The sequence below is a fragment of the Mirounga angustirostris genome, unplaced genomic scaffold (assembly GCF_029215605.1).
Source record: "Mirounga angustirostris isolate CCGP_5_RB_7025 unplaced genomic scaffold, mMirAng1.0.hap1 SCAF_15, whole genome shotgun sequence".
NCBI classification, from domain to species: domain Eukaryota; kingdom Metazoa; phylum Chordata; class Mammalia; order Carnivora; family Phocidae; genus Mirounga; species Mirounga angustirostris.
The window spans coordinates 92,334,764-92,470,498 of NW_026991723.1; the positions used below are offsets into that span (position 1 = coordinate 92,334,764).

Here is a 135,735-nt window from a genome sequence, read left to right on the forward strand (position 1 = left end):
CCGGAGGAGGCCTGGAGGCTCCTCGCCCAGCCCGGGTCTCCCCCAAAGCCTCTCCACACAGGGCAGCAGTCAGGAGGAACCTGAGTGGAAAGATGCCTAAGCCCCCCAAGGTTGCCTGCAGCCGGGGGAGGCTCAGCTTTGTGGGTCACAGGGAGGCTGAGCCACACCTGCTCGGCCCTGTGCACACAGGGGGTGTGGTGGGCTTGCTCCGCACCTGGTCAGGGGAGGCAGAGTGCTGAGGAGGGGGCCCAACAGACCCCCTCACGTCCGGGAATGGAGGGGTGTCTGGTCTCCCCGGGACCAGACTGCCTGGGGCTCAGGAAGCCCCCGGACCAGTGGCCACGTGCGCACAACCCATGCCCTCGCTCGCCAAAAAACAGCAACTGAACTTCAACGTGGGCCTTCCAGCCTCAAACAAGCCAACAATTTCTAGGGCCCCTCCTTACTGCACCCTGCCACACGCATTCCAGAACCTCCACCCTGCTGCTCCCGGGCTCCTCCTGCAAACTGCCCAGCAGCCTGGCCCGTGCCCACCACCCGCCCACCCGGCCCCAAGGTTTTCAGCACAGTACGGGGGACCCGCCCCAGCCAGCCTGGCCAAGCGGGGCCCCCGGCCCCTCCTCCGCCACACACCCTGGCTGTGTCTCCCTCGGACCCCCCCACCCCCGCTCCCGACAGGAGGCGCGTGGGACCTGGGCCAGGGCTGGGCGGGACGCGGTACACAGATGACCCAGCCCAAAGCATAGTGGGTTGAGGGCAGGGACACCGAATCCTCCCTAATTTTTTGCTCTTTTGGGTCTGAAAGTTTTCAAACCATACATGAAATAGATCTGAATTAAGACAAAAACAAACAAACAAACGTAATCCCAACATGGCTGAGGGCGGTGGGCTGCACCACGGGACGGCGGGTGGCCAGGTAGAGCCGGCGGGCCCCGGGGGCCGTGGAGCTGAGGGGGCCGGGAGGGCCCACGGGCGCGGGGGGGGGGGGACGGAGGGGCACCTCCTCTCCCTCCCCTCTGCTGTGCCCACACCGCTCCCCCACACACGCGCACACACACGCGCACACTCACACACGCGTTCCCGCACCCCGTGCACGCGGGGGACCCGGCAGGCCGGAGCCCCGAGTCTCAGGAAGAAGGGAAAACCAGAGGAGTTTGGCCCCTGGCCCCAAAGGGGCGGGCGGGGTGCCCCCGACGAGCAGCGAGTGTTGGGAGACGCACGCCCCACGCCGCAGGGCCCGGGCACCGGGGCCGCGGGCTCTCGCCCCTCCAGAGCGGGGTCGGGGCCCACAGCCCGGAGACGAACCTCGCAGATCCAAAGGAGCCCTGGGACCTGCCTCGCAACTAGGTCCCCAGCGGACTAATCCTTTACGGTATAACGAATGCATTTGTTTCCTTCATGAACTTTAAATACAAGCAGGATAAAAATCACATTTTTGTCAGGCAACAGTAGCAGTCCCGTAGGTAAGTGGCTTGATCACATTTGTTTGTATTAGTAACGCATGCAAGCAGCTTTAGTACCGGTCCCGCGAGGCTCCCGGCGGCTCCTCTACAAGGTCCCCGCGTAGGACGCCTCCTGTCTCCGGGGCGCCGCGGGCGTCTGCGGCCGGCTGGAGCTGGCGCTGCCCTGCTCGAAGGGCGCCGGGGGGCTCTGCGCGGCCGCGGGCGGCGGCGGCTCGGGCGCGGCCACCTCCTGGATGACCGAGCCGGCCCCGTCTGCCTCCTCGCCCGCGTCGAAGCTGGGGTTGGCGGCGGCGCTCAGGTCGACGTTCACGGCGTCAGTCCTCAGGGCCACGATGGTGGCGGCGTCGCCCCGCCGCTCGGCATAGATGCGCTGCTCGAACACCTGCGCCGCGGCGGGCGGGAAGTCGGGGTCGAGGGGCACGCCGGCGGCCGAGGAGCCCATGACCGTGCGGTACATCTCCACGCCCTCGGGCAGCATGGACTTGATCTTGGGCAGCCAGCGCTTGCGGACGCGGCGCGCGTTGGTGCACATGTCCGCTGCGATGACGTTCATCTCGCTCTCCTTGAAGCTGGGGGCAAAGTTCTGACAGTACACTGCAAGCAGAGGGCGCGGGGGGGCGGGCGTCAGCGACCCGGGGGCCCGGGCCGGGGCCTCCGCACTGCCCTCCACCCTGCTGCCCACCGGCACCGCGGGCCGCGTGGCCAGCCAGGTCCTTGCTGGCCTCAGCTTGCAGACCAGTGGTCGTCCCGGGGGCCCTGCCCTGTTCCCTCGGGACAGCCTCTGGCCGGAATGTCCAGGGGAGCAGGGACAGGCAGCGTGGGCACAGGGCTGTGGGCCTCCCCGCGCACTGGCTGGCTGTGTGGCCTTGGGCAGGTCCCTGGCATCTCTGGGCCTCACTTTCTCTGTCCCACCCACCTTGGGTCCCAGGGCCTGCGGAGACAAGCCTGCTCGAGGACGCTGCTCTGACCAGAAGGGCCGTCGGGGCAGGGCCCCGAAGTCAGGCAGCCCCGGGCACCTGCCCACCCTGAAGCTTGGGCCTCTCCGGGGCCCTCATCAGAGGCTCTTCACACAGGCTGGACGAGGAGCGCGGCGGGAGCCGGTCCACACCTGTCCTGGGCCCAGCGCCCAGCCAGGAGGAAGCGGCAGCGGGGCCTATCAGCACCCCAGCATTCCCCTCTTTCCCCTCCACCGGGAGCCACAGGACCCAGCTCTGCAAGCAGCCTGGGGGCCGGACACAGGTCCCCGGGGAGGGCCCCTCACACCAGCATCGCTTACACCCCCCGCCTCTTCCCAGAGCCCAGCCGGCACACCAGCTTTGGGACCATAACTACCGACCGCAAAGGCCCCTCTTTGCTCTAAGACAGAATTAGTCTCACGAGACACGCTTTCCAAGCAAGGAAGGAAGACGGTGTTTCGTGTGCCGACCGCCGTGGGAGGGCCCGCTGGTGGCCGGGGTGGTCTGCGTGGACGGCGGGCCCCTCCCCATCCCGGGGCGGGGGGAGCTGGGACCAGGGGCAGCCGTGGGCTGCGGAGACGGACCGGGCTCCGCCCCCACGCACCCGGGAGCGGGAGGCAGAAGTCGGCGAGCAGATGGCAAAGGCTCAAAATAGCCTCGAAATGTAAATAAGGGGTTTTGTTCAAAAAGGAAAATTAGATCTATTTCACATATTAAAATAGTTTCGCACGCAGCTGAATCCATCATGCTTGGAAACCTACCAAGAACGTTCACACCTCGAGACCTGGCTCCCGAGAGCTGCTCTTTCCTCCCTGCCTCCCCTGCCCTGTGGGGCCGGCGTGGCGCCACGGAGACCCGGGCAGCCCCTCCAGCCCACCCAGGGGGCCCCGGGGCACTCACGTTTCACAGCGTTCAGAACCCGGCTGTCCAGAGGCTTGCGGCTTGGGTCGCTGGTGGAGGAGCGAATACCTGTGCCGCAGCTGTTGGCCAGAGTGTTCCTGGCGGGGAAGGTGGGGGGCAGTGAGGCCACTGGCCAGAGGCGCCGCAGGAATGGGACCTGCCCAGCAGCCGCCCCTGGCACTGCTGTTCATTTCCAGGGGCCGGTACCACCCTCCAGACACGGGAGGGGAGCAAAGCCCCTTGGGCACGGGGCTCCTCGGCCCACGTGAATCAATGGGGCTCTTCGTTTCACAGGGGCGGGGGCAGGGGCGGGGGGAGGGGCGTGTCCAGGAGAGCCGGGCCGTCTGGGTGGGTGTTGCCCCCCCTCCACCCCCGCACAGCCTCACAGTCCTCGGGCTGACGCCGTGGCAGGACGTCAGGAAGGCGGGGGGCCACGAAGGCGAGGCCGCCGTGAGCTCGTTGCCAGAGGAGACCCTAGAAGCCTCCGCACCGGCCCAGGGACCCACCTGTCAAAGAACGTGGCGAGGAGCCGCCGCAGCAGGACCTTGTGCTTCACCCCTGCACAGAGGTGGCAGTTCATCAGCTGGCCGCGCGTGATGTACACCCCGGAGCCTGTGACCACCAGACAGGAGAGGCTGTGACCCACAACCCAGGGCCATGACCTTCCCAGGGGCCGCTGGGGCCAGAACACGTGCACCGCGGGCCGGGGGGTGCTGGGCAGCACGGGGAGCAGCGCAAGGCCGCCCTGACTGCTGAGTGCAGCACTCGCCCCCGGGGCCTGGGACCCCACAGACTGGGGACCATCGCTCCAGGCTTTCCTCGCTGTGCTGGGGCCCTGCCACCTGGACGAGGCGGCCTGGGTCTCACGCCTCAGAGCACTGTCTCCAAATCACCCTTCCAGCCTCAAGGGAATCGGTTTGGGAAACACTCATCTCTGCATCCCTTCCCCAAAACCAAAGCACCTCAGGCAGTGCCGGGGAGCTGGGATTAGGGAGGTCACCCGGCCCAGTGCGTGTGGGGGGAGGGTGCAGCCAGCCACAGGGCAGGGGTGTGGTCAGCGAGCCCACGCAATGCTGTTTACCCCGAAGAAGACTGGCAAGGCCCGGGTGCCCAGCAGGGCACGGGAGCACCAAGGCCGGAGCCCACTGAGAACGTGGAGCGGCCTCTGTCGGGCCAGACGGTGCTCATGGGAAAAGGAACGGACGCATGCGTGGGACAGTGCCCCCGACTCTGGACGAGAAGACACCAAAGGGCACGCACCTGCGGGGTCCTCGGGACTCCCACTACCCCCTTCAGGCCTTCCTCTAGGACCCCCATGTCACAGATCCCATACTGGATCTTGTTGGGAAAAAAGCCAAGGAGGGAGCAGGGTGGAAGGAAGGTACGCGGAGGTGCTCTAGCCTGAGGGGGCCTGGATCGGCGGCCTCGGGGCTCTGGACGGAGACCACCACCGGGGCGTCGGGTCAGTGTTGTCTGACTGGGCTTGGCCATAGCGTGCCAAGTGTCCCCGAGGGCCCCCGTCCGCCCATCTGCCGTCTGCAGAGGCTCCAAGCCAACAGCAGAGCAGGTCACCGTGACCCACACGGGCTGGACACCCCCTCGTTGTAGGGACTCTGGAACGGGGGCTGGGGCACCACGGGGCCTGGCCAGGGAAGGTGGTCAGCCCTCGCCCCTCCCAACCCCAAACCCTAGCGGACAGGTGTGACCCCTCCCAGGCCCGGCTGCTCTCCGGTTAGCTGCAGGGCCAAGCCACCCCTCTCTGGCCTGCTCTGCCGCTGCCCTCTGAGACCTCCCAGCAGAGGGGGCGGTCGGGCAGAACCCCACAGTGCTGCCCTGGGTGCGGCGACCAGGACTACCAAACGGGACCGGGGGGCCCCAGAGGCTCGGAGCGGGTGCGCGCCAGCACTGAGGAGGAGGGACGGTGCCCGTGGGTCCTGGCCAGCCCGTTTGGGCCCCCCCTGGAGGCCCCGGGAGGACACTCCTGGAAAACTGCCCCAGCGCGGGCGACAGCAGCCACGTCTTCCCCGTGAAGAGCCTTAAAGATCTGCCAGGAGCTGTGAGGCCAAGCGGAGCCCCACTGGGAAGAGGCGTCTTTCTAACAAAGGCACGCGGCCCTAACAGGTGCCGTTTGCCTTCACAGAACCCCGTTTCCGCCTCGGAGCTGCACTTGGAACCTCGGGTGGTTACCCGTCAACGCTGCCGGGGGGGGGGCCTCTGGGGGCTGGGGGAGGGGGACCAGCACGCTGGGCTCGATGTGGTTTTCTCTCCCACCTAATTAAAGCACAATCGTGATTGCAGCCCCTGCCAATCAGATGCGAGGCCAGCCCAGGGGATTCAATTAAAATGCTAAATTAATTCAATTGAATAACTCCTCTTAATGACACATTCTTCTAAAAGGAAACTAGAAGAAATTTAAGATGTTCTCCTTTTTTTTTTTTTGACTGATTGGTGATGTGTACATTGTTTGCCGCCCCGAAGGGAAACCCGAGGGCACGTGCACACAAGAGAGGGCGGGAGGGCCCTTCACCTGCGACCAGCTCCAGCTTCTCCCCGGGGTCCCCTTCCGAGTAGAGCTTGGGGTGGCAGCGGTACCCGATCTGGCTGATGAGGCTGGCGGGCAGCGCCACAAGGTCGCGGCGGATGAGGACACAGGAGCGGCTCTCCAGGGGCATGGGCTCCGGCTTCTCCTGCACTGTGGACACACACCCGACCTGGTTAGGGGCCTTCTCAGGCCGGGCCAGGGCAGGGCCGGGAATCGAGAACGCCCTCCCTGCCCACCCAGGCCCGGGTCAGACCCGCTCCATGCCCACTCTCCACGGTGGGCGGGACTGCTCCGTACCCACCCTCCGTTCGCCCTCCCTGCCCACCCAGGCCCGGGTCAGACCCGCTCCATGCCCACTCTCCACGGTGGGCGGGACTGCTCCGTACCCACCCTCCGTTCGCCCTCCCTGCCCACCCAGGCCCGGGTCAGACCCGCTCCATGCCCACTCTCCACGGTGGGCGGGACTGCTCCGTACCCACCCTCCGTTCGCCCTCCCTGCCCACCCAGGCCCGGGTCAGACCCGCTCCATGCCCACTCTCCACGGTGGGCGGGACTGCTCCGTACCCACCCTCCGTTCGCCCTCCCTGCCCACCCAGGCCCGGGTCAGACCCGCTCCATGCCCACTCTCCACGGTGGGCAAGACTGCTGTGTACCCACCCTCCGTTCGCCCTCCCTGCCCACCTGGTCCCTACCCCGGCAGGGAGGACCAGAGTGAGTAAGCGAATGGAGGAAGATAGGGGAGGGATGCCACCCAGACCTGGAGACCAGCTGTGAGGGCCCAGGAGGCTCCTGGGAGGAGGTGTGCACCGGACCGAGGCCTGCAGACGAGGCAGTGGCCTGTTCGAGGGGGCTGGGCCCGCAGTCTGACCAGGTGGAGCGGCCCCTCTCTGGACAGAGCGCAGGCTCAGAGCGGAGCAGGCCGTGTGTGCGTGTGCCCAGCCTGAGGGCTCACGGCAGCCCCCCTCCATGGCGCCTGGAGACTGCTGCATAAACACCTGCTGGCAGTAGAGCCTGGCCCCCGCCACACCTGCAGCTCTGGGGGGCGGGGCCCCCTGACGGTCCTGCGCCACACGGGAACATGAGGGCAGCAGGCTGTGGACGTGGAGGTGGCTGCCGCCCCCTCTCCCCTCCCCGCCCTGAGGACCCCACCCTCCGACCTGCCCTCTAGGCCTGGCCTGGCCACGGTAACCTGCCTGCCATCAGGCTCAGGCTGGGCCAGGGGTCCTGTCCCCTCCGCACTGTGACCCACTGCCCCCTCACGGGTCACAGGAAGATTCAGCTCCTGTGGACACTGAGGTGGGAGGGGCCAGGCTGGGCTGGGCCAAGGACCTGGGGAAGCCATATAGGGGCTGCCGCGAAGGGGCTTCGGAAAGGAGGATGGCAAGGAAGGGTCGTGGGCAGACCCTCCACACCCCCAGGCCTCCAGAACCTGGAGCAGCCTCAAGCTCCCGGAGGGGAGTGGTGGGGGCCGCCCAGCCCCTGCGGGGCCGGCATCCTGAACACCACGGGCAGGCCTCTCTGGAGAAGGCAGGCAGCTGGGCTCAGGGCTGAGGTGGGCCTGCCGCTCCAGGCAGCCCGCCCCAGACCAGGACACAGGTCAGAGGGCATTGGGCCGCTCTGGGGGTCGGGCAACACCTCCCACCAGGTGTGTGCGGGGCACGCAGGCGGGGGCGGATCAGCGGAGAGCAACAGAGAATCTTCCAAACCTGGAATACCCGGGGGCTCAGGGAGCACAGCAAAAACAACCCGGATGATATTTTAAAACATAATTACCCGCCCCCGCCCCCCCACGGCCGGCTGTGATTACACACGCAGACGCGTGGCATTTACATAAAGAGCGCTCACCAGCCGAAGTCACGCCATCCACAACGCGTCCTGCCGTGTTTCTCTCAACAGCAGAAGTTGTTTGCGGTCCGTGCGCCTGCCCCCCAGCCCCCCAGCCCCCCAGCCCGGCTCCTGAGAGCCAGAGACCGGCAGATCCAGAACACCCAAAAGAGCCTCTTCTATTTCTGCTCTGCCGAGCGCCGGATACTGCGCCAGCTAAAAATACCCGAACCCGAGTGGTGGCTCATCTGGAAAGGTGCTCCGAATCCCTTCCCCGCCCCTTCCCCGGGCCCCAAATCTCCTGCTGCCCGCCGCTGCAGCCCACAGCTGAGCGCCAAGGGCTCCTCCTTCCAGGGAGCAGAGGGGACGGCTTACAACCAGGTTCTGGAGACCTGGGAGAGCATGCGGAGGGTATGGGGGCTGGGGGCACAACCCCCCGCCCTGTGCATCCCTTTGGCTTTGGGGCGGGCGTTCGGGCGCCGGGCTGCAGGCGTGCTGGGAGGCCCCTCGGTGGGCGGGCAGGGACACGGCAGCCGCCCCGCGGATCGCACTGAGGCACCACGGCTCCCTTCCCCATCAACGGCCCCGTTTTTAACCGGCTTCCAGGACTGTGGGCTCCAGATATTTTGGCACCGTGGAATTTGGAGAGGAGCACATGAAAGAGCAATTAGCTATTTGTACCAAGAGGTGAGTAATCAGGGCAGGAAAGGTGAGTCACGGTCGAAAGGGCCTCTGCGGAATGATCTGGAACAGTAGCTGATCTGGGCCAAAAGGGAAGCAGCGACCAAGGACAGGCAGTGACCCTCAGATCATGCACAAAGAGAGCTATAACCGGACGCGAGGATGGACCCTGCGGGGAACTCTGGGCACCAAGAAGGGACCCAAGTGCTCCCTGACTTGGTGACGCTACGGGAGTCCAGCCAAGGAAGGACGGGGCCTTCATGACATCATGAGGAGAGAGGTGAGCCCAGCACAGAGGACAGATCCCGTCAGATGCTGCTGGTCTGTCTGCAGGGACAGACAGCGGGAGCGGAGGTCCGTGTGTAACGGGACAGAGTTCGGGTCAGGAAGATGGAGAGTTCTGGAGGCAGATGAGGGCACGACAGGATAGCAGTGCGAGCATGCCTGACGCCCCTGGACGGCGCCCCCAAAACCAGCTATGATGGGAAATCCTAGTTGTGTATATTCTAGTGCAACAGAACCATTCTCTTGAAAGAGACGAATGGCATCTGTGGGAGACACTTGCCCTTACCCAACGCTACGTGGTCCTCATCTTACAGTCTACACGGTGACGTCCACCAGCTCAATCTCAATACAATGGAGGGCAGGGCGGGTGGGGCAGGTCTGGAGGGACCCTGGGAGGGCCACTGGCCTCCACTCCTGTAACTTTTTCAACCTCCTGTGGCTCACTGACTAAGGATCAAAGTGCTGGGCCCTCTCCCCGAGCAAAACATACCAAGCCCCCGGCCCACAGGATGCTGGCGTGTCACGGCGCCCCAGGAGCGGACTCTGTTCCTGTCCCCAGATGCACTCAGAGACGGCACAGGCAGCGTCCACCCTCGGTAGGGAGCCCCCACTAGTGCGAGTGGCCGCCAGCAGGTGACGGAGCTCCACTGAGGTCAGGCGGGGAGGTGGGGGGCAGAGAAGGGTACTCCCACCCTACAAGAGTATACACTGCTTGTCAAAATGGCAGATTAAAGAAAGGAGCCCCTTGTCCGTGATTATATAGGAAAATACAACTTACAGCTAAATGGAAAGAAAAACGCTAAATCACACCGTCCACTTCTGACTTACTGTAGAATGACCGTAACCAAGCCCGCGAGGTTCATGCGGGCAAGCAGAGGGACACCCTGTCCACAGCCTGGAGACAGACCCGCACAAACACACTCAGCTGCTTTGTGACAAAGGGTCACTCACCACAGCGGGGGAAGGGATAGCTGTTCCAACACGTGGTGCCCAGAAACGGGCTGTGCATGGGCAAACCTCAAAAGCAAAACCACAAAACCACCCTCGATCTAAACCTCACACCTTACCCAAAAATGAGTAGAAATGGATCACAGACCTAACGTAAGACACAAAAAGCATAAAACTTTTGGAAGAAAATCTCTGTGATCTTGGGTTCAGCTAAAAGCTTAGACACGACCCCAAAAGCATCACCCATGAAAGACTCGATTAACCGACTTCATGAAAACGAAAACCTCCGGTCTGTGAACGACGGACAGACAGGCCCGCCCCGGACAGGAGGGAGTGGTCTGCAGACCACACATCTGACCCAGGACTTGTCCTGCAAATCTAGCGTGAACTCTCAAAACTCAACAGCAAGAAAATGGACAACTCAGTTTTTAAAATGGGCAAAAGATCTGAACAGACACTTGGCCAAAGAATGTACAGATGGCAAATTAGCACATGAAAAGATGCTCCACATCATCAGCCATTAGAAAACAGCACATAAAACCACACAGAGACCCCCCCTCACACCTACGGAGCGGCTGAGCTCGCAGACCCCGGGCACGCTGGGCAGCGCAGGGTGCGAACAGCTGGGTGCGGGGCCCCGGCCGGCGGGCGCGCACGCTGGGACACGGCTGAGCGGCTTCCCAGGGAGCCGGCGGTCCCATCCGAGGTACTCACCCGGGAGCAAGGAGACCCGGAGACAGTCCGCACAGGCCCCGAGCAAGGGTGCTCACACCTGCTCCAGCCTGGAGACAGCCCAATGCCCCGCGGCGGCGGGCGGACACGCCGCTGAGCGCCCACAGCGTGGGCCATCCAGAAGGACTGCTGCAGCTGCCGCACCGCGGAGGTGAGCCTCAGACTCGCTGTGGGACGGAAGGGGCCAGTCTCACAGGGTTAGGCACTGGGTCACCCCTTCGCAGGACAGGGTCCCAAAGACAGACCTCTGGGGACGGACAACAGATCGTTGATTGCCAGGGGACGGCGCGGGGCTGGGTGACTATCGGGGGCAGCGTGGAGGGGTGACCGAGCTACTCTGGATGGCGAACACTCGCCACACCACCCCCCGCGCGTGGGCTGCCCGCCCGCCCTGCCCTGTCCCTTCCTGCTCAGCCCCAGGCGGCCTCCCCTCACAAAGGTCTCCCCCTGCTCTGCATCTGCCGGCTCAGCACCAACCAGACCAGCGGCTCTGAGAGGGCCACGCCCACAGCTGGCTCAGCATCCCGGGAACAGGGCAGGTAGCGGTTCCCAAGGGTGCACCTGGGCCCGGGGTGGGGGGGGATGTGGGGGTGGAGCATCAGGGGGCCAGGCGTCATCGCTGAGGCTGCTCTTCCGGGGGGAGAGGCACAGAAACTACAGTGTAGCCACGTCCCCCACGGACGGCAAGATGCACCCCGTCTCATGGACGCGCAAGGGCAAGGGCAGAGCCCTCTTGGAACCGGTCAGATATGACAGGCGGTGCCCAAGGCGACCAGTCCGGCAGCGAAAGCCCAGGAGAAAGAAATACAAGCGGGAACAGACGTGAGGCCTGGGAGTGGGGAGGACGTGCGTGCACACACCGCCGCCCGGGGCCCCTGGGAGCCCAGGCAGAAAGGGACGCGGCGGGCCTCTGGGTCCCCATGCCCTCCACTGCAGCACGTGATAGGTCAGCCCCGGACAGCACCCGGCGCAGCCCCGGGCCGCGGCCCCTCTGGCCCCAGCTCGGAACATCCGAAACCTCCTCTGGGCGGCTCCCCGTCCAACTCAGCCCGTCCCAGTCAAACCTGCCACGATGCTGCCTGTCCTCAGACCCCACGGGCTCTGCTGTTTTTGTGTCCCGCACCTGGTCTGGCCCTGGGAGACCCCATGAAGTCCCCAACCGGAGTCCCAGCAAACCGAGGGGCCGCTCTCACTGCCAACCTGACCTCCATCCCTCTGTCAGTTCCCGTGGCTCATCCGGCCCTGGCCTCGAGAAACAAGCAGCCTCCCTGTCCCCCACACACGACTGGACAGATCACGGCCCGTGACACCCGGTGACACTGGTCACCATGAACACCCAGCGGGGCTCTGTGCGCCCTGGGAACGTGTTTAGGTAAAGTGCACACACGCGCTCTGTAGGGAGACAGGACACCAAGATGCCAGGCCTCTGGGAGACAGTGGGAGGCAGAGGACGGCTGGGAGAATGGCCTTCCCTAGTGCGGACTTCTTGTACTGTTTAAGATGATGAACATACGTTAGCTATGCAAAAACAAGTGCGTGTAACTTGTAAGGTACCCCAGAGACGCCTATGCGGCAATGAAGGAGTGGCCCCCCATCAAGATCAACTCCAGAAGCTGCACAAAAATAAGGTGCTTGACTTTTAGGGCCAGGGCCCCCGAGCTGAGCGGGCAGCAGCCGTGGAGCCGGGCAGCAGGGGAACTGGGCCTGGAGTGTGCAGACTTGAGGGGCCACTGCCCAGCTTTCCTTCAACTTCCTTCCACCACTAAGCAGCACGTGTGCAGGACCAGATTCAGAAAAACTATCACCAAGAAACTAAAAAAAAAGTTAAATCAAGGGACGCCTGGGTGGCTCAGTCTTTAAGCGGCTGCCTTCAGCTCAGGTCATGATCCCAGGGTCCTGGGATCGAGCCCCGCATCGGGCTCCCTGCTCGGCGGGAAGCCCGCTTCTCCCTCTCCCACTCCCCCTGCTTGTGTTCCCTCTCTCGCTGTGTCTCTCTCTGTCAAATAAATAAAATCTTAAAAAAAAAGTTAAATCAAGAACTTGGTGCCCGTGTACGAGATAAACAGACATCAGACTTCGGGGCCCGCCAGGAGGAGGCGCTCTGGGGAACCCCAGGCCTTCCGCGGAGACCCAGAACCAGCCATGGCCCAGGAACAGCGCCAAGCACCCTGCCAGTTCCAGGCCCAGGCCTCCAACGGATCATCTTCGGAGTAGCGCTGGTGGGAGCTCCCGGATGTTTTCATACACTGTCCAGCACTCACTAAGAAATTACCAGGAACATGGGGAAAATGAGTGATAAAAAGGCAATTTACAAAAAGACATGGGATCAGACCCACTGATGACCCGTCCCGGACAACGGCCACCACCGTGAACCAACGGTTCTTGCTACGCGCAGGAAATGTAGGGACACGATGGAGAACTTCGCCAGAAAACCAGAATCAGACCCAGGACACGGGGTCGGTATCAGAGGAGATGAAACAGAGCAGGTAACAAGATTTCCGACCTGGAAGATAATCCAGACTGAAGCAGAGAATGGGAACAGAAGTAGGAGAGTCATGAGAGAGAGGACAAGTGACACAGAACGTGGGGGACAGCACGACACCGTGTCCTGGGAGCCCAGGAGGCGCGGCGGTGCGCACGGGAAGTCATCGTGGCCGAGAGGTCCCAGTGAAGAGGAAGAGGGTAAGAGCACCAGAAAACCGTGTGAAGTCTCAACACAACCCCTGACAAGGCCAAGAGCTGGGGGCCCCGAAAACATCCCCAGAACTAAGACAGAGCACGGACGGGAGGCCCTGCGGGTCCCTGAAGGAGAAGTGTCCATCAGCATGGATGCTGAAATCCCTAACCCTGGAGAGAGCAGCGCACAAACTTACAGTAAGAGAAAAAGGGGAAAGGAACAGAATCAAATGACTGATTAACCAGAAAGAGGAAAAACGGAGAAACACAGAGGATTAGCGGGGACGCATGGGAAGTCGTCAGTAAGATGGGAGAGGAAACCCAAAGTTGTCAGTAGTTACACGGAATGTAACCGGACTGTGCTAAAGAAGACTAAGAAGTTAAAGTCTGTGAACCCTGGCTAAAAAACCCAAACCCAAGAGACCACCTGAAACAAGAGGACAACGAAAGCTGGAAGCCACACGCAGACATACGGCGTCCGCACCCACAGGACACGCCAGCCAAAGAGCACGCAGACACTCCCAGCCGATTTTCCAAGGAGACGCCGGGTGGTAAAAGGGCCAATTCAACAGGGAGATGAAAACAAATCTGAAGGAGGGTGCAAGCTGAACGACGCAATCATGTTTTTCGGCGCATATGGGACATGCGCTGGGGCATAACATGATTCTCAACAGACTCCAGAGTCACCAGGGGCTCTGAATACCCTATGGCCAGGGGCACTTAACCCAGAAGTTATAACAAAGAGATGAGCAGAAAACCCAGGATGCGTTTGGAAGCTGAGCACCGCACCCCCGCCGCCTACCCCACGGGTCAGCTCAGGAACACAGGAGAACGCCCTCTGCGCCAATGACAAGGAAAATGCGCCGCACGCAATGTGGCAACGCGGACCAGGAAGCATGCGGCCCTGCGCGCACACGTCTGAAAAGTCTGAGAAGTCAGTCGTGTGAAGATTTGCCTTAAACACCAGGAAAACAGCAGCTAGTGGAACTCAGAAAGTTGAAGCAAACTGAAATGAAATCATACGTGAAGATATAAAATTAAAAAAAAAAAATTCCGAAGTTGGTTCTTTGAAAGAATAAAAAGGAGAATGGGCATAAATTAACAGGGTTTAGGACACAGCGCAGGATCCTGCAGGACAGAGGTTGGCAAAGTTTCAGCATGAAGAGGCCGTCTGGGCCGCACGTGACGTCGGTTGCATATCTTTATTTTGCTTTTTTTTCTTTAAAGAGATAAATGGCGGGGCACCTGGGTGGCTCAGTTGGTTAAGCAGCTGCCTTCGGCTCAGGTCATGATCCCAGGGTCCTGGGATCGAGCCCCGCATCGGGCTCCCTGGAGAGCCTGCTTCTACCTTTCCCTCTGCCTGCCACTCTGCCTCCTTGTGCTATCTCTCTGTCAAATAAACAAATAAAAAATATTAAAAAAAAAAAAAAAGAGAGAGAGATAAATGGCATCCTGGGTCGTGGGCCGCACAGACCACACGAGGGGCTGGATCTGCCCAGGGCACGGCGTGCCACCCCGGCTACAGACCTCAAGAGGACCTTAACGGGATGCTAGGGACAAACTCACGCCGATCAATGAGACAACTGGACGCAGCCGACGTGTCTACGGAAGCTTCCAGACGGACGTGGGGGCAGCAGCATCAGCTGTCAGTCACAGCAAGCATCTCAGAAACAGCCTATCTTGCGCCAAGTTTTCCGGATGACTCAGAAAAGACAGAAATTATAAACAAGCGGGAAATAACTCCGAGTTAATTTCAGAAGGGAGAGAACCCTGACACAGAGGCGTGAGATGCTTGCTACCTGGCAGAGAATTAGAGGGCACGCCCCCTGTGACCTGTGGCCACCCACGAACCTGACCCGACCTGCGGAGCGCTGACCGTGGCCTCCTGGCCCTGGTTCTGATGTGGGCGTGGGGTGTCTACACCGTCCACACTGCATGCCCTGCTGCACTGCCTCGAACAGGCTTCCCAGCATCGAGGGTGCAGGTCAGGATGAGCGTGCGGGCCGCGACCCCCGGCTCAGGCTCTGATCAGAGCTGGCGGCTCCCCTCGATTCGCCTGCACTCACTCCTCTGCCCAACGCCCCTTCCAGGAGTCGGACCCTGGGGAGGGCCTCACACCTCACAACAGTCACCCAAAACAGGGAGGGAGGAACCAGGAAACCGAATCCAGGGGTTCAATCACAACTGGGCTGAACAAGTGTCTGGTTTTGTCTTGTTTGAATATTCAGAAGAGCAATCTCCACAGTTCAGAAAAGAAGAGCAGAAGAGCAAAACTATGCGACCGTTGCAATATTTAGAGACAAGGCTTTTGTTAAAATTCAACACTTATGGAAAAAAAACCCAAACATTCTTAACCTAGGACAAGAACGTCCTTCATCTCCTAACATGCGCCACAAAGGCCTGGAGCGAATAACCTCCTTAAAGACAAAATATGGAAAGCTCTCCCCGAGTTTGGAGATGAGACAGAAGCCCGGGCCAGTCCAGCCGGGCAGAGAGGAGGCGGCACAGTCAGGGACAGAAACAAAGCCCCCAGCAGACACGGCGGCTGCACACAGAGAGATCCCAAAGAATCTGCAGGCAAACCAGCAGAACAGGCAAGTGAGCTGTGGCCAGACTTTTTTCTTTTTTTTTTTTTTTGTATTTTTTTTTTAAAGATTTTATTTATTTATTTGAGAGAGAGAATGAGATAGAGAGAGCATGAGAGGGGGGAGGGTCAGAGGGAGAAGCAGACTCCCCGCCGAGCAGGGAGCCCGATGCGGGACTCGATCCAGGGACTCCGGGATCATGACCTGAGCCGAAGGCAGTCGCTTAACCGACTGAGCCACCCAGGCGCCCCAGACTTTTTTCTTAAATAACAAATCCAACTTGTTCCTATACGGTAGCAACAACCAACGAAAAGAAAGAAGAAACTTAAATACCATGTAGATTCAAACAAAAAATGAATTTCTAGGAATTAATCTAACAGATGTGCGGAGAACGACAGGACAGTCCCAAGAAAAACCCAAAAGAGATGTAAATGAGTGGAGGGAAACACCCAACACCGTGGGGATCTCCGCGCAGCCCAGGCCTGATGGAGGAGGAGGACAGAGTCAACAAAACCCCACCCAAGTCCCAGCAGGTACTTGTGCGTGACGATCAACAGAAGGATTCTAAAAGGCATGTGTATAAAAATGCAAAAAGGAGGCAGGCAGGGCAACTGTGAGGAACAGAACCAAAGACACGGAGCTCACACGGATATGCAGGCGGCACGTGCTGGCTCAGGGACACACGGGGGGGCTCGCGGGGGGCTCACGGCGGGGGGGGCATGGCATGGCGCAGGTGGGGCTCGCGCACCGCACTCACCTCTGGACACACCTTGTGGCACGATGGTGCGGGAAGAGGTGGTCTCCCTGATGCCAGTGGCAGACCCACTGGAGAGTCAGGTGGGGAAAGAGTCAGCGTTGGGCCCCATATCGCAGCACATTAAAAAAAAAAACCCAATCCCAGACGTACTGTAGATATAAAAGCCTTTCCTACGGAAATGGGAGCGCCAGAACCCTGTCCGTTAGGAGAACAGGCATGAGAGGGGAGGCCAGGACGACCCTGGGGCTGAACTAGATTTGGAGACACTGGCCTGAACGTGTGGTTTTTAAATCTGTAAATCCCAGCTCCGACGGCCAGGAGGGGTGTAACCATCAACGCGGCCCCAGGAGCAACAGGCAGACGTCACACCTGGACAGCGGCTGCACGTGCCACTCCCCACGGAAGGAAGAACAGCCGGGTCCTGGAACATTCGTGGAACAAGACAGTACGAAAGATGCTTTAAAAACTCTCTATTTTAACACTAAATAAACAATAAATGAAGGAGCGAGTGGGGGATGTGGGGAAGCCCTTGCCTGAAGACCGCCAGCAAACACGGGGGGCTTAGGAGCTAGAAATCACCATTTCGCAACTGGCAGGAACCCTCACTGGACGTTAAAACTGCCAGGGGAAAGGTGGGTGACGCAGTCTCTTCTTGCGAAGGGAAAAGCGCGGGTTTAGCTGGCAGGGGTCACCCGTCACCACCAAGCAGCCGCACGGTATCAGGTGCTGCCTGACAGGACACACCGGGAGGGACCCAGCGTGGCTTCCTCGGAGTTCCAGCCGAAACGCACGACCTGAGCCCCATCACCAGGCAAAACCCGACAAACCCAAACAGAGGGACATTCTGCAAAACAGCTGAACCGTGCTCTGGAGAAAGGGAAGTGTCATGAAGGATAAAGGGCGAGAGAAACTGTTCCAGACTAAGGAGAGGGTGGAGAATCGCCACAAAATACACGGTGTGCTTCTGACCTGAGCCCGGGATCGGGGAAACAGCATGGTTGTGGAGGACGGCGAGGGGACAACGGGGAGACCCCAACGCAGACTGCGGCTAGGGAGGAGCGCTGGACCACAGCCCGGCCTCCGGAGCGCTGAACGTGCTCCCGCGTTTTCGTAAGAGAATGTCCTTGTTTGCCAGAAATGCTTGGCACCAGGCGGCAGACGGGCCTAACTTCTGCAACGTGCTCTCAGGCGTCTCAAAAACCCCACAACCTCTCCATATAAAGAGAAATGAGACGGCAAAGCAAACCAAGCACGTTCTGACCCGTGAGTGAGGCTGAGCAGAAGGCACTTATCGAAACATTTCTGTACGTTTAAAATGATTTCAAATCAAAGTTTTTGTGTTTTTTGTGTTTTTTGGTTTTTTTTTTAAGGAACACATAGAAGAACATCACAATCACCTGGATGTGGAGAAGAAAGGTCTTTAAACAAAATACAAAAACTGCTACTGATCAAGAAATAAAGCGAGTAAGCCTCTTGTGTCTAGAGGGAATGCAGGCAAGCGGAGGATGGGACAGGATGTCTAGGCCACGCACACGGGACCGGAAGAGTGAGAAGGGCAGGCAGCTCACCCCACAAGAGTGGGGACGCTCCGGGGACGCACAGGCCGCCACGCCCACGGCTACGGAGTCCCGCTTGGCACCACCGCGAGGGGCCTGGGACCCCAAACTGCAGGAGCTCCACAAGGTAACACTCGCGATGTCCTGTATCCACCAACAATTAGACACATGATGGGCACGGAAAGGCGACCCTGAAAAGGAGGAAAGCCGGTCAGCAGAAACAGGTCAAGAAAGAACGCAGGACGGGGCGAGGACAGAGGCTCTACCCCGACGACGTAACGGGACCACGGACCATGGCTGCTACGGTCACATACAAAGGAGCCCAATGAGGGGAGACATGGGGACATGGGCGGCCAAGGCAAGAGCAAGACGGAGCTGCCGAAAAAACGGGTGAACGTGGAGAAACAGTGATAGCAAGTATTCACTCAACAAACGCAGCCTCAGCAATCTCGGGGACCAAAGCACAAGTGATTGGGGCTCTGGGCAGAGAGGCATGAAGTCACCTGAGAAACAGTGGCATAAATGCACGTGCCCCAAAAAGCTCCGCAAACCGTCACGGAATAAACACACAGAAAACTACACAAGGGCTCTGAGAAGCCTGGGAAGACACGGCACGCAAAGAAAACCACGGGGAAGGCCCGCGACTTCCCGGGAGGAAACCGAGAGAGAGGTGTCCACCTTGAGCCAACGAAAGCATCGCGTGGGACTCCAGCGCAGACCCCCACGTTGATTTCACTGCACGTGCATCCCGCGTCACGGAGGCAGACTCTGAAAAGGGTGCTATCGAGACCTTTCTGCAAGTTTCCAGAATTCACTGCTGGTCCATCACCAGGACCGTGAGAAACGTCACAAGAAATTCTTCAAGCAGAAGAAAATGATACCAGATGGAAACTCACATCTACACAAAATAAACATATGGGTAAATATCAAAGGGTTTTTTTTCATTTTTTTTTTAAAGATTATTTACTTATCTGAGAGAGGAAGAGAACACAAGCAGGGGGAAGGGCAGAGAGGGAGAAGCAGACTCCCCACTGAGCAGGGAGCCCGATGTGGGACTCGACCCCAGGACCCTGAGATCATGACCTGAGCCGAAGGCAGATGCTTAACCGACCGAGCCACCCAGGTGCCACAAAAAATGTCTGTTTTATGAAAAAGACTCTATCAAGGGAATGAACAAACAGCAGTCCAGGAGAAAACGTTCGTGAATCACGTGCCCAACAGAAGCCCTCGCCCAGAATACATAAAGATCACACAACTGTTGTAGGGACCTAACATTCTCGATATCCAAACAACCCAGTAAGAAGGGCCAAGATTCAGAGGCAGAGGCCCCGGGAAGATACATGGGTGGTGAATACACAGAAGAAATCTGACATCATCAGACATCAGAGAAACACCACCACGGCCCGGCGGGGGTGGCTTTAAAATAAGACAAAACCAAGTGTTGGCGGGAACGTGGCTGTGGTCTGACCACAGCACTAATTCCGACAGGAGCCGGGCAACGTCTTGCAAGTCAAATGCATGCTCGTCACGTGACGCCCACCTTACCGCGGGGGAGTCCACCCCGTAGGACGGAAACCTCAAGGACAGGCTAACGTGGGGATGCGTCCATTTGCACCAGCCTCCCTCATCACTACTGAAGACTGGAAGCCACGTAAACGCCCTCTGGTGAAGGAGCAGACCAACCACTGTGGCCACGCACTCACACGACGCACACGAGGCTCCACGCGGCCCGGCCCCCGGGGCTGTGACTGCGCACGTCCATCTACAGGAGAACGCAGAGCAGCAGGGCAAGACCTGCGGGGGCCGGGGTCCCCGGGGACCAGACGGACGAGGGCATGCAGAGGCAATGACAGGACTGCCTGCATCAGTGTGAAATGGAAAGCCGGATGCCAAAATGGACTTAAAGTACTTATTTATTTATTTTTAAGCAGGCTCCAGACCCAGCACGGAGCCCAACACAGGGTGTGAACTCTTGACCCTGAGATCAAGAGTCAGAGGCTTCAGCTCAAGACTGAGCCACCCAGGCGCCCCTGGACTTAGATTTTAAAATGGACTAGAGGGGCGCCTGTGTGGCTCAATCGTTAAGCATCTGCCTTCGGCTCAGGTCATGATCCCAGGGTCCTGGGATCGAGTCCCACATCGGGCTCCCTGCTCGGCGGGAAGCCTGCTTCTCCCTCTCCCACTCCCCCTGCTTGTGTTCCTTCTCTCGCCGTCTCTCTGTCAGATAAACAAATAAAATCTTTAAAAAAAAAAAAAAAAGAAGGTGAGAACAGGTGGGAAAAATAAAAAGCACAAAATAAGATGGTACGTTGAAACCCCAATATATGATTACATTAAATAAAATTAATTAAATTCACGTCTTAAAAGAAAAAGCTGGTCAGACAGGATTTTTTTAAAGAATTTATCATATGCTGGGGCACCTGGGTGGCTCAATCGTTAAATGTCTGCCTTCGGCTCAGGTCATGGTCCCGGGGTCCTGGGATCGAGTCCCACATCGGGCTCCCTGCTCGGCTGAAAGCCTGCTTCTCCCTCTCCCACTCCCCCTGCTTGTGTTCCCTCTCTCGCTGTGTCTCTCTCTGTCAAATAAGTAAATAAAATCTTTTAATAAATAAATAAATAAATAAAATAAAATAAAATGGACTAAAAACGGAACCAAGATAGTTGGCTGTTTCTGGTACGAAAAACAGCGTCGGGTGAGGCCACCATACTTGAGCTGGGGAGCACGTGACCACATGGCACGAGGGGCCAGAGGGGACGGGAACACTTGGGAGGCACAAGGATGGCATCACTGAGAAAGTGGATGGGCCGAGGGGCAGGCATCTGAGGGCATGGGCCACCGAAGCACAGAGGAGGTCAACAGTGGGGCCAAGGAGGAAAAAGTCAACCCAAAAGGTGTCGGCAGAGGGGCGCCCAGGTGGCTCAGGTGGTTGAGCGTTCGACTCTTGATTTCGGCTCAGGTCACAGTCTCAGGGTCATGAGATCAAGGCCCGCATCAGGCCCCTAAGCCCTCCGGATAAAAGACGGGTCGTGGGACCGCAGGAACCCGCAGTCTCAACCATGTGCCATGTGTAAGAAGCGCCCATAGGACGTATGGCGCCAGCGTGGTCAAACCCCAGGACGCAAGGCGCCATGGCCGTGGGAGCATCAGAAGCTCCAGGAGACACACACATCACCACAGCTGGAGCATGATGGAAGAGGAATCCGCATCGTTCTGTATCTAAAGGAACAGAATTTACCCTTAAAAACTCTTGCACAATTAACGATAGTAAGAAACCAAATGCGAGGGGCACCTGGGTGGCTCAGTTGGTTGAGCGACTGCCTTCGGCTCAGGTCATGATCCTGGAGTCCCGGGATCGAGTCCCGCATCGGGCTCCCTGCTCAGCGAGGAGCCTGCTTCTCCCTCTGACCCTCCCCCCTCTCATGTGCTCTCTCATTCTCGCTCTCTCAAATAAATAAATAAATCTTTAAAAAAAAAAAAGAAAGAAAAGAAACCAAATGCGACATGGCTTCACCAGTGAATGAATTCTATCAAACACACGAGAAGGAAATAACATCAAACTTACTACACAAACTCTCAAAAACGAAAGGAGGGAACAGAAGGTTTGCGTTCCCCGGACACGCAAGACGCTGTGAGAAAGCCACGGGAGCCTGACCTCCAGGAACACACATGCAGAATTCCGTAAGCAAACAGTAGCTAATCGAACCCAGCGCCATATGAGACCCACAACACGTGACGACCAAGTGGGGTCTATCCCAGGTGTGCAAGCAGGCTTCAACACTTGAAAGTGAGCTGACGCAACACGTCTGCAAAATTAAAGTGAAAACCCATTAAAATCATTCATGACAAAACAACTCTCGGAAGACCAGCGAACCTTGCAGCAGTGGGGCGCGACTCACACGCTCCTCACGTGACCCGGCGGTCCCACAGGCACGCCGATATTCACAGCCGCACGATGACCACAGCCCCCCTCCAGAGGCCACCCACACATCTGCCACTGGGGGCCACGTCCACAGCTGCGACCAAGGTGACTGAGGACCAACGCCACATGCACGAATTGCAAAACATGGCGAGAAAAAGGAAAGACTCCTTTCAGTACGATGCCATTTGCAAAGATTCTAGAAAAGACAAAGCGGCAGGGACAGAAAGCTGGGGGGTGGGGCTGCCAGGGGCCAGGGGTGGGGCGGGAGGACCCAGGAGACACTGTATGGGAGGCAGACTGTTGCGTATCTTGTGCCACTGTGACCGAGGTAGTGGACTGATTCCAACCACCCGCCTCATCACCCTTGGAACGGGCCTGGTTTACTGCGTAGAAATGGTTGACTAAGCACTAGAGCAGGGGCGGGAACAGAGGGACTGACCCACGCAGCACAGAGGAGCCCCTCGCACATTCTGCTGACGAGGGAAGTGGGAGCTCGAAGAGCACAACAGCTCACCTGATGTTCTAGAACGGGCAAATGCATCCTGAGGGACAGAAGGCAGCTGGGAGGCTGTGTGGGGGGCAGGCGGGTGACCATGCTCTGCTGTCACAGCCCAGACTCAGGGGCCTCTCACACCCATTTCCCGGAGGCACAGAAGTGAGACTTCAGTAACAACCGCAGGAGGAACCCCGGGGTCCTCGGGGTGGAGGGCTACGCGTGAGGTTGCACGACGCGCTTTGTCCTCTACCTGAGACAGGAGACACTGAGGACCGGGGATCCAGGGAGGCCACCCCAGAGGCTCTCGGGGACAAGCCCCAAACCGCAGCTGGAGTGTGCCGCCGGGCCGGCACCTCCCTCGTGCTGCCTTCAAAGGGAGGGAGCCCACCCCGCCTCTGCTTGGGCCCCACCCCTCGCCAGGCCAGGGACAAAAGGCCCCTGCTTCTCCCCAGGCCCTCCCAGTGGTGGGGCTGAGCTCCAGCAGTGTGGACACCCCTGGACAGGCCGGGAAGCCGTGAGAGCTGCTTGGGATTGGGATTCGCAGAACAAACCTCACCTCTCCCCTTCCCTATGAGAGCCCCAAGTGGCAGCTGGGCTGCAGGTGGGAGCGACCCCCGACAGGCAGGGGAGGGGTGGAGGGGTGGACAGCTGCGGGTCGACACAGCACCGAGCTCATGGGTGACAATGCACAGGGCCTGGTCCATGGCAGAGCGCGCACACTCCTTCCGGAGCTCACAGGAGCCACCTGCAGCTTCTGCTCGCAGCGGGTGGAGCCCGGAACAGATGTGCTGCCACGTGCCAGGACCCCATCCCGTGTCTGGTGTCAGGACAATGGGCAGACCCAGGGGAGCCGGCCGGCCCCCAGAGGGAAGCGGGAGCAAGACGGGGCAGGGCCACCGCACATCCCGGGACGGTGCCCACAGGGGTCCCCTCCTGGGAGCAGGTGAAGGTGGAAGTGCCCGGCTCGAGGTGCCTCTGTCTCTGACATCCGCAGGAGCAACATTTGCCCACACCAAGGAGGGGCTGGGCCTGCAGCGGAAGGCGCCACGGGAGCCCTGGCAGCGGGGCAGGGGCACAGAAGGTGGCCCCTCTGGCCAGCCTCACCCCACCTGCAGAGACGGCAGAGCGAGCCCCCTCCCACCACACCCTTGGTCAGCTCACTCTCCCTGGCCCTGAGTGTCACTCCCGGGGGTCCAGGCGCAGCCCATCCTGCCTCAGGGCGACCCCCAGCCAAGATTAAATACTTGTTCAAGGTCTTGTTTGCTGTCTGTCTGTCTGCCTGTCTGGGCCACCACTGCTCACGGCCCGTGGGAACAGACTCCTCACCACACTGGTTTGCCCTCTGTGCCCTGCCCAGCCCTGAACCAACGCCAACCCCCACCACCTTGACGGGACAGCGCCTCGCTCCGCTCCTGGAGCAGGGGCCTCCTGAGCCCCCGAGGAAACCCCGCCCCAAGCCAGGAGCTTTGGAGAGAGGGGAGGGAGCCTGACCCACCCTATCGACACCCCCTGCCCCTACTCAGCACCTTCCTGGTCACTCAGTCCTAAGAGCAACAAATCAGAAACAACCCCAGTGTCCTCGGGGACTAGATAAATCAGCTATGGTGTCTCCGCCCAATGGACGATGGACGAGGAGGCACGGGGACAGAGGCCCTGCGGGAACACAGTGGGACCACCGGGACGGTCAACTAACCTCATCTGTCATGTTTAACCCCTTGATTTCCAAAACAAGAGGCTCACCACACAGGAGCTGCTAATGGTTCTTCACAAGATGGAGAGTGGAGATGGGGGCACCCCTGTGGCGTCCCACACCTTCCTACACGGACGGTGCTGGTCAAGACCCTTGAAGGTCACTCGGGCCCACCTCTCCCTTGACAGGTGGGGAAACAGGCCAGGAAGGAGGGACTCCCACATGCCCTTATATGGCAGGGGTGCACCCTGGAACACACTCCACCAGCTCCAAGACAGGCCTGCCCAGCCCGTGTCCGGGCCCCAGACTGGGGGCAGCAGGCTGCTCAACGGCCCAGGGTGCTGTTAGGATGCCCCCCAACCTGGCCAAGCCAGTGTGCAGAGAGAGCCCGGGGCGTGGGCAGGCAGCCTCTGAGGGTAGGCCCCTCTCTCTGCCTGCTTGCCCCCACGGCCCCCTCCCCCACAACCCTCTTCCCAGCTCACCCGGGGCCCAGTGATGGCAGCGACGTCACTGCCAATAACCTAGATTTTAACCAAGAAATCACACACCCCCCTCCCTGCCCCACTTATGGTCTCACCGAGGAGAAAACCCAGACTGTAGCACCCCAAGCCGGCCCCAAGCCCTGCCCGCCCGTGCCCACTGTCCTCTCCCATTTCCCATCCTCCCTCCAACACCCCCAGAAGGGGGTAAGGGGCGCTGATGGATGGGTGACCCCCTGCAGGCACACGGCCCTGGGCCAGGCCTATGCCCCTGGCATCTTGTCTGAGAGCTGGGGGGTCGGGGTGGGGGGCTGGTGAGAAAGCTGGGTCACGGTCAAGGCAGAGGGGCAGCCCCGGGCAGCTCGGCCTCCAACCCCTACCCTGGCCTTCCCATGGCCACTGTCCCATTGGCTCCTTGGAAAACCCAAGGACAGACAGGCCACTGTCCAGGTGAGGAGAGGGCCCCACACTCGTCCGGCTAGACAGGCAGGTGTACTCAGATGGGCTAAGGCATTGTACCTGCACCCAGCAATCCCAACACCTCATCCTATTTCTCAGCATCCCACTCCTGCCAAGGCTCATGGCCACATTGGATGGAGACGTCTGGAGGCTGGGGTCCTCTCCCAGCTCCGGTGTCCCACTGTGGGCCACTGGTGGACAGCCCCCGCCCCTGGACCCTTGGCAGATTCCAGCTCCCTCTGGCTGGGTCTGGGGCTCCACATGGCCCTTCCCCGGGTCCCGAGGTGGCCGTCAGCAGTGGGCAGAGGAAACTCCACACAGGGCACGTCCCCAGAGGCTCCCTCTAAGGCCCAAGCCCAGTGGCCCTCTGAAGGGCCGAGCCAGAGCCTGCAGGTTTCCTGGTATCAGGACACCAAGCCCTTCCCTCTGCCACTCCAAGAAGAACCAAGTCCAGATCAACGTGGCCTTCATGCTCGTGTCCTGTGCAAGTCACTCAATATGACCACGTACATTCAAATAATGAGCTCTAGGTAAACATCATTCACTCACAGCCCCTGAGGAGGGCAGGCGGGCGCCCAGGCAGAGCCTCCCTGCTCCCCCCGGCTTGGCCACACCATCCAGTCCTTGGCTGCTCGCGGGGAAGTGGCCATCCCAAGGGCCCCAGCTGGTCAGATCGACCAGTACCGGCCTAGAGGTGGAGGAGTAGATGGGGGGGCAGCATCTGCCCCACCAGGGCACCAGGACACAGGGGAACAGAGGGCAGGAAAGAGTCACCACACTGCCCCTCGGGGCCCCAGTTCTGGGACGTCACTTCCCGCTAGCACCATGTGTCCAGAGCCAGTGCACTGGGCATAGGCCCTGCATGCAGATGAGCAGGCAGCGGGCCCAGGCGCACAGCCAGTTTTCGGGGAATACGGACGGCAGGTGGACACCCGATCTGGGGCCCCAACTACTGGACCCTCTACCTAGCAGACCCTGAATGGTCTCCAGGGACTGGGACGCAATCTGTAACACCATGCTAAGTGGGGGCATCTCAGGTGTGCAGGCCCCCAGTGGGGGACCCCCCACAAATAATGGGGGGCAGCTCATTCAGTTCAACAAGCACCTTCCGGCCTGTCCCTCAGTGCTGGACCCAGGGAGGTGGTGGCACGTGAGCCAGGTACGGGGGAGTCTCTGGCCTCACTGACAGTCACAGGGAAGGGCTGAGGTCAAAGGTCAGGCAGACCGGGCCACACCAGGTCGCTAAGGTCTTGAGCAGGTGGGTTGCCTACTACCCTGTGAGCCCTCGGGCAGGTCCCTGGGCCACCGAGGCCCTCAGTGTCCTCTGTGACCCATGCAAGAGCGGGCCCCGTCCCACAGGCTGCAGCTTCCCGGGGGGCGGGTTCACCCAGCGTTAAGTGTCCGGTCCTCAGCCAAGGCCCTGCCCCCCTAGCTCAGCAAGCCTAGGTTGGGGACCGTCCCCTGCACTCCCTGGCACAGCGGCCTCCCCGAGCGGCCACGGCCAGGCTGCCCGTGCCACGGGGCCGAGGTCAGGCTCGCCTCGGTACCCACGGGGCCTGGAGGCGCGCCCACACACTGGCGGGTGGCGCGGTCGGGGCACGGGGCCAGCCCCCACCGCGCGTTACCTGCATAGCTGCCGGTGGCCTTGATGTACATCTGGCCATACTGCTCCTCCACCATGGTGTCGTAGGCCTCGTCATCCTCCTCGTCCTCCTCGTTGTGGTAAGACGTGGGGCTGTCGGTGGTGGGCAGGCTGCTGGCCCCCGGACTGGTCCGCTCCCCCTGGGAGTAGGGCACCTGCTGGATGCTGGGGATGAGGGTGGCCAGGCTGGGCACCCCGTAGTAGGAGACCCGGGGCAGCTTGAGAGGGGCTGCGCCCGCCACCGTGGCGCCCGCCACCGCTGTGCCATCCCGGGGCCCCGTCTCCAGCGGGCGCTTGGGGGCCAGGCCCGGGCCGGCGGCCGGCGGCAGCTCCATGGCTTCATGCTTCACACGGGTCAGCAGTGGGATGGGCACGGAGGGGGACACGACGTAGGGGGGGGCTGCGGGGGCGGCCGGCTGCAGCTGGGTGCAGGGGCTCTGGGGCTCAGAGCTGGCGTCCTCGATCATGGCGGTCTGCGAGTCACAGTGGGGCGAGCTCACCTTGAACATGAGGTCTGTGCCGCGCTCCACGATGTGCTGGATCTGCAGGAAGCCGGCCGTGTACATGACCACGAGCTGCTCGCTGGCCGCCATGGTCAGCCTGCCCGTGTAGCAGAAGGACAGGATCTGCTGGAAGCAGGCAGGCGGCACGGTGCCCGGCAGCTCGAAGGCGCTCTTACTGTTGCCGCTGAACAGGTCGCGGAAGTACAGGCTGCTGGCGGCCAGGACGGCCCGGTGGGCCTTGAAAGCCTGGCCTTTGACCACAATGGACACATCACAGTAGAGGCCCAGCAGGCGCTGCTCATTGAGGCAGCCGAGCACAGTGTTCCCGAAGTTGGGGATCTCGATGTGCAGCATCTGCGACATGGCGGGCAGGCGCTAGAGGGCGGGCCTCAGACTCAGCGCGGGAGCGCCCGAGGGGGGCACATCTGTGGGGAGAGAGGGCACGGGGACACCTGGTCAGGCCCCCAGACGCCAGGGCCCACCACCAAGGACGTGCAAACGTGCTCTGCCCCAGCTCGCCCGTGCCCTCCTCCACCCCTCCTCCACGCGGTGCCCCCCCCCCGCCCTCCAGCGGGACCCCCTCCAGCCGAGGGGCCCAGGGGAGGTCCTGGGGCCAAGCTCCTCACGGCGGGAGGCGGGACCCTGCTGGGCTCAGAGCTGCACAGCCGCATTCCAGCCAGGGGCATGCCCCCCACACCTCGTGCAGCTCCCAGAGCCCACCCCCAGGAGAGTGCCGGAGCCCTCGGGGCAGGGACGCCCCGTCTTAGCAGACACCGGGAACAGAAATGGAGGCCTGCACTCTGGGAGGATGGGGAGGACAGAGGACAGAACACGGAACAGGGCACCACCACCCGCGGCGGCTGCCAGGGGTGAGGGTGGCGGCGGCTGGGAGGGGTGAGGGTGGCGGGCCGCGTCTGCAAACTCTTCTCCCCAAGAAAAAGTTAGCAGCAAAGGAGCCCCTCCCAGCCCTTCCCCTGAGGGGGCCGGAACCCAGAGCGAGCGAACGGGTCTTGCAAGGGGGTCTTCTGGTTTCTGGTTTGTTTTTCTTCTTTTCCCTCGTAGCACTAGCTGCACGGAGGGCCCACACGGGGGGAGTCCCGCCCCAGTGGCTGAAGAGGAGGGCCGGGGTGGGGGCGCCCAGGGCAGTGAGCCGAGTTAGCGGAAGCTCGAAGTCAGGCGCCCCCCCCCACTGCCCCTCCCCCGGGACGGGCTCCCCAGGCCACCGGCAGGGACCCGGCCAGACCAGCAGCTGGGAGCCTGGCGCAGCCCCACCTGCCCGCCCTCCCAGTGCCCTGGCTCCCCACACTGGCCAATCCCTGCTGGCTCGGTCCCAGCCCAGGTGACTAAAGGGGTCAGGGGGAGACGGGGCGGGGGGGGGGGGGGACCGGCAAGGGCTTGGGATGCCGCTCCCTCTGCCGCCACCGGGCGCCCTAGGGGCTGGGGGACGGAGCTCCAGCGAGGTTGATCTGATGCCCGGTTCACAGAGGGGTGGGGGCTGGGGACGGCCGGGCGGAGAAGGCGCCGGCCCAACTCCGCACAGCGGCGCCCGCACAAAGGGCTGCTCTGTCCCGTGGGAGGAAAGTGCAGGCGGCCGCAGAGGCGCCGGGTGGCCGGGGAGGGAGGGCGGAGCGCCTGGACCCCGGCGACAGGAGTTGGGCAGATGGGTGGCCGCTGGGGGAGGGCCCGCAGTGCCCCCGCTGCGGAGAAGTTGCCGGGCCGGCCGTGGCACTGGCCCGCAGGGGAGACCTACCTTTGGCGGCTGCCGCCGGTGGCCCGGCACTGCCCGCTCAGCCTGGCAGGGGCAGGCTCGCCGGCTGCTCCGGGAATGCAGCAAACGGAGCGCGAGCCCTTGGGGTGGGGAGGGCGCGAGGAGCCGGGGGAGAGGAGGAGGAGGAGGAGGAGGAGGAGGAGGAGGAGGAGGAGGAGGAGGGCAGAGAGTCTCCGCGCTGGGCTCCGCGGCCGCAGCTCAGCTGCACCCAGCCCGGCTCTCCGGGGCAGCGCACAGCATCTAAATGAAGAGGCCGGATGCAGACGGACATTCAGGCAGCTCTCGGGAATGAATAGCCGCCTTTGATTTCGGAGCCCAAGTAAATGCCAGCTCCAGCCCCAGCTTTAAAAACAGTGGAGTGCCAGTGCCAGAGGAATGCACGGCTCCGGGTGTTGGTACAAGACAGACTTTGATGACTCACCGCAATGCAAACAAAGATGGCAGAAATACTGTACTGTACGTGGGGAAACGCTCCGTGGTGCCACGGCAACTGAGCGCCCGAGATTTATGGTGCAGCTCTGCATGTGAATTACCCAGTAAACTGCCGCTCTGCCATCCCGTAGAGCCCGAGCGTCAAAGCATTTAAACTATTCCAAACAGTCTGCAGGGCTGGCAGGGCCACCCAACTCCTCCAGGGCGGGCGGGGGGCCAGGGCACAGGGGGGCACGGGGGAAGGGGCTGGGGGAAAAGGGGGACAGGAGGATAAGGGGACGGGGGACAAAGGGATGGGGGACAAGTTGGGTAGGGGAACAAGGGGGTGGAGGGACGGGAGAAGAGGAGACAAGGGCAGGGGACAGGGGGATGGGAGACAAGGGGGAGGAGAGGACTGGGGGGACAAGGAGAGCAGGGGGATGGGGACAAGGGGGATGGGAGGGGACAAGGGGAGCAAGGGGCAGGAGGATGGGGTGGGAAGGACAAAGGGGATGGTGGGCATAGGGGGGATAAGGGGGATGGCGGGTATGGGGGTTGGGGAAATGGGGGACAAGGAGGATGGAAAGAGACGGGGGTGGACAAGGAGATGAGGGGACAGGGGGATAAGGGGGACAAGAGGGTATGGGGGATGAGGGGGTGGGGCAGACGGGGTAAGAGCTACATGAGAGTGGGGAGCCCAGCAGTGGGGGGCAGGAGGGGTGATGAGAAAAGAAGCATGAGAAGATGAGAAAAGGGGTGAAGAAAAAGAAGTGGGAGAGGAGGCCCAGGGCCCCGCAGCGCCCCATTCCCCGTCCACACTTCTCCCTGGGTCCCCAGAGCAATCAGGCCCAATGAGCACAGTCCCGCACCCCATCCCACTTGCCCAGGGAAGTCACCCTGTCCCCCAACCCCCGACGCGGGTCTTGTCAAGAACAACTTTGTGCGTGCAGCTGGGCCAGGCCCGGGTGGACGCACCCAGCAGCCCCGACGGACCCATCCCCACAGGCGGGCAGCCAAGTCACCACCCGTGATGGTGACGGGAGGAAGGGGGCCAGGCTGCCGCGCGGGGCCCGCCGCATCCCGCCGCATCCCGCCGCCCCTGGGCCTCTCTCGGGAGGGGAGGCTGTGCTGTGCATGCTGCCTGTCCTGCTCTAGGCTCACACTGCCTGTGGCCCGCCCAGCCTCGGTTTCCCCTCTTGCCACCAACTGTGGACCTGGGAAGACCTCAGACCCCTGCAGAGAGGCAGGGGGTCGAGACTGGCAGGGTCGGAGGTCCAGTCCCCTGCAGCCCCCCCATACAGGTGGCCACCACCCTGACAACTAACCCTGGTGGCTGGAGCGGGGAGGGTCTGGGGGGGCCAGGCAGCAGCCCTCCCACCAGCAAGTGGCATCCAGAGAAAGAAAGGGCCATCTGGCACCTCCCCGTTCCCACGGCGGCTCGGCTTCCGAGAGCAGATAAAACACTGCGGAAGGAACGGAGCAGGAAGAAACCCAGGTGTAGGGAAGCGCCCGCCGGGCAGCCGGCAGCAGGGGCTCCTCCAGGGGCAGCTCTGCACCTCCTGCAGGGGGCTGAGGACTACCCTCTGGGGGGTGACAAGCCCTCTGGGTGCAGGTTGACAGAACTGGTCCCCGCTCGCTGCTCTGAGGATGCAGGGGCCGGCCAGGGGACACGGGGGCCTGCCCCTCAGCCCCCCAAAGCCCCGGTGATGCAGTGAGGCCAGACCTCAGCCCTCCCTCACCTCCAGCTGCATGAGGCAAGTCCAGTGGGCAAACGGGCTTCAGGCCACACGCCCCTCACAGCCAGGTCCCCACTGCCCTTAGGAAGGTCCTGGGGCCACGGTCAGCCATTGCCTGGGGGACGGCCATTCGGCTGCCCTGAGCAGCAGCTCCGAGGGGGCAGCCTTGCCAGCTCACCTTTATCCAGACCCAGAAAGACCGACCCAGGGAAGCCCCCACCAGAAGCCCCGTCAGGCCCCCAGACTGGGGATGGTCTCCTTTTCTTGGGGCGCAGGAGAAGCCCAATGGCCTCAAGATGAGGGAGCTGAAGCCTTGGGGTGGGGGCAGGGGACACAGCCCCCACATGCCACGCAGCCACAAAGGCAGGCAGACTAGGCCACAGGCAGGGCGAAATGGGGAAACAGAGGCCAAAGCCTGGTGGAACTGTGCTGGGGAGGGAAGGGGAGAGCAGGGCCAACCTTGGCCTGGGTGTAGGACTCTGCCCCCCGGGCCCCAGTACACACAGCCTGCACTCCCTGGGACAGACCTGCCCACTTCAGGACGCTGCCTCTTTGTCACCTCCTCCGAGAAGCCTGCCAGGTGCCACTCTTGAGCTGAACAAGGGCAGGGTGGGTCTGCCCAATGTCTGCTGGGCATTTAGGCAAATGCTGGGCACGCCAGGGAGGGCTGCAAGAGTGGGGCTGTGCTGGCCGGTGACAGTGCATTGGAGAGGGGCCCCCAAATGGCCCCTTCACAGACCCACAGCACCTACTGCCAGGAGTCTCCCAGAAAGCCAGGCAGGCTCCCCTGGGCCAGACGAGGGCTCTGGTGCTGAGAGGGGGTGATCCAGGCTGGCGGGGGTGGGCAGAGGCCAGCAACGCTGCACCGGGCCCAGTTCCCAGAGGGCCCCAATTGCCTGGGGCTGGGCAGGGCAGTGGCCAGGTCCCAAACTGAGAGCAGGGGACAGCATGAGGCCCTCAGAGCCCGTCCCTTCAGAAAGCAGGCCCTGCCTGGTCGGCTGGGTGGGAATCCTGGGTCCCAGCAGGCCAACACGCCCCCCCACCCCATGCCAGCCCCGCCCCGACTACTTTGTGTCCACGTCCTGTGGCCTCAGGCAGGTGGCACCACATCTGGGATGCTCATCTGTCAAGGAGGGTCGGGTTTACCCTGGACGGTCACCGCAGGGTCGAGGGCAATGGCATTCGTCAGGCACTCGGCTCAAGCCTGGCACGATGCCTTGGTAAACGGCACCACGAGGACGCCTACCTGCCGTGACCTGCACGGGAGGCGGTGGTCAGGTGGGTGTCTCCCTCCGCCCCCCTCCCCCGCCCGTCGCGGCCAGTGCCTGCGCCTCAGGGTTGCAGGCCAGGCTGCATGCCCAGAGAGGGACCATTATTCCCCTGTTAGGTGATGAGGCTGTCTGGTCCCCGGGGAGAGGGGACAGCCGGGCTGCTGCCCCTGTGTCCTCAAGCCACCTGCACGGGAGGAGCTCCTGCCCCACAGCCCAGCCCCTGGCAGCCCAGGGGTGGGGGGGGTTAGATTGCTTTCTTAGAAGCCTTGGCTGGGACGCGAACAAAGCTGGACTTCAGGAGGAAAGAATAAAATAAAGGCTTGGTTTACATGCCCAGAGCCATGAAATTAGGACAGGCCTCGGGCCGACCCTCGCACGGTGGCCAGACAGGAGGGCCCCAGGACCTGAGCGGGCTGAGGGCAGCGGGGACACCCCCTCACCTTTCCCTGTGCGGCAGGGCCCAGCCCCACAAGAACACCTTTCCCCTTCTATGCCTCGGTTTCCCCATCTCCCAGCTTCCCGAGCAACACCCTTTGGTTCGCCCCACCCCACAGCAACAGTCGCCGGCCCAGTGGCGTCTGGAAGGTTCTGAAGAGCCAGGAGGACTATCAGAGATCTCTCCATTCATTCTGGCCATCCTCAAAGCCACTGCACCACGGAACCCTCCCCCCTCATAATGCCCTTCAGAATGGAACCCACTTTGGGAAACCCCAAAGCCAGAGTCCAGCCCCTGGAGCTGCGCCAGCCTCAGGGGGCCCCCACCCCAGACTCACTCCAAGACCTCCCCCAGAATGAGAAAACATGAGTAGTGTGTGTGTGTGGGGGGGTGTCTCTTCTCTGCAGACCCCTCCCTCAGGGAGAGCTAGGATCTAGGACCTGGGGTTACGGGTTGTCAACCAAAGCTCCTCCCAGCCCCCCAAGGGCAGTGCTGCCTGTAGGTGGATGAGGGAAGGAGCGCCATGACAAGGGGGTGGGAGTACTGGCCCCAAGAGCTGCAGACATGCACCCACACAGGGCCCAAGGGCCTAGGCAGCATGCAAGTGGGGCACGGATTCTCGGGGTGCAGCCAGGCCACGGCCGGCCACACTGGGCTCTAACAGGTACCAGGAGCACACCAAGGACTTCCCTTCGGGGCCCAGAGGACCAGAGAAGGATGGGCAGTCCAAGAGGAGGGGCCTCCTTCCCAGGACCCCACCCAGACACGTCTCCAAGGTCTGCAGGTCCCGGCCAGACATCCTCAGAAGCCCTGCCAGGACCCCAGCCCCGCCACTCCTCATTCTCCCATACCCGCCCAACCCCCACCCCCAGATCCCAGGGAGCCTCCTTTGGCAGAGGAATGCAGCGTTTAACTTCTGCAGGGTCACCACCAGCAAGGGAAGGAGAGGCGAGGTAACTGAAATTAAATACAATTACTGTGCAGGATTTAATTTTTCCAATCTAATAAGAGGCCCGGGCCTGAGCAAACACACAGCTAGTTCACCGCGGCAGGCAGGGAGGGAGGCAGGCGCACCAGGAAAAAAGGAGCCCCTTCTGCCTCCCTGCCTCTCCTGCCCGGAGGCCAAAACCCATCCTGGGGGCTGCCCCCGCCAGCCTGGGAGAAGCCAGCCTGGCCACAGGGACACCCCCTAAAAGTCAAGGTGCTCGGGGGTCCAGGGCCCGGAGGGAGGCGAGGTACCCTGTGAGTCAGCACGCACACAGTGAGCCGTCAGGGCTGCTAAGAGAGGGTGAGGAGGGGTCGGTCGGCAGGGAGGGAGGCCCCCTTTGGACCAGGGACAGGGCAGGCTCCAGTTATGGGGAGCAGAAGCTCACTTCCATCCCCAACCCCAGTTAATGCTCTGGCTCTGCTCCCGTGAGGGGGCCAGGGAGGGAGGCGGGCCCTTCAAGGGTAGAGGAGCCGGTTCTCAGCATGGGGGCCTGGGCCGCTCAGAGCGGGCCAGGTCCCCTGGGCGCCGGGCGAGGCACCAACCAACTTGGTCCTGAGGTCTGCATTAAACTTTTAATACATCCTAAAACAAGGCCGAGCAGCCACGGGCTCGCTGCTAATGGAAGGGCCAGGGTGAGCAGAAGCAGGGCTCCAGGGCGGGGTCTCTGCTGCCAGGAGCCCCTCCACCAAGTCCCCAACGTGCAGCCCCCACCCCTACTGTGCGCCTGCGTCCCAGCCCCTGCTCTCCGGGTGGGTGTGGACGAGGAGACCGCGGCACCCACAGCGTGCCCCTGCAGAGGCCTGGGGGCCGGGACCTGCCCCCTCCCCAGCATCCCGCGTCAGCACCCAGCCAGCGCAAGCTTCTTTGTCAAGAGAGGGAGGGGCCCCCAGAGCTCGGCGGCAGAGGAGACCCCCAGGGGAAGGGGCACACAGGCCCCCGGAAACTTCCACCCTGGCTCACCACGCTCCAGGCACCTGGCAGCCTCCACCCCAGACCACAGCCTGGACTGGCATCAAGCCTCAGAGCCGGTTTTAACTCCACTAACACACGTTTGCCTGGAACCTTTTTTTTTCCCCAAACAGAAAAGGGCAGCAAGCCAGAATCTGCAAATTCAAACATGTGCTTATCAAGCCTTCCCCCTTGCCGCCCCAAGGAGAGCGCCAGAGACACAGGGCTGGTCCTCAGAGACCAGCACACGCCCAAGGACCCAGGGCACCGGGCAGGCCACCAATGGCCATCAGAGCCACGCTGCCGGGCCAGGGGGCTGGGTCGGGCTGGGAAGACACCCATCGGACGGAACAGGAGGTCCTGCATCTGGGCAGGCGTCCCACGGTGCAGACTCTGACAAGGGTCCGGTCCAGTGGCCGGTGTGGCCCAGCCGAGCCCACGTGCCGCCGCCCACCGAGCACGACAGCCTGCCACCGACATGCCAGCCTCCTACCCTTCCCTCAAATATTCTGACTTTAGCGTGGGCGTGGGGTTGGGGACAAACAAACACGGCGTGAATGGTCACTCAGAGGAGGAGCCGGGAGCCCTGTGGACCCAGCAAGTCCTCACACATGAGCCACAGAACAGTTCCAGAAGGCTTCCAAAGAATGTGAAGCAGTGTTTTGAACAGAGCCGACAATCTCCCTCACCCGTATTTGTAATTTAAATAACGTAAGCTTGAAGAGTGTCTCCCTCGGGCATAGTTTAATAACTTAAAAAGCCAGCTCCACGCACAAGCAGACGGGCCTCCTCCTCCCTTATCAGCTGACGTGAGGTACCCCCCCTTGCACCCCTGGCTCAGGGGGCACTCGGGGGCTGCCCAGACTGAGCTGGCCAGGCCCCATGGAGCTGGACCCTCTCCTCAGCCCTCTCCATGGCACTCTCCCCTGCTGATGGTCCGTGGTGGGGGTAGGGGGGGTCCCGGAGCACCTGGGGGCCAGATGGGGGGTCCCCAGCGGGCGGGCAGGAGGCGGGCGCTGCCCTGTGCCGGTCACCAACTCCTTACCCACAGCGACTCCGCCACACACCCCCGCCCGTTAATATTCATAGCCCTTCCTCATCTGCATTTCGTGCCATAAATAGTCGAGGTAAGACACAAAGCTCCGCTGCATTTCTAATTATGCTTAAAAACCTAATGTAAATCAGACCGACAAAGAAATACTAAATCAGCCGCTGGGGGGGGGGGGGCAATTACGCAGAGACAGGGGCCACGACGCAGCAGACCCCACCTCAGAGCTCCAGGCAAGCAGGCTGCTGGTGATGGTGGCCCACCTGGCCTGGGGCTGGGCAGCAGGGTCCCCAGCCACTCCCTGGCCAACCTCAGCCTTGTTGGCCCTAAAGTCAGAGACAAGCATGGGGTGGGGGAGATGCCCACAGAAGCCCAGGGATGCGCCCCAGTCCCCCAGGGCCAGCCAGCCTGTCTCACCTTCTCCCTAAGGGGTTTCCAGCATGTGCCTCCTTCCCTGCCCAAGGACACTCAGCTGCCCACCTGACGCAGCCACCCGGCTCACAGAGGCCGCCCCCGTGGACCATGAGGGTCTACCCCATGGGTGGGGGCTGTCTCCACCACCCTGTCTCCACGTTTAACCCTCTGAACACTCTGCCTGCCCTCCCCCCCACCCCACCTGCTCAGCTCACACGGTAGTGCAGAACCAAATGTCCCGACCCTCTGGGATGACGCCCCACTCTGGGGATGGAATCCTGGACAGAGCACCAAGCCACTTAAGGGCCACAAGGATGGGATGGTGGGTCTTCTGAGCCCGGAGGAGGCTCCAGCCCTGCATGGGCAGGAGAAATCTGGGTGGGCTTCAGCTCTGCCGTCTGGGGCCAGTCCTCCTGTCTGCAAGGATCCACAGCACAGGACCTAGAGAACAGGAGGGTCTGGGTCAAGGAGAGAGGACAGAGGCCACGCCAGCTATTTAGGGCCCAATACAGTGCCCACCTCAAGGTGGGCATCCAAGGGGCATCTGGGACCCCAGCAGGTGGCACTGATAGATCTCAGGGCCCCCGTGGGCCAGGTTGCAGCTGGTACACCAGGGGCCCCCGGGCAAAGCTCAGCCAGTGAGCGCAGAGGTGCTCAAGCCTCCACCGGGCCCGGCAGGCACCCCCCCTCACCCAGACCCCAAATGCCCCCAGCCCTGCCTTCCTGAGCAGCACACATCCCGGCCCAGCCCTGGTCCTGGCCCCCAGCTGCAGCCAAGACCCAGCCTGGCTTCTCGTCCAGGAGCAGGGCACCTGGGCTGCCACGGCCCTGCTCCTCCTGGGTGCGGCGGCGGGACTACCTCGGGGGACCTGTGGGAGGCACGGGCCCAAGTGACACAGGGGTTGCCCCACTCTGCCTTCAGAGGAGACACAGAGAGCCTGCTGCCCGCATCTGCCTGGCATCACGCCCAGACCTATTTTTAAGCCCATTTACTAGAAATCCCACAAAATAAAGGAAATACGGATAATGCAGTAAGAATCCTGGGGGCCGAATAAAAGCTACACATAATTGTCCTCGTGCTCCAATGTGAGAATCTTAACCACAAACCCCGATCTCCCCAAGCCCTTGTGCAAGGCGGACGCATCTTGCTGTGTGTGGAGGAGGAGCGGAGGGGGCTGGGGGGTGTGGGTTCTCCGCTCCGCCCGGGATCAGAGGCACAGGCCGCGGCTTGCAGCTGGGGCCATAAAAGGTAATTACTGATATGAAAAATGAAGACCCTAAATACCCGACTTTACAGCCCAGGGAACGCCGCTTACCGCCAGGGCAGTGGGCAGGACCCCACTCCCCTCCCATCAGGGGTCACAGCAGCCCCCAGCCCGTGTCTCTTGTGGCTCCCATGGCAAGCCGGGAGGTGGGGGCTGCAGACACCCAGACCTCACAGAAACTGCGGCACAAGGACTGGACTAGCCAGCCGGTGTGCCCGGGAACAGAGGGCTCAGTGCTCACACGGGGAAGGGCAGGACCTCTGGGACGGGCTGGCCAGCTGACACAAGGGGGTGAAAGGCCTTCTGTGCAGTCCCTGAGGATCAGCCAGGCCTGCTGGCCCCCCAGGCTGAGGGCCTGGCTCAGCCCGGCCCACCCCTTCCCGCGGGCCCAACACACCTCAAGGGTGGAAGTTGACACAGAGGACGAAACAGCAACGGAACACGCCTGGGTGACCACTGAAGACGCAGCTGGGTGGGCATGGCCTCATCACCCTCCGGACTCCAGGGCCCCAGCCCTCCCTGGCTCATCCCCCCCTGCCAGCTAGCGGCTATCCGGGTGTCCAGCTATGGGTATCGGGCTTACCACGACCTCCCTCCTGCATACCAGAGCCCTCCCAGACCCAAAGGCCACCTGAGAGCCTGTGGGTGGGGGGGTCTGCACAGGTGGAAGGGGAGCCGAGGTGGAGACAGGTGTGCGTGTAACACAGCCACACATCCTGGCCTCAGAGCACACGATTCATTCTGGGTTGTCACAGAGTCGGGACAAGGCCCACTGGTACCACCACATTCTAGGCTGAAGGAGACTCTCCCCCGCTCGGGGGCTGGGGAGAGGGAACGAACGGCACAGGCCCTTCCCAGGCCTGGCCCCTAATTGTCCTGGAATCCCAGGGAGGTCAGGGAGGCCACAGCCACCAGCTCACGGCCTGACCGGGGTAGAGTGGGGTGAGGTCAGGCCTCCCGTTACTGCAGCAACACCGGGCAGGGGCACGCGCTGCCTCCCACAGTCGGACCCACGCTGGGCACCTGCTCCACGGAGATGCTTCGCCTGGCCCCGCAGAACACGAGGCTTCCCAAGCCCGGCCTTCTCCCTGGGGGTCCTGGCCACGGAGGGGTCAGCTGGGGATTCAGCCTGCAGGAGAAGCTGGAGGTCCAGGGAAGGCCGGCGCTCGCTCCGAGATAGCAGAGAAAGGAGCCAAGAGAGGCAGGACAGGGAACGGTGGACGGTGGGGACATGCTGCCCTCTGCCAGGAGAGGGTGGGGCGGGAGGCCCATGTGGCAGCTGGAGCCAGTGGGTCGCCCCCAGCAAGACACCCAAGACCACCAGCTCAGAAAACAGGCAGGCAGGCTGGGGAGGGGAGCAAGCTCAGGAGATAAACATCGATTCCAGATGGCTGGTACGCTCTTCCGAGGATTCTCAAACACCTGGCAGTAAAGTAAACGTCCCCTCACCATCACAGGGAAGCAGGGCCCCCAAGATCGCTCCAAGATGACCACTGGCTGGGAGGACGCCCTCCGACCCGCTGTCCACGTAGGCTCTATCACGTTACCCATCAACACGTTCGTTTTTGTCCAGGAAAGACACAAAGCTCTCTCTCCATAGGAAAAGACAGCCCCAAGGATGAGGGGTTTTGCTCTGCAGGACATTAGCCTCGAGGGGCCAGGAGACCACCTGTTCCCCCAGTGCCCCCCCTCCCAGCCAGCCTTCTGCCTGCCGGCCTGTCTGCCCATCAAAATCCTGGGTCACTTGTTGTTGGAGCCATGTGCCTTCTCCAGGGCAAGGACCAGGGAGGAGCAGTCACCAGGACCACCCTGTCCAGAGCACCCCCCGAGCTGTGAGCCAGTGAGCGGGTGGGGGTGGTGATGCCTGAGGTCGGGCTTTCCGGTCTGACCACGAGGAGACTCTCCAGGGCAGACGAGGGGTCTCATCCGTGCTGTCCGTCATGTCTGCTCATCCATCAAGATCATAGCTCATGTCCACGGCAGAGAGAAACCTCTCTCTCTCATCAGACAAGGAAAGGTGAGCTGCTCTCTGTGTTTACTTCTGACCCATGGTTAACACTGCAGGTTCTCTGTGTCTAGACCCAAGATGAGCCCTCTCCCACATTAGGTTGGAATTTTTCCTAACTCTGAAGGGTGTTCATGACTTACAGTCTCTTAAGGAGCTGTGTCCTCACACACTAACAGATAGTAAATGATTTTGTAAATCTAAAACCTTTAGAATTCCCAGAATATAAAGAAAGCGAACCTCTAATATTGTAAATGAGCTAGCATTTAAGGGGGAGGGGACCCTTTTCAGAGAAACAACCAGCTCAAAAAGTACTGCCATATAAAACTCTAAATTTCCACAATCCTGAACAAATCAGACTGCTCTGATAACTTGGCGGGGAGGGGGGGGAGACTTAAAAATCTAGCACCCATTTTAGCATTTCATTATCAAGATCTGGATGTGTTTTCTCATGAGGAAAGTAGTTAATCTGAATTTCCCAAACTCCTTATACTGTTTGACCAACCAGAGAACTTCTACATTGTGCTCAAGACTATGAAGAAATATAAAATTTATTGTCGACTCTATTAAATGATTCAAACTGATATCAAAACTGGAATCAAAACTATGTTAGACTCCCACTTCCGGGAATATGGAACACTGGGAGGCTGGAGTGAGGCTTTAAACTCTGTCGGATAATTCTAACATCTGTCATCCAAAAACACAGAACACACAAACAACACATAAAAACACTCAGTGAAGTAGGAATCGGGGAGACTTCCTCAACCTGAAAAAGTGCATATGTGAAAATCCACAACCAACATTATACTCAACAGCAGAAGACTGGCTGCTTCTACTATGTGAGGAAGAAGGCAAGGAGGTCAACACTGTAGGAGAGGCTCTAGTGGAGGCCACTGGGCCGGAAAGTGAAATAAAAATAGTTAGAAAGAAAAAAGTAAAACTATCTCTATTTGTAGAAGACATGATCTTGTAACACAGAAAATTCTAAGGAATCAACCAAAAAACTATTAGAGCTAATAAATGAATTCAGCAAGGTTACAAGATATAAGATCAATATACAAAACTCAAATGCATTTCTATATGCTACAAACAATCTGAAAATGAAATTTAGTAAATAGTTCCATTTATAATGACATCAAAAAGCATAAAATAGTTGGGAATAAACTTAACAGAAGTAGTGTAAACATTTACACTTCGAAAGCTGCAAAATTTTGTTGAAAGAAACTAAAGATCTAAATAGATGGAAAGATACCCATGTTCATGGATTGGAAGATCTAACATTATTAAAGCGGCAGTGCTCCCCAAAATGATCCACAGATTCAGTGTGATCCTAATCAAAATCCCGGCTGATATCATCACAGAAATTAATAAGCTAATCTTAAAATTCATATGGAAGTAAAAGGAACCCAGAACAGCCAAAACATTATTGAAAAGGAACAAAGTTGGAGCACTCACAACTTCCAATTTCAAGACTATGAAGCTACAGTAATCAAAACAGTGTGGGGCTGACATGAGGATACATACATAGATCAGTGGAATAAAAGGGAGAGTCTAGGATCAAACAACAAGGGGGCCAAGACCATTCAACAGGAAAAGAATAATCTTTTCAAAATATGGTGCTTGGACAATTGGACATTCACATGTAAAAGAATGAAGTTGGACCCTAACCTCTCACCATATACAAGAATTAACTTAGAACAAATCAAAGAGTTGAATATAAGAGCTAAAACTATATGACGCTTAAAAGGAAAACATAGGGGTAAATCTCTATAACCCTGGGCTAGGCAACGGATTCTTAGATATGACCCCAAAAGCACAAACTACAAAAGAAAACCAGATAAATTTGACTTCATTAGGTTTAAAAACTTTTGTGCGGGGTGCCTGGGTGGCTCAGTCGGTTAAGCAACTGCCTTGGGCTCAGGTCATGATCTCAGGGTCCTGGGATCAAGCCCTGCATCGGGCTCCGTGGTCGACGGGAAGCCTGCTTCTCCCTCTCCCACTTCCCCTGCTTGTGTTCCCTCTCTTGCCGTCTCTCTCTCTCTGTCAAATAAATAAATAAATAAAATCTTTTTTAAAAAAATTAAAAAATAAAAACTTTTGTGCATCAAAGGGCACCATCAAGAAGGTGAAAAGACAAAGAATGGGAGGGTATATCTGGAATCATATTTCTGATGAGAAATTTGTATCTAGAATATATAAAGGACTCCGACAACTCAACAATAAAAAGACAAATAACCCAATTTAAAAATGGGCAAAGCACTGGTAACATTTCTCCAAAGAAGATACACAAATGTCCAATAATACGTATGTGAAAAGACACTCAACATCATGAGCCATTAGGGAAATGCAAATCAAAACCGTAATGAGATAGCACTTCACACTCACTTGAATGGCTATCATCAAAAAGATAGATTAACCGTGTTGGTGAAGACGTGATGGGAATGTACATGGGTGCAGCCATTTCTGGAGAACAATCTGGAAGTTCCTCAAAAGGTTAAACATGGAGTTGCCGTGGGCCATACACAACTCCACTCCTAGGTAAAACCAAGAGAAATTAAAACAAATGTCCATGCTGGTGTATGAATAGCAGCATTATTCACAATAGCCAAAAAGTGGAAACAACCCAAATGTCCATCAATGGATGAATGGATAAATGAGATGTGGCACAGCCATACAATGGAATATTATTCGTCCATAAAGAGGAGCAAAGTACTGACCCGTGCTATGACATGGATGAACCCTGAAAACATCGTGGTAAGTTAAAAAAAAAAAAAGCCAGCCACAAAAGACCATATATTATATGATCCCATTTATATGAAATCTCTAGAACAGGCAATTTATGGACATAAAACAGATCAGTGGTTGCCTAGAGCCAGAAGTGGTAAAGGATCAGGGAGGAAAAGAGGGAATAGGAGTGACAGCTAAAGGGTGTAGGGTTTCTTTCTGGGCTGAAGAAAATGTTCTAAAATTGATTGTGGGGACACCTGGGTGGCTCAGTCGGTGAAGCATCTGCCTTCAGCTCAGGTCATGATCTCAGAGTCCTGGGATCGAGGCCCGCATCAGGCTCCCTGCTCAGTGGGGAGCCAGCTTCTCCCTCTGCCTGCCACTCCCCTTGTTTGTGCTCTCTCTCTGACAAATAAATAAAATCTTTAAAAAAATAATAAAAAAATAATAAAACTGATTGTGATGATGGTTACATAATTCTGTGATGATGGTTACACACACTGGATTGTGTACCTTATGGGTAACTGTATGGTATGTGACTTATATCTTAATAAAGCTTTTTTTCGAAAAGAAATAAATTACAGATACATCAAAATGAAATTTTAATGTCAAGGGAAGGGGGAGGCACAGAGAAACAGACAAAAGGACAAAACAAACAGGATCAAAAAATAAAATGGCAGACTTAAGCCCTGGCATATCAATAATTCTATCAAATGTAAATCGCCTAAATATACCAATTAAAAGACAGAGATTGGCAGAATAGATGAAAAAAACAGGATCCAATTATATGCTGTCTACAAGAAACTCACTTTCAAACATAATGATACAGGCAATTTGAAAAGAAAAAGACAGGAAAAGATAAATCATGCAAACACAATCAAAAGAAAACAGGGGTTGCTCTATCAAATAAAGTAGATTTCAGAGCAAAGAAAATTATCAGAGACAAAGAAGGACATTTCACAAGGGTCAAAGGTTTAATCCACCCCAAAGGCACAGCAATCCTCAATGTGTATAGACCAGGCAACAGAACAGCTAAATATATGAAGCACAAATGGATAGGACTAAAAAAAGAAAAACAAATACACGATTATACCTGGGGACTTCAACAATCCTCTCTCAACAATTGACAGAACTAGACAGCAGATCAGCAAAGATATAGAGAACCAAAGTCAACTAACAGGATCATCCAACAACAGCACCACACACATTCTTTTCAAGTGTCCGTGAAACGTACACCAAGACAAGCAATATCTTGGACCAAAAAAACGAATCACAAGAAATTTAAAAGAACTGAAATCATACAGAGTGTGCTCTTCCACAATAAAATCAAATTAGAAATCAATAACAGAAACGTTAACAAGGAAATCTACAAACATCTGGGAATAAGCAACACACCTCAGAGTCACCCACGTGTCAGAGGAAGTCTCGAGGAGATCAAGTGAAGGAAAAGGAAAATACAGCATATGAAAATTTGCGGGACACCACTTCAGAGCTGAAAAGAAAATGTATAGCACTAATAGTATTAGAAAAAAGGGGCAATTTTAAATCAATAATCTAAGCTCTCATCTCAAGAACCTAGAAAAATAAGCAAGATAAACTCAGAGGAAATAATGAGGAGAGCAGAAATCAATGAAATTGAAAATAGAGGAAAAAAAATCAAGTGAATCAAAGAGTTGGTTCTTTTAAAAGATCAATGAAGGGCACCTGGGTGGCTCAGTTGGTTAAGCAACTGCCTTCAGCTCAGGTCATAATCCTGGAGTCCTGGGATCGAGTCCCGCATCGGGCTCCCTGCTCAGCGAGGAGCCTGCTTCTCCCTCTGACCCTCCCCCCCCCATGTACTCTCTCTCATTCTCGCTCTCTCAAATAAATAAATCTTTAAAAAAATAAAATAAAATAAATAAAAGATCAATGAAATTGACAAATCTTTAACATTAGTAACAAAGAAAAAGAGAAGACAGATTAATTACCAGTATCAGGAATGAAACAGGGGATATCACTACAGACCCCGCAGATACAAAAAGAGTAGTATCGACAACCTCACGCACATAAACCCAACAACATAAATTAAATAACCAATTCCTAAGGGAATAAAAACCTACCAAAATTCACCTGATATGGAACACAGCATTTGAACAGCCTTCTAACTATTAAGGAAACTGAATTTGTAATTTCAAAAATTCTCAAAAAAGAAATCTCTAAGCCCAGATGGTTTCCCTGGGGAATTCTACCAAACGTAGAAAGACAAATTAACACCACTTGTACACAGTCTTTTCCAGAAAACAGAAAAGGAAAGAACACTTCCCAATTCATTTATGAAACTAGTATTGCCCTGATACCAAAACCAGACAAAGATGGCACAAAAATAGAAAACTGCAAACCAATGTTCCTCATGATAGATACAAAATCCTTAACAAAATATGAACAAATAGAATTCAGCAATATATATATAAAAAAAAAAAACCATATACCATGACCAAGTGGGATTTATTCCAGGGATGCAAGGCTAATTCAATATTTTAAAATCAATCAATGTAACCCACTATCATTAGACTAACGAAGAAACATCACATGAACATACCATCCAATGCAGAAGTATTTGACAATATTCAACATCCACCCATGATAAAAACTCTCAGAGAACTTCCTCAACTTGATAAAAGAGCATCTACAAACATCCAACAGCTGATGCTTTCTCCTTAAGATGGGGGACATGGCAAGGACATCCACCCTCACTACTCTTACTCAACACAGTGCAGTGAGGCAAGAAAATGCACGTAGATTGGAGAGGAAGAAATACAGCTGTCCCTATTTGCTGATGGCAGGATTGTCTACACAGAAAATCCCAGAGAATTCACCAAAAAAACTCTTAGAACTAGTAAGTGATTTTATCAAGGTTACAAGATAGAAGATAAACAACTGTATTTCTATATACTATTAATTACCAAAATTAAAAATACAATACTACCTATGATGATTCAAAAAAAATCTACATATAATGGGTGCCTGGCTGGCTCAGTTGGTAGAGCGTATGACACTTGATCTCGGGGTTGTAACCAGTCCCATGTTGGGGGCAGAATTTTCTTAAAAACTACATGTAAATAAAAACAAAAGATATACAGGACTTGTATGCTGAAAACCTCAAAATGCTGATGAAAGACATCTACATCTAAGTAAACGGAGAGACATACCATATTCATGGATGGAGAGATTCTCCCCAAAGAATTCTCCCCAAATTGATATACAGTTTTAATGTAATCCTATGAAAACTCCAGCACACTTTTTTGTAGCTATAGACAAGATTAATCTAAAATGTACGTGAAAAGGCAAAGGAACTAAAATAACAATTTTTTTTTAAAGATTTTATTTATTTATAGGAGAGAGAGAGAGCATGAGCGGGGGGAGGTGTGGGGGCAGAGGGAGAAGCAGACTCCCGCTGAGCAGGGAACTGACACTGAGCTCCATCCCAGGACCCTAATATCACGACTTGAGCTGAAGTCACATGCTTAACCAACTGAGCCCCCCAGCTGTCCCCAAAATAGCTAAGACAATTTCTAAGAAGAATTCAGTGGGAGGAACCAGTCTGCCTGATTGCAAGGCTTACCAGACAGCTACAGAAACTAAGACAGTGTGGGACAGAGACAGATCAACAAACAGAATAGAGAACCCTGAAGAAGACCCACAAATGAGTCCAACTAACTCTTCACAAAGATGCAAAAGCAATTCAGTGAAGGACAACCAGCCTTCTCAGCAAATGGTGCTGGGGCAAGTGCACATCCAGAGGCAAACCAAATGAAACTCAACCTCAGGCCGTGTACAAAATTAATCCAAAATGGACTGAGTTCTGCATGTGACTTAAAACTAGAAAAAGGGACAGGAGAGTAACTTCAGAATCTAGGGCTAGACACCACGTTCTCCCCTAAGCAAAAATTCGTGAACTTGACTTTGTCAAGATTCTAAACTTCTGCTTGGCCAAAGACCGTTAGGAAGACGAAAAGACACGGCTCATACGGGACCAAGGGCTAGTATACAGGCTAGACAAAGAAGCCCCACATTGCAACAGGAAAACACAATCTGATTAGAACATCGGCCAAAGACACGGAAACATTTCGGAGGACACACAGATGGCAAACAAGCACGTGGAAGGTTCACCGCCATGAGCCAACAGGAAATGCAAATTAACACCACAACCAGATACACTACATACTCATCAGAATGGCTACAACCAAACGAGCATTGCCACCAAATGCTGGTGAGGATGGCTGACAGAAGAGACCAGGGTGGGGCACCTGGGTGGCTCAGTTGGTTAAGCGACTACCTTCGGCTCAGGTCATGATCCTGGAGTCCCGGGATAGAGTCCCACGTCGGGCTGTCGGGACTCCCTGCTCAGCAGGGAGTCTGCCTCTCTCTCTGACCCTCCCCCCTCTCATGCTCTCTATCTCATTCTCTCTCTCAAATAAATAAATAAAGTCTTTAAAAAAAAAAAAAGAAGAGACCAGGGTGGTGGCTGCCAGAGGCTAACGGGACTGGGATGGCAGGGACCCTGGGCATCCCCTGGAGACGGTGCACTGGGTCTCTCGGTGCTCCCTTTCCCAATAACAGCTGTATTGAGATCCGATCCATATACCATAAAATTCACCTATTCCTTTTTATGATCAAACAGCGTTCCACCATAGGGATATACAACTTTTTTTGTTTTCCACTCATTCTGTACTATTCACAACTGCATGTGAATCTAGGAGTATCTCAAAATACAAAGTTAAAAAAAAAAGAAGCAACTGTGTTGGTCTTTGGTGTGTCCTTGCTCCCTTTAACACCCTATACTAATATTAAATTAATTAATAATGTTCAGCTAGCTACATAACTCCTAAGCCTAGGATCGAACTCATGATCAGGAAGCAGATACCTCAGCTTACCTGTACTCACTGCGGGTCAGATGGACACCTTCCTGGCCACTCTGACAAGGTCTGAAAGGCACAGGTGTGTGTCTGCAAGCAGGTGCATGCTCGCGCGTTGGAGGGGCTCCCGGAGGGCATGTTCTGGCTTTGCACCCCCATGCTGGGACGCAGTGCACGACGGGCAGGTCCACTGGTCACCCGCGGCCCCCTTTGTCAGAGAGAAGTTAGTCATCGAGTTTAAATGCTTTAAGCGCACGGGACACGATCAGGGGCCACGGCGGCCAAGAAGTGTGTCTACAGATCCAAGTATACCAAAGGGTGTGTTCTGTTATTGAGGGGAAAAGAGGCATTTTGTCTTACAGTCAAATGTCTGGTTGTTCCAGAATGTGAAAGGGAGAGAGGACAAAACACTTCAAACAGATAAATGGGAAACTGTAGGAAGTCTGTAGGAAGTGATCTTTATTTCCCTCACTTAATAATACCTGCCAATAACTCTACAAAGAAGGTACAAAATATTAAAATTCTGGCAAAGTTTGCTCCGTTTTGGTGGGTTATTACAGAAGAGAACTTTTCAAAGGTGCTGGGAGTCCTTTACTGCCCAGCATCCCTCGCCTATGCGCCTGGACTTGGGGCCGTGCTGACGATGGGGCCCCTCTGCTGGCAGGATGGAGTGCTGGACCATGTCTCACCTGCGGCCCCGACAGCTGTGCCCCGATCTCCTGAGCAGCTCCAGGTGCTCTGCACGGACTGTGTCCAGATCTTGACTGTTTTTTTTTTATTTAAAGTTCTTGTCTTCCAAAGCAATGCAGTTTCCTTACAAAGGCACTACTGATTTCTACGAACATTTAGAATTACTCGATCTGTGGGCACCCAGGCGAAAGCCAGGCGCTGTCCCGCTCCCTGGAGTGTTGATCTCCTCTGAGGACACTGGTTTCATCTTCTCCAAATTGGGCCCTGGAGTGTACAAAGCTGGACCTTCCATGGGACCCTCCAGATGCTCCTCTGTAGTTCCCTCGAGCACCTGTCTGCGGCGTGTGGCTCGGGGCTCGCTGGCTCTCCTGCTGCGCCCGGCCTTCCCCACCACCTTCCAAGCTGCCCCGGAGGAGGCGGCAGCTGCTGAGCCAGCTCCCTCCCGGGTCAAGCGTGGACTGTCAGCGCCATTTGAAGGAACATAATCCTCCTGTGTTGCCTTCCAGGAGCTCCAGACTGGTCTCTCCTCACTGTCGATTTATGGTCTCCGTCTGGGGGGAGCCATCACACCCTCACGCCACGGCTAGTTATGTGCAGGGGTTCAGGTCCGCCGGGCTGGCGCTGCAGGGTCCCCGGGAAAGGACCTGACTGCCTGCTTGTCAGCAGGTGGCTTCTGCTCCCCGGAAGCCACCGGCCAGGAGTGGACGACTCACAAGGGGGCGTGCCTCCAGGAAGGGGACCCGGAGTCCAGCCGCCTCTCCGTCCACGGGGACGTGGGCTGCAGATCAAGGCCCACACTGACCACGGGGAGGGCGGCGCGGAACCCTGAGTGCTGGTCCTGGAATTCTGGGGCGGAGACCGGCCTCGAGCCCTTCTGTACGCGGCGCGGGAACATTCCAAAGGGAACACTGTGCACTGTGCGGGCGCCTTCTCCCCAGGCTCGCGATTCAGAAGACAATACCCTTCCGGAGCCTCGCTCCCTTCCCCGGAGCTGCGTGCGAAGCTCCTGCAGAGCCTGTCCCTCTTAGCACCCGGACGGAGCTGGCCGACTGCGCGGCCCAGGCGGGTCCCCGGGACACGGACAGGCTCCTGGGCTCTGCGGGGGACACCGAAGAGAGCACAAGTGTCCCCCGCCGTCACTGAGGCGGCTGGGGGCCTTGGGGCTGCTGGCTGTACCCACAGGGCACCTCCGCCACCATGCGCAATCCATCAGCCAGAACGGAGCGAAACGCGCCTTTTAAAACTGTATCTGGAGATCACTTATGAACACAAAAGGATACTGCTAAGAACAATTACCCGAAGCTTGGAAAGACGGCAGAGGATAACTGCGCCCTTCTGGTGTGACAGGAGGAAGGGTCCGGCAGGCCCACCGAGGACTGTCTCATTCAGAGGATTAGTTCAGATCCTTCTGCTTGATTTGCTATTTGATACTCATCACACCCCAGACCGCATCGTGTCAGCTCTTAGATTGGTGCCCAAAAGAGATGCAAACGATGATTTCTGTCCAGCAGCAGAGAGAACCCCGAAGGCTCTGGCTTTCTTGTCCTTGGGGACATTGAGCAATTTTGTAACTAACTGAACAACCGGACTCCAGCATTCTTTCTTCAGTGACTATAAATACTCAGTTCCTCAATTGCTCTTTGAACCAGCTTTCCCGTCCACACCACGGAACATAATTCAGCCTTAAAAAGGAAGGAAATCCTGCCTGACACCTGCTATAATGCAGATGAACGTGGAGGACATGGTGCCGAGTGAGAACAGCCCGGCGCAGAGGGACCAATCCCGCAGGATCCACTCCCAGGAGGCCCCAGAGGAGCTGGACCCACAGACACTGGCAGTGGGGGAGGGGAGGGGTCCGTGTTCAATGGGGACAGATGCTCAGTGTGGGAAGATGACTGGCCACGTTCTAGAGACAGACGGAGGGGACGGCTGCCCAACAGTGTGAATGCGCGGACGCCCCTGAGCTGTGGACTTAAAAATGCTTAAAATGATAAATGTTATGTCATGTCTACTTTACCACTAAAATTTTTTAACTAATAATTCATCAAACCTCCACGTGAAATGTGCAAGAGTCAAATGTCAGGAACAGAAGAGAAACACGACCTTCGGCAAAAAGGTCCTGAGCAGGACACAAACAGCACCAGCCGTAAAGGAAATGATTGGTAAACCGCATTTCATTGAAATCGAGACTTGAAAAGATCGGCACCGAGACAGGACAGACGAGGAGGAGGAAGAGGCCTTTTGCAGGACCTGTAAAGCCAAGGACTTGCGATCGGAACATCTCAAGAACTCCACAAGCCCATCACCAGGGATGGGGGAAAGCCGAGACCAGACACGGGGGGGGGGGGGGGGCGGAGAGAACATCCAAAGGCACCAAATGGAGGGCAGGGAGGATTAGTCACCAGGGAGACGGAGCAGGGCCTGGGGAGGGGGGCACCCACCTGCATCCTCCTCCCCCCGGGCCTCCAGTACCCCCAAGCAGGATCGACCCCAGAGCCTACAACAGATTAGAGGCTGAAGACATGGGGAGTCCCCAAAGGACCCCTGTCCAGCAAGGACCCCCAGGACAGCAGGTGCCCACAGGGACGCAGTGAAGGCCGGGCACAGGGTGAAGGGAGCCACAGCCCACTCCCTCACCTGAGGCTCAACAGCAGCAAACCCATCCAGGTGCTAGGAGCTCGGCTGGCTGGCAGGCGGGCCCGGGGGGAGGGTCTGGGTGGCACTTTGACCCTGACTTTCCCCTCCCCCCGCTCACCCGGCTGTCTGTCAGCTGCATAAAAATGGATCCAGCTCTGCACTCAGCGTCTGCGCCCATTTCCGTAGGTCGTCGTAGGCCAGGTGCGCCTAACAGAACAAGCGAGCGACAGTCTGAGCAGTGAAGGGCAGAGGTAGCTACTGCTGTTAACTCCGTGACCCAAACGTGTGCCTTTCGCAGGAGAAAATCGGGTAAACAATGTCACTGTATCAACAGCTGATGTTCGATGATGAACATTTCTGCAACATATCTCAACAATCCACGCACGAGTTTTTAAAAATAGTGTTCTTGGGGCAGGGTGGTCAAAGGCTGCGTCCCCACTGCCCCACCATGCACTGCAGCAGTTGGGGGCTCCCCAGGACGGCCACCCCCTCAGCCAAACTCAAGACCTCAGAACTCCATCTCCACGGGGAGAGCCGACATTCGGCCGGGGGGCTAAATAATCCCAGTCTCGTTGCCGTGGCCTAAACGTCTAGGTCCTGCGTGGCCTTTTTATTTAAGCTCCAGAGAGATGCCCTGTCCCCCTTTTACAGATAGGGAAACCGAGGCTCTGAGCAGGGAAGAAACTGGCTCACTGGCCCAGGAACTGGACCTGAATCTCGAGAGTGGGCATCAGGCCTCCTGGTCCAGACAGGAGTCCGGGACTAAGTGCTCCTGGGCCACAAGCCACTGAGACCACGTGGACCGGAGGGACCCACCCCAGTGCCAGAGAGCAACCGGGACAAGGGTCCAGGCTCGGGGGGCCGAGGCCGGTGCGGGGGGCCAGGGCGCAGCCAGTCTCCGCCTCCTCGGGTGGCAGGGTGCCCAGTGGAGGGGGGAGGCTGCGGGCCAGCACAGGACGCTCATCTGCCCCCGAAGCTGGGAGAGCTGGTGCCACCATCACCGTGCCCGCCGCTGCCACACCTCCCCGATCCCCTAGTGGTTCCCCTGGGAGCACTGAAGGTAAATATGTTAATTTGACTTCAATCATGGCTTTTTAAAACAAAGTGCATACTCTATCAGTTTAGGGCACAGAACCTGAAAGCCACCCACTCGAATGTCTGGGCATTCCATCCTGGGCGGGGAGACCGACCACGAGGAGCCAAGGGGAGCCAAGGGGAGGGCCAAGGGCCATAAGGAGCCTGCTGGGGACACGAGGGGCGGCCAGCCCGGCTCCCCCGTGGGATCAGCCACCGGCGCTGCTGTCTGGCTTCTCGCAGGGGACGCCTCGCACGGTGGAGCAGAGCCTGCAGACCCCGGGCTGCCCAGGACAGCCTCGGGAGGCCCCGGCTGCCCAGCTCTTCGGCCCGTGACCTGTCAAGGTACAGCCAGGATGAAGGACCCCCGGCCTGCCCCTCCCACCTCGGCTGGCACCACAGCAAGAATGGGAGTAGACAGCCAGTGGCCACTGGGACTGAGGCGGAGGCCAGGGCCACTCACGGGTAGAGTCCCACTTGCGGCTGTGGGGCCCTTCCTCCCTCTGTCGCCCCGTGGGCCTCCGTCCAAGGAAAACTGCGTGGCCAGCGCTCCCCGAGTGTCGGCCCGCTGCACTGGGGTCTTAAGTTGTCATAACTCCACGGCAAGCATATATACCACCCCCACCCAGGCTGTAGAGGATTTAGCCAACAAAGGAGACTTCGTGGGGCTCTTGCTTATCTTATTCTACGGGGGCAGAGGGTAGATCAGGTGGGGGGTCTTCTCTCCAGACCCATGGGGGGTACTCCGATTTTCCAGGCACAGGGGCTCGGGGAGAGGACAACCAGCTAGACCCCCGAGCTGGGCCGCCTGTAGGATCCAGCAAAGCACCCCGCCCCCTGCAACAGGCAGGCACCATGGCCTCCCGGACGGGGCATTTCGGAGGGACAGGGCAGAGGTCAGCGACAGGTAAACAGACCCCATTTCTAGCACTGCACTAGCGTTAAGCCAACTTCATACATTCAAGAACAAGTCAGGGCGCCTGGGTGGCTCAGCCGTTGAGCGACTGCCTTCAGCTCAGGTCATGATCCCAGGGTCCTGGGATCAAGCCCCACGTCGCGCTCCCTGCTCTGCGGGAAGCCTGCTTCTCCCTCTCCCTCTCCCCCTGCTTGTGTTCCCTCTCTCGCTGTCTCTCTCTGCCAAATAAATAAAGAAATCTTTAAAAAAAAAAAAAAGAACAAGTCAGTAAGCACACCGCTGTGTTGTTAACCACCATAAGGACAGTGTTTCTGGGCCCCGCACGGGCCCCACTGGTCTCCCCTCCATCATGAGCCCTGAGCCCGGCCCCAGCGGCCTGAGCAGGAGCCAGTGTGCGTGAGGACGGCCTCTAGGAGGCAGGGGATGGCTAACCCCATGGGTGGTGGCTGCTCGGACAAATGGAAGGGGCTGACCGAGAACACCACAGCCCAAGGTCAAGGATCTCAAACAGTCTCGGGGAAAGGACACGACGTGGTCATGCATGTTCAGCTATTCCAGGACTGACAAGGGACCGGCGAAGAGTTTCCAAGGGCGGACACCAAACCAGACGCCCAGCTTGGGAACCTCCAGGCCCCCAAGCCACTGGAAACACAGAGGGAAACAGGCAGCCAGGAGCCACAGGCCAGCCAGCTCCCCGGCAGGGGCTCTGAGCGGAGGCAGGACAGGGGTCAGCGCTGAAGTAGCCGGGGACCCGCCGACCTCACGCCGGGGCCACCCCCTTTCCAGCTGGTGGGTGCCTCTCTCCCTGCACTGTCCCTGCTCGGTGGCGGTCCAGATGACAGGGGGAGCATCTTGAGGCCTGGCAGCTCAGACGTGCAGGGCGCCCGCCTCCACCGCGGGCTCTAACGAATTCCCTCGTGGGGTTTCTTGGAAATCAGCGACTATAATGTAATCACAGCTGCTGGGGCTCTAAGCAAGCCCGCTCAGTGGCTCTGCTCGGTTATAATTATTACGAAAGCGCAGTTAAGAAACAGTGAGGATGAACTGAAACCTTCAGGAATACGCAAGAGCTGGTGGAGGGGCGGCCCCACCTTGTGGCCGTGCCCTCACCCGCCACCGCGCCACCCCACCCAGACCAGGACAACCCGCCCCTTCCTGCGGGCCCCTGGTGGAGCCATCCTGACCCAAGGTGGTGGGCCCGGGCCCACCCGGACCGAGCTCCATCACCTGGATGCACCCGGCCCACAGAACCAGGCAGATCCAGGGCGGGGGCAGGGCTGGGCGGGCAGCCAGCAACCACCCCTGCCCACAGGCTCCTGCTGTCTCTGCCCCAGCCCCCACGGAGCAACACCCCGGGGCCCCAAGAAAACCATCAGTGGGGGCGGTTATCACTACACCCTGCTCAGTCCTTCCACCCAACCCCGCCTACCCCTCGGGCCTTGTTTCCCTTTCACAAAATGAGGGGAGTATCAGACACTCTCCAGAGACCCTGGGCCAGCAGCTCTGGGCCAACTCCTCAGCAAAGTAAAACTGTGACTGCCCAGCCCCTCTGCGGGCGGCAGCAGGGGACGAGGGATCTCCTAAAAGGGCCACACGGGTCCGAGACAGGGGGAGCAGCCTGCGGTGCCATCCCAAGCCTCCGCCTGTAGCCTTGAGCTGGTGGCCAGACCTCTCGGACACCAGTTCACCTGCCTCCTCCTGATGCCTCGGTGGGGACAGCGGCCTGACCCCTGGGCAAGGCTGACCCATGTGCACTGAGCCCTGGGGTGCCCTTGCCCGTAAAGCACAGAGCACAGCACCCACAGTCACAGAGAGACACCCATCTGCTCCAGGTAGCACCTCCCTGAGGACACCACGACCCCTGGGGCCACCTGTGGGAAGATCTGGGCCTCCTGGACCCCCAGGGACAGGCCCACCGTGCCTGATGCCCCTCGGCAGCCAGCGGGCCACCGCAGAGCCCCAGGCCCCCGCCCCGCGTGACCACCTTCACGCCCTCGGGTGGGGCCGGCTGGGGGCCCCAGCGGTCCTGCTGGCCATCCCCGGGCCCTGCGTGTTCGCTTCCCTCCTTCTCCCCAAAGAAAAACACATTTTCCAAGAGCGGCTGACTATTTTGCTCACTTTACCCTCACGTATGGCCCACTTTACGACTAGGACTTCGCGCTGCCTCGATCCCATCACATCTCGGAGCAGGAGGAAGGATCCCGTGTCTTGGGGCTGCGGCAACCTCGCCTCTACCTGAGCTGAGCAGACACGGGAGACGGAGCGGAGCCCGGGCGGGAGGTCAGCGGCGCGACCCCAGGCCGGGGGACGGAGGGACACGCCCCTGCTCAGGGGGCCGGCTCTGCTCTTCCTTCTGAGACTAGGGGTGGGAGAGGGAGAAGGCGGCGGCGGTGGGGACGGGGAGCAGGGCCCCCGCTCCCGCGCGGGCGGCTCGCAATGTGATCTTACAGGAACCACGGTCTCTGCAGACGCGTCAGCCCCGTGGAGAAGAGGCCTCACCGGACTGCGGGGGAGCCGTGTGCCCGACCGCTGGCGTCCTGAGGAGCCGCGGACACACGGAGGAGTGTGGCCACCGAGGCAGGAGGGGAGGGGTGTGGCGTGAGCCAAGGAATACCCACAGCTGCTAGAGGCTGGGAGGGCCTGGGGGGGAGCGCGGCCCCGTGACACCCTGACCTCCAGACCCCGGCGAGCACAAAGTTCAGCGGTTTTAGGCCTCTCAGCTGGTGGGCCTCCAGGAAATGCACACAACCCGCCCCACGGACACCAACCTTGACCCTGCCTCTGAGGGAATGGGGACCCACTGGTTCCAGACGGGTCTGCCCAGATGTGGATGATGTCCCTCAGGAGCGAGGCTGGGTCAGGGGAGGTAGAGGAGACAGGTACGCGGGGCTGAGGAAGCCGCTCCCCTGCTCCCGCACCCACTGCCCCCCACCTGTGGAAACACACATCAGACCGAGCGTCCCCCAATGACGTGATGCACCACGTCCGGCAGGTGGCCCAGTCCACACCGCGGGGCCCCCACGAGACGCGCTGCCGGGTACCACGCATTAGCCTCAGACTCAGGCCAGGAGGCATTCTGCAGAACTGGCCCGGATTCCAGAGTCAAGGTCACCAGGGCCAAGAAAGACCATGGAAGGTTCCAGACTGAGGTAGCCTAAGAGACACAGTAAGGCTCAGACACGTAAGAGCACGCCCATGCTCACGGCGGCGTTATTCACAAAGCCCAAAGGTGGAAGTGATCCAAGCGTCCATCGACAGAGCCATGGGCAGGCAAACGTGGTCCATCCACAGCGCGGAGCTGGCTCAGCCTTAGAAGGCAGGAATCCCCAACCCGGTGCCCCATGGGTGCCCCATGAGAACAGGACGGACGCAGAAGGACAAATGCCGCAGGGTCCGCTCCCGTGACGCCCTGGGGCAGTGGGAGCCACAGACACAGGGAGGGCGCTGCTGTCTTGCGGGAACCAGTTTCCTCTTCGCCCGAGGACAAGTCCTGGAGACGGATGGTGGCCGATCACTTAGCAGCCCTGAACCGCAAAACTTCAAAAGGGTCGAGATCGCAGACGTGATGTTATGTGTTGTTTACCACAATAAAGGGAGCAGGGGAGAAAGAAACTCAAGAGGCAGAGAGTGGGGGGGGGGGGTGCTGCGGACTGGGGGAGGGGCGGGACCGAAGGGGGAAAGGGGGTAGAGGGCAGGGGGCACAGATTGGGGCAGGGGCTCGGGGAGGGGAGGGGGCAGGGGAGAGGAGGAGGCGAAAGGGGGAGAGAGCTGGGGGGCAGGGGCTGGGGGAAGGGGGGTCGTGTATAACAGGACAGAGTCCAGTCTGGAAGATGACCACGTTCTGGGGACGGACGGAGGGGACGGACGGAGGGACGGCTGCACAATACTGTGAGTGCACTTGACGTCCCCGGACTGGGCCCTTACAACTGGTTAAGATGGTAATTTTATACATAAGCAACTAGACTTTGTTTGAATTACAACTTTAAAGGCAGCCATGGCAAGTGCCTGGAACATGGACCCACAGCGACGCTCCAGCGTTGTGCGCACGGGACGCAGTGACCACTCAGGGCAACTGATTCTCCAATCGTTCCAGCGAAAGTTTTCCTTTCCATTTTCCTGAGTTATTAAGAATCCGACCAGAGACCCAGAGCAAAACCACAGGGCAGCCCCCCACGCCCTGGGGGCCCTCACTCTGCAGTCCAGCCTGGCCCAGGCCGGTCTGCGTGGCTTGGAGAGGCGTGGGGAGAGACCGGGGGCCCTGCTCCTCCACCAAGAAGGGCCCCAAGGCCTGCACCTCATCTCTCCAGAGCCAGATGCCTGCTTCTGGTGGTCCTGGGTCCAGGAGTGGGGGGCCCCTCGAGGTCTGGCCTGGTGAGGACCCTTAGGGCAGCACCACCTTCTGCTCCCACACCCCGCTGCCTGGACGCCGCAACCCACCTCCAGCCCGTTCTGGGAACCCACCTCCTCTGCTGGGTTACTTCCCTCACTTCATGAGCTCACTTTTCTTCTGGGGGGGACAGAGGAGGGGCCACAGGGCCCCCGTGGCCCCAGTCTGTGCTACAGGTTGGGACTCGGTACACAGGCAGACCCAGCCTTGAGGACTCCTCTGTGGCCGACGCGCCTTTCCTGGCCCCTTCACGTGACAGGGACTGGCCAACTAAACTAGGTTACAACAATTAACACAAATTCTGCCTCCTGTCCCAAAACTTACATAACCATAGACACTGTGTCTCAGGAAACTCTTCCTCCGCCCATGGCCCCGTTTCCTGCCCTCGACCCCGGCTCTGGTCCTGAAAACAAAGCTCCTTCTAGACTTCCCAACTGGTACTGGCCCTTCGGCCCCGTCATCCGGTACTTGTCTGAGCAGTGGTCACTGTCCATGCGTCTGGCTGCCCACCCTCCTGGGCAAGCGCAGGGCGGAGCCAAATGACCTGTCTCAGCAAGCCCCCCCCACGACTTCCCAAACAGCACCTCCTCCCCGCCAGGCACGGAAGGATTTCTGTGACCCCCCCCCCCCGGCCCCACACACACACTGGGTGGATAACATCTCCCAAATTCATGTCCACCCAGGTCCTCAGAACGGGACCTTACTTGAAGACAGGGTCTTTGTGGATGTAACCAGTTAAGGATGGATATGAGGGATGTAGGGTGGGCCCGGCCCCCGTGACCGGTGCCCTCGTAAGAAGAGGGACATTTGAACACACGCAGAGGGAGGACAGCCGTGTGACAATCGAGGCAGAGGTAGCAGGGCTGGGTCTACAAGCCAAGGGACGCCGAGGACCGCCAGCACCAGCAGAAGCTGGGAGAGGCCGAGATTCTGCCCTAGAGCCTCCAGAAGGAACGAGCTCGGCCCACTCCTTGACTTGGGCCTCTGGCCCCCAGAACTGTGGGGAGTACACTTCTGTCACTGTAAACCACCAGGTGTATGGTGAGCCACAGGGTGCCCATAAGGCTCACGCCCTCCCTGCCCGTCTGCCATCCCTGCACGCACAAACATCACTGCCCTCCTGGAGCCGACAGGCACCTCTGGACAGAGCAGCGTTCACAAAATGGGGGGGGGGGGGGGAGGCCCACCAGGAGGGGGAGGAGCTTTGCAGGGAAGAGAGAAGCACCTGTTGGGTCACCGTGGGCAACGGCAGGCTGGAGACGGCCCGGCCCTCCAGCCAGAGCGTTCGTGCCCGGAGTATCACCACCTCGGCGACCAGAAAGTGGGATGAGCCCCAGGTCTGCATCCTTCAAAGCTCTTCCCCCATTTTACATGTGGGGAAACTGAGGCCCGGGGAGGTCACCGTGTTTACCTAGGGTCCCACAGCAGCACAGTGAAGAACAGGGTTCAAAAATCCCAAGATGACACGCCCGGACTCTGCAGAAAGTGGGGGCTTGACCAAGCGCAGCCCTGGACCGCCAGACAGGATCATGGGAACTGTCACAGTCCTGTCCAGCCCCGGCTGCCTCCAAAACCCTGTCCTCTTCCTGCCTGTGCAGCCCCGAGGGACAGCAAGACTCCCGTCCACTCTGGGGGGGCGTGGCACACCCCTTTGCGGGGGTCCCCGGCTTCCGGACCTTGCCCACTCATGACCACACTCACAGGAAGGGAGGGAAATCTGAGGTTCCGGGGCCCCACCAGGCTTCCACAGCTCCAGGTGGACGCTACTCCTGAGGACCCATAAATGGGTTCTTCTGCCCCAAACTTGCTCTGCCCGACTTCTTCCAGACAGTGGGAGAGGGCATTTGGAGGGAAATCCTAAAGCCATTAAACTGTGGCCCCGACGTCAGGACCAGCTGCGGGCTGGTGATGGAGGGAGCCATCCTCAGACTCTGGCCACCCCGCCTCTCTCCCCAAGGGCACAAGTGTGAGTGGACAGTCCACGCCACAAGGCAGACACAAGGTCGGCCCGCCACACGCCCCTCGGGGGCTGCCCCGCGCCCCTGCACGCTGCAAAGCCAGGGTGCTAAGTCAGTGAGTAGGATGGCCTCTGCACCCAGGGAGCAGGGCGGGGTCTGTGACCTCGGTCCCTCCCTCAGGGAATGACAAGTGCTTGGGGCTTGTGAACCCCCAGGTCCAGTTACTCCCAGAGCCAGTCACAGGGAAGCACACCACTGGGCTGCCTGCAGGGATCACAGGGACCTCTGGGAAGGCCAGGTCCCAGCGCGCAGGCAACACTCACTCAACAAACATCACAATGCCCAGCGGCCAGCCAGGAGGACGAGAGCTGTCCTGAAGCCTCCCCTGGGCCTGGCTGCCCTGCTCCTAGTGTCCCTCAGCGTCCCCCTGGAGGCACAGGCCCCGTGCCCCACGCCCATCCTGGGAGCAGGCTTCCCCGAGGAGCCAGCAGGCAATTTGCATAATATTCTTTGCAAGTTAATATCAGCCTCTGATAATGATCTCGGCGGAGCGTGGAGCGAGGCGGCTGTTGCAACACTAAGTAATCATACTTTAAATTATGTTTCCCTTTATAGAAAGGTGTTGCAAAAACACACAGACATGAAATCTGTCTGTAGCAGTGTAGCACTGCCAACCACCTGACCAGCTTCCCGGTGACGACTGTGACTGCAGCACTGGGGTCCGGGAAAGCCCACCCCGCCGGCCTGACCCAGACACCACAGGCCACACGCCACCCTGGACCCCAGCCTCACCCGGGCCGGAAAGGGGGCGGGCTGCCCGGCTGGGGCTCCGCCCCCGCCCAGGGCGAGTCCGCACAGAGAACTCCACGGGGGCACCTACCACCCACTCTTGCCGGGGGTCCCCGCTGCCCTGACCATAGGCAAGAGGGGCTCCCCCTTCCCACAGTCCCCAGCCCCAGCCTCACACTGGAGATCCCAGTGCCCAGGAGGCCAGACTTCCGTGGGATGCATGGGGGATGCACAATCCTGAGAACTCAGAACTCTAGGCTTTGGCGTGAGTAGCCCTTCGTGTCCCACCGAGGGCCTGGCCGGCGGTGCCCCTGTCCCCCCTCACCCAGCATCTGAGCTCTGCCCCCTCTCCGCAGGCAGGTAAGCTCAGCCTTGACTCTCGCACACCCACACCCCAGAGGAGGCTCGTCCAACAGCCCGAGGAGGCTGTCCTGTCCCAGCGACCCGGGAAGCCCAGCGCAGATGGCCCGAGGGGCAGAGGAAACCCCAGCCCTGGGGCAGCCGCAGGGGCGACAGGAGCTGGAGGGGCAGGGGTCCCCGCCCCCGCTCAGGAGGGGAGCCCCGCAGGGGAGGCCGTGTACTCCCCGGCTCCCCTCTCCCTTGGCTTCGGAGCCAGGGCCACCACTCAACCTTTATTTTCTTAAAAGCTTTTTTTTTTCTTTTTTATTAAAAAAAATCCAATTATAGCACAAATCTCTCAGCAGGGGTCAGTGTGGAACAAGAATAGCCGAAGTTAATGGACACGACACAGGCAAGATTAATGCCTAAAGAGCTTCAAAAGTTGTATGATGCAGATTTCATTAACATTTTAATTGTAATGTATCTTTTTAATCTTGCCTCTCTAATGGCTTTATATTCAAAAAAAGGGGGAAAAACTGCTGACACAACAAAAAGTATCAGTATACACAATTTAACAAAGGCGCTCAGCAGTGCAATGGAAACTAAATTAAATGAGCAAAACTATGTTAACATTTTATTTTTTTAACAGCACAAAAGTCAGGAATGCGGCAGAGGCGGGTACTTCTCCCTTCCTGGCACGGGGACAGGGACGGGGCAGAGGAGGGGGCCAGCAGGGGCAGAGGCTGAGGGCCAGGGCGGAGAGCCCCAGGAGGCCCTGCATGCCAGAAAGACCCAGGGCAACGTCCTGCTCCCAACAGACAGGCACCGGGGACCCCACAGTCTGGGAGACGGAGGAAGGGACATGTCCTCCAGAGCACGCCAGCCATCACAGTGGACGGCCCCTGGTGCTGGGGGGGGGGGGGGGAGGGGGCATAGGGGCATCACCATAACACGGGTGTTTTGTGGGGCCAAGGCTGGAGTTGCAGACAAGCAGGCATCCCCCCCAACACCCACAGCGAGGGACCCCGGGCAGCTCAAGTCGATGGGGCAGCCACATACCACTGGCTCCAACTCTCAAAGACTATTTGCAGAAATACACCTGGTCCTGACCAGGGAGGGCTCAGATTTTTATTTTCAATCAACAAACACTCAGAGCACTGCTGCTCTATCGGACGGTGTACCCCAAATCCACCTCTCCTCTCAGTAACACCCCCAGGTCCCCCAAGGCAAGGCCTCCCTCAGAGACCTGGTGGCTGGGGCTGGGCCTGGGGGCCGGCCAGCCCAGGGCCTGGGACACAGCTCTGCAGCAGGACTCTGCTCAAACCCAGTGACTATATATGGGCACTTTCAGGCCCCTGTGGTCCCCGCCCCCGACCTGCCTGCTTCCCAGGCGGCAGGCAGGCGCTGGGCGGGGCCCATCCATGGCCATGTGCCCTCCTGGATGCCAGGGCCCAGGGCCGAGGGGGAGGGGGAAGATTCCCTGGGAGACCCAGACCCAGCCTCTCCTCCCCCTGGGACCAGAGAACAGCGCCTCAGAGAAAAGCATGCCTGCGTCCTCCCTGGAGCCACGGAGAACAGCCTCCCCTTAAAGGGACATGTGCTCCTCACTGGCTCCTGCCCACGTACAGGGAGGGGGGCATCCCGAGAGGGCCTCCAGGCTGGGCCCAACCTGCAGAGGCCCGAGGCCGTGCCTGCTCACCTTCAGCCGGCAAGCAAACAAGGAAGCTACAACTTCTCAGGGAAACACACAAGCCAGGGTGGGGCTCAGAGAGGGTACTTCAGCATCCAAGGTCACATAGCTCCAGGCAGGATGTGACCTGGGAGCGCCCCTGCAGCTCCAGCTCCGGCCTCACTGCCTCGTCCAGGGCCAGTCAGCACCCAGGGCCAGTCAGCACGTGCTGGGGCGGGGGGGGGGCGGAGAGCCCAGGGTCACTGTCAGACCCCCCTCCATTCCTGCTCCCGCTGCCCTTGTCCTCAAGGACACTGCCCCACTCTGAAGATGCTCACCACCAAGGCGGCCATCAGGGAGCCCCACTCCAAAGTTCATGTCCCAAATGTCAATGGCCACTCCTTCCAGACCCCTCTGTGTCCACCCACAGCCCGCCAGACCCTCACCCTCGGCCCCACTTCCAAAACCTGACCTCGCAAGCACAAAGGCCAGAGGCCACCACGGAAGAGGCCCAGCTCCCAGCACGCAGCAGCTGCAAGAGACACGAGGAGGGAGCCCAGGCCAGCAGGGCACTGGAGTTTACAAAGAGCCGGAGAGCCAGGCCTGGGGAGAGCGAGCGTTTGCTAAGAGAGACCGAGATTGCCAGGAGCCCTGCCCTGCCCAGAGTGGCGGAGCTGAATGCTCTCCCCGGCCTGCACCAGGGTCCCTGGAGCCCTGGTCCGCGTCAGGGCAGGATGTAACCTTTCAGGCACAGCCACGGCAGCCCAGGCCACACAGGCCTCGCCCACAGGTCACAGGGTGGGGCCCACACACCCCTGAATTGAGGCGTAGACCCGAACAGACAACGGGCTGTAGCCCCAAGCCAAGCCGCACTGCAAGTACCCGAGGGCCAGGCTGCTCATCTCGGGGAGGAATGGGGGGCTGGGGGGGAGCAGGCCACACAGGGGTGTAACAGTGCTGGGCGAGGGGCTCCAACAGGGCCCAGGACCCAGTGCTCTGCAAACCCTGCAGGCCAGGGCGGGTGAGAGGCCCAACCCAGCCAGCCCTCAACAGGCCCCGAGGCCACTCCCAGCCCCAGGCAGACCCCGGCCCCAACCGGACCTCACTAGCTCCCAAAGTGGGGCCGCCTGGAGCTGGAGTAGCTCACAGGAGTAGCTCAGGAGGCAGCCAGGGACTGACGGGTCGCACCTGCTCCTGCCTGGGACCCCCCTCCCGAAGAGCAACAGCACGTCACAAGACCGTGCTCCCCTCCGAAAGTCCAGGCCTGGAAGACCAGCCCCAGGCACAAGCCAGGTGGCTAACACTACCCTGGACCGGAAGGCAGCTCGGCGTGTCCCCAGAACCGAACCACGGTCAAACTTCCCGAGTATGCCCACTGCACGGGGCTCAACACGCGGAGTGTTCTGGGGTGAGGGGCCGTGAACTGGTGCAGTCTGGGCTGGTGTGGGCCTCTCCCCAGATCTTCCCACCCACCCCTACGCCTTCCTCCCCCTCCTCTCCTCTGGAGCCCCTGGCCCCCTCCCCTCCCCCTCCAGTGCGCCCGGATGATGGCAGCAGGGGGTTCTCAGCACTCACTCACTGTCACTTAGGTCTTACAAGGATGCCGGGAGACGCGGCCTGTGTTACTGGTTCCGTTTCACAGGTGAGGAAGCAGCTTGGCGTGCAGGAGCCAGGTAGAGAGGGTCAGGCAGCGGGCGCTGCCTCCCACCTCCCAGACAGCCACCGTGTCCCTCCCACCTGCGGCCCCCTATGGCGCCCTTCAGCAGACTCTCACCACAGCCGCCCCCAGCCTGGGGGGGCCACTCCCACCCCCTGCAGCACCCCCCCACCCTGGGACAACAGAACGCAGAGAGAGCCCGGGCAGGGGAGGCCCAGGTGGAAGGGGCCCACATTGGGGTTGGGCGGTGGATGAGGCTGCCCTGGCACGGAGGGAGCAAGGCCTCAGGGCACGGAGGCTTCGGCGCTTGATGGCCAGGGCTGGGGACTGCAACAGGAGGCCTGGGGCTGGCCCTCACGGCCCACCCCCAGCTCTGCATTCCGGTGAGCACAGGCCTCAGAAGCAGGGGTGGAGGGATGGAGCCTTGGGAACGTTCAACGCCACAGTTTTCATCTCCTGTCCCATGGGGGTACTGGGCCCACCTTAGCTCAGGACACAAGGCAGGCAGGCAGGACCCTGAGGCCAAGGTTCAGGAGGAGCCCCAGCCGCAGACGCCAGCTCAGCGCTTGCTGTCACCCCCTTCCGTGAATAACGCGTGCTCGTGTTTGAGTTGGAAAGCAGGGAAAGAACCCGGAGACAGCCTCATGCAGCCTAGTGCTCCCAGGTCAGTTACAGCAGGAGCACCTCTAAATGGGTGCAGGAGAGGATGGGCAGAGCTGGCTCTGAGTCAGCACCACCTCGGCCCCGGGTGTGACCACTGAGAGCAGATCTCCCCCAAAAGGTGACAAGTGGTATCTTGTAGTTCTACGCTCTTTCCAGCGGTCTTACTGAAAGAGCAGGGGACCTACACCTTGGGTCTCCTCCTCCTATTTCCTTCGCTCAGGCTCCAGCCAAGGTGCCACCCAACAGAGGAATGACCCTACCGAAATGCCAAAGGACCTCCTGGGAGGGACAGGCGCCACAGGGGGCCGCAGGTGGAGGGACACGGTGGCTGTCTGGGAGGTGGGAGGCAGCGCCTGCTGCCTGACCCTCTCTACCTGGCTCCTGCATGCCAAGCTGCTTCCTCACCTGTGAAAGGGAGCAAGTAACACAGGCCGCGTCTCCTGGCGTCCTTGCAAGACCTAAGTGACAGTGAGTGAGTGCTGAGCCCCCCCCTGCTGCCATCATCCGGGCACACTGGAGGGGGAGGGGAGGGGGTCGGGGCTCCAGAGGAGAGGAGGGGGAGGAAGGGGTAGGGGTGGGTGGGAAGATCTGGGGAGAGACCCATACCACACCAGGCCACACCAGACCAGACCAGACCAGACCAGCCAGGAGGGCGGGCCTGCGGCGGGCACAGGAAGCAGGAGGGCCATGGGCCTGGGCCTCTGCCCCCTCCGCTGGGAGAGGGGCGGGCACAGTGGAGTGCTTGTGGACTGCTCAGGTACTGGATGGTGAGCACACTGAGGGGCAGGAAGGACCCCGGCTTTCGCCTTCCAACCTCCAGTGCCCCCCCCCCCCCGCCCAGCCCCCCCCCCCCCCACAGGATGGGCTCAACTAGAACATGCCGCCAGGGGACACACAGCTGGGTGCTCGGGGAGTCCCAAGAATTACCCCTAGAAAGAAGAAGCCCAACTGCCCATGTGGCCACAACATCTCCGATTCGGAGGCCCCCGGGACACGGGGGAGGAGGATGGGAGCAGCGGGAATGTCCCTATAAGGGCCACAGCTCCCGGGACCTACCACCTGCAAATCGACCGGTTTAATTAAAGGGCGTCAGGAGAGAACTGGCAGTCACCAGCCCCAAGACCAAACTTCTGAGAAGCCCGGAAGAGGGGGCCCGGAGGTGAACTCTGACCCCATGACCCCCCCCCCCACACACACACCAACGCGGCAGACTTCGAAGAGCCGGGGTCGTCTGCCTGGGTCATGGGCGTGGGCAGCGGGCTCAGAGGTCACCTCTGAGGTCCTGAGATAAGGGGCTTGAGCAACAAGACCTCAGGTCCGCAGGGTCAGAGCAGCGGCTGACAGGTGCGAGCCCCCTCCCGGGGGGCAGCCGGCCCCCAGCTTCTCCCCAGGTTGGGGTCCGCACGAGGGAGGGCCGGGGGGCAGGGGCGCCCAGGAAAGGGGCCCACCGGGACCAGGAGGGCGAGACGCCGGCCCGGCGGATGCGCCGCTGCGCGGCCGGCCTCGCACCCTGGCCCGGGCCTCCCCGCCCCGGGAGCGCCGGGCCGGGGCGGCGCGCTCGGGCGGAGGCCGGGCGTCCCAAGCGGGGCCCGCGCCCGCCGGCCGGGAGGGAGGGAGGGAGGCGGCCGGGCCCCGCTCGCAGCCCCGCTCGGGGCGGCGCGGGCGCGGGCGCGGGCGCGGGCGGGTCGGCGCCTCCCCAGGCCCGGCCCCGCCGCCTCCCGGCCGGGAGGGCGCGCCGCGCGAACTTGGGCTGCGGGCGGCCGGCGGGCACTGCGGCAGGGAGGCGGCCGGGCGCGCCGCGGAGTTCGCGGGAAGTGCGGCGGCGGCGGCCCCCCGGCCCGCGGCGCCAAGTTGGGCGTACCTGCGGGCGCCCGGCCCGGTCCGGCCTGCGGCGGCAGGAAGTCTCGCGTCCCCGCGCTCCGGCTCACATGGACTTTCTCCGGCCTCGCCCAGCACCGGCCGCACCGCGGCGGGCGGGGCGCGGGGAGGCGCCGCGGGCCGTTTAAAGGGACAGCGCGCCGGCCGCGCGCGCGCACTCGCCGCCCTGGGGCGCGCCGCCCGCCGCCAGGTGGGAGCCGGGGCGGGCGGGGGCGGGCGCCGGGGGGGGGCGGGGGCGCGGGGCGGCCCGGGGGCTGGGGCGGGGGGGCCCGGGCGAGGGGGGCGGCGCTCCCCGGCCCCTCCGCGCAGCCTTCCCCCTTCCGCCCCGCCACCGTCCCGCCCCGCGCCGGCCCCACACCCTCCCCGCCCTCCGGCCCCCGCGCGGAGCCCCGGGCCCTGGAGCGCCCCCTCCCCGCGGCGGCCGAGCCTGCACCGAGCAGCCTCCGCGAGGCGGCGCCAAGTGGGACTGCGGGCGGGAGGGCGTGCAAGGAAAGCGGGGATGCGGGAGCACCGCTGGGCGAGCCCGGCGCCGGCCACCGGGGCCTCCTGCTCGGGCCGGGCACTTGGCCGGGGCCGCTTTCAGGCCTGGCGTGATCCGGGCACACTGGCGCGTTATTGTGGTTCGTTCTCACCATCCGCCCCTCCCCTCCCCTCCCCTCCCCTCCCCTCCCACCCCTGCGGCTTCAGGTTCGTCCGAGGCCACGCTCCTGCGGACAGAGGTGCGCCTTTAAGTAAAACAGGCCACGCACCCGAAGGGACCCACAAACGCCCCCTTCTCAGGTGCCCCCACCCTAATCTGGGGTCTGGGGTCAGGACAGGCCACAGTGGTCCTCCCGGGCGAGGGGAAGCGGGACTCCCTCCCTCTCACAAGGGTCCTCATGGGAAAACGGGGGTGGTACCAGAACAGTGATCTTGAGCATGGGGTCACCAGGAGGAGGGGATTAATGTGAAGAACAAGATGCCCACTCATTCCCCAGAGAATGTTCTGGACCCCTTGGGGGTCAGAGGCTAGGGCTAAAGACTTTTAGCCAAGGTCATTCGTAGGGCAATGGTCAGAAGCTGGTCCAGATACTTCTGTCCCCAACCTCAAGCTAGGTCCTTCACCTTGATCATAGACTAACCCCCAACCCCAACTTGTGGGTCTGCACAGAAAACATCCTCCCACCAGCTCACTCCTGTCTTGCCCTCTGGGAAGATGGGTGTGACACCCCCAGGCCCCCACTCAGACCTAAACAGGGTCCTAGTTCCCTCACCCCCAGACCAGTCCAGGCTGCTGCCTCTTCAAGCCCATGGGGCAGTCTGACTTGTCCAGGGGGCCTCTACCCACTAGAGACACAGTCATGTGGTTTGGCATGTGGTCACATGGTTCAGGAGGTGCAAGGTGAGGGAGACTAAGGTAAACCTCCAGCACCGACCCAACTGCTGCCTGCAGAAGGCTCTGGGACAGGTGGGGGCCAAGGGCTGGGTGCCTCCAGGTCAGCCCCGAAGGCTTGGGATTCCCGCGGGCTCCTAAGTGCTATGGACCATCTTGGCAGTGCAAACACCCCACCGACCACGCCCTGGGAATCGGGGCTTCTACAGATGACATGGTGAGCAGGGACAGACTAGTCTCTGGGCCCTTCCACCCCAGGGTGAGGCCCCAGAAGCCCTCCACTAGGCCCCGAGGTCCTCTCGTGGCAGCCCTGGGGTCACTGCGTGGATGAGGACCCACAGAGGGTCTGGAGGTGTGACCGCCCCCCCGCAGGCGGTGAAGACTGGGCGTGGTGGCCTCTGTCTGCGTGCACTCCTTCGGGAGCCTGCTCACCTGGGGAGCCGGTTCACAGTTTGCACATTCTGATTGTTTCCATCACTTTGTTTTCTAAACATTAAAGGAAGTCTTCTTTAATGGAGGGGATTTGGAAAACATTGAGGAGTTTTAAAAGGCAACAGATAACCAGAAATCTATTCCCCAAGGGTAACTAGCAGGATTTGGTGCAGTTTCCGTGTGTCTGGGTGTGAGTCTACTGCATGTGCACATTTTAAATGCTAATGCTTTCCCCGCTAACTCACTTCCAGGCCTGGGCTGCGTGTCCCGGGCACGCTCTGGGCGCACTGTCTAACATTATGCTGCGACAATCCTGTGAGGTTAGCTCTCTCTCTACGCCTGTTTTGCTAATGAGAATAATGCGGCTCTGGAAGAAGTGCGGCCTGCAGCTCGCTCAGCAGGGCTCCCAGCAGGCACCCAGGGTGTGGGCCCGTGCACCTCCTGCCTCCGTTTTGAGCATTGTGACTTAGACGTTGCGCACTGTCAGCCTGGTGCTGGCTGATAGGGGGACGGGGTGGCCACAGTCCCCTCTTGAGGGATCTGATTAGTGCTGCAGCCCCTCTGTGATTCCAATGAGGGTCTCCTTAGCTCAGGAAGGCCCGGCCTGGCATCTGGTCCTATAGCTGATCCAGAGAGCATCGGGCTGGGGGGGGAAGAGGGAAGTCACAAGAGATACATCTGCAAACGGATTAGCCACTGAGGTGGGGCCTCAGGAGTAGGGGCCCGGGTGCACCTGGGACCAAGGCAGAGAGCCAATGCCTGGCTACCTGTCTGTCCTCCCCTGGATTCTGCAAGCCTTTGGCAGTCCTGCAGGTGGCTGAGTGGAAAGCTGACTACCCGGGGCTGGCCATCCATCAAGGAGGGATCTGGGGGAGCACCTTTCTCCTCCCAGGGCTCCCCTGGCCACACACACCCCAAACTCTGCTTCCTCCACGGTTCTTTCCCAGGCTTCCTCCATGAGGGGTTTTGGGGGTCAGGTCTTCGTGCTCTGCTGCATCTGTTCTGGAAGACACTGAGCTCCTCCATCCTAGGCTTGTCTCGAAGAAGGATTTAGGCCCATCAGACACACCCAAGACTCACTCAGCCAGCTGCCTCCTCAACTGCCCCTTCTTGGGTGGCTGATGGCCATCTCTGTGCCGTGGCTGGACAGAGCCCCTCCCCATGCCCCACTCCTGCTCCCCCTGCCTCCTCTGCTTCAGCAAACGGCCCCTCACCCTTTGGGCAGCTCAGGCCAAACACCTCCTTATCTGTCACCTTTCTCACATCCCGGGTCCAGTCTGTGCCCTAGGCCCACAGCTCCACCGTACAGCTGACCCTTTCTCACACCCACTATCTCTCTGCTACCCTCCCGGTCCAATCCCCTTCTCCTCCAGTTACTGCAGCAGCCCCAAAGCTGGGCTCCCCCTGTCTCCCCCCACCCCGTTGCCCCTGTCCGGGTCTTGTACCACATAGGAGTACAGAGATGCCTCTGAACATGTCAGATCACAGCCCGCCTCTGCTCAGATCCCTCAGTGCCCCCCATCTCCCACACAGAACTTGAGCCCAAGTCTTTGCAACAGCCAAGACCTGGGTCCCCACCCCACACTCACCCCTACTTGGCCCCTGTGCAGCTCCAGCACCCCAACTCGGCCCTAGGGACTTTGCACCTGCTGTTCCCTCTACCCATGCCTTCTCCCCCTCTCACCATGTCTTTGAGACGACTCACTTCCTTTGGGTCTCTGCCCAGTCATCCCTGGAGCCTGGGCCTTCCCTACCCTCCCATAAAACAGAGCCAGATGGGCCATTGCCCGCAGACTCCCTGGCCCAACCCTGGTGCTAATCCCCTCTGACACTCTCAGCCCCCTTCTCCCCCCGCCCCCACGGGTACTGGCTCCCCGTATTGTTCACCACCCTACCCCTGGCCCAGTGGGGTGCCTGGCAGGTCAGCTGACCATAGACATCTGCAGTGTGTGGGAGCCCGAGGGGTGCTCCACCCTTGCTGATGAGGGGCCAGAGCCCCTGTCCACCTGCCTGAGTCTCGGTGCCTCTCTCCTGCCCGAGTGTCCAGAGTCTGCAGTCAGCAGGTGGGGAAGCAGTAGGCTGAGGACCCCAGGGTCGGACCCTTGGCCGGGTCTGCTGGCGTGAGAACAGACTCCAGCCCCATAAATGGCTTCCCCAGGAGGTGAGCCGAGTGGGAGCCGGCCGCCCACAGCGCGTCCTTGCACCTGGGCGCCTGGGCCAGGCCTGTGCAGGGAGAGCGAAGGGAGGGTGTCTGCCCCCCTTGTTCCACTCCTGTCCGTCAGCACAGAAGCAAGGCCACGGAAAAGCCTTTGGCACCATGGCGTTTGCACTCTCTGGAGGAAGCCTCTTTTATCTGCCAAAGAGAAGTTCACAGGGCCAAAGTAAACGCCTGACGGTGGGTCCCTAACCCTCCCTCGGAAGCTGTCCCAGGTGGGCTCTTCCTCAGCTCTAATGGGCAGCGGCCCGGCCCGTGGAGGGTTTTCCTGCCATCGCCCCGAGCGCCTGCGTTCCCAGCAAAGGCTAAGTCAGGGAAGACCCCAACCCCGAGACCGGGGTAGCTGCCAGAAAAGTGGTGAGGCTCCATTCCACCCCCCGCCCCCCGGGAAGCTCTGGGAGAGGCCCTGGTCGCCTGTTTGCGGCCGCACGTCAGCGGCCCACAAAGGACCCCTTTGTTGTGACCCTGCCCTGCTCCAACCAGGCAGCGCGGGGGCTGCTGAACGCCCGGGCGCTCGGGCCGTCCCCTCACAGCCAGGGCTTGAGGAGGGCCCCCAGACTCGGGGAGCAGCCCTGCCGCGTGGAGCTAAGCGGGGGCCGGAACCGGCCACGCACCCCAACCCCCAGACTTGCAGGCTTCCCTCCAGGCTTGTGCCCGGGAGCCCAGGGTGGCCCTGCTGAGGCTTTGGGGGCAGCCGGAGTCCGCAGGACGGAGGGAGTAAGAGCCGGCCACACCTCATGGCCGCCCAGGGCCGCAGTGTTGCAGGATTCTCATCTCCCGAAGTCGAAGAATGGATCTCGGGGACACCAAAGGGTGAAGTGAAGTGAAAGTGAGAACAGAATGGAAAGGAAAGGAGCTCTCCAGAGTGCGCGTCCTCCACCGAGGGAGGCTAGGGTCAGCCTCTTACGGAACACTGACCAGGGAACTTGGTACATATCTTGTCTATGCGGTGTAAGAGGAATAGGGTGTTCCAGTAAGTATCATGAGCACAAACAAGGCATTCTTTCTGTCCGGCTAATATCTCCTCTGTAACATCTCTCCACATCTGGGATTTCTGTGAGCATGGTCACTAGCACCCTGCCCCTCTCTCCCTACCCAGCCCCGCCTGTCCCAGACTCAACAAGGCACAGGACACCGGGCAGGGACCCCCGGGGGCCATCTGCCCCGGGGCCCTGGCTACCCTCCAGCCACTGCCCAGCTCAGGACATCGGGCCCTGGCTCCTGTCTGGGCTCCTGTCTGGGCGGCAGCGGCCAACCTTGAACACAGCCCACACCCCTCCCCAGGAAACTACCTCACTTTTGTTCCTGGCCCGGCTCCTGGACACTGGGGGCCTGCCCACGGGGCAGCATTGTGTGCACTCCTGCAGGAGGGGAAGAACAATGGAAGGTGTTGGCAGGCCCTGCCCCTCCAACAAAGGGGCCAGCACCCCAGCTTTCCTGGAGCCAGGCCCGCCTGGCCCATCAGAGGCCCCCCTGGTCCCTCTGCCATTCCTCCTCTTACCATGGTTATTCTGGAGAATCGGCAGCCCCTCCATCCCTGGGGGGTGCCCCCACCCCCCTCTGGGGACACGCCGGGCTGCAGGGCACTTACGTGGGCCTGGAACACAGAGGCCCACGCAGTCACTGGCGCCTCTCTTCGGGTGTCATGCGGCGCTCTCAGAAGCCCAGTGTGGCATCCAGGCTCCGGCGGCCCCCGGCTCTGCCTGCCAGGCACCCATCACCCTGTCTGTGTGGGGTCCGCATTAGGAGACATGGGCCCACACTGGAATGGGGACCGAGCGTGTTCTGCAGTGAATCTGGCAGTAAAGTCCTGGGATTCAAGCCGCAGCCCCCCCACCCCCGGCCAGTCCATGCGCCCCTGCAGACGATGAAGACCCTGTATGAGAGGGGGATTTCAAACCTCCGTGTTTCTGATGGAGAGTCTGGTTGTCCTGCAGACACTGGAGCTGGGGGCTCGGGAGGTGTCCAAGAATGAGAAGCATGGAGGAAGGGGGGAGGGGCAGCCAAAATGGAGAGAAGGGCTGACGGGGCCTTGCTCTGTGCCCAGTGAATTCCCTCCAGGCCTGAGCAGCTGGCCTCTGCCCATTGCCCAGTTTCCGTCCTCCTCCCACCCACCCATGCTTTCCTTGTAGCACACAGGCTGCCAGTCTGTGCCCATGACCACAGGGCCTTTGCACCTGCAATCCCCTGCCTGGGATCCCTCTCTCCCTGTGTTGGCAAGTGAACTCTGATTGGCTCCATGCTTTCCTTGTAGCACACAGGCTGCCAGTCTGTGCCCACGACCACAGGGCCTTTGCACCTGCAACCCCCTGCCTGGGATCCCCCTCTCCCTGTGTTGGCAAGTGAACTCTGATTGGCTCATCCTTTAGGTGGCCTACTCAGGTCCTCAGGGAAGCCATCGGGACCCCCCAGCTGGCTCTCACAGCATTGGGCCCCCTCCTGGGGTGCACTTCTACACTCGAGCAGATGGTTTAATCTGGCCCCTAGGGTGAGAAGACACACTTGCTGAGAGAGGCCCAGCCAGAGCGCAGGCAGTCTGGGAGGGTGGCAGGCAAGGCCCGTCCGCATTGTGGGGGGGGGGGGGGGCAGGCCGCACACCTGCCCCCAGAGAGTGGGGAGACCTGGTTGTCCTTGAGCATGGCTGTGTGCCAGGCCCGGTGCTCGGCCCTGGGACACGGTGGAGAGTAAGGTGGGCCGGGGCCACTCTCCTGAGCCTTCTGTCTGAGTCGGGGGCACAGTCAGTTAAACCCCCAGAATGCCATGGACTAGAAAGTGCTTCACACACGATGAGGTGCTTCACGCAGTAGGACGGCAGAGTCGGAACCGGAAACCAGCCAGAGCGGCCACCATGGAGAAAGGTGTGCGGTTCTTCAAGAATTAAATTACACGTGATCCGGGGCGCCTGGGTGGCTCAGTTGTTAAGCGTCTGCCTTCGGCTCAGGTCATGATCCCAGGGTCCTGGGATCGAGCCCCGCATCGGGCTCCCTGTTCGGCGGGAAGCCTGCTTCTCCCTCTCCCACTCCCCCTGCTTGTGTTCCCTCTCTCGCTGTGTCTCTCTCTGTCAAATAAATCAATAAAATCTTTAAAAAAAAAAAAAATTACACGTGACCCAGCAGTTCCGCTTCTGGCGTGAGTCAAAATTGGGAGCAGGGTCTCAAAGACTGACTTGCACCCTGTGTTCATGGCACCATTCACAACGGCCAAGGGGTGAACACAAGCCAAGTGTCCTTCGATGGACCAAATGTGGTCTCCCCATGCAGTGTAGTAGCATCCAGATCCGACTTACTGAAATATCTAAGGAGTCAGCCTCTGGAGACAGGGCGGGGGGGGGGGGGGGCCGGGGCCGGGGGGTCCCAGTTCAGTGGGGACTGTTTACTCCAGGAAGAGGAACACGGTCTGGGGACAGCTGCACAGCAGTGTGGATGCGCAGGATGCCCCTAAGCTGTGCGCTTAAAAGCACTGAAGACATAACTCTGATGCCTATTTTCACAAGAAAACACCAAATGCTGTGTAGACGCAAGTGGAGGAAGCGGTCCTCCAGGCTAAGTGGACCCACGTGGAGGGGTACAGTCTCCCGGTGGGGCAGGGGGAGGTGGGACAGGCTCCCGGTGGGGCAGGGGGAGGTGGGAGGTGGGGAGGGAAGGGGTCGCTGGCAGGGCTGGTCAGCGGGGCCGGGATTCTGCGCATTCTGCGCCAGGCAAGCTTCCTGACCCCGTGCACAAGAGTAAGAGGTCTCCTGGTTGCTGCTGGGTTCCAGGAGACCCGCTGGGGACCCTCCCGGGAGTCCAGGGAGGGGAGCCAGAAGGACCGAGGTGGGAGGCTGGTGATGCCCATTCCCTTAGACGGGAAGCTAGGAGGACAGTTTGGGGGAATCAAGCCTCCTGTGTGGGCCACAGGAACCCCTGGGGAGTTCCCGCTTGGGTCACACGGCCCCAGGTGTCAGACCGGATGCGGCCAGGAGTCAGTGCATGGGGATGGAGGGCCCTCCTGTCACTGGTGGTCATCACTGCCCCAAATCCAGTGGTCTGCCCCTGGTCTTCCCTTGATGTCTCAGCATCTGGCCACAAGGTTGAACTGCCCCCCTCCACCAAGCACTTAGTGGCTTCTGGAGGCATGCTGCTATTTTGGGTTGTCCCCCACTTGCGGCCCTTCCTCCCCTGCCCACCCCTAGGCCCCTGGCCTGCTGAGGGGATCCCCCCAGGTGGCCAGGGTGCACGTTAGGATCTGAGGTGCGCTGGTCCTCACTGGGATCCATGGGGAGCGCCGTGGGGCCCGGCCTGGCCTGCCTTCCCCACTGTAGGACCAGGGCTGGCTGCCAGCCGTGGGCCCAGAGCACTCGGGGATGGATAGGGGGACATGACGGACGGAGCACAGTCCTGGGCAGGAATGCTGGGTCTGGGGTCACACATACAGGCCACAGCTCATTCGCCAGGAACTTCCTCCTGCTGCCAGGCAGCCTACGGGCGGCTGGGCCCCACAGATTCAAATCTGGGTCTGGTCTTGTGAGGAAGACCAGGAGCTTGGTGGTCTGGAGGCACGGTTAGAAAAAAACCCTTCATTTTCAAGGGACAGCCAGGGGTGGTGGGGTCTGCACAGAGAGCCGAGGTATGTCCACCAGCAGAACCCTCCCCTTGGGGACGGGCTGGACTCACCCCTAGACCGCATTAGAGGTCTGGGTGCCCACAGGTCGAACCACACACAGGTAGTACCGTTGGGCTGAATGCTACCCATAAATCAGGGCCTCCTGAGGGAGTACGAGGTGCCCTCACCATGGGCTGAGGGCTGTCCCTCACCGTGGGCTCCCCGCTCAGCCCTACTGCTCTGGGACCCAGTGCTCAGTGGCCATGGGCCATGTGCCCCTTGATGGGCACATCCCTTCAGAGGAGCTGTACATAGTGCTGGGCTTACCCCTTCCAAGCCCCCACCAGCCATGTCCCTGCTCCTGAGCCCACGGCAGGCATGGCCTGACCCTGAGACGGGGCCTCTGGAGATGGCATGGAACCTGGGGCCAGGGGGGTGGTTGGGAGGTTCTGTGGGACAGCCCAATCCCCCTTCCCCTCCACTGCCATTCTGGCTCCCAGGAGAACCGAGTCCTCTGCTCTGTGTCCCCAGTCCCGCAAAGGCCTTGCTCAGAGAGGCAGGACAGAGGAGGGCCCCAGGGCTCTACTCTCCGACCCTGACCCAAGTGAGGCTCCAGGGCTCAGGCAGGCAGGAGGGGGAGCCATGGCCTGCAGCTGTCATCGAAAAGGGTGGCCCTGAGCTGGTAGGAGGGCCAACTGAGCAAGCTCCTGACATCACCCCATGTGGCCGTCCAGGGGAGGGCCCTCCTGCTAACAACCTCACCTCCAAAGAGGAGTCGAAAGGGCTGTGCACTGTCCCCCTTCCCTGCCTGGGTGGGTCATGTGGCCCATGGGGTCCCCTTAGATGGCCACAGTCTGGGCTCCCCCAGGGAAGGAAGCCAAGAGTGACGGATGGACGGACAGCCCCAGCCCCTGGAGGACCCAACCGTCTGCTCTGGGTGGTGCTTGGGGCTGCAGGGTGGATCATAGCCCCGGCCCCTGCTGGCCGTGGCCATTATCCTTGTCATCTGTCTCTTGTCCTGGGAAATTCTGGGTGAGGACCTGGTGGCTCAGATTTGGGCTAGCCTAATGAGGCGGTCAGCCTGGGGGAAGGGCCAGGGTGGGCCTTTTGGTCACCAGGTGTGGCCTTAACTCAGGCCTGGGCTTTGTGCTAATGGACAAGTCCCCGTGGCAGCTGGAGCCCCAGCCCCACCAGCGAACTCCCACCCCACAGCCCTGTGTCTGCTGGGTCCCGGGACCTTCATGCAGGGAACTAGGTGCTTACGACACCATTGGGAAGCCAGGCTTCCAGGAATGTGTCTCAGAACATTCCAGAGCACTTTGTGAAGGGGCTGGTACCTCTATGCAATGCAGGGGGCATCAGCAGGGACATGGCTTCAATCCCACAGGCCGCAGTGCAGGGTCAGGAAGCCAGCACCGCCCAGCACTGCACCCCTGCACGTCCCTGACCTCACCTGCCAGGAGCCCAGGAATGCATCTCAGGGAGTGCAACCAACAAGGTCGCACCCGCCCTGCGTTCCGAATGACACACCAGGGGAACCAGGGGGGGGAGCCCCTACCGGACTCACAGCAAGAGCGAAGGAAGAGTGAAGGAACGGGAGGGTGCAGGGCCCTGGCCCCCCACCCCAGCCAGGGCTTCTCCTGGGCGGGAGCGCACCTGGCTCCAGGTAGGTGTGTGAGCAGGTAGGGACACCTCTCCTTGACCACCTACAAAGCCGCCCCTGGTAGGGATTTGCCCAGGGCATTTTGCTGAAGGGCTGAACAGACCTCGGGGTTTAATACTCTTTGTCATATAACCCATCTCTCCTTCAAAACCCCAGGCAGAGCCCGCTCATCATCAGGATGTTAATTCTCGTGACTGGAACACGTCTGCAATCCCGGCCAGAGGCTCCTAAACTTCCCTGAGAGGTGGTGGCCAGGCTGGGCAGCTGCGCCCACCCTGGCGGGGGCGGCCTCCCTGCTTAGCATCAGCACACAGACCCCACTCCAGGCTCGAAGGGGCGCCAGGAGCTCAGTGCTGGGTCCATGGCTCGCCCACCTCCCTCTTACTGGCTTGCAGACCAACCCTCGGCCCCGCGGTTGCACCGAGGGTGGGTCCTCCTTTAGCCGCTAGGGAGACTGCGGGAGCTGCCCTGGAGATGAAGACTTGCTCACCTGGCCCCCAGACCCCTGGAAAGCCCTTCTCCGAGGGCAGCCTAGGTTTCCCCTGGACCACCTCCTGTAGCCGGGAACACCAGCCCAAAGGCCGCAGAGCTGACCGGCCAGCCGTTCTCGGGCAGGGCAGGGCAGGGCAGGGCTGGACAGAGGAGCGTGCAGTGGGCTGGGGACCCGCTGCTCTGTGCTGCCGAGAGGTGAGCTCCGGCCGGGCCTCCGCGGGGGTCGGCGGGCAGGTGCAGCGGCCAGAGCAAGGGCTGCCTGGGACCCTGCAGCCCCAGGGGGTCTGCCGTGCCCCGGGGCCATCTGAGGCTGCGCCCTGCGGCCCGGGGACATCTGTGAGTCCTCGGAGGCCAGCTTGGGTCCCTTCCACAGAAGGAAACTGGGTGAATATTTTGGTTTCGCAGCAGCGGCTGCAGAACCCGTGGTTCTCTGTGCGAGTGAATTAGGGCAGCACCGCATCGGCTTCCGTGTGCCTCCCCTCAGTTTAAATTGGATGCTCCGATCTTCGGCTTATTTTGTCCTAAATTTCTCTCCAACATTTTGTGCAGCTGTTAAGCTCCCGAAAAGGCTGAGGGGTGGGGGGCTGGGTGCCCCACCTCCTCCCAGGAGGGACGGCAGAGCCTGGCCAGTCACGCCAGGGTGGGCACAGCAGCTGGGGGGCAACCTGTGCCCCCCGCAAGCTACAGGTGAGAGCCGGGCACACGCTGGCTGGGGTGGAGGGCTGGGGACCCCCGCCGAGTCAAGGGCAGGCGCTCCAGGGCCGGGTCCTGGGTGGCACGCTACCTTCCCAGGAGAAGTCAGCAAAGGGCAGGCACCTATCCCCGTGGACACTGCCGGAGGGAGACGTCCCGCCTATGAGGCTGAGCTTGCGGGGCGCTGAGTGGCCCTGGACACAGTCTTTCAGAAAGTGAGTGTCAGGCCCTCGGGGCACAAGGAACGTGCTGTCATCAGAATGTGTGTCCTCAGGTGCCTGGGTGACTCAGGCCGCTAAGCTTCAGTTCAGGTCGTGATCTCAGCATCATGGGATTGAGCCCCGCGTCAGGCTCCACGCTCAGTGCAGAGTGTGCTTAAGATTCTCACTCTCCCTCTCCCTCTGCCCCTTCACCCTGCGTGCATGCGATCTCTCTCTCTCTCTTGCTCAAATAATACATCTTAAAAAAAAAAGAATGTGTGTCCCCCCCAGAGTCATGTATTGAAACCTAACGCCACCCAAGGTGAAGGTGTTGGGACGCCCTTGGGAGGGGAGGAGGTCGCGGGGCAGAGCCGCAGGAGAGGGACCCCAGGGGCTCCCGCACCCCTCCCGCCGCGTGAGGACGCAGCGAGAAGTTAAGTCTGTGAACCCGGGAGCGGCCTCGCCGGACACGGACTCTGTGATCGCCAGGATCCCGGACTAGCAGCGCCCTGAGCTGTGGTCGTGGCCCGTGGGCGGTGCTCCGTCAGAGCCGCTGGGATGGCCTGAGATAGGACAGCCCCTTCACCCCCCCACTCACTCCACAACTGTGCGAGCGAGCCACACCCCAGAGAGGGTCTGCCAACCTGCCCCTGATGTCAAGACCAGGAACGGGTCTAGGCACAAAGGGCAGAAGGCATGTCCCCTTCCCCAGGCAGGGCTGCAGCCTCGGCCCCTGGCTTCCAGCACCTTCCCCTGGAGAGGGCCACCTGGAGCTCTGGCCCCCTGGGGCAGTCTGGGCACGTCGGGAGCCCCCCCCACCCCGCAGCTCTCGCCAGGAGGAAACGCCGGCCCTGGGCTGCCTTCCCCTTCTGGGAAGAGCTGAGTCTAGCAGCTCTGTCCACTCCGGACTGTGAATCTGGCCGCTCTCGCCTTCCTCTCCCGTGTCTCGCAGGAAAAGCTGGTCCTGGAGAGGAGCAAACACCCGCACAGCGCAGCATCTAAGAAACAAGGCCCTTCGCGCGATCAGCTCCGTGACCACCTGACCCAAACGCGGGGAAGGCGACCGGAGCAAGCATGCCCTTCGGCTCTCTCCGAAGGGTGTTTCTGAGGCGGGAACGCGGGGATAATGGCACTGGGGGCGTCCCTCCCTTCTGTCTGAGAGCGCCTAGAGGGAGCAGCGGGGCAGGGAGGCGGGGCCAGCACCAGTCCGCCCTGCCCTGCCCGCTCTCGGGGCGAACAGGGGCGGGACTCAAAACTTCGGGCGGTGGAAAACACGCATGCATCATGCACACATGTGAGCGCACACGCAGGCCTGCACATGCGCACCCCAGCGGCCCGGCGGGAGGAGGGGTGGCGGGTCCAAGGGGGCTGCAGCCGCCCTGAGGGGCACCACACAGGTGGTGCTGAGCACAGGCCGAACCGGCCCCAGGCTGAGGCATCAGGAGGATCCTCGAGCCGCACCCAGGGAGCCGGGAACGCAGAGACGGGGTGATCGAAGCACAGTCTGAAAAACATACAAATGATTCCTGTGACCATTAAGTCAGGATGTTGTTGTAAATAACGAATTCACATGTAAAACTCAGATTTATATCGTCTGAGGGCTGCCCCTGCCTGTGTGGGCAGGCAGGGCATGGAGGCCCCTTTGGCTCTGAAAGGTGAAGGGCAGGTCGGGGGCTGGGCAGCATTCCAGTCCTGGAGGAGGAGAGCCTGGGGGCCGGAGGACAAGGGCACAGGGGTGCGGCTGGGCCGCTGCAAAGATCCGGAAACCCACCGTCTCTGCTCACCTGAGTCGGCACATGGGCAGAAACATGCCCACCAGTGGGGCGCGGGGGTCAGGGCGGGCCCCGGGTTGCATGTGGGGGGCTCCCTGGGAGGACTCCAGACTGTGTCTCCCTTCTACTGACCCCAGTGAGGGCAGGAAGGGCACCACTCCCTGCCCATCCGAGAAAGCGGTATCCACGGCAAAAGCGCCACGTCTTCTGGGTGCACCTGGAAGGAAAGGGCCCCCCTGGGCTCCAGGTGACCCGGAGCGACCCCCGTGGCAGGGACACGCCTCCTAGGAGGCCACCTCACTGCTCCTCTCCCGTGACATCACCGTCAGCCCCGACTGATTGATTTCCGCATGAATATTCATGCGGCATTGCAGCCAGGATGAGCCATTAATATTCTCCGGAAGAAGAATGGAGCACCAGTCTCCTCCTTGTGGAGTGAATGGCGGTCAACACGCAGCAGATGGGAGGTGGCTGTGCGCTTTTCAGGCACGCACACGGGCCTTCGGGTTTCTTGTCTGAAGACACTCTCCCACTGACCGACTGGGGAGGCTGGGGCAGGACTGCCCCCTCTAGAGGGATGCCCACTTTCGGGTGGGGTGCCCCAGGCCCTGCCCTGCTCAACCACAGGGACCTCCCCAGCCAGCGACCTAGCCTAGTCGCCCTCCCCCCGCCTTCCGGTGGCCTCTCTCCCGCCCTCCCAGACTCCCCGCCTCGGGTCCAGGCCCACAGGGCTCCCCACCCTTCCCCAGGCGCTTGCCTCATGCCGATGGGCACCCTGAGGAAGGGCCCACTTCACAAGGCAGCACCTGCCTGGGCCCGGGTCCGCCCTCAGCGCCTACCCCAGCCACCTGTCACTCTGGGCTTTTCCCACCACAGTTAGAGGGCAACCCAACCCACGCTGGGCCCTAGGAGGTTCCGGCTCATGCCCCGCCCGGCTCGGGCCCAGGCTGCTCCCACCAGTGCAGCCCGTCCCCAGCCCAGGGCTCAGGGTCAGCGTCCAGCCCCAGGTCAGGGAGGCAGGTGATGCGGCTGAACTGGCCAAAGGCGGAGGAGGTCTGCCCGACCTGGGCTCCCGTGCTGGTGGCCAGGAGTGGTGTGCTGGCCTCTCTTGGATAAGGCCGTGCTTCGGCCTGGGCACAGGTAGCTGTGTTCACCACGCACCCTCCTGCAGGCCCTCCCCCAGCACCAGCACAGGGGCGGCCACATAGCGAGCGCCACAGCCACTTTGCGAGAGGCCCCGGGTGACAGCTGCCAGCAAGCCTGGGCACGCTGCCCGCTGTGGGGGAGGGGCGCAGCCCACGAGCCGCTGAATCAGCGCTCCCCACCCCTCCCCATCTCCTCCAGGCAAGGATGCTGGTGAGGTGGGGCGCTCCCTCTTCTGGGAGCTGTTAGGGAGGCGGCCAGCCTGCTGGGGTTTCTGGAAAGGGGCTCCTGGGTGCAGCCTGGTGCAGAGCGGCAGGCCAGCCTCGAGGGGACGGGGGCACTGGCCGTCCTAGGGGGGCTGGCCCAGAGAGGCCCTTTCCCAGCAGCAGCCGCGAGGGAGAAAGGAGAAGCACTGGCCCCTGCGGAGGGAAGGAAGCTCGCTCAGGCCCAGAAAGGGCTGAATCAGCACGGAGCGCCTGCCATCGGCTAGCTTCCTCCTCCAATCACACGCTGGAAGCCACAGGGACCTCTCAAGGTCAGGGACCATCAATATCTGTGCAGCCGGCCCCAGCAGACCGCCCTGTCCTCTGCGGTAGCACTGGGGGTCATCCTCTGGTCAGAGCTGGGGCGCACCTGCCCAGCCATCATGGGGGGGGGCGTGCCCCTCCCCCACGGCCCCTTGGCAGACTGCCCCCACTGCGGGGGGAGGGGACGGGGGACCGGGAAAGACACAGAGGTCCGACCGCCCCTCGAGGTGTGACCTCCTCAGGGGCGGCCAGAAGTGCCCGTAGGACCAGAGAGAGCATCTTCTGAGATGCCGCGTCCACCCCAGCCCGGGGCCTGCAGGCCAGACTTTCTCAAGTAAGTTTCTGGTTTCTGGAACTTCCCAAAGCACCACCCCTCCTCGCCATCACCCCCCTGCTGGCTGATTTCCCTCCCCATGGACAGCCCCTCACACCCTCCATGCTGGCCACAGAGGGGTCAGGCCGTGGGAGGCCCTCAGAGTGCATAGGTGTGGCTGCTGAGGCTTTTCCTCCTGCCTCCCCAGCACCTGGCTCTGCCCGCAGGGACACAGCGCCTCCCCTCTTGGTTCAAGGGAAGTGCTTCTCCCCTTCCTCCTCCCCCGCTCCCTCCCTCTGTGCGCTCTTTTTTTTTTTTTTTTTTATTTGAGAGAGAGAGAATGAGAGACAGAGAGCATGAGAGGGAGGAGGGTCAGAGGGAGAAACAGACTCCCTGCCAAGCAGGGAGCCCGATGCGGGACTCGATCCCGGATCATGACCTGAGCCGAAGGCAGTCGCTTAACCAACTGAGCCACCCAGGCGCCCCTGCGCTCTTCTGTCTTGACCCTGACCTCTGACCCAGCCGGACCTTGACTGCCATCCTCCTGCCAGGCCAGGAGATCTCCCGGCAGCCCCCCAGCTCCCCACCCCCACCTCCCAAATCAAGGACCCACTTGCCACCACCTGCAGAACCTTCCAGGTACTCTCTTCCCTTTTCTCTTTCCCTCCCGCCCCCCTTGGGCCCATCTTCACCCACCTTGGGCCGTGCACGAGCAGCAGGGGTCTTCCTTGCCCTCCCAGCTCCCTTGGTCTGACACATCGGCTGTCCCAGGTCACTTCCTGCCCCAACCCTGCCTTGAAGGCTGCCTGGGCCGTTTGGGGGGAGGGAGGCAGCAGGAACCACTGGGGCCTGGCGGCTTTGTAAAGATGAACCCTGCTTCCTAAACCAGCTCCAGCTCCTGGCATTTGCCAGCATGGCCCTGGGATCTGCGCTCAGGCTGGGTTTTGTCCTGGCCAGACCCCCAGCCCCTGCCTCCTCACAGCACACGGAAGCCTCCAGGCCCGTAGGTCATTCCATTTTCCTGATGACGTGAGCCCATAATGAGCAAATACTCTGCTCCCCCCACCCCCCGTGTGATGCCCTGAGGCCAAGACCCCTCTCTGGGTGGCAGCTTCTGACTGCAACCTCAGATCCCACCCCTGCTCTCCCACTGCTTGGCCCACAGCATGTTGTCTTTGAAGATGAGGACCAGCAGATGGGGGGGCGTGGGGTTCCTTCAGCCCTGGAGGTGGGAGCCGGCAGGAGGCCCACCCACTGGAGGAGGGCTCACGCTCACCTCAAACAGGAAATGGCCGGGGAGGCGGGCGCCCTCGAGGCTCTGGCATGGTGAGGACCGCCCAGGACAGTCGGCTGGGCCACTGCCACCCATGCCTGGAGGCACGTGCGCCGAGCTCACCCCGGCCCGAGGACGGGCAGTGCCCCCCTGGCGGCATGAACTGCATCTCCTGAGCTGCCTCCGCCGCTTTCGGGGACTTTACCAACTCTGCCACCAAAAGCTAAACCCCAAAACGACTTGGACTGTTTTCTTCCGAGAAAACACCCAGTTCCACCAAGTCCGAGAAACGGCAGACCGGCTGCCTTTCCGTGGCACTTTCTGGCCAGCGTGACAGCGTGCAGGGGCATCGTCGTCAGCAGCGAGGACCAGGAGTGTCCCCGCACGGGAGCTCGGAGACCTTTACAAAATAAAGATACTAAGTAATAATGTGTCTCTTGTTTTTCCAAGTGTGTTCAGTTCAACAGGAACCACAACTTTGGTTTTCAGCCAGTGTCTTCTCCGCACACACGTATCTTCCCCTGAGACGGAGCTCACGCTGTACACTCAGTTCTGTGACCTAGTTCCTGGCCCCGGGGACCTCGCCAGGACCCGCTGCCGGGCGGCCACACTGTCCCTGCCATCCTGACCGAGCCCCTGGCTGCAAGGTCAAGGTGGGCCCCCTGAAGCCCAGCACGTCTGCTCCTTCCCTGGCATCACGGATGCCTGCTTTAAAGCGTTCCCGATTTGGGGGCGCCTGGGTGGCTCAGTCAGTTAAGGGTCTGCCCTCACTCAGGTCATGATCCCAGGGTCCTGGGATCGAGGCCCGCATCAGGCTCCCTGCTCAGTGGGGAGCCTGCTTCTCCCTCTCCCTCTGTCTCTCCCTCTGCTTGTGCTCGCTCTCTCACTGTCAAATAAATAAAATCTTAAAAAAAAAATTAAAGCGTTCCCAATTTTACCTGGGAGAGACGCCTTCTGTGGCATTTTTGGTCAGTTAGACCCTTAGAGAGAGAATAAAGTTTTTGAGCTTTAAGCAATCACTCCATCAACGTGTTAAAAAAATAAGTTTAATGCAGGTGGCTCATTTCATAAAGAATGTAACAGGCACTCGAGACACCGAGCATCTTTGTGTTCAACGTGCCAGTTCCTCACGTGGCCGCAACGACATTCAAGGTGGCACGGCCAGACCCCTCCTGCCATCCTGACGGCGTGGACAGGTGTCCACCTCAGTGACGGGAGCTTTGGGGGAATCTGAGTTAACACAAAACAAAACTTTTAGGAAACAGCATGATTTAGTGCAAAAGATTCTCTGTGGCGCTGAGAAGGGGGATCCACGCAGGTCAGCTCCCCGCCTGCCGTCCAGGGAACTAGGACAGACTCAAGGCGAGAAAGAACTTCGCCCAAGGAGCCTTCCCGCTGTCCCCAAGTGGACAATCACTGGATAGAAGCTGGCTACAAATAAAAAACCATGGTTTACAGCCAAGCTTTCTTTGCTTTTTCTACCTGATTTGGGTTCTTCTTCCCGTGACACCAACTTCCGACAGCTCCCCTGGCCACTGGACTGCCTGGCCACGCGGGGTCATAGGGACCGCTGCCCATGCCCAGGGGATGGGGGTGGGGACAACTTGGGATGAGTGGGGGTCTGTCACCCCCAGGATGGGGCTGTGTCCTGTCCCCGGTCTATGCCTGTTGTCCCAGCACAATTATTCAAAGCGGCTTCTCACCTGCCGAGGAGACCCATGGTGACTACTGAGCCACCGGGCCACCCTCTCCTCCTCTGACAGAGAAGCAAAGGGTCTGGGCAAGACATTGGCCCCCGGCTGCACCAACAGGCCCTTTGCTCTTTGCAGCCCCACATTCAGTTCTGCCTGTCAATCTGCAGCTGCTCCAGGAGCCCCAGGGCGGGAACACAGGGGCAGCCCGCCCCAGTGCACACGCATACCCCTAAGAGGTGCTCTTTCAACAGAAGCCTGGCTCACGTTTCCATGGCGCACGCACAGAGGCTGTGGCGCGTCAGCTCCCAATATGCACGTTTCAATTCTAGCCATCCCTCAGAGGAAGAGAGGCCAAAGCTCCACTCCCCCCCACCAGCCAGAAAGGAGTTAAGGTACCTCCTCACATATCCACACTTGAAGAGACTATGGCATCCTGCTTGACGTTTTCAACAAACCTGCCCCAGAGGAAAACAGATCTGCCCTGCACCCCGGGCTGGCCCCTGATCTGGGAACCTGCCAAGGCTGCCCGTGACTCCCACTTGCCTGCATCTAAGCAAACCAACATGGCCCTGAAGCCTGGCCTGGGACTCAGGGGGGCAGACGGAGGGCCCGTGAGCTGTGCCAGGACTTGGGTGGCCCAGGGCAGTGATCAGCTTCGCGGCGGTGTGGTCCATCGGCACTTCCCTAAGGCCGGGGCAGGGGCCGTGTGGCTGGCCAGGAGGAGGGACACAGAGGCTCTCCAAGAGCAGACGGGGCCAGCGGGCCTCACCCTGGCCAGCCTGGAAAAGTGAGGGCAGGCGGCCAGTGAGGCGCTGTACCTACATGAACACGCGGAGGGTTGGAGCGGAAAACCAGCAGCAGAGGGGGCGCCAGCGTCCCCTTCGCAGAACAGTCTCAGCACCCGCGCCCAGACCCACGGCCGGAGGTGGACGGTCTTCAGACCCACCCGCAAGACGGGCTGGAAAGAGCAGAAGCCTGACCTCCCCCCTCAAGAACAGAACAGGGCCGCAGTAAACACACCCAGAGCCCAGGCCCACGGGGGCCCTCACATGTCCACGAAGACCATGAAGCACCAGCCCAGGCCCCCCACCAGCAGCACCGTCACTCGGATGCCGTAGATGAGCAGCTCGTTGAGCAGGCGGAAATCCACGCGCCGGCGGCCCAGCAGCAGCAGCAGCACCGAGAGCTTCAGCTGGAAGCGCAGGAGGACGCGCACGCCCAGGTACTGCAGGCAGAAGAGCGCGGCCAGCGCGCCCCACAGCGTGGCCGTGAAGAGGCTGCAGCTGAAGTAGAGCAGGAAGCGGATGAAGCCGTACAGCCAGCGCGCCCGGATGTACACGTCGAAGTTGTTGTACTTCGTGCGCGCCAGGCGGGAGGTGCGCGCCGGCCCGCAGGCTGCGTGCAGGCAGGTGGTGTGCGGGCCGTGGAAGGAGCGCACCCGCCGCGGGATGGGCATGACCGGCATTGGGGCCCGGGCGGTGGTGCTAGCTTGGGGCAGCGGTGGTGTCCAGGCAGTGGTCAGCATAGGCGTCATGGGCACCTAGGCCTGGAAGCCAGCAGCTGAGCCCTGGGGGATGCGGCGGCCTGCAGGAAAGTGAGAGAGAGGCGCTGTGGCAGGTGCCCCGTCCTGGGACATCAGCCAGCCCCGGCCGCACTGAAGCCGCTCCCACTCCTCTCGTGCCCCGGGGGCTGCTCTTGCCACGAGCGCGACGAGGACACTTCAAAGGCGCAGGCCGCAGATGGAGGCGTTCCCTTCGGCATCCTGCGAGCCAAGTGCTGCAGACCAGACAGCGGGGTCCCGGGGCACCTGCTGAGCCTGAGCCCTGGCGCTGTGGCTCCCCAGGCGTAACCCGCCGCAGCTTCGCTCACCCTCCCATCCCTGCCCTGCCAAACAGGGCCGCCCACAGCGCTGGGCTCCCGCGCGTGCTGGGGGAGGCTGGTGACCACGCCTGGCAGGCAGATGCCATCACAGGCCTACAGACTGGGTGCCAGGAAAGGAGAAACACCCAGTGGCTCTCTGGTGAGAGAAACAACTCGCGCGTGGGAAACCCTGCAGGTACAGGATGTGGAAAAGCAGGGCAGTCGAGTGGATCGCGGGCTCTGGAGGCACATCCCACGGCCTCGGCCAGGGGCGTGCCGCGGGGACCCCGGGGTCGCGGGGGCGGGGGCCGGGCGCGTCCAGCCCTCCCGGCAGGCTCGGGCAGAGCCTGGTCTGACAGCGCCAAGCAGCTCCGCGCGCTTGCCTCGGTCCGGCCCGCACCTCCGGGCCACGTCTGCAGGACCCCGCATGGCTCCCTGCCGTCGCGTCCCGCCCCCCTGCGCCCGCCGCCGCCGCCGCGCACGGGCCCCCCAGCGTCCGCGCCGCGGGCTCCCGGGGCGGGCAGGCGGCGGGCACCGGCAAGGACCCGCGAGCCCGGGCACACGGTGGCCGCCCGCCACCCCGGGGCAGGGCCGCCCGCCGCTCACCAGGTGCCCTCTCCGCGCGGGCGCCGGGGGAGGCCGGCGGTGCGGGCGGCCGGGCCTGCGGGCCCCCCCGGCACACGGGGCTCCAGGAGCAGGGCGGCCGCATGGTGCCCACGGCGCGGCGGCTGCGAGGCCCGGCCGCTCACGCGTCCCCGCCCGAGGCCGCCCCGAAGGGCCCGGGGCCCGTGCGCCCCGCAGCCGGCAGCGTTTGGCCCAGCGTGGGAGCCGTAGCGCCGTCCCTGCGCGGCCACCGTAGGACTCCCCTCCCGCCCCTCCGCCCGCGCCGACACGGAAAGCGCCTCCCTTCCCCGGCTCGGAGCCGCTCTGAGCAGCCGGAACTCGACGCTACCCCAGGGCGTGCGTGCTTACGTGCCTGCGTGCGCGCGCGGGACTTAACGCTGCCGCCCGTCTCCCGTCCCGCGTACGCCGCCAGCAGCTCAGCTGCCTTGCGCAGGCGCACGTTGTGGGCCTGCGCGTGCGGGCCACGGGCACCCCCTCCGCGCACGCGCCGCGGCGCCCTCACGTGTCCGCGACCCGCGGGGCTGCTGCCGCCTGTGGGGGCCGCGGGGGGTGGGGGGAGGGCACCGGGGAGGCGGGGGCCGGCCGACTGCTGCCGCCGCGCCCGGGGTTGCCCCTTCCCCGGACAAGTGCGGACTTGTTGAAGTGTTTCAGCCCGGCTGGGTGTCAGGATCGCGGAGACACTGGGTTCCGGGTCGCTCCCTCGTAGATGCGGCTCCCTGTGCCCGGAGGCTGGAGGCCAGCCGCCCAGGCACCCTTCCCGGCCCGGCGCCGGGACGCTGCCCTCCTCCAGGCTGGCCGCCAGTCTGTCCCTCCGCGCTGCCCGCCTGCCGCCTCCCCAGCCCTAACCCCAGGTCCCCCAGCCCGCCGCACCCTAACCTTACCAGGTTCCCCGCACCCCATCCCCGTTTCGTGGCTCCTGGCTCGTGTGGTCCTGGCTTTTCTGCTCCCGCCCCTCTGGGGAGGAGGATCTGGCAGGGTCAGGATGCAGAAGGAGCAGGAGAGCTTTGAAAAGTCCGGAGCAACTGTGAAGGGGCAGCAGAAGATGGGAGAAAAGGAGGCTATTTTAAGAAATATTTCTTAAAATGCAGCCTTTTTTGCAGGCTGCGTTTCTGCAGTAGCTCCGTGCTCCATAGGCGGCCCTGGGGTGGTGGTTTTCCTCTCCAGCCCCCCGTCCAGCCCTCTCCCCCTTGGGACACCCCATACAGGCCCCCTCCTTAGCTCTGTGAGGAGGTCCCGTTGTTCTCATACATGACCTGTCCGTTCACACTTACTTATTCTGTTCCTCTGCTCCTTCTCTGCTTGCCGAGCTCCTACCCAGCCTTCAAGACCCCAATTAACCCCTCCTCTAAAAGCTGCGTCCAACCATGTACCACCCTTCCCTGGCACCCATACCCTTCCTGAGTGTGTGTGGGGGGGATCCTGCTTGCTCTCAGCCCTACCTCTCTTCCCTCCCCAGACTGCAAAGATTCGTTTATAGACCTATGTCCTCCATCTGCTCAGTTTTCTCACCACGGCCACTGGAAGACCTATTTCTTCTTTGTGGTCCTGTCCACACACACACGTGTTTAAACAACTCCAGAAGCTTCGCAGAACAGTGCTTCTGGCCACAGGGTCCGATACGCTGTGTTGCTTCTCTATGTTAAGACGCTAGAAACACACCTGCAGCCTTACCACTACCAGGTAAAGGAGCCCTGAGCATGAGGAGGGGGCTGTGTCCTCGGGACTGCCTTGGTGGCGGGGCCAGGGGAAGCCTCCGACGCGTGCTGTGTTTGTGTGCAGGTCCTCGTTTGGGGGTCTAGTGGGGATCCCAATCTTGCTGTCCATCCCCCCAAGTAGCCCACTCCCCAGGCTTCCCCGCAGGGGCTGGGCGGTGGGCAGTGGCCGGGCGCCACCTGCTGGGACGGTGTTGGTGTTGCTGCGGAGCTGGCCACCGGCTCTGCGGGTAGGAAGGACTGGAGCAAGGGTGAGTCCATTGGAAGCTTCAAGGCAGGGCCTTAAAATCAGCGTGCCCCCCAGCCCGCTCCTGTGTTGTCTGGGGCTGCTCTCGAGCTACCATGGTAGAATGGAGTGGCCTCCCGAGAAGAGACCCAATGGCCCACAAACCTGAGAACCTCTACCCTTTGGCCTTTGTAAGGTTTGTTGGGCCCTGCTCCCCACTTTAAACAAGGGGAGGAGCGGTGTCACCCTTCGGGTCATGTTTTAACTCACCCGTCCTTGGCAGGGGTGAAGTATGACGTCAAACTCACAGTAACACTGACATTTGCTGTTGTGTGTGCTGGGGGCGGGGGGCCTCATCACAGGGACTCCAGAGGGCGTGCTTGCCCCAGTTCGGAGGCCTGAGCGAGCCCCCCCAGCTCCCAGAGGGGCTCAGTCTCCATGGTCCTCATACACACTCCCACAGTCACCTCGCAGCATGGGCTGGAATTCCCGCCGCCTGGCTCCGGGCTGCCTTAGCAACCAGGTGCTGAGGCCCAGGGGACCCCGTGCCATTTCCAGGGTTGGATCAGAAGACACCTCCCACCCCAATGTCCTAATGCTCCCTCCCAGCACCCAGCTACTGAGCTGGTAGACACTGGGCCACGGGGGGGCCACGTGACAGGTGGGTGAGGTGCATGTGGTGGGCATGTGGGGAGACCATGCGGGGGGATCTGGGGCCGAGCCCTTCGAGCACAGCCTTCGAGTGTCTGGGGAAGGCAGCAGACCTGTGAGCAAAGGAGTCTCTTGTGATCACGTGGTGGTCACGTGTGGGCCATGCTGGAAGCATGTAAGGGAGGTAGTATGGAGGGGCTTGTGGGGCACGCGTGGGTCCAGTGGGGGTCACCTTGGGCCACGTGGCAGGCATGTGGTAGCAATGCAGGTAAGAGTGGAAATATGGAGGGCTCTGTGGTGGTTCCATGGAGCAAGCATGTGGGTAGCACATGGGGGCTTAGTAAGATGGCCACGTGGGAGTCGTGTGGCCGACATGTGGTCATGTACGGGCCACACTGTGGGCACTGAGGGAGGCCATATGGAGGGATTCATTGCAGGGGGATATATGGGTCATGTGGGGTTACGTGGGCCCTGTGCCAGGGGCACGTGGGCAGCCACGTGTGTGGCCTGTGGGGTGTTACATGGAGGGCCCTCAGGGTCTCTGTGAGGAGCACGTGTGGGGCGTGTGGTGGTCTTGTGGGGCGCACGTTTGGAGAGGCCGTTGGGGGGTGCTCCAGTACCCCGCGCATCTGAGCGCCTGGCCGGGGGCATCGCCCCTGTGAGGGCAGGAGTGCAGGTGGGTGGGGGAGCCACAGGACTGGGGCCGAGACCCCAGACGGCACTGAGCAGAGAAGCCTGTGGGCCATGTCCGGATGCCGGCCTGCAGACTCTGTGACCAAGGGAAAATATTGGTGTTTTTCAGTACTAGGTTCGGGGGGGTCCGTTACCAAATGGTCTGAGTGGAACACGTCGTTTCGAATCCTCGTAACCACCTGACAGCAAGCAGCCTTGCCCCCACTTCACAAACGGGGAGAGAATGCTGCTTGTCAGGCCTGACTCCGACCCCCGGGGCGAGTCCAGCACCCCCGGGTGGCTGCTGGGTGACAAGCACACTGAGCCGCCTCCGCCCGACGTCCTGCGGGCATCCCTGTGGGGTCTGGCACTCTGGCCGACCTCTACTTGTCTGACCGGCGGCCCTGTCCCTACGGGGTTTTGGCTGCACAGCTCCAGCCTCCTCGGGGTGGCAGCGTGCCCCGCTAACAGCCCCCAGCATCTCCCGTTGCTGCTGTGAGTCCCCCCGTCCACCTCCGTGAGCCCAGAGGGTGCTCCTCTCCTCGGGGCGGAAACCACCTGCCGTAGGTCACAAGGGCCCGTTGGATGCGCCCGGAGGTTGGTCGCTGTGGAAACGAGAGATGGCATTAATGGGGCAGTGAGGCCGAGGCCTCGCCCGCCCAGGGCAGCTTCGGCTCTACCGCTTTCGAGCCGTGGGCAAAGGCATCCACCTCTCTGGACCTCGGTCTCCTCATCTGTAAAGTGGTGCTGGTAACACACAGGCCTCGACCTTGCCCCGAGGTGTGAAGCGGGCGCTGCTGCTCGCTGTTGCTGAGGGAGCCGCCCGGTGGCAGACCCCCGGCGCATACCGGGCCGGCTGGCCCACGTGGCAGACGTGGCAGTGGGACGCCCAGGCCAGGCCACGGAGTGCACTGCAGCCCCACCTTGCGCTCTCTCGGGCGCTCACTGGGGAAGCCGGCAGGCGCAGGCGGGAGGCCTCCGGGGGAGCCCTGCCCTGCCCACCCGGATCTCAGGCGTGCGGCCGGCCTCGGGGAGGTGACGGAGTACGCTTCCGCGGCTCGAGCCGGGGTCTCTGGTGCCCTGTGACGGCCGCCCTGGTGAACGAACACACGCGTCTGTCACTCTGTTAAGCCGTCCTGTCCCGGGACCACCTGTCGGGCAGCCGCAGGTGACCGGCACAGCTCTGAGCGGTGAGCACCGGCCACGCCGAGCCCTTCCTGTCGTCTGTCTCCCGAGCACGTCAGTCACAACCTGTGTGTGGGGCCCAGCCCCTTACTCAGGTCCCCGTGGGCAGGGGCAGGCCTGGACGGGGTCTCTGTGCCGTGCTGGCCCGAATGCCGGCGGAAGCATTCATCTTTGGATGTTGGTTCCCTGGCCGGGGTGTGGACCAGAGCAGGAGGGACAGAGAGACAGATCCTCTGTTCTCTCAGCAGGCCTGCTTCCGGAGAAGGAATGTGGCGCCTCGTGCCGCCTCTCCTCCCCTCCTCACTGTCCCCCAGCTGGCCGGCTCTCTCCCGTCTTTCCCAGTCCGGGGCAGGCTTGAGCTGGGCTCTCAGTCTGGGCAGCAGGGTGGCTTCTGCCTGCCGGCCCCCATCCCGCCCCTCCGCCCCCGAGCCGCGTGTCCTGCCATATCTCTGGCCTGGCTTGCAGCAGGACCCAGGATGACCCTGCCGCCGGGGACGGCCGTGGGCACTTGGCCCACCGGGCTTCAGTCCGGCCCCCCACACATGGCTTGTGCCGGCAGCGCTGGGGGGGAAAGGGCGCCCCGGGGAAGTGGACCAGGCTGGGCGCTGGGGAAGCACTCAGGCCACATGGAAGGAGGCCGTGAGCGACGCGGGGGCTGTCGGGGGCTGCTGGGTGACGGTTTGTAGGTTACAGACTTGCCCTGATTTCACAAGTGCCTGGTGCTGAGCTGCCGGAGGCAGCTCCACCGTTGGATAAATCACTGACCCGTCCTGGCTGTTCGCCTTCATCTGTGAGCCGAGTGGGTAGCGTAATGATGTGCGGCCTTCGCCAAGGCCGGGCTGAGCAGCACTCGGCAACGCTGCCACTGGGACGCCGAGAAATGCGGGTCGTAAACAAGCCCTGGATCTAGCTCATGCGCAGAGACCCGGCCTCCTCGCACCGTGCTAAGGAGGAGGCCATGCGGCCGGCTTCTTGGTGGCCCTGCCCTCCTCCGGGGCAGCAGGCCTTATGCCACTTGGTGGATGTGCCCTCCGGAAACCCAGGCCCAGGCCACGAAGGGGGCCCGGGAGGCTCACTCTCAAGGTGAGCGCTCTCGCGGGGTTCAGCCCCCTGTAGCCACGCGGCCCCGGGGTCCCGGCTGTATTTCTCCCTGTGCTAATTTCACAGCAACGCTGTTCCTACTCCCGTTGATTGAACAGTTCTGTGCTGACGGGAGAAGATTTGTGGCGGAACCTATCACAGCCCTGGAGCATGGGCGGGGTGGCTGGCTGAGGAGCCGGGGAGGTGGGTATATTTTATGGCCTGCTGGGAAGACAAACATCCGCATTTATATGTCACTTGTTGCAATATAAATGCTAACTTGTACTCCTTTCAAAACTTTTAATGAATTGTATACATTCGGAGAGATTTATAGGGTGAGCAGAATGGCTCAAAATGTTACTTTTAACATATTTGTCACTTCGGCAACAGCACCAAAAAAAATCTGGGAGATACTGCATTCCGAGATAAATCATAAATAGACACATCTTGAAAGAGGTTTGTTTGGGTCGTTAATGGTTGATGGGCCCCCCAGTGCAGGATCTAAAGTTAAATTATGCAAAATCAAAAACAAACCTTATAATACTTAATCAGACATGCATAAAACTGGCAGGTCCAATAAATTCTCCCAATTAACTTGCTTCAGATTGTGATTGCATTCGCTAATTTAATCAGCCCCAGAATAATCTGGAGGCCGGGAGCTGATGAGTGAGCGGGGGTGCGTGTACCGCGGGAGAGGGCAGAGCAGTGGGCAAGTGCACCGAGGTCAGGGCCACGGAGAAAGGCGCTATGTTCCACGAGGGCAGCGATTTCCCCACTTCCTCTCTCACGGAGGGGGGAGCTAGCAGCCAGGCACTCGCTCAAATCCCCATGAGCGTGCTGTCCTGGGAACTCGGCAGCGTCCTCCTGGGTCACTCAGAGGAACCAGACCTGGACATCGCCATCTGGAACGAATTCCACGCTCCGTTTGCTTGGCTCCAGATGCCCAGTGCTCTCATCGGCTGCGGACACCAGCCCTCCCTTCCAGAACGTGCTTGGAATGGTTTTGTCCCCCGGCGTCTCCCCCTGGAGCCTGCCCATTCCAACCTCTGATTCTTGATTAAAGGGGGGTTTTGAGGGGCGCCTGGGTGGCTCAATCGGTTAAGCGTCTGACTCTTGGTTTTGGCTCAGGTCATGATCTCAGGGTCATGGGATTGAGCCCCGTGTTGGGCTCCCTGCTCAGAGGGGAGTCTGCTTAAGACTCTCTCCCCCTCTCCCTCTGCCCCTCCTGCTCATGTTCCCTCCCCCTCTCTCTCTGTCTAAAATAAATAAATCTTTTTTTTTTTTTTTTAAGATTTTACTTATTCATTTGACAGAGAGAGACACAGCGAGAGAGGGAACACAAGCAGAGGGAGTGGGAGAGGGAGAAGCAGGCTTCCCGCGGAGCAGGGAGCCCGATGCGGGACTCGATCCCAGGACCCTGGGATCATGACCTGAGCCGAAGGCAGTCGCTTAACAACTGAGCCACCCAGGCACCTCTAAAATAAATAAATCTTTTTTATTTTTTATTTTTTTTTAAAGATTTTATTTATTTATTTGACAGAGAAAGACACAGTGAGAGAGGGAACACAAACGGGGAGTGGGAGAGGGAGAAGCAGACTCCCCGCCGAGCAGGGAGCCCGATGCGGGACTCGATCCAGGGACTCCAGGATCATGACCTGAGCCGAAGGCAGCCGCCCAACCAACTGAGCCACCCAGGCGCCCAATAAATAAATCTTTTAAAAAAATAAAATGAGGGTTTTGACTCCAGTGTGCTTTGTCCTTTGGGGGGTGGGGCACAGGCCGGGGAGGAGCCCAAGCCCGCATGGGCCTGCAGGGGGAGGCAGGTGTCTCAGCTCCAGGCCTGGTCCCCAGGGTGGCGCACGGCTGAACTCCCAGAACTCACTCTTCTCTGCCAGGCAAAAAGTGTTATTTTATTTTATTGTCAAGAAAGGGTTTATGTTGCATACCTGGGTTTGCATTCTGCTTCCTGTCCCTCCCCCACCTTATTATATAATGAACATTTTTCTACGCCAATGAACACTCTTCACAAACCTGGCCTCTAAGGGCCACGTGGCGTTCTGGTGCACGATGCTCCGTCATTACTTCATCAATTTCTCTCTGACTGGACGTGCGTTGGTGCCAATTTTTTGTGATTAGAAATAATGCTGTGATGAACATCCCTGGTGCATAAATCTGTGTGCATGCACATTTCACGTTTCTTCTGGATGGACTGCTGATGCGGACTGGCCCTTGGAGGCTCTTGACACTGGCCATAGCAAGCCCCCCGGCCCCCTTGCTGCGGCAGACGGCCCAGGGCCGAGGTTCTGTGCTGGGGGCTCCCTGCTCGAGCCCCTGCCCTCGCCACCCCTCACCCGCTCTCCCTGGCATGGATGCGGTCTCCCGAGAACCCCTGAGGGAGTCATGCCTCCTGTCATTCCCCAAACAAGCAGCAAAGAGCACCCACCGCTCGTCATCGCCAGCACAGGGCAGGTTCCACGGACATCCGTGAGCAGGCCTGTGTGATGTCCCGCTCATTCTGGGGGCTCAGGGGCACCTCTGGGAGGACAGGCCCGAGGCCGCCCCAGCGGGTGCCGAGAAGCGCCCTTCTGCGGAAGCACAGAGGGCGATGGTCTGTGGCACGCCCGAGGGGACAACTTGTTCGGCATCCTGCTGGCGCAGGCCCACCCGGCCAAAGGATGCAGGGGCACCGGGGCCCACCCAGCCGGAAGAGCAGCCAGCCACCTGCAGGTTAGCTCACAGAGGCACCGAGTTAATCAAATCAAAGACAGTGAACGGAGGAATCATCATGCAGGCTGGAATCACAGATCCTGAAGGATCTGCTCCCAGGAGGCCCCAGAGGAGTGGGACCCACTGGCACAGAGGGGAGGGGGGGCCGTGTGTGACAGTGCAGAACTTCCAATCGGGAAGACGAACACGTCCTGGGGACGGACGGAGGGGACGGCTGCACAACAGGGTGAATGTGCTTGACGGCCCTGAGCTGTGCACTTAAAACTGCTTCAGTCAGGGAATGCTTTGCGTCTGTGTGTCCCGCCACCATGAAAAGCAGGGGGGAGGGGAGCCCTGTTGGCTACGGAGGTGAAGCATCTGCCTTCAGCTCAGGTCCTGATCCCGGGGTCCTGGGGTCCCGCATCAGGGCTTTCTGCTCAGCGGGGAGCCTGCTTCTCCCACTGCCTGCCCCTCCCCCTGCTTGTGCGCTCTCTGTCTCTCTCTCAAACAAATCTTTAAAAAAATAAAAATTAAAAAATTTTTAAATAAGACAGAGGGGGCAAATAAAACCAAATTTCTGAGTGCTTAGATTTGCATGAAAAGCTCTGGAAGAGTAGGAAGAGTGGGTGGAGGCTGGTGGGAGGGCTCCTGGCGGGCAGGCGGGGAAGGGTGATGGGGCTGCCTGCCCTGCCGGGGGGGTGGGGGAGGTGGGGGGGCTCCGACTTATTTCTGGACTGCAGACTTACAAACGCCGCAGTGCATGGCCTTGTACGCACGCCTGCAGTGTTAATGCCTTTGAAATCATGATCTGTCCTCCCCCATCACGCCCTGCCACCCTTCCAGAACGTTTCCTTCCAATGGGTCCTCCTGCTGCCCCCACTGTGGAGGGGATCTTCTAAAAGACAAACCTGACCCACGGGCTCTAGAGGCTCTGCAGCCCAACCGCTGTCACCTGGGGCCACCCCACCCCCAGAAACATAGCTGCCAGCGTCCCCCCACAAGGGCCATGCCCTCCAGGTCCTCCTCTTCTGGGGCATGTCCCCTCACAAAATTGTCCCTTCTGATCCTTCAAGAGTCAGCTCAAGGCTCCTCCTCTTCCAGGAAGCCTTCCTGACCCCCAGGGCTGGACCAAGGGCACACCTCGGGTGCCTGCCCCAGAACCTGCCCCCGTGGCACTGCCTGCTGGGCGTGAGCTCCTTGCGAGTAGGGCCTGGGTCTGGTTGAGCCGTATGACCCTATGCCCAGCACAGGGCCTGCCTGGCCAGAATGAGCCAAAGTCACCTTCCAGGAATCCCTAAAAGTGGCATGCTTGACAGAGTGTTTGTCCCAGTGCCCCAGGGGCATGACTGCTCACCAGAACCCTGGGTCCTCCTTCCCAGCTGGCTCCTTGATGCCAAGATGAGGCTGGCCCTGCCTCTAAGGGTGCTCAGGTTGGGAAGGGAGTGGGTGGAGGCTGATGCAGTAGCCAACCCCCCAGCCCAGGGGGCGGGGGGAGGGGGGAGGGCCAGGCAGGAATAAGCTTCGGGCAGGCCGGAGGGCAAGTGAGAGCTCAGCCAGGGCCCAAGGGGAGGGGGTCTTCTAGCAGTGGGTTTAGGAGGCTTTGCTCATAGTGTGCTGGGGAAGAGAGTATGCGGGCTGGGCGGGGGCCTATGGGGATGACATGCGGCCACCACATCCGTGCTGACCTCCTCTTCCTGCAGTGTGCCTCGAATCACCTTCCAGCCTCCCTGGGCTCGGGGGTTTACTAGAAAGAAATAAACTGTGCTGGAGCTTGAGAGGGACAGAAGCACCGGTCAGCATGTCCCTGTGGAGTAAGGCTGGTGCTGAGGGGACGCTCGAGCCTGTCCTGGTTCCTGCCTGGCCAAAACAGCAGCCGTGGCCCGGGTGACAGTCACTGGTCTGTCCTTGTGCAGTCCCCAGCTCCATGGAGAAGAGCTGTCAGGACTTGGAAACTGCAGGGTGGAGGCATCATGAACAGCAAAGGGACACTGGAGTTTGGTTTGTTGACCCTCCGAGGAGAGCAGCAGAAACTATGTGCCCTGGACACTGAAAATTCTCCTGTCCTGTGTCCAGATGAGCACAGTGTCCCCCTGAGAAGTGACACTCCCGACTCTGGTCACCAAGCCCCGATTCCACGGGCAGGGGCGCTGGGGCCAGACTGACCTCCAGGGCCCCACATCCTGGCTGGACCTCCAGGGTCCCGCCACACCTGGGGCCCAGCTTCTGCCTCTGTGCAGTGGGGTAGGAACTGATGGGCACAGATGCCCACGGGGCAGCCCTTGACATCACGGGAGGGCTGATCACACCTCAATGCCACTGTCAAGACCACCTATTCTCCTCACTGGGCCAGGGTCAGCCGTGAAAGAATCTTAACTCTCCTCAATGCTGGGCTGACATCAGAGCCAACCAAATGGCCCCTCCCTTCACTCTCTTTCCACCCATGTCCTTGGGCCAGAGAGCCTGCTGCTGGCTCCTGGGAGCACAAAAGGTTTGCAGGCACAGGACTCAGGTGCTGGATCCAGCCCCTCCTGAAGGCAGCCCAGGACCAGCGCACTGACCTTGTGTTTTGCTGTTGCCCACGCTGTTCAGCAGGGCTCCCCTTTCTGGCTGCAGGCCCTGGCCCTGTGGTCTGGGTCTGGAGGAACTGCCTCCCTGAGGTCCTCCCTGCCCACTCCAGGGAGTGACTAAGAGCATGTGGGCAATAGGCTGGTGCATCCTGGGGCAGGTTCCTCTTCATTAAATAGGGATAATCACAGCAATGGGTGCTCCCTATGGGGCCTGCCCACAGCTTTCCATAGACCTGAGATCACGCTCACTGCATGCGGGTCCACCATTGTTTCATACTCGGTGGAGAAAGAAAAAATACTGCCCCACACTGTCCCGCCTCCGCGCACGGTAGGAGGGTCACACTGCAGAGCCCGCAGCAGGGGCAGGCGAGCGTCCCTAAGGGGCAGGTGTCTTGGCCACCCGCCAGCGCGGCAGGAAGGCAGGAAGGGAAGACCCGCCGAGGGCAGAGGTGGGCGACGGGACAGCCGAGAGTCCCCGCGGCGCCCCCCCCCCCCCCCCCCGCCCCTCAACCCCGCTCCCTCGGCGGGGCTGGTGCGCGCGGCGGCCAGCAGAGGGCGGCCCCGGGCCAGGATGCGCACTCGCCTGCGTCCGCGATCCGCACGGTCCACGCAGCCTGCAGTCGCGGCCACCGGGACCCCGGGCGGCGGGCCGCGGTGTCTCCAGGACCGTGCATCTCCACGTACCCCGGCGCCCCCCGGGCCCCTGCTCACCCCAGCTCATCCCTACTCCTGGGGGCACCGCCACCCACTCCTGCTCACCGCGGGGCCCCGCGGCTCATCCTGGGGCACCCCTGCGCACGCAGCGCACCCCGGCTGGTCCCTGCTTCCGGAGCACCCCAGCTCCCCTGTATCTCCGAGGGACCCAGGCAGGTCGCTCCCTCTCTCTGGGCCTCAGTTTCCTCTTGGGGTCAGCTGACTGCGAAATGGGGCCCCGGCAAGCGCTGCCAAGCGGGTCCGGGTTGCAACTGCTTCGGGAGCCCAGGCGTCCTTGGAGCACCCGGGGTGCCCCACTTTTAGGGGTGAGCCGAGCGCTGGGACTGGCAGGGACTTGCACCCCCTCTACATGAGGATCCCCGAGCACAGCGGGTGGGGGTCTCCCAGGGGAGGGCTGTGCGTCCTGACCCGCCCCTCCTGGGGTCCCCATCGCCCACCTGACCCGGCCGAGGGGTCTAGCGGGCAAACCCTGCTCCCGCGCTCGTCCTCCGGCGCTAGGGGCGGCCGTGCCCTTCCGCCTGGCTCCCGGGACCCCCGACCGCGGCCGGGTGGGAGCGGGGGTGGCAGGACGCCCTCTGCGCCCCGGCTCCCAGCGCCGAGACCGCCCCCCGGAGGCCTGCAGGGGGCGCCCGCTGCCTTGCTCCTGAAACCGCACCGCCGTCATCAGGTGGGATGGGCGGGCGGCTGCAGGTTTTCTTGCAGGAACGCAGCGGCGGAAGGGTGAGCGCGCGGCCTGGACTGCGTGTGTTCTGCACTGGTACGTAAGGGTCTCTGATCAGCAGCAGAGAGACAGAGACAGGGAGAGACACACAGAGAGACACGCACAGGGGGTGGGAGACCCCAGTCCACAGGCAAGAAAATGAGGGGCGCAGAGTCTGATAAGAAATGTGACTGTGGACAGGGGGCTCGGATGGGTGAGGTGGCACCAGACAAGCTACCAAGGGGACAGGGCAGGGTCAGGGATCATGGGTCCAGCGGGCGGCTCACTGGGGCTCCTCCCACTCTGGGTGGGGCCCCGCGTGCCCTCCTGCTGAAGAGGATGAGTGCGGCTGGCCCACACAGGCCACTCCAGGAGTGTCCCCTACGTCCATCCTTGGCACCTTTCTGGCCGCTGGCCCCTGCTGGCCCACCGTCTTCCCGTGGGTGCTCGAGGCTGCTGAGGCAGGTGCAGATGGGAGTCTCGAAGCCCCACTGAGTGGCGCATGCTGTCCTGTCCCTGGGGGCTTCTGGGCACAACCTGGGTCATCCCCTGCCCCAGACAGCTCCGCCCCTGCTTCAACCCGCCCCGCCCAGCTCCTGGGGTTTGACACAAGCATCTGTTGGGCAAAAGAGTCTCGCAGGCACAAAGGGGACTCTCGGACCAGCCAAAGCGTGGGAAGAGCTCCACTGGGTCTGGGGGCGGGGACCACGCGATGCGCTCAGGAAGACCTCTTACAGGGGGATGGTCTGATAAACGTGTCCGAGTGATTTGCAAAAGGGTTATGTCTCTGAGGGGTTCGCTTTAAACACACACACACACACACACTATTTTTCAGGACACTTTAGGTTCACAGCAAAATGGACAGAAAGGAACAGAGGCTTCTTCGCCCTCTGCCCCCACATAAGCACGGCCTCTCCCATCACCAACACCCCCAGCAGAGTGGTCCATTTGTTGATGAGCCTAGGTTGACACATCATTGTCACCCAGAGTCCACAGTTCACCGCAGGGCTCACTCTTGGCGTGCCTCAGTCTATGGGTTTGGACAAATGCGCAGTGTCCTGGGCCCGCCATTATAGGTGGTACAGAGTAGTTTCACTGCCCTGAAAATCCTCCCTCCCTCCCCCCAGACCCAGGCTTCTCTTTTTCATTTGGATTCTCTCTTGGGACTCTGGCCCAGCAGAGGAGGAGATGTGGGCTCGGGGGGCGAAGGGCCGGGCACCCCCGGGGATGGGCCAGCCAGGTGGAGGATGACGGTGGCCTTGGCACGCAGCCGCTGGGGCACTGCCCAGACTCACATGGAGGACACACACGTGGGAAGCGTGGCTTAGCCATGCCCTGCAGGCGGCCCAGTGGCCAGTGTGGTGGCCCCTCATGCCGCGCTGAGCTGTTTTGCTGTCAAGGGCAAAACTGAAGGACCAAGGCAGGGAACAGAGTGGCCCCGAGGGAGGCGTGGCACCTGCTTGGCTCTCTGCCAGGTGCTCAGGGAGAGTCTGCAGGGGGCTGTCTCAGCGCTGAGAGGGCAGCTCGGAGACCACCCAGCCCTTTCCCCTGCTGGGGTGTCCACGGACTCCCCCAGACGCTCCTGCTTGGCTCGCCTCGCTCACTGCCCTAGCCCCACATTCTTGGTGGCCAGTAGACATCTGTCAAATGAATGAATGATTGACTTCCTACGTGAGTCGCCTGGTTGCTCCGGAAGGCAGGACCAGGGCCCCCCCACCGAGCTGCCCAAGCTGTAGGGGGATGGTGTGCCTCCCCTCGCCCCGCACCCTCAGGGTCACTGATCTGCCCGTCTGAGCAGCCACAGAGCACTTACCTGTCTTGCATCTGCTCCAGGTAACAGTTGGGGCGTCCGTCACCCCTTGGGGGGGCACAGCACGGAGGCTCAGGCTGGGACTCGAGCCCAGGGGCAGGGGCGATGCATTAGCATTGCAGTAGGGTCCTGAGACTGGTGATATCAGCGCTTCAGGGTTATTTATGAATTCATCTATTTGCCAGGACAGGCCTTTCTGCATTTGGTTGCCATGGTTGCCTTAAAGTCGGTGTCTTATTAATTCTGCATGTTATGAAATAAATATAGATCAGACAATCGCCGTGAAGGTTCTGTTTTTATTATGCAGTTTGGCTCCCGGCGCCTGGGGTAGGATGCACACAGCGTCACGCTGACACACATCCATCAGGTTCTGGGCACCCGGGCAGGGCGCAGAGAGGTGCTCCGGAGCCCCGAGCCTGAGAACGGGGAGGGACAGTGAGACAGAGCTGCAGGGGCAGGGAGAAGCTTGAGGTACCCAGGCATCCTCGGTGGCCCCTGAAGGGATTCCCACAGTTGGACGGACAGTGCCATCCAGAGGGAGGCCGGGTTCCCTGTGGGCTGCTTCCGCCGGAGTTACAAGGCACAGGGAGTTGGAATCGCCCAAAACTGCCGGGTGGGGCTGCACGGTCCTATCCAGCCAGGGGTGCCCAGAGCAAAGGGTCCACTCTGTGGCCCTGGAGCTGCCTGAGGCCGGCCATTCCTGCTCCGTCTGTCCAGGTGGCAGGGGACAATTCACCAGAAATGGTGCAAGCATCCTGATGTCCACCAGGTTTCAGGCTGGCTCAGGAGGCCGGGGCGGAGGGGTCCAGGACGGGTCCTGCTGGGAACTCTTTTGGTCAACCTGGCTGTGTTTGTTGATTTTAGCTTCTGTTCTCTTCACCATTGTGGACAGTTGCTTAGCATAGTACGTGCCCAGGATGGCGCTGAATCTGTCCAGCGGCCGCGGCAAACGCCACTCCTTCACCCCCGATCAGTACAAGCACAGAGATGTAGTCACAAGCAGGTGGTTTCACGATGATCGGGATTCCAACTCGGTCTGTTTACTGTCTGTGCACGGCCCTCACTGGCCTCTGCCCAGTCCCTCCCCAGCCTCTGAAGCAAAACTGCCCCCATGTCACCCCCCCCAGGGCTCTGTCCCTGAAAAGCCTCCCCAGGTCCATTCCCCTGGCCCACTGCTTGGCCGCCTGGTCGCCGCTGGGGTGTTTGATGCCTAGGGCCTGTGGTTTGGGGGCAAGTGAGGGGCAGTACCCAGCATCCTGAGCCCACAGATGGCTTCTCTGGAAGCACATCAGCTCTGGCCAGGCCGGGCGTTTGCTTCGCCAACCACTAAGGTTCAGGGCCAGGAGAGGGTGAGGAGCCCGGGTGGGCAGGGGAGGGAGGCCCAGCCCAGGGCTCCGCAGGGAGCTGAGGGCAGAGGGGACCGCCTGGAGGCTGAGCCCACGGAGCCAGGGTGCCAATGAGACCCCTGGAGCCACGGCCACCGCAAGAAGGGGCAGCAGGAGCTCAGTTGTGGGGTGCCCTGGGGCAAAGTAGAGGGGAGACCCTGGCACCAGCCCTCTGGGTGACTCAAGTGGGCAGCCAGCTCTTGGGGGCCAAACCTCCTCTGTCAAATGGGGGCCATCTCCAGGCTCTCTCCAGCTGGGCCGGAAGTGGTTGACCTTCTGCAGGGCAGGATCATGCCCTCTCCCCCCGTCCCAGTGTGATGCCCAGCTGCCCGGCAACACCCGCCACACTTGTCATCGGGCAGCCAGACCCTGCAGGCGTGCGGCTTATCGACCCCCTCCTGCCAGCGCCACCACGGCCTCCCCAGATGCTCCCAGCCCCCCAGGGCCTGATCAGGGCATCGACAGAGCGGTGCTCACCATTTAATTAAGCTTAGTTTAATTAAAAACCTGGGGTCCTTTATTAGACTCTGTAATTGATTTAATTTCCTACGGAATTCAAGTGTCAAACACCTCTGCCACGTGAAGTCCCAGATTCCGGGGGGTGGCGACAAACAGACGGCCACACAGCCAAAGCTCCCGGAAGGGAGAGTTCTGCTCCCGGAGCCCCGGCAGACAGGCCTATGAGCCGCCCTCCCCTCCCCCTGCCCTCTCCCCTCCCCCTTTCCCACACCCCCACACATGCTTTGGGCTTTGTCATTGGCCAACCCCCCCGGAGCTGGGGCCTCCTTGCAACCAAGAGTTGTCCCTGATGGGGAAGATGGGCAGGACCTGGCAGGCAGCACCCCTTGGCCACCTGGGTTCTGGAATCCCTTCGGTTCGAGCTCCTCCGGTGGCTCAGGCCTCTGTTGGTGCCCCTGGCTTGCGGGGAGACCGGAGTCTCCTCCAGGGATCCCAGAAGACGGTGATACCTGTTCTGACTTGGTGGGTCTCTGGATGGGGAATTTCTGCCCGGCTGCCCTTAGGGTGCCCCTCACCCAGCGCATGGGATGGGAGTGGGCCTGGGGGGTCGGACAGCCAGCTCGTGTTGACTGTCCCCTGCCCCACCACGGATCCCCCTAGGGCAGAGTGCCCGGTGGTGGCAGCACTGGGAAGCAGGGGATGCGGGAGAAAGGCGGGGGTTTGCACGCAGAGAGCATTCCTCCTCTGTCTCCTGAGAACGCTGTCATCCTCAGCAAGAGTTATGGGCCTGGGGTCACCTGCGAGATTAAAACCCCTGGCACCTCTGGGGATGTCGTGGGCATGACCTTTCCTTATTTGAAGCTGTGGAAGGACTGGGCATCCTTCTGTCCCATATATGGTGGTGACCTTGGACCCCCGGATCCTCTCAGGCCAGAGAGCAGCTCGGAAGAGGGGGCTTTCTCCTCCCGGATTAGGATACATCTTGGGACCACCTTTTTTTTTTTTTCCTAAAGATTTTATTTATTTATTTGAGAGAGACAATGAGATAGAGAGAGCATGAGAGGGGGGAGGGTCAGAGGGAGAAGCAGACTCCCTGCCGAGCAGGGAGCCCGATGCGGGACTCGATCCCGGGACTCCAGGATCATGACCTGAGCCGAAGGCAGTCGCTTAACCAACTGAACCACCCAGGCGCCCCAAAGAACCACCTTTTTTTTTAAAGATTGTATTTATTGGGGTGCCTGGGTGGCTCAGTCATTAAGCATCTGCCTTTGGCTGAGGTCATGTTGCCAGGGTCCTGGGATCGAGCCCCGCATCGCATAGGGCTCCCTGCTCCGCGGGAAGCTTGCTTCTCCCTCTCCCGCTCCCCCTGCTTGTGTTCCCCCTCTCGCTGTCTCTCTAGCAAATAAATAAATAAATAAAATCTTTAAAATTTATTTATTTGAGAGAGAGAGAGAGAAAGAGAGAGAGCACAAGCAGGGGGAGCAGCAGAGGGAGAGGGAGAGACAGACCCTCTGCCGAGCAGGGAGCCCAATCCAGGACTCGATCCCACGACCCTGAGATCACGACCTGAGCTTAAGGCAGACGCTTAATGATCTGAGTCACCCCGGTGCCCCCATCTTATCCTTTTTGAAGTGCACAGCTCAGGGGCGTCAAGCACATTCACACTGTTGTACAGCCGTCCCCCTCTGTCCATCCCCAGGGCTCTCCACCTTCCCAGACTGAGCCTCCGTCCCCATTGAACACAGACCCCTCCCCTCCCCCACTCCCCGTGTCTGTGGGTCCGACTCCTCTGGGGCCTCCTGGGAGTCGATCCTTCAGGATTGGTCCCTCTGCGCTGGACTGTTCTCACTCGGCACCGTGTCCTCCAAGTTTATCAGCATCGTAGCTGCTGTCTTTCTGGGGTGATAAAAATGTTCTTAAGTTGACCTTGGTGAGGGTTGTACACATCCACGGATATACTAAAAACCACTGAATTGTCCACCCCAACTGGGTGAATTGTATGGCGTGTGAATTATAAATGGGGGGCTCCCTGCCTGCCCTCAGTGCCTGTCCTGTGAGGGGCTGAGCTTTAGAAACCAGAGATTAGGGGTTTTCAGCTAGGTCCATTGGTGGAGGCACACACAAGGCTCTCCCGTGGTGAGAAGCTTCTAGGAACTCTGGACACCAAGGACGAAGCCAGCTTTGTTCCCTGCTGGGACCCGCCCTGCCCTGGCACAGCCCCTCCGCAGTCTCTGGCCCCCACCCCACCTGGCGTCCGAGCACGCTCAGCCCCGCGCAGCTCTGGCCTCCCCAGCAGCATGGGGAGCCCTCCTGTCACTTGTCACTGCGGGTCCTGCTGTCACCTCTCCCAGTCAACTGCCCCCGCGTGGCACTCAGACTAACAGGCCCCATCCGCTCAGGGCAGGCGACCGAGCCGATCGGAGCCCTGGTGCTTGGCCGGTGCCCAGCTTGGCTGGACCTCCTCCTGGCGCATCCATGCCAGGCCGTCCCCGCGCACACCAGGGCAGATGTGGGCTTCTGCTGTTGGCACCATCAGCAAAGCTCGAGTGCGTCATCGGAGCTGAGAATCGCAAACCACTCGCTCACTCAAATGTGCATCCTGAGTTTGAGCTGAAGAATCCTCATCTGTGTGGAGGGCAGGAGGCACAGCGGGGAGGCCCAACGGCGCCCGGCTTCGAGGTCCAGCCCCCACGCACGGCCCCACAGGCCCTTCACCGCCCACCCCCGCCGGCCCCCAAGGGGTTCCCTGTGAGGTCAGGGAGGGTCCCGAGATCCCCGTCGTCCACGCCGTGTGTGCCGTGGCCCTTCCCCCAGGCCGAGGCTCAGCCGCAATTTAATCTGCCTGTTTCCCGTCATAATACGATGGGCTGTGCTGTGCCCTATACATATTGATTTTGCTCTATTTTACTGGTTTTAACTTAATGACTAGAAACCCCAAACAAATAAAATTTCCTTTAAAAACTCAGGGAGATCAATGAGTGGGACTGGAATCACTATTCTACGAGCTAAAGGATGGTCCCCTGGGCCACACGGCGTCGTGGCTCAGGGCCAGAGGTCTCCAGGGAATCAGGAGGGCGTCCTGCCGCGGGGGCAGGGCGTGTGTGCCTGGGGCCGGCCTGGGTCCCTCATAAAGCGAGACCCCTGCCTCTTTGTAGTGAGGCCACTTGGAAGCCTGTCTCCAGGTCGTAAAACAGAAAATCTAAACATTATTCATGTTTCCAAGCCTCAGAGCAGCCTCTGTCCTCAGTGACCTCCGAGGGTGACCAGAGGTGTCCCGGGCAGGCCAGGTGGCAGACACCCAGGGAGGAGAGGGCTCCTTCTGAGCTGGGTTCACCTGGGCAGCTGCTGGGTGGGGTCTGGGACATGGGGCTGCCTTGGCTCAGGTGCCGATGTTCTCCTCTGGGAAAGCAGGGGCAGCATGAGCAGGGGCCCCCCCCCGGGGCAGACACCCCAGCACCCAGCACCCCGGCCCTGGGAGTGGTCGCGGGCACTAGAGGCATATGGAAATGCTCAAGCACCAAGTCCCCCAGCCCGAGTGCCACGGGGGTCCCCCTTCCCTCTCTGATGGGCTAGGGGCAAGGTGGGGGGTAGCCTGAAGGGAAGAGCCTCTCCCACGGCTCCTCTCACTGGGTCTGAAGGCCGCCCCACGGCCCCGTTGCCTTTCCAACTCCAGGGTCTCCCAGGGGTCCCGGGCTAGCAGCCATGCCAGTCCATTTTGGGAAGGGGAAGCCAAGGCAGGCTCTGGACAGGAAGTCCAGACTCTGTCCCTCCCTGTGAGACCTGGAACAAGGCTCCCGCCCTCCCAGGGCTGCAGACTTGTGGGCCCTCCATGGACGAGGCGCTTGCTTCTGCAGATCTGTGTCTTCAAAGTTGATGGGCCGGCGGCCCAGCCACAAGGATGGGCACAGGGGTGGGAGGGAGAGGAGCAGGGCAGGGATAGGGAGTGGCCCCTTCCAGATCTGCCTGCAGGTCCTCAAGCCAGGGCAGGCTCTCTCTGGGGCAGGCTCACACCTTGACCACCTGTTAGCATCATTTGGGAAGGTTTTGGCCCAGAAGGGACCAGGTACAGGGAAATCAGAATCTCTGAGCCAGTGAGGCCGGCCTGGGAATGTCCAAATGCCTCCACGGGTGGGGTTGGGATGCTGCTTCGGCCAGCCTGGGACCTCCTCCCCTCGGGCAGCAGTATGGGGGGCAGGCCAGGGGCCCATTCTGCTTTTTGCTCACCCACCCCAGCCCACTCTCTGGACGGCCCCTGGGGTTGGTGAATTCAGGTAAAATGTCAGTTTCCATGTGGGGACATGGACCATTTCTGAGCAGGGGCTCTTCCCCAGGCCTTGGTGGGGTGCCCTGTCCCCCCAGCAGCTCTGCTCCACAGCCGTCTGCATGGCTGTGAAGCCCACCCCACCCCTGGTCGCAGCTGGGAAGTAGGGGATGCAGCTGCAGGCTGCATTCCAGCTCCCAACGTGAGCTCCCGGATGCTGGTGCTCTCGGCATCCGTCGCCCTCCAGCCCGGACACTCGGCCCTGGGTCAGGGTCATGAGAGACATCAACCAGGACATGATCTCGGGAGTCCAATAAGAGTCACAATTAAGGGCTGCCGTGCAGGTGTCCCTGCAATGAGGGGACCGTTGACTCAGGGCCCAGAGTGTGAGATGCCCCCTGGGAGGGGCCAGGCTGGGGGCAGCCAGGAAGGCAGAAACCATCAGGCTCCCAGGCCATGCCTGCTCTGGGCAGAACACTGGTGCCTTGAGGCCAAGCCTGCAGAGGCTCCCCCCTGGCGTGGGCTGTTCTCTCCTCAACCCCCCATCTGGGGCCCTGGGTGGGGGTAAGCCCACTCCTCCCCACTCCTCATCCCAGCACCAAGGGGTGCTGCCTGGCTCTGGGGAGCATTCCCATTTCCTCTTCACAGACATCACTCCTAGACCTAGTACCCGATCCCTGGAAGGTTACGGAGCTGGGGATGCCCCTCCCAGCCTCAGCCCACAGGCAGGACCCTGGCTTCCCCACACCTGGTGGGAAGCCCCTTGCTCCGGCTGCCTGTGCCCACGGCCTACAGGCAGAGCTGGTGTGAATCTACCCAAGGGGGCTTGACCCCAGCTCAGAAGCAGGGTGGCACCATCGTCCACCTGGGGGGGCAGGGGTCCCCTGCCCCAGCCAGCTGCCCCAGCTGCCAGGCACCCACGTGCGTGAGGATTTGGGCATTTGGCTGCCTGCTGTGGGGCTGGGCAGCTCTGGGCAAGTTCTTCCCCACTCTGGCCTCGGTTTCCCCAGATGTAAAATGAGGTGATGATGTCCAGGCGAGAGGAGTGGATGGAATGACACAAGAGGAAGGGTCGGGTGCCAACCTATGCGTCCCCAGAGCAGCCACTTAGGGTGAGGGGGTTCCCCAAGGTCAGGCTCACCAGGAGCACGGCCCCGCCCACCCCCTTCTCGCCCAGCTCCCCTCCCCCCATGCCCTGTCCTCAGGCCTCAGTGGGGAGCGCACTGCCCAGTTGGCTTGCCGGTGCCCCGCTGCCCCGGTCAGGACCTCGTCCCCAGCGGCCAGGGAAGGGAACTTTCCTTCAGGCTAAGAGGTCCCCGAGGTCCCCAGAGTCAGGGCTGAGATGGCAGGTCGCCCTCACGGAAGGACGTGTGCCCATGTGTGTGGTGTGTGTGTGGGCGTGTGGGAGCACGCACAGGGACACATGATGCGTGTGGCTCGCGTGTCTGCTGTGTGGACACGGCCGCGCCCGTCTGAGCCCACGTGCCCCCTGGGAACAGCCGCCCTGCCCCCGGCAACCCCACATGTCGGCACCCGGGGCGCGGAGCGGGCACACCTGGGCACGGCCCCCGCCAGCCAGCGCCCCCTCCCGAAAGGCAGTTTCATCTGATGCTAGGACAGGTGGGCCCCCCTGCCCGCCAGATGTTCTCCAGGGCCCATTGTTCCTGCCGGTCATCAATCATTTACGGGGAGGGATCCCGCTTTTCTCAGCTGAGCTGTGGCAGCCAGAGCAGCAGGCTTGGGTTACCTGGTTTGCAGGTGCCCACGCGAGACACGTGGGACTGGGAGGGGCTGGCCCAGTCCAGAAAGGACACGTCCACATCCCACGAGCCGCCGCCGGGCCCCGGGCAGGCCTGGCAGGGCCCTTGGGGTTCCTGGTGAGCCCCTCTCTGCCCTTGGCTTTCACATCCCTCTACTCTCAGCGAACTTCTCAGGGGCCCCTCGGACAGAGAGGGAGGAGGCAGAGGCCTGGGAGGCGGCCCACCCAGCCTTCTCTCCACTCCCAGTGCTCCCCCCACCCCCGGGACCGGCATATCTGGGGGGACACGGTTAGGGTGGCTTTGTGGTCCTGGAGGCTGGGTCCTCTGAGCCCGGGCTCAGGGCCTGTGGGTCCGGCCGGCAGCAGGTGGTGGGGCACGCCGGGCAGGCATGCACATACACACCATCCGGTTCTCCGCTTAAGCCAAAAGTTCCTTGTGGTTACACCTGAGATTCAGGCCAGGAAGGACCTTTAGGGGTCAGCCCTGCCCTGCAGCCTCCCTGGCAGGAGGGGCAGTGGGCTACGCAGTCTCCCAGTGGCCCCTGGCTGAGCCGAGATGTAGAGCCACGATGCCCAGAAGCCCACAGGGGCAGTGGCCTCAGCAGCGGGTCCCGTTGGAGTGGGCTACATGGGGGTGGTCATGGGTTCTGGGTGCTGCAGACCACGGTCTGAGATCTCATTTTAGGGTCAGACCTGAGAGGCCAGAATTTCCTCTCCAGTTTCACAGAGTGAGGGGAGCACCAGGCTCAGGTTCAAGGCCAGATCTACAGGCTGCTGGGCCTCCAGGAGCTGGTGGGCAGCTTGGGGCAGTCCCCATTCAGAGGTCATCTCACACCCCTCCAACCCTGAGCAGCAGGTGCTGCTCTGGGTCATTTTCACAGATGGGAAACTGAGGCTCGAGGGTTGGGGGTATGACATCCGGATCGAGGCCACAGGGCAGGTGAGGGATGGGGCCAGATCCAAGGACACGGCCCTCACCCCCTGAGCATCCCACGGGGCGGAGAAGGCTGTGTCTCGAGGCACCTGCAGCCAACAGGGCCCCCCACGGCAGGACACCACCCACGCTGCTCCCTGCCTGGCCTGTCACCAAGCACAGACAGGGCAAGAGGACACAGGTCCTGTTCCCTGTGGGTCCGATGTCTCGACATCCGATCAGCCTAGTCAGGCCTTGTCGATGCCCATTCGCTGGGTCCTCTCCAAGATGCCTGAATTATGCACGAGGCCAGCCACGCAGGTGACAGATGGTGTCGCACATGGTAACCGGAGCCCGGGGCAGGAGGGCTGCCCAAGAGGGAGGCACGCCAGGGCTCCTCCCATCCTGCTCTGGGGCGGCGGGGGGGGGGTGGAAGACACGCACAAGGACCCCCTCCTGTCCCGGGACTCTGCTGGGAGGGACAGAGCCTGGTCCTGGGAATGTCTTTAATTCCTCGTTTGGGCTTTCAGTGGTGGAAGCTGTGTGGGTCCTCACAGAGCTCAGGTGGGGATGAGGGTGCTCCAGAGAATGGGCATGTGGCCCCAGCCGGGGGGAGGGAGCCGGCCCAGGCCTGGGGTCTTCTGAGGGCTGTGCTGGCACTAGCTGGGTGGGCGGGGCTGGGCTGCAGCTGGGAACACGGGGCCCAGATGAGCCTGGGACTGGGGGACCCCATGCCCAGCTGTCTAACCCCAGTGGGCCATCTGTGGGATGAGAGTGGGTGCGAGGATGCAAACGACGGTGTTCAGGAGTGTGTACCAAAGCCACCAGGGGTGGGGACGGCAGGCCACCCATTCTGGGGTCCTCCGTGGGGTCTGGGACCTGACACCCACAGATGGCTTTTCTGGTGGCAGCCTGAGGGCTCTGTACGTTTCCCGAGAGGAGTGTGGCGGATGTCACTGGGCAGAGCACACTCAGGGCCTCCCCCTGCCCCCGGCCCAGGCAGCCGGCCCTCCTCACTTGCTCGCCCCACACCAGGAAGGACTTCCCCACGCATCTATGCTGACGGGGTGGCCAGCAATGCCAGAGTCCCCCACCCCCACCAGTGCCCTTGGCCCCCTGGGGGGGGGGGCTGAGTGTGTGCCTCTGGAAACAATGATTTATTTCAGAATTAAGTGTATTACATCGAGAACTTGCCAGTTCCGTCCCGCCAATGTGCACAGGAAATCTGGCTAATTAAATATATTATGCAGTGTAGCCTTGATTGTTGGGAATGAATCAGTTTAATTACGGTGAGCATCACACATCGTAATTAACATTACAGCTCTAAATCGAGGATGGGGCTGTTCTGCTCCCTGCCCTGGCACGGGGGGACAGGAGGCTCCCCGGAACCCAGGCTGTGGGGCCAGCTCCACATACCCCTCTGAAGGTCTACCCGCAGGCCCCGTTTCAGACAGACTGGCCACGGGCAACCTGCAGGGGCAGCGGCGGGGCTCTGGGCCCAGTCCTGCCCCTTATTAGAGGGGTCCCACCCTGTAAAACAGGGTCACAACAGAAACAAGCCCACAGATCCAGTGGGAGGGTCCAGGAGATGCACAGGCAGAGCGCTAGGATGGTCTCTGCCCAGGATCTGAGCTCAGGGAGCCAAGCTCTGCTTTCCACAAAGTTCCTGGCCTCGCAGAGCTGACATTCCAGCAGGGAAGACAGACAGGCAGAAACATAACTGTCGAGGGTGAAAGTCAAAGCTGTCGTGATGGAGGAGCAGCAGGCCAGGGTGCTGATCCAGGCCAGCAGGGAGGCGGTGACCTGAGAGCTGATTGCTCAGTGGCAAGAAGGAACCTGCCCCACGAGGCCCTGGGGGCAGGGAGCGGCAGGTGCAAAGGCCCTGAAGTAGGGACAGGAGGCACCCGAGGAGGCGGGTGGGCTGGGCTGAGGAGAGCAGGGCCATCCTGGGCCCTCTGCCCGGGCCATCCTGTCATCCCACCTCCTTCCCAAGTAGCACCAGCTCACCGTGTCTACTCACTCTGCCTCGCATCTCCACGAGAACTTCCATGCGGCCTGGAGTGGGTCTGGCCCTGACCTGTTGGCCCCCCAGGGCTGCCTGAGTGGGAACAGGTCCCGAGTGGCTCACCCCAAGTATGTCCCAACTTCCTCACTTGTTCCTGCCCCTGGAAGCAGCTGCCTCCTGGCTTGGGGGGCCCGCAGGTGGGGACGGAGCCATGACCCCAGAAGTGCCCTCTGGGGCCTGTTCTGGCTTGGGACGAACGGCAGGGGCCCTCACCTGACTTCTGTCTGCCACAGAGCTGGGTGTTGGGGGCCCTGAGCCGAGGCTCCACCTCAGCAACCCTGCTCCCAGCCTGGAACCCCACCATCACCCCTGAAGACCCTTCTCCTCCCAGAGGCCTCTCACCAGCAAGCACACTCTGATCAGCTCTGGGGTGGGGGGATGGGGGATTGGCAGCTGTCTTCCCGTGTCTCTGGGGTCAGCTCCCGCGGAATTGTGGGCCATCTGTGGGATGAGAGTGGGTGCGAGGATGCAAACGAGGGTGTTCAGGAGTGTGTACCAAAGCCACCAGGGGTGGGGACGGCAGGCCACCCATTCTGGGGTCCTCCATGGGGTCTGGGACCTGAACTCCATCACAGGCCCTGCCAGGAGGGACACTCACTTTCGGGACGCAATTTCCTATACCAGGGCCAAGGTGCTCCTTGGACCTGACCCGGCGGGGGATCCTGCAGCGGGAAGTTCTCAAGGTCAGGGCCATCCGCTGCTAGGACAGGCCCCCCAGGGCAGCGGGGCCAGGGGCCAGGCGGGGCCCGGGAGACCCGTGTCCGAGAATACCCAAGCAGGTGGGGGCCGCGTGCAGGGCAGCCCGCAGCCCTGTTTTAATTTCATTTCCCTGACTAGCGCGCAGGATCGATGGCTAGCTGCTCACAAGGTGCCCCCATTTGCATACTTATGGGAGGCGCGGTGGGGAGGGCAGGCTGGGGCGGGGGAGGGAGGACGGTGCCCCCAGCTGATTGAAGCCAGGCTCCTTTTTGGCTAAAGGGAATTTAATTTCTAAATGCGAGTCCAGAATAGATTGAGCCTGCGTCCCAGCCACGGGAGGGGCCTCGGAAAAGGTGTCCTTAAAGAGGCAAAGCATGTTGGCTCCTTGTCACCTCCCTTCAGTGTCCCTGCCCAGCCCCTGGTGTCGTTGGAATTATTATTGATTTTCAAACGCTAGAGGCTTCCCAGTCTTCTGGAGAAAAAGGAATTTGGTCCCTGCAAAGGTGACAAACGGGCTGCCCCATGACTTCCCCATTTCCCCAAGAACCTGGGGTGCAAGGCCCCCCATCCCCCTGCAGCGCACCACCTCCCACAGGGCCCACGACGGGTCTGATCCCCGAGAGGTCAGGAAGGTGTGGACCTCGCCCTCTGGGCAGCCCTAGGAAGAATGGGGTGCTCACGGAGAGAGGCAAGTCTGAGGGGCACGCTGGACCCCGAGGGTCTGCCCTAGTCTCCATCATTGGGCCTCTAGCCGGCCGATGGTTATGCCAGGACCTGGGCCCCAAGAAGGGGCAAACAGGCCACGGAGCGTGGACAACACCTCTGGGAGGCGTTATTCTTGGTACCCAGAGCGCCCGGAACGCCATTGAGCAAACAGCAGGGCCTCCAGCACCTGGAATATCAGACAGTGGTTTTAAATGCGTGCAGGAGGGTTTCAACAGTGGAGGGAAAGCCTTCTGCTAAACCCTGAGGGACGGCTAAGACCGGCGAGTGGCACGGCTGGTGGCAGGAAGGAACAAGGCTCGACGGAAGATGCGCCGGCTCTCAGGGCCCACGGCGGACAGTTTGTTTGTTTTCACACTTTTCTGTGTCTTGCAGATCTGGGACGACGGGCTCGCTCGCTTCGACCATCAGGGGACACGTGGGAAACGAACGCATGGCAGCCACCCTCTGGCAGCTCCCCAAACGGCCACACGTGGGCCACCCAACACGTGGAACCTCCAGCCCTGGGTGCGCCCCCAAGAGACATGACAACTGCCCTCCATGGGAAAACATGTCCACAAGTGTCCACGGTGGTGCCACTCACAGTGGCCAAAGAGGAACAGCCCACGTGCCCATCCACAAATGATGGATGAACAAGAGGAGCCTGTCCCGAGGAGGGTGCATCATTCAGCCGTGAAGGGAACGACCCTGACGTGCTCAGTGCGGCACGGTGACCCTCGGAGGCATCATGCTCGTGTGAAGGGCGACACGCCACGTTGTGTCAGCGGGCCACATGGCACACGACGGGCACGTGCATGCACGGTGGACCCCCCTCACCTCTCAGGGTCACAGCCCTTCCTTCCTGTAATGGGAACTTTTAAGACCTACTCCCTTAGCAACTTCCAAATACATGAGAGTATGTTCCCCAGCCATGCTCCAGGGCCCTTTCTCCGTGCCCTGGCCAACACCTGTCACCTCTTATCCGTGTCCTGATGGCCGTTGTAACTGGCAAGGGCATGAACTCAGGGTGGTTTCAATCCACACGTAGACGGCTTTATAGCCAGCTTCTCTCCATTACTAATACCACTTAAGCTGCCTCCATGTCTTTCCCTGGATTCGTAGCACATTTCTGTTTAGCGCTGCATGGACCACGGCTCACGCGTCCACTCTGTTCACCTGCTGACGGGCACCTTGGTTGCTTCCAACTTTTGGCGACCATGAATTAACATGCTCCAAATACATGTGTGCAGATTTTTGCGCAGACATGAGTGTTCAACTCCTTTGGGTAAAAACCAAGGAGCGCGATGGCTGGATCGTGTGGTGAGAGTCTGTTTAGTTGAGTAAGAAACTGCAGAGCTGTTTCCAGGGGTTCTCTCTGGGGCGGGGAGCGTGTCCTGCGGTGGACCCCGGTGATGGCTGCTCGGCCCCGCGAGCACCGTGGAAACCACCGAACGTGCGCTTTAAGAGGGTAAGTTGTATGGGATGTGAGTTGTATCTCAATAAAGTTGTTTTATAAAAAAGCAGCAGCCCCAGCTGGTGGCAAATCAGGGCGGCAGCGGGTCAACGTGTCTCCTCCGTGGGGCAGGGGCACCCACGGGGGCAGCAGGCCAGATGGCGAGGCCCCTGGGCGGCCCCGTGCCTCTGCCCTGTGGGGCCCCGGGGAGCCGGCCGGGCCGCAATCAGGGCTGGTGACAAGCTTAAAGGCCAGATTAAAAGCACTGAGGGGACCTCCGTGGGTCGAGGTCAATAAATCTTGCCGGCCGCCACGGCCTCCCGCCCGCTCGGCTCTGCAATCTGTCCGACTGCCTTTCAAGGGCCCAGTTGCTCCCCATTACCTCGGGGGGAGAGCCACAAATCACTGTGACAGACCAATCAACAGGCCGGGAAATTTTTATACGCGCTGCCTCTTGAAGGATGACCCTCCCTCAGCAGCACATCAGAATAAATCTCTTCAAAAACTTTGCCCGCACCCGCCTCCCCCGCCCCGCGTGGCTGGGGGCCCGGCCCCGCCGCAGTCCCACCTCGTGGCCCGGCCTGCGCACTCGGGGCTCCGCCGCCACGGCCCTGACCAGGGCTGACCGTGTGTGCGGCCCGCGGCTCTGGCCGGCCCGGGCACCTTGCTTCAGCAGGAGGAAAGAAAGCTTTATGAAATAATTCATCGGAAACTTAAAACACTCAGACACGAGAAATTGCAAATGGGGAAATATGATGGATTGTGGGCTGAGAGGAGGCGACTTGCTCGGGCAAAATTGATCCCTCGGAAAATGGCTTTGTCTGCTCTGAAAAATGGGCCATATCCTGCTGGGGCTCGAGAGCCATAATCCCAAAAATAATTTGCTTTTGATTTCCTCTCCTCCTTGGCCGCTCCTCTCCGCGTGCTCGGGGTCCAGGCGGCGGCCGGGCTGCTGGTGGTGCCCACCCTCTGTCTGGTGGTGCCCTGTATTTCCCGGTCAGCTTGCCCCCCGGGCCAGGGCACTCAAAACAAAGCAAAGGAGCCCATGGTCACCTTGTCCTCTCCTGGGAGAGCATGCAGAATCCTCCCCTCCTGGGTGCACTGCACGCCGTTTCAATCAGCACCCAGAACCAATGGGGCCACCCCGGACCCCTCCCCTGAGGATGGGGAAACTGAGGCCAGAGGGTTAGGAAGAGTCAGAAGCAGATCTACACCCAGGGAGAGCTCTGCGTTGTGCGCAGACAAGAGCCCCGGACTCCAGCCTGCATGGGGACGGCCCTGGAGGGTCGGCCCTCTGCTGGGCAGAGCTGTGTCTTGGGGGCCACCGGGTGAGGGTACTCCCCCAGAGCACCAGCTTGCCTGGAGCTTGTGAGTCCATGGACCCCTGCTCGGGCCCAGATGCACCGAGTGGGGGTCTCCAGGTTGGCTCTCTTGCTCTCGCGGTGAGCCATGCCCAGCACATTCTGTATGACCACATCTTCCCCGGGTCTGTGGACCTCCCTTGGGCGCCAGAGTTGTAGATGAAGGGTTGCTTGCGGGTCTGGGCCCTGGACGGTTTTTGCCCACCGTGCCCTCGTTCCTGAGGCAGCCTTGTTTCCAGGCACTTGGGGGAAGCTGCCTGCGGAGCTCTGAGCAAGGGGCGCTGCGGCCCGGGCCTCTAGAAGCAGGTGCTTAGAGGTGACTGGTCAGGGGTCACCCGGTGGAGAGGTGGCCTTCCCCTCCCTCAGGTAGCGGTGTCTCTCCAATGCCACTGTCCTGTGTTTTCCTTGGGGAGAAAGCACGTGGGGCCAGTCACAAGAAAGACATTTCCTAGAGGAAGAAAGGGCAGGCAGCTCCCTCGTGATCCTGTAGAGGCCAGGCCTCTTGCCTTGCTGGCTGAGCACCCCACTACCCACGTCCCTGCAGAGGGGACGTGGCAAACCCTGCTCGGGCCACTTGCCTCCAGGAAAGCTTGCCGACAGGTGAAGGTGTCCGTGCCCTGCTGGAGAGGTGAACCCGGGGGGGATCAGCCCATTTCCCCTTCCGCTCACGCAGTCAGGAAGCAGAGCCCCATTCCTGCTCCACGTTAGCCCTGGGCCCTGCCACACCCGCCCACTCAGGTGGTCCGTGCCATCGCCCCTCACCTGCAGGAGCAGCATGTGGGACGCGTCTTGGAGTCTTCTGGAAAGAGGCTGGTTCTCCCGACGAGGTCGAGTACAAGCTGAGTTTTGACCCTCGAGGTCAGGCAAAGCCTGGCATGGGATTTGTTGATTGAGTCACTGGACCTGCCTCAGGCCCAGCATGATAGAGACCCCCCACCCCAGAGAGCCCGGCAGGACGGGGGGCCAAACATCCCCCTCCCTTCACCTGGGAAGGAGTAGACGTCCTCCCCAGCCAGTCCTAGGAGACCAACCGCAAGGCCACACAGCTTCAAGGCCGCTGTATTTCTGGCACTTTCTCCCTTGCAGTGGGGAGGGGACATGCATGCCCTGCTGTGACCTGTGTCGTTCCCCCTCCTATGACGGACCGGCCGGTCCATCCTGGGGAAGCCAGCACACAGGTGGCCTGCGGGCGTATTTCAAACGACTGATAAACTCAGAGCCCCTGTCTGGGCCCCACCTCACCTGCTTGCAGCCCTGCTTGTCTCCGTCCTCCCCCCGGCTTGTACTGGTCCTCACTGGCGGCGGATCGGGGCAGGCTCTGCCAAAGCCTGCTTCTCGACTCAGTTGAGGTCATAGGTTACCTGCACGTTCAGACGTCAGCTTGGAGGGCAGGGGTGGGCGCGGTGCATGGAGAGCAAGACCGGCTCTGGGGAGCTGGGAGCTGGGAGCTGGGAGCTGGGAGCTGGGAGGGGCCGGGGTCTCCACCCCACAAGGCTGGGTTGGGGTTGCCCACACTCCTCATTGGGACTCACGAGGCCCCGCGCAGCCTGGACCCAATAAGAGGGGCAGGGTGGTCCGCCGACATTGTCAGGTCCATTTTGGGAGATGCAGCCTCCAGCAGGAGCCCACATGTGCCCCATCCCGCTGCTCCTCCCTGAGACCAGGGCCCGGGCCCTCACAGACACGAGGTCACGGAGGCCCAGGCTGGGTGCAGGTTACCCAGAGCCAGCTGTGGCCAAGTGTTCCCAGCCAGGGCGCTGTGATGGTGAGGAACGAGGGCCGTAGGCAAGCTGGAACATCTGGGGTGCAGCACACGGTGCGACTGTGTGCCAGGCTGGGTGGGACCCCTGCTCCCCATGATCCGCTCACATCTCGGGGTAACCCTGGGAAGAGATGCCTGCCTGTGGGGAAGGAAGGCGGGGAGGAGAGGAGCGCCAGGGGTCGGAGGGCCTGGGTCAGGGGCTGCGCAGCTTCCCCGGGGTGGGGCGGCGGGTAGCCAGGCCTGGGCCACGAAGGCCTCTCTCCTCCCGGCCTTCACCTGGCGGGGGCGGGGGCGGGGGCCGGCGGCCAAGGCCCTGGGCTGATTGTATTAGACAGACCGTTATCGATCCAGCTCTGGTTTATCCCTGGTGTCTCATTTCAATAAACAGCAGTTGGAAAGAATTAGCAGGGGTCTCCGGCTCTCTCCCGCCCCCTTTCTCCTTCGCCCCCATCTTCCTTCGGATTTGTCAGGAATGGGAGATTTATGAGGATCCAAGTAAGATTCTCATTTGTTCCTGGGACGCAGAGCCCGTGCATAAGGGCACAGAAGCGGCCTTGCTGTTTACGTGCCCTTACACGGGCCGCGGGCAGGGCTTGTCGGATGGGGGAGCTCAGTCATCACACCGCGTGTTAACCCTGGGGGCCAGCCTGGGACGGAAGGGAGGAATCCCGGAGTCGCTCTCGGGACTGTGGCTGGGCCTGGGCCAGTGGCTGTCACAAGGCCCTTAATTCCAACTCTGCAAAAGTGGGGGAGATGCCGGATGTGTGTGGTGTGTGTGGGTGTCCGTGCACACGTGTCTGGGTCTGCATCCGTGCACACATATGTGTCTCTGTGAGTGCACATGAGTGCCTTTGCATGTGTGAGCACATGTGTATCTGTGCATGTGAGTGCACGCGTGTGTCCATGCACGTGCGCGTGTATGTGTATCTCCGTGTGTCCTGCACACGTGTGCATGTATGTGTCTGGGCACGTGTATGTGCATGTCTGTGTGCACACACAACGTGGGTGCCATGTCATAATTGTGTCACGTGGTCCACTTTTGGCAACAGACATTTTCCCAAGTTAGTCAATATTCTGTTTGAAAAATATTTTTTCAATGGCTGCAAAATCCTCAATGGATTGGTTGTAGCATAAAACCCTTAATAGTTTTCCCGACACTTAGAAACGTGGGAGGATGCTATTCCTTTACTATTATAAATAATGTTGCTAAAATGGGCCACGTGGGGTCCAGCCCTGAGCTCCCTTGGCCCTGAGCCTCTTCCTGGCACCCACGGGCCCCAAGGCCTCCAGAGCCTTTTGCCTTGTCATCCCCCCCACTCTTCCCAATAGTCGTCACAGCATCTCCTTGTTGCTGGTCTCTCCTGCACAGGTGAGTGGGGCTGGGGGCAGGGGAGGATGTGCTTGCTGACCACGTGCCCAGAGCGGTGCCTGGCACACAGAGATTTTCCCATTGATTCTGACAATCATTGTCTTTTTCTTTTCTTTATTTTTTAAAGCTTTATTTGTTTGAGGGGTGCCTGGGTGGCTCAGTCGGTGAAGCGTCTGCCTTCAGCTCAGGTCATATCTCAGGATCCTGGGAACAAGTCGCACATCGGCCTCCTTGATGAGCAGGGAGCCTGCTCGCCCTCTGCCCCTCCCCCCCCACTCGTGCTCTCAATCTCTCACTCTTTCTCTCTCTCTTGCAAAAATAAATAAAATCTTTTTTTTAAGACTTTATTTATTTATTTGTCAGAGAGAGAGGGAGCCAAGCAGGGGGAGCAGCAGGCTCCCTGCTGAGCAGAGAGCCAGACATGGGGCTCGATCCCAGGATGCTGGGATCATGACCTGAGCTGAAAGCAGTCGCTTAATGGACTGAGCCACCCAGGCGTCCCAATAAATAAAATCTTTAAAAAAAGATTTATTTATTTGAGAGAGAGTGTGTGCGAACGGGGGATGGGGCAGAGGCAGAGGGAGAGAGAGAATCCCAAGCAGACTCCCCACTGAGCACAGAGCCCACAGTTGCCTGTGTCCTGCTTTCTGTTTCTGGGAATTTGACTATTCTCTGTAGGTCTTAGAAACGGAACCAAGCACTATGGGCCTTCTGTGTTTGGCTTCTCTCCTGGGCTTAGATTCTCTCAGGCTAATGCACCCTGCAACATGAGCTGAAGAACACAGTGCCGGGTTTTAGTGGGGCGTTCAGACCGTTCATGTTTACTGTGGTTGTTGGTGTCCCCTACTGTCTGTTCTCCTTCCCTGGACACCCCGTAATACATTATCACAGTTTTTGCCTAAAACAGTCAATGATTTAACAATTTTTTTATTACAAAGAAAGCATTTTCTATTACCCATAAGGTTTCCATTCCCTGTGCACTTCATTTCTTTGTGTAGATTGATCTTTCCACGGGGAATAATTCTCTCTTTGTCTGAAGGATTTCCTTTAACATTTCTTGCACTGTGGGTTTGCTGGTGAAGAATTCTCTCAGCTTTTTTATGCCTGAAAGGCCCTTCTTTCACTTCATTTTTGACAGAGACTTCCCCATTTGTAGAATTCAGTGGTGATGAGTATTTTCTTTCAGAGCCGTCAAGATGCCCGCACTGCTTCTGCAGAAGAGCTGGCTGTCCTTCTGCACGTATGCAGCACACTCTTTCTTCATTGCTGGTTTTAAGAAACGTAATGAGCTTCAGCATCATTTTTCTTCATATTTCTTGTGTTTGGGGTTTGTAGAGCCTCTTGGACCTGTGGGTTTATAAGCTCCATCAATTCGGGGAAGGTTTTGGCCATTAATTCCTCATGTACTTCCCCTACTCTGTCCTCAACCTCAAGGACTCCAGCAGCAGGTGCATTAGGCTACCTTTTGTGGCCTTTTCCCTCTGTGTTTCTGTTGCCGTGTCTCTGAGTTCATGTGCCACCTACCTTTCTCTAGTGTCTATCTATTCCATGCTGTGGTCTTTCCTCTCCAGAGATGTGATTCCAGCCTTTGTGTCTTCCACGCCCTCCTTTATATGCTCAGCCTTCCCTCCTCCTGGAGTGTAGGGAGCACGGCTCCAGCACCTGTCCCGACAGCCCTCTCAGCTCATTCTCTCACCTGCATCATTTCTGACTCATTTTATTGATTTTCCACTCATCCTGGGACATATTGTCTTGCTTCTTTGCATACCTAGTAATTTTTTTTTAAAGATTATTTATTTATTTATTTGAGAGAGAGAATGAGAGACAGAGAGCATGAGAGGGAGGAGGGTCAGAGGGAGAAGCAGACTCCCTGCCGAGCAGGGAGCCCTGCATACCTAGTAATTTTTGCTTGGGTGCTAGACAGTGTAGATTTCACCCCCTCCGGTGAAGGATATTTTGTATCCCTATAAATCCTCATGAGCTTTGTTCTGGGATGTAGTGATATTATTGGGAATAGTTTGCCTCTTCGGATGCTGACTATTGAGCTCTGTTGGTCTGTTAGAGCATCCTTAGTTCCAGGCTAATTTTGCCCCAGTGCTGAGGTGAGACCTTTCTGAGTGTTCCACCTGATGGCCTGTGTATTATGGGGCTTTCCACTCGGGTTGGGGGACACCTCTAAACCCTCCCAGCCCTGTGTGAGTTCCGAGGATTCCTCTTCCTCTCCTGTGGTTCTTCTCCAGCCCCGGGCCCTCACAGCTCATGCACAGGCTGGGCAGGCAACCAGAGACTCCTGGGGGAAGCTCTGTGGCTCTCAGAAGCCCCCTCTGTCTGCATAGCCTTCTCTCCAAGGACTGCTGGCTCTCTGTGGGTTCCTCTCCCCATGCCAGGCCTGAAAGCAAGCACCTCATTTGCTTCCCACATCCATGGATCCCTGTCCTGAGCTGTCTGTCTTCCAATGTTAGAAGACCATTGTTTCACATACATATTTTATATATTTTGCTGTTGTTTCTTTTTAGTTTGAGGGCAAATTCAGTTCCTATTACTCTGTCATGGGTAGAAGCTAAAGTTCTCTGATGATTCAATAAATATTTCTGGGTGAATAAATCAACAAATGAATGAGTGATACTCCAAGTGTGTCTTTGAGCAAAGAGTTTTTCTCCTACTCAGGTTGCTCATTGCCTGGGCTCCATGAGGGCAGGTGGCATGACCCGCCCTCCTCTGTGTCACAGTACATGGCCCACAGAAAGTGGTCTAGGCTGGCCAGCTATGAACTGACCCTGGAAGTGCAAGCAGGAGAGCCATGGGGTCAACATTTGTAAGACACCCGAGTGCCTGGCTGCTTCCAGTCCTCATGGAACAATCCTCATGTTCAGCCCAAATCCTGAGCTCCAGCGGGGGGAGGGAGGTGGTTTCCACTCTTGCTGGTTTCCACCTTGAAGCCCAGGAAGAGGGGCTGGGAGTCTCCCTGTCATGCTCTCATCTGTCCCGTGGAGACTACGAGGGTGCCCAGAGGGGCCCCTCCACCAGAAACACCACTGGCCTATAGAACAAGGCGTCCAGCCCCCAAGCACTGACCACATGCATGGGCTCCCAGCCATGGCCTGCTGGGAGGCTCCAGAGGTCTGGGCTGGTGCAACTCCATCAAGGGGCCTGGGAACAAGCTGACTGCAGGCAGGGTGGAGGCGGTTTGTTTCTTCCTGACATAGAAATAATGACCCGAGTGCTGTACTGTGAAGGAATTCTAAAAGAAAAGTGTGTGTCTCTGGGGCTTGCAGACTTCCCAGGTGTGTGCGGGGAGTCATGGGGGAGTTGTGGGGGCTCTGGTCTCCTGGGGATGCATCCCTGACCTGTGGTTCCGAGACTGGTCCCTGGATGGGGGCTTCACTGGAGGGGGTGACTGGAGCTCAGCTCAGTGCATTAAGGTGTCACATGGGTTATGGCCCCATGCTGGGGGTGGGGGAGATGGGAGAGCAGAGATCAGGGTGCCCACTGTGGGGAGGCCAAAGAGGGGAGGCTAAGGATGGGAGGAGGGTCCGTCTCCTCCCACATACTTCGGGACCCCTGGCTATGGCCCCTCATGAGGGACCCCAGGGTCCTCGTGGGCACCATGAGAGAGAGCCAGCGAGGAGAGGGATGGAGGGTCTTAGTCCTCAGGGAAGGCGAGGGTGGGCGGGGGCAGGGAAGGGGCAGGTGTGTGGGGGCTGATGGGAGGAGAGGAAGCTCCGTGGGCAGAGGCCCCTGTGCCCGTTTCCACCCGACTGCCCAGGCCGGCCCCAAGCCCCCATGGGCGCAGTGGCCCTTCCAGATGATGGATCGCAGAGGCTGCCCTGGTGCAGGAGATGCGGGGCTGCACTTGGCCTCAATCGCTCCCCAGGGGCCCCGATCGATGGCAGCCCATGATGAATGGCTCAGGATTGATTTTCACTTAATTGACAATTTGGTGAACCTGTTTGCAGAATCCCAGGTTGGGCCTGAGAGGAAGCCTCGAGGTAATAGCGGGGTGGATGCTCCCCGGCTGGGGTGGCCGCCAGGGGGCAGCAGAGGTCAGCCAGCCACGGGGTGGGGGGGGCAGCGCCAGGGCTCACGGGCCCCCCAACCCGTCCCCCAGCAACACTGCACCAGCCTGGGGGACTCATTGTTCGCGAGTATGTGTACAAGGCTGCTTGCCCAGTTGGACTGGGGTCTTCACTCTGGTCGGGGACCCCCGGAAGAGTGGGCGCAGGCTGCAGTGATCACAGGTGGATTGAAACCCCCGGTCCGGGATTTGATCCCAGCTCAGCCCATCAGCTGCATCACCAGAGTGCTGCCTCTGAGCCACTCTGACCCTCAGTTTCTCTTCTGTAAAGTGGACCCCACTCAAGCCTGCCCATCCACCCACAGTGCCCATTTTATCGCCGCAATGTCTGTCCCTCCCCACCGGCTGTCTGGCACCCTCCCTCTCCTTGCCTCGACCTCCTTCCAGGTCCTGGGACACGCCTAGGTCTTCCCACTTCAGGACTTTTACGATTGATGTTCTCCAGCTGGAACGCCCCCCAACCCCTGGCCGCACACGGGGGCGGGGGGCATCCACCCTGCCTGCTCCCCAGGGCAGGCCTTGCCGCCGATGCTGCTGATGGAGCCCAGAGCGGCCAGGTTGTTACCAGGACAACAGGAAAACAGGCCTCAAGCTCACCTCTGCTACTGGCCCCTGAACTCACTGTAACAGGACCCCCGGGTAATCCGCCCCCCCCGGGGGCCCCCCAGACAAAAGCCAAATTAAGTCAACAGAATTGCAGAGGGGACACCAGGAGGCTGGAATTTACCTCCAGGAGCAAACAAAGAATGTCCCCTTCTCAGATGTAGGCTGCGCAGGGTCTGATTTCCGTCCTGCGCAATTTGATGCCAGCCCGGGAGTCAGTCTCCCCCTCCCCCACCAACGAGAGAGCCCCAGGCTCAAGGCTGGCACCCAAGGTCCTTGGCAGAGCTGCCTGGCGGCCGAAACTGGCCCTTTTGCCCCCACCCAGCACCCACACCTGCCCTCGCCCCCTGCCCAGCACCCACACCTGCCCTCGCCCTTGCCCCTTGCCCAGCACCCACACCTGCCCTCGCCCTTGCCCCCTGCCCAGCACCCACACCTGTCCTTGCCCTTGCCCCCTGCCCGGCACCCACACCTGCCGTCGCCCCCTGCCCAGCACCCACACCTGCCCTCGCCCTTGCCCCCTGCCCAGCCCCCACACCTGTCCTTGCCCTTGCCCCCTGCCCAGCACCCACACCTGCCTTCGCCCCCTGCCCAGCCCCCACACCTGCCATCGCCCCCTGCCCAGCACCCACACCTGCTGCCCTGGTGTTGGGTGGACAGGAATGAGGCAAGGTGCCTAGGGGGAGCTGGGGCATCAAGGGGTGAGCTCTGAGCTGTGGAGGGTCCCCAACTTCCCCACACAGTGTTCATGGGGCCCTGGAGCCTGTTTCCCTCCACCCCCAGCCTCGGAGGCTGTTCTGGGGAGGCTGGTGGGGGCCTCTGGGGGTTCCCGTGCTGCTGGAAAACTTCAAGATGTGGATGTGGGAGATGAAGGGGAGGGGGGCAGCAAGCCTTTGACATCAGCTGGAAGTGGCCTTGGGCCTGGTGCCCTGCCCCCAGCCCCTGAAGATCCTGTGAGTTTAAGTGAGTGATGTCATTTCTGGGAGGCTCAGTTTACTCATCTTTAAGTTGGTGATGGGCCCCGTTGCATCAACTGCTACAAGGATCCACTAAGATGTCGAGTCATCTTCCCTTGGTGCCTGGCAGGGTCCCGCCACGCGGCTCGTAGCCATGACTGTTGCTGGTGGTAATAGTGTCCAGGTTGGGGAGCCCCCACGGGCCGGCATGAGGGTGTGCGGGATGGGGGCTGGGACCCCCCTGCCAGCACTGTTGGAAGAGGTGGTTGGTGAACAGCAGGGCCCGAGCAAGCCTTCGGTCCTCTGTCCAAACCCAGCATGTGAGAGCAGGGTGGGCAGCCAGAGCAGGGGCTCCCGGACCTCAGGCCCACAGGCTTCAGTGGACAGAGGCTGCCGGGGCCCCTGTAGTGACCCAGAGAGGTGACCAGCACACCCCTCCTGGGCCCATCATTGCTGACCCAAAACCATCCATTCCCCACAGACCGATGCCTTGATAGTCAGAAATTGCTAGAAACGCACCTGAATCAATGGTCCCCCTCCATCTGGGCACAGACGTTCGGAGACACCTCTTTGAGGCCCAGATGCTTCACTTGGGAGAGCAGGAAAGCTCTCAGCTTGGCCCCAAGGCCTTCGAATCCTGGGCCCGCCTGGCTGTCAGGGACTTTGCTCTCAGTCCAAAGTTCAAGCAGGTGGTCAGAGAGCCTCTTAGAGGCTGCTGATTCTCTAAGTGAGGATGGTCACATCCACCTTACAGAGGGACGTGTGGAGGCACGGAGGCTGGCCGGCGCTCATGGTCAACCAGTGAGGGGCAGACCCAGGGATCTCAGAGACAAGATCCTCCTGCGTTAGAGTGGGCCCTACATCCAAAAACTGGGGTTCTCGTAAGAAGGGGAGAGGGGCAGGCTCAGAGCAGAAGCTGTGTGAAGGAGGCAGAGACTTGGGGCGATGTGGCCATGGCCCAAGGGACACCTGGGGCCACCAGGAGCTAGGAGAGGCGAGCAGGACCCCTCCTCTACAGTGGCTGGAGGGAGGGCGGCCCTGCGGACATCTTGGTTTGGGACTGAGGCTCAAGAATCGGGAGACAGTAGGTTCCCGTTGTGTGAAGCTCCCCGGTCTGTGGTCACCGTTACAGGGGCCAGGCCACTGACACAGTCCCAGGGGCGTGTGGCCCCAGAGCTGAGCATCTGTGCCCCTTGTCGCTCCTGGAATCCGGCTCCACACTTGACCCACGCCAGCACACGGGAGCAAGAAATTTCCTCGACCCTCTTAGCATCCCTGGCAGGTCTGAGAGGTAAACTGATAAACACAGATGAACAGAAGAAAAGCACACGCATGCATCTTTAGTTCCGTCCTGGAGGAGCACGACAGGTCAAGCAGTGTGGGGGCAGCGGGGTGACCTGGGGACTGCTGAGCGAGGCCTGCTTGTCCTGGTTCTTCCCTGGGTCCCCCCTGCCTTTGGAGATAAGGGTGCTCCTATCCCCCGGGTGTGGGAGACTGCCTCTCACAGGAGGGTTTCAGGACAGATCTGGGGAGAGATTCCATCAGCTTCAAGTCTTCGATATGCCCGGGGATGGCATTTTGGAGCAAGGTGCCCTGAATCCCACCGCCAGCCCCCTCCACCTCTCACCCCCTCCACTGGCCCCAGGTTCTCCCGCTCTGGCCCGACCCAGCGACCCAGCACGCAGGCCGGGCCCCACCACAGTGACCCCAAGTGGTGTGAGCTACATGCAAGGTGTCCAGGGAGCCAATGTAGAAGGGTGAGCCAGGCAGAGGACAGAGCAGGTACAAAGGCCCTGAGGCCAGAGAGTCAGAAAGGAGCCAAGGCATTGGGGGCCGGGTGGGGATGGGTGAGCTGGGCTGTGAGGGACTGGGCCTTGGGCTGCCCCCTGGCTGGCCCGCCCGCCCTGACTGCGAGCTCCCTGCGGGAGGGGCAGACCTGAGGGTCCGGGGCAGTGAGGTGGCAGGTGTGAACAGACACCTGGGCAAGCGGCGGGGGGGCCTTTCCGGGGGCACCTTTCTGAACATGCCCCCGACCGCCAGGAGCCTCTGTCCCAAAGCCTCGTGGGCTAGCCTGGCAGCTGTGGTCTTGCTGCTGGTCTCAGCTTCACCCACAGTCTGTCCAGCGAAGCAGCCGTGCCCGGGGCCTAGGGCCCAGAAACCCAGTGATAGACCCTCCTAACTGGGCAGGAAACTGAGCCCCCAGGATGTTGGACCCAAAGGTCCCTGGATCCTTGCCAGGCCACTTCCTGCCCCCCTTTCCTCCCTGAGCTCAGCTCTGGCGGCTCGGGGGGGCCCAGGGGGCTAAGGCACACCTGTGTTTAGTCCGGAGAGTTACTGGTGTTCAAATGGGCCTCTCCTCACCAGTCGGCGCTGACCCGGGATGGCCCCCCACCCCTCCCAGATGGGACTTCCCAGCGGCCCCCCAGATGGGCAGCTCTCCCAAAAGCAATCAGCCAAAAAGGCCTGAGAGCTTCATCAGCATAATGGAGTCCCAGGAAGCCTGGGGTTAGGGCTTTTGTGTCGGGTGCCAGAGCCTAAGCCCCTGCCGGGCAGGAATGTGGGCTCCCAGACACCACCCTGAAACCCTGAAACCCGAGCTCCGGCTGCTGTGTGGACTTTGGCCCGGTTTGCTGGGCTCTGGGAGATTCTGTTCCGTGGCAGAACAATTCCTCCAGCACTTTCCCTGGGATCAACTCTTAACCACGGCCATAAATCTTTTTGTTCCAAAATGCAGACCTCATTCCTTTTGGTTTCTGAGACAGACCTGCACCATTTTCCAAGAGCGGGTCTAAAGTCCCGGATGATTCTGTGAACGGCTTTCAAACCCTTCTGGGGTCAGAGGCTTGTTCCGACGGGACGCTGGCCACTTCCTGCCCAGGGTCCAGTCGTCCCTGGCACAGACCTCCAACGTCGGCCCAGAGTGGGCTGGAGGGATAATGCTTTCCTCGCTGTTTCTAGAAGCCACTGTGCAGGAGCCTGGCATTCAGGTCCAGCCCTCTGTGTTCAGAGGAAGTTAGGGCAGTCGTCGGTCCCAGCACGACTGGGCGGCTAGCGGTGGCCCAGAGCTCAGCATGTGTGTGCGGCGCTGGGCCAGGAGTCAGTGGCCCGTCTTAGCTCCCAGGTTAGGGACCTCGGCTCAGAGGATGTGGGGGAGGTGTGGCTTGAGAAGCTGGACCCAGGAGCCCAGTGGTCTGAACCCTGCCCCCCAGGCCCCAGCAGGGAAGGTCCCCAGAAGTCGGTTCTGGAACTGCCCAAGGCTAGCCCGCAGGATAGGGCCTGGGCAATGCCCGCAGGTCTCCCTGCACAGGCCTGGTCGCCTGCGACCCTGCCCTCTGAGAAAAGCAAGAACAGCTTTGTTCTTCTTCCTTTGGAGATCTGCAGACATTTTAGACCAAGAGCTAAAATGTCCACTGGCAGCTGAGGATCCGGAGGGAGCTGGCTGCGCGTCTGGCAGCGAGGCGCCACCGAGGGCCAGGCTCTGCCAGGGAGCCGCGTCCCCTCTGCCCGGCTGCCTAGCTGGCCCCCCCACCTCTCTGCTCCCCGCTCCCCGCTGTGGGCAGGCAGCTGGTGGGGGGCAGTGGGGAGCCCCGCCCGGGGCCCCTCACCACTCACTCTGGACAAGCACAGTGACCTGAAGCAGAGCCGGGAGCTCCAACCTTTTCATCAAGAAAGATTTAATTTATCGGGAGTGCGGAGTCACAAATCATAGGCCTGGAGATTTATGGCCTCCAGAAGCAGAATTGACCACCGCGAAGGCAGCATTCCCAAGCTCCACACACTCCTTTAATAAAGTCGGAAATGTAAAATATGCCCATCCCACAGTGGGCGCCATGGGCAGCGTGCAAGGAGCTTACGAAGGAGAGTGAGTCGTCACCTCGCGCTGGGGAAAGCCCGAGAGCCTGGCAGGGAAGGCAGCAATTCTGGATGGGGGTGGAGGAAGGTTTGCGTCCAAAAAGCTGTCTCCCCAGCTCTCAGCGAGGAGCCCCACACCTGGAGGGGCGTCCTGGGGAAGAGGATACAGCTTAGGAAAAGGCTAATTCCTGCCCCGTCCAGCCCTCCTCCAGAAATGCCAGATCCCCAAGGCCAGGCCTCGTGGGCAGGCATGTTCCTGGCAGGGACTGTGCGGGATCAGGCCAGGGTCTGAGGAAGCTCTCCAGACACAGCTGGGGAAACTGAGGCCCAGAGGGAAAGCATTTGCTCAGCCACAGGCGGCCCCAGCGGTCTCCATCAGACACACAGACCCTCGGAGGGGCCGTGCCAGCTGGGTTGGGCCTCCCGGTCCTCTCCTCCATACCCAGGGCCTGCCTCTGCCTGGGGGTCAGGCTGCCACGGGGCGGGGGAGGCGGGGGGCGCGGGGGGCGCGGGAGGGGAGTGGCTGCCTCTTGCCTTCGTGTCAGACCGGACAGTGAAGCCCTGCTGGGCCCGAGCCCACTTCTACCAGACAGTGGTGCCCATCTGCCCCCAGGCACCCAGCAGAGTTTATCTAAATGACAAAGTTTAGGGGATCCCTTTGACCTTCACCCAGCCCAGGACATAGGGGCCTTGGAGTCCCTGTAGGGGTGGGAAGCTGGGACTGAGAATTTTCTTCAGCAGGGAAATCAGAGAAGTGGTTCTGGAGGAGGAGGTGGAGGAGAGGCTGCGGAAGAGCGGGGAGGGGGGTGTGCACGTGGGCACGGCGTGGGGACAGGCAGTGCCCCGCGAGCATGCGGAGTGCACACTCACGCACACACGTGCCTGGCTTTGCCTGGGGTGATGTGGATACCTGCGGGGAGACTCACCTTCTTGGGTCAGGCCTGCTGCCCTACAGCGAAGACTACCCGGTGCCACCCCCCACCGCTGGCCCCTGCCCTGGACTAATCCTGCCCTGCCCACTGCCTCCCCGAGATGCCCAGCTGCTCAGGCCCTGGCGGAGCCCCACCCTGGCACCCTGGACCCCCTCCCTGCAGCTTCCCCCCACCTCCAGCTCTGGGACCACCCACTCATCCAGCCCCTGCCCCCCCACCCCAGCACTCTACTTAATGTCTTTCTCATAAGCAGTTTTAAATTATAAGCCTAAATGAGGTCTATAAATTTGACTTCATAAAATTCCACGCACATCATTTTCCAGCAGAAAAGGCTCTCTAAGAAATATTTTCCCTGAGACCCCCTGTGTCCCCTCCCTTTGCAATATAACATTTATTCTAATATTAAAATGGCAGGTGTTCTATAAATCGTGAGTCATTAGTACTCTCCATTGATTTTCCCTGCAGCCTCTAGCCCGGGGTAGAAGCCATGTGCGAATATCAGTCTATTCGATTGAGATTCATACCCTATTTGGGGGTCAAAGAGCGAGGCCCTGTGAGCTTGAACTTCTATCAGCCTAAAGCTGATCAATACTTGGAGATATATTAGGGCTGGCCGCTCACACAGATTAAGTGGCCATAAATACGGGGGTGGGGTGCGGCAGGCAGAGAGGGAGGCAGGAAACCCGGGCCATGCTGCCTTGTCCAACCAGGGTCTGGGGCTCTCCAACCTGGGGTGTTGGACCCGGGTGGGAGGGAAAGTGGGGTGTGGGGCCAAGATGCAGGACAGCGAGGCTGCAGCACTCAGCCAGGCAAGGGCTCACCTTGACCCCTCTGGAGGTAGGGGACCCAGGGGACGGCCACCAGGGCCTGGGTGAACCAGCCGGCGACCCTGGTCCTGCTCCAGTGACGCAATTCGCAGAGCAGAGGGGCGCACGGAGGTCCGATGCTGGAGGACCCTGCGGTCTGGAAGGGCGCACAAGGTGGGCGCCCCCTTCCTTGCAGTGGTAACCGGGGATTTAAATTCTAGCTGCAGATCTTTGTCTTGGTTTGGGGGCTTCCCAGGCCTGGCTGCTTCCTTCCCAAACTCTGGCCACATGCCCTTCCTCCCAGGGCTGCTCCCTAGGTGGGGAACTCCTCCCCCTGGTCCTTCAAGGCCATCAGCAGCCCCCTGCCTGGCACTCTCAAGGATGTCAGCCCGCAGGGGCCTCTCCCCATCCTGCCTGGGATTCCAGTTCATTCCATCTGGCCCCTTGGCCCCCCCCCGGGGCAAGCCCAGGGTCTCCCCTCCTGCCTGTACCCCTGGGAGGTCCCTCAGTGGGCAACACCGTGCACCCAACATTTTCCAAGTACCTGCTTTGTCCCAGGTCTGGGAAAACCACTAGAAAGTGGGCAAAAGCCAGCCCCTGACTTCAGCTATGGCAAAGGGGGCCGAGACCCCAAGGAAGCGTCTGTGCCCCGTTCCTCCTGCATTTTCTCAAGGGCGTGTGGGTCATGCTCACTCCCTGAGCCCTGCTGGCCCCACCTCTCCCTGGCTGTGGGGGCATCCCCACTCTGCAGCCATCTCTAAGGCCTGTCCTTGCTGTGCCCTTGTGGTGGGGTCACTCCCGGGAAGATCCCACGCCTCCCCAGCCCGCCTCCTCATGCATCACCCGCCTGCCCTAGCTCGAGGCCGCTCGATGCCTGCGATCGGTTACGTTATTAGGGAGATAAATAATTTGAACTCCGGCCTTTTACCTTTTCCCCCGGCAGGGGGCCGCCCCCACCCCTTGCCCGGCCGCCCCCCGGAGGAGCAATTTCATTAGGAGCTTCCTGGCAGCTGACAGAGGCCACCCTGGGAGGCCCATGAGCAGAATTTCTTTATGGAGATGAGAAATAGGAATATGAAAATTTAAGCCAGAGCGGATGTAATTTAACTTTGCATTATTTATCGGGGACACAAATCCTTTCTAATATTGGCAGATTGGGGAGGGCCAGGCAGGGTCGCGGGGGCCTTTGTGGGGGGAGGGTCAGCCACCGTGCTTGCTCCCCACCCCCTCAGCCTATAAATAGGCCCTGGAAGACTCGGGGCACCACTGGGCTGCAGGCTGAACCTGCAGATGCCCACAGGCTGTGTGGCTACCGGGGGCAGCCCGGGAGGGAAGGACAGGCCCAGCTGGCGTGGGCAGGCCACGGAAGGAAGGGCCAGGCCCCTGGAAGACTGGGGCCCCTGCAGGCGCCCCGCTGACTCTCTCAGGTCCCGCAGACTCCCGCTCACCCTGTGCCCTGCGCATGGCAGGGACCCGAGGGACCCACATCACATCACGGGGCTGGTATCAGCACCGGGTGGCAGGCCTGGGGGGCTACCATAGCAAAGTATTAGAGACGCACCAGCTTCAAACACCCGTATTCTCTCCCGCCCGTGGAGGCCACCGTCCGAAATCAAGGCGTGGGCAGGCTAGCTCCGTTGCAGGCTCCGAGGAGGGTCTGCCCCAGGCCTCCCTCCGGCCTCTGGTGGTGCCCGGGATCCTGGCGGCCCCCCTCCCCCGGCCTGTCCCAGCGCCACCCATCTCTGCCTCTGTCTTCGCACGGCCCTATTCCCGTGTGTCTCCTTGATCACTCCCTTCTGGAGACACCAGTCACTGGATTAGGACCCACCCCAACCTACTATGACCTCATCTTCACTCAATTACATCTGCAAAGACCTTTTCCACAGCAGGTCCCCTTCATGTATCCCAGGGGTTAGACTCGAACACCTCTCTTCGGGGGATGCACGAGAGGAGGGGTGGGCGAGGACGGGGGTTCTGACCACCCAGAGGACGCAACGGCCCAGCGTGAAGTTGGACAACAAAGATTTAATTTGTTAAGTATTCTGTGCTCTAGAATGTTCCTTTTTTTTTTTTAGCATAAAAAGAAGAGTATTCAGGGATGCCTGGTTGGCTCAGTCGGTTAAGCGTCTGCCTTCGGCTCAGGTCATGATCTCGGGGTCCTGGAATCGAGCCCCACATCGGGCTCCCTGCTCAGTGGGGAGTCTGCTTCTCCCTCTCCCTCTGCTTGTGCTCTCTCTTTAAAAAAAACAAAAAAAGAAGAGTATTCAGTGTAATTACTTTGGTTTTTCAGAAATTCAATTAACTCGAAACTCGCGTTGTTTCCTAAGTTCTAAATTTTAGTTTACAAATACGATTCACCGACAGAGCTTAGCAAACTCTAAGAGCGATGTCCAGGAAGTTCTACGACTCAATTAAACTCCCTTAAATACTTAAATACTTAAAGCCACTTCAGCCACGGACACAAAGGGAGGGTCCCTCAGGCCCAGGTTGTCCGTGTCTAAAACACACCCTACGCGGACAGACGTGGAGAGCTGTCTTCTCGTATTTCCAAGAGCTTACAGAGTTAATAAGAGATCGGCCTAAAAGCTGAAACTGGTTATTTAAACAGTTTAGTCGGAATCAAAAACTAATGGGCCGAGTTATTTTGACCCAGACAAAAACAGGAAGCCACAAATATGCAGCCCCCCCTAAATCCCACGAGTGGTTCTGCCTTCTCCTGAGTTAGCTTGTGCCCACTCCTAAGAGAACAAGTTGTTTGGGGTTCCTTTTGCAAAATACCATGGGCAGGGCGGGGGGTGGGGCTTTGCAAATACCACCGTGTCACTGAGGGACAGTTTGGATTTGGGTCAACCAGCAGGGGGCTGGAGACAGCAGGGCCCCCCACCCCCGCTCAGCTCCCCATCCCCCACTGTGCCCCCCCCCCCCGCCGACCCTGGGCGCGTGAACCCCTCTCATCCCCAGCCATGAGAAATCAGGAGAGAGCTCCACTGAGAAATTCCTCAGAGGGTTTGCTGAAGGACAGTGACAGGAGGCGGGCCAGCTGGGCCCCTTGGGGGAGGCGGGCCGCGGCCCTCCTGGACCCTCGTGGAGTGCCTGCCCACCCGCCTGTGGCCCACGCACAAAGGGCCAGATGGACGAGAAGGATGGCCAGATGTAGGGGTGGGGGGTGCGAGCCACGGGGGTGGGTGTCGTCCAGCTCATGGGGCCGAAGGGCGGGGTAGGCCTGCGTGGCTGGGCTTGGGGAGGGAGGGACCGCCAGCCAGCCGAAGGAGAAGGCAGTCCTGGCCTGTGGACAGGTGTTGGGGGTGCAGCACGAGAGGCCCCCGAGGGGGCGAGGCCAGGGCAAAGGAAAGGTGGGCAGGGCTCTGGGTGAGGATGGGACTGGTGCTCCAGCTTCCCTGGGGGCTGGAAGCGCCTCTTGGTGTCCACCCTCAGCCAGCTGTCCCCCCAGGGTCCTCCAGCCTGGTCGGCATCCACGCTCCAGAGATGCCAGGCTGAGAACTGCCAGTCTCTGACCCGGATGCACACCCACCCGATGGGATGGGCGCCTCCCCTCGCTGGCCCCGGGCCCACCGCCAGGAACACAGGCTTTTAAGGACTTGTGGGGAGTCCCCAGGAGCCTCTGAGAGCAGTCGCCCCTTGGCTACAGTTTGAGAAACTCTACATTCTCAAGCCAGGAACCCTCGGGGGAGGAGGAGAGAGCTGGGGCTGGGGTGGGAGCCATGAAGGTGACCATGGATTCCCAGACCGCGCTTGAGCCCCATCAGAGACAGGGGGACTTAAGGACAGGGGATGGGGAGTGGCCTTGGCATGGAACATTCCAGAAAGGAAGAGGAAGGCAACACAGGGGTTGTTCCCTTTGGTCAGGAAGATGCCCCTGGAGAGGAAAGATGCTGACCCTTCCCCAGGACCAGGTGGGTCCTGGTCAGACAGCTCCAGACTCTGGGGCATGGGGGAAGGGGCAGGCGAGTGGCCAACCTGCCCAGGCTGGACCGGGTCCCCGCATGCCTGGAGCTGACGTCCCCAGGAGCCGAGCAGAAACCACGCGAGGGGCCAAAGAGCCAGACCTCAGGTAAGGCCACCAGCAGAATGCATCTCGAGGGACATTCAGCGGCCTAGGAAATGGCCTCGGAGTGACACAAAATGAGGACGACGTGGCTTACGTAGCCGGTGGGCACAGGCCGAGGGAGCAGGTGTAAGGAGCAACACCAAGGTGGCTTCTTGGTTAGAGTTAACGGTGGGGGGAGGGGTCCTGTAAGGTTGCCACGTTTTCTCCAAGGAGCATCAATATCACTTTTGTGACGAAAAGAGAAGCCAGACACGTTACTTTCTCAACGCTGAGAGTGGCCTCCCCGCGGCCAGGCCAGCCCAGGCCTGGAGATGGGATGGGGGTCCCAGCGGCCCCACAGGCATGGAAGCGGCAGAGATCCGCACAGTCATCTCTGGGCCCTACGGGCAGCGCCCTGGCCCCACCCCCAGCCCGTGGCCCCTCCCTCTGGGTCCTGCCGCCTGGCGTGTCACCTGAAGGACTGGGGGAGGAGCCGTCCCCCCACCCACCCCAAGTTACCACGGGCTGGTCAGCCCGAGGCTCCACACCCAGCAGGAGCCCTAGGTCCACATCCAGCCCCCACGGGACTTCATTTTAACTAATAGGACACTTAGTTTAATGAGGAGGGTTTGCATAAGAGGAACTTGCTAATTAAATTTTAAACCTTGTCATTCTAGAGATTAGCCGGAGTGCTGAAGGAAACATTTGTCCGGGAGAGAGGAGCCGCCGCCCCCTCCCCCAGGAAAGGCCTGGTGGGGGTCTTGGCTGTAAACTGCAGACGGGTTTCTGGCTGAGGTGGCTGAGGAGGAATCTTCTGGAAGCCTGGGAGATTCACACGCAGCACCAGGCCCCAAGGCAGGCCCCACGACGGGCCTGGCTACTGGGGAACCGGTCAGGGGTGTCCTCCTCAAACCCCACGCTGGGTGCCAGGGCCCTGGGGCGGGGCGGCTGCCCCATCCCAAGAAGTCGGGCCACACAAGGTGCCAGCGCACGGTGGGGCTCAGGGGACCTGATCCCTTTCTGCCCTGCCAGCCATCATGGGGGTGCCCCCCAACCCCCGCAGCTCGGAGCTGGTGGTGGCTGGCCAGTCCGCCTCCTGCCCTCCAGGGAGAGGCCGAGGGGAGCCTCTCCAGAGTGCAGACGCACCCGCCTTGTCTGCAACGCGCATTGTTCTCTCAGCACAGAAAGAAAATGAGGGTGGGGGGCCTGTGGAGAGGGTGTGTGTCACCCTGTCACCCTGAAACATCACGGGTCTCGACCTCTGCCCTTTCTGGAGCTCAAACAAAGCTGGTGGTCAGGGCGGGCTGGCCCGGGGACAATGGTCAGGGGTCTCTTGTGGAGCTTTAGGCCGGGGGGCAGTGGGTCTTGGGGCTGGAAATGCATTTCTCTGCTCAGCCCCCAAGTCAAGCCTCCCTGGACACAAGCCCTTTCCCGGGGAGGGGGCAGCGAGGTCCTGGCCAGCTGTGCTCAGCTGGGGAGCGTCCCTCTGCTGCCAGTCCCGCCCCGCCGCCTTGCAGGCTGGGACCAGATGCACGGTCCTCCCCGCGGGCGCCAGCAGGGCCGTGGACCCTCCGCGCACTCCTCTGTGGCAAGGGTCTCCCGGGTGGGGCGGTTTCCAGGGCCTTGTCAGGAGAGGGCCACATTGGGGTGGGGGGCGTTGACGCTGGGATCTGTGACCCAGCAGTGGGGGTCCTCCCACCGTTATTGCAGGATTTCCTGTTTGCTGCCCGAGGTGACA

The 135,735-nt window shown here is 60.4% G+C and overlaps 2 protein-coding genes across 9 annotated transcripts; both read right to left on the reverse strand.

Moving 5' to 3' along the window:
• Positions 1–1,386: 1,386 nt before the first annotated feature.
• On the reverse strand, positions 1,387–65,827 carry NACC2 (NACC family member 2). Of its 5 annotated transcripts, none has more exons than XM_064579698.1 (7): positions 65,644–65,827; positions 36,358–36,555; positions 26,575–27,519; positions 5,847–6,011; positions 3,826–3,931; positions 3,320–3,417; positions 1,387–2,057 (listed from the first exon to the last, which is right to left on the reverse strand). In XM_064579698.1, exons 3-7 carry the CDS (start codon positions 27,455–27,457, stop codon positions 1,549–1,551), a joined length of 1,761 nt encoding a protein of 586 aa, XP_064435768.1. In that variant the 5' UTR covers positions 27,458–27,519; positions 36,358–36,555; positions 65,644–65,827; the 3' UTR covers positions 1,387–1,548. The 5 variants fall into 5 exon arrangements, with proteins under 5 accessions (XP_064435768.1, XP_045739454.1, XP_064435767.1 ...); XM_045883498.3 differs by having other exon boundaries at positions 36,330–36,555; XM_064579697.1 differs by having other exon boundaries at positions 36,317–36,555.
• Positions 65,828–83,366: 17,539 nt separating this feature from the next.
• On the reverse strand, positions 83,367–87,495 carry TMEM250 (transmembrane protein 250). 4 transcript variants are annotated; one of them, XM_064580108.1, is made up of 2 exons: positions 87,396–87,495; positions 83,367–85,614 (listed from the first exon to the last, which is right to left on the reverse strand). In XM_064580108.1, exon 2 carries the CDS (start codon positions 85,562–85,564, stop codon positions 85,076–85,078), a length of 489 nt encoding a protein of 162 aa, XP_064436178.1. In that variant the 5' UTR covers positions 85,565–85,614; positions 87,396–87,495; the 3' UTR covers positions 83,367–85,075. The 4 variants fall into 4 exon arrangements, with proteins under 4 accessions (XP_064436178.1, XP_045739457.1, XP_064436179.1 ...); XM_045883501.3 differs by lacking the exon at positions 87,396–87,495 and adding an exon at positions 86,867–86,971; XM_064580109.1 differs by lacking the exon at positions 87,396–87,495 and adding an exon at positions 86,863–86,941.
• Between the last annotated feature and the right edge of the window lie 48,240 nt (positions 87,496–135,735).

What these genes read in the sequence shown, in the direction of transcription:
- NACC2 (XM_064579698.1), bottom strand. Translation starts at nt 27,457, where the DNA reads ATGTCGCAGATGCTGCACATCGAGATCCCCAACTTCGGGAACACTGTG. An exon ending in CTCGCCACGTTCTTTGACAG is followed by an intron (nt 3,418 to 3,825) that starts GTGGGTCCCTGG and finishes CTTCCCCGCCAG; the next exon opens with GAACACTCTGGCCAACAGCT. An exon ending in GGTTCTGAACGCTGTGAAAC is followed by an intron (nt 2,058 to 3,319) that starts GTGAGTGCCCCG and finishes CTCTGCTTGCAG; the next exon opens with TGTACTGTCAGAACTTTGCC.
- TMEM250 (XM_064580108.1), bottom strand. Translation starts at nt 85,564, where the DNA reads ATGACGCCTATGCTGACCACTGCCTGGACACCACCGCTGCCCCAAGCT.